Here is a 116064-nt window from a genome sequence, read left to right on the forward strand (position 1 = left end):
AGTCAAGCATGGGCTGGGAGCTTAGTTGTATAAAGCAGCAAGTTGCTATGGAGAGTTCAAACGTATGAGAGTGCAAGAATTTGGTTTGGGTGACCTTGTCCATGTAAGATGGTCAAGACCATTGTGACCATCAGCTCTGGTTACAAACCTTGCTATGCCATTAATAATGTGACCTCGAGATGCTTGGTTACTTGTACCGTACTTGGTTTCTTCATCTGTCAAATAAAAATAATGACATACGTCTACCTTGATATAATTTTAAATTATATCAATATATGTTAATTGCTTAGTGCAGTGCCTGACACACAGTAATTGTCCAATAGATGGTGGCTATTATTTTCTCTCTGGACATTTGATTTCCTAACTGCAAAACGAGCAAATGATCCTGACAGCCCACCCAAATGTGTTTTTTTTTTTTTTTTTTAAGATGGAGTTCTGCTCTTTTTGCCCAGGCTGGAGCGCAATGGATGGTGCAATCTCGGCTCACCACAACCTCCGCCTCCCGGGTTCAAGCGATTCTCCTGCCTCAGCCTCCCGAGTAGCTGGGATTACAGACATGCACCACCATGCCTGGCTAATTTTGTATTTTTAGTAGAGATGGGATTTCTCCATGTTGGTCAGGCTGGTCTCGATCTCCCAACCTCAGGTGATCCGCCTACCTCGGCCTCCCAAAGTGCTGGGATTACAGGCATGAGCCACCATGCCCGGCCTTTTAAAACTTTTTATTAGAGCAATCCTCCCTCTTCCCACTCCAAGCAAGGTTAGCCCCTGATCAATTTTCCCTATCTTAGGATGTCAAAACCTCTTCTTTTACTCACCCCAAGGACCAAGGACAGGATTAGGTTCCTTCCGGTGGTTTGTATTTTGTAACACAGGTTACATCACATTCTAATTTAAGCTTGAAGTTGTTAAGGTTGCCATCACAGCCAGAGAAGACAAAAGATTCACATCTTTTGGAGGTTCTGTTGTAGAAATATCTAAAGTGAACTTCATAGCAGCTTCCAACATTCATGTCCAATTTGCAGGGATCTGCATGAGAGGTTCCCATTGAGTTAGCGGGAATTGGTTAGGACCCAGCAGGAGAACTTGTCTTTATGGGCCCTTAAAAATTCCTACCTTTGGCCTGGAACTATTCTCATATTCAAGGACTCTGAAAGACATCTGGTTTTCTTTTGGAATTAGTTACTTGGAAAAGTTGCCCTTGCACAATGCAAATTGGTTACAATTTCAGGTTGTTGTCATGAGCAGTGTATTGGAAAAGGAGAAGTAGTGATCAGTGAAAAAGGAGGTTCCACCACTAGCTTGTGCAGGGCGATGAGGTTCCCTACATTTCATATCTTACAGTTTATTAAAGTATGGTATCCTCCTGCTTCCCCACATCAACTTCCTTTCCTTTTAATTGCCCACATTGGACATGCAATTCAGAGTGCCTCCTCCCCAGTTTTCATACATTCACTACACTACCTATACTTCAAAATTTAGGTAACCGTGCCTGCTGCTATCCTCAAAGCAGGATGCATACTAAAATGCTAAAATGCATAACCTTGGGGTGATGCTCTTTCATTCTCATACCCCGTCATCTTCTCCTTTCTTGCCTTCCCAGAGGCAAACCCTCTGTTTTTATTGTTAAGAGTTGGGTAGTAAGTGGTTGGAACAGCCACAATCATGGTTGCATTGACAATCCAGCAATTGTTACCCACCTTACTCAAGCAGCCAGCCTGGAATTTACTCTCTGGTAAAGTTATATGCATAATCTTATTTCATACTCACAAATACCCTCTGCAGCAGGCACTTTTCTGGTCTTCATTTTACACACGGGGAAACTGAGACTAAGAGAATAAGTGGTTGAGTAACTTGTCCAAGGGCACACATCTGCTAAGTGAACAGGACCAGAACTTGGAATGTCTGACTTATGGTATAAACTGTGCTACTTTCTTATCCCCTGGAAGCGCTGAGCCTGCACACACTACAGAAGAAAGTCTCATTGCCTCTCACATTTACATTGTGAGCTCCTCTGAACAGGAATCATCTGTCCGAGAGTTCTAGATATGTCCATAGCCCAGATACTGAAAATGTCTTAATATGCTCTGTCTCCCACCCCCTTTCTCTCTCATTCCAATACATACTCTTCAATGGTCTGGGATCTTTGAAATTTGTCACAAAACCTCTGATTCAAAATCCTTCCAGTCCTTTGGACCTCCTGTAAAAGACTGGAAAGGACTTTGTGTCATTTCTGTTTTTTCTCATCCAACATCCAAAGGACCCCTAGTGTAAGTAATGCCCTGAGCTAAGGGATTAAGGGTCTACGGGTATTGAGTCAAAGGGTTAAGTGTCTATGGGTATTGAGTCAAGGGACTAAGTGTCTATGGGTATTGCCATGAAAGGAAGACCTTCCTGGACTACCTAGATAACACAATTTTCTCCCAATACCTTCTCCCTCACTCATAATTGACCTTTGGATTTATTTTCTGCCTTAGCTTCATACCTTTGAGGTCTCCACATATCTTCTCAGCAATTTTATTAACACCACCCAATAATAGGGTATTCAATGAGCAGAAGATGAAGAACCTTAGAAGAAATCCCAGCTTGGCAGACTTCATGGTGCAGCAAGCAGCAGGCAGGATAGTTGTGGTATTACCTGATGTTATATTTTGGGCTTGATACTTGAGACGGCTGAGCCCACCTACCCCAAGGGCCAGGACTGGACATTACTAGGTGTTGAGTTGAACAGTGAGTGCTTGGGTACCCAGCCATGAAGCTGAAGGCCCCAAACTGATTAGACCTTTGATAGCGAGTCCCATGTTCATCTAGAAGCAATAGAAACTTAAGGATCATAGCTTCTGCATATATTTAATCATGAAGGGTAGAATCATCAGAGCAAGGAATTAAAAAAGGATTTCTTCCTTTCTCTTTTTGGCCTTCTTCCTTTCTCTTTTTGGCCTTTTATGCACAGAAGAAACTAATCATGGCACAAGAGAAACAGTGCAGTAAGCACTATAATAATAGTAACAGGGTTGGTTATAACCTAGAGTACTACTTAATTCCCGGTGCTATTTTTAAGTAATTTATATATACTTAATATACCCTATGAAGTAGGTACAATTGTTACCATCATTTATAGATGAAATGGAAACAGAGATTAGGTTACATGTACAAGGTCACTCATTTATTATGCGGTAGAGACAAGATTTGAATTTGGCTTCAGAGTTTTTGTTCTTAGTTACACTACACTATGCTATCTAGGAACATGAGGACATCTTGGATCTGTTTTCTCCTAAGAGTTTTGAAATTTTGGCTTACATTTACACCCTAAAACCACCTGATGTTGATTTTTTGGTAAAGGTATAACATAAGGATCCTTTTTCATTTTTCAGTGGTCCCAGACCCGTTTATTAACGAGTTCCTCTTCTATTCAACTGCAAAATAATTTTGCTTAATTACATGGGATTGCTTCTGAGCTCTTTATTTCACTCCACTGTATACCCCCACTCCAAAGCCACACTTAATCTCTTGAACTTTGTTTATCTTAGGATTTTGTATTTTCATATAAATTTTAGTTAGTTTGTCAAGTTATTCAAAAGACCTGTTTTGGGCCAGGTGCAGTGGCTCATGCATGTAATCCCAGCACTTTGGGAGGCTGAGGTGGGTGGATCACATGAGGCCAGGAGTTGGAGACCAGCCTGGTCAACATGGCAAAACCCTGTCTCTACTAAAAATACAAAAATTAGCTGGTTATGGTGGCGAGTTCCTGTAATCCCAGCTCCTTGGGAGGCTGAGGCATGAGAATCGCTTGAAACGGGAGGCAGAGGTTGTAGTGAGCTGAGACTGCTATTGCACTCCAGCCTGGATGACAGACCAAGACTCTGACTCAAAAAAAAAAAAAAAACCCAAAAACAAAAGACCTATTTCAGATATTCATTTGAATTGCATTGGATCTACAGATCAACTTGAAAAGAATCATATCATTATAATATTGTCTTTTATATATATATATATATATATATATATATATATATATATATATATTTCCATCTATTTAGATCTTCATTAATATTTTAAAGAAAGGTTTGGCCTGGTGCCGTGGCTCATGCCTGTAATCCCAGAACTTTGGGAGGCCGAGGCAGGTGGATCACGAGGTCAGGAGATCGAGACCCTCCTAGCTAACATGGTGAAACCCCGTCTCTACTGAAAATACAAAAAAAAATTAGTCAGGCATGGTGGCGCATACCTGTAATCCCAGCTACTCTGGAGGCTGAGGCAGGAGAATGGCGTGAACCCTGGAGGTGGAGCTTGTAGTGAGCCGAGATAGCGCCACTGTACTCCATCCAACCTGGGTGACAGAGCAAGACTCCGTCTCAAAAGAAAAAAAAAAGTTTATGATATTTCTAATGCATGTATTACAATCTTATTTACATTTTTAACATTATTGTAAATGCTGTCTTTAAAAAAAACTTCAACTTTTATTTTAAGTTCAGTGGTACATGTGCAGGATGTGCAGGTTTGTTACATACATAAACATGTGCCATGGTGATTTGCTGCACAGATCATCCCTACACCTAGGTATTAAGCCCAGCATTCACCAGGTATTCTTCCTGATGTTCTCCCTCTCCCTACCACCCCCATGATGTGCTCCAATGTGTGTTGTTCCCCTTGTGTGTCCATGTGTTCTCATCATTCAGCTACCACTTATAAGTGAGAAAATGCGGTGTTTGATTTTCTGCTCCTGTGTTAGCTTGCTGAGGATAACTGCTTCCAACTCCATCCATATCCCTACAAAGGACATGATCTCATTTCTTTTTATGGCTGCATAGAATTCCATGGTGTGTGTGTATATATGTATACACACACACACATATATATACACTATATATATACTATATATATGTGTGTGTGTATATATGTGTGTGTGTGTATATATATATATAACATTTTCTTTATCCAGTCTATCATTGATGGGCATTTGGATTGATTCCATGTCTTTGCTATTGTGAATAGTGTTGCAATGAACATATGCATGCATGTGTCTTTATAACAGAATGATTTATATTCCTTTGGGTATATACCCAGTAATGGGATTATTGGGTTAGATGGTATTTCTGCCTCTAGATCTTTGAGGAATCTCCACACTGTTTTCCACAATGGTTGAACTAATTTACACTCCCACCAACAGTGTAAAAGTGTTCCTTTTTCTCTGCAACCTCTCCAGCATCGGGGTTTTTTTTTTTTTTTAACTTTTTAATAATCACCATTCTGACTGGCATGAGATGGTATCTCATTGTGGTTTTGATTTTCATTTCTCTAATGATCAGTGATGTTGAGCCTTGTTTCATATGTTTCTTGGCCACATATATGTCTTCTTTTGAGAAGTGCCTGTTCGTGTCCTTTGCCCACTTTTTAATGGGATTGTTTGTTTTTTCTTATAAATTTGTTTAAGTTCCTTGTAGACTCAGGATACTAGACCTTTGTTAGATGGATAGATTGCAAAAATGTCCTCCATTTCTGTAGGTTGTCTGTTCACTCTGATGATAGTTTCTTTTGCTGTGCAGAAGCTCTGTAATTTAATTAGATCCCGTTTGTCAATTTTTGCTTTTGTTACAATTGCTTTGGTGTTTTCATCCTGAAATCTTCGCCCATGCTTATGTCCTGAATGGTATTGCCTAGATTTTCTTCTAGGGTTTTTATAGCTTTGGGTTTTACATTTAAGTCTTTAATCCATTTTGAGTTAATTCTTGTATGAGGTATAAGGAAGGGGTCCAGTTTCAATTTTCTGCATATGGCTAGCCAATTTTTTCAGCACCATTTGTTAATTAGGGAATCCTTTTCTCATTGCTCGTTTTTGTCAGGTTTGCTGAAGATCAGATGGTTGTAGACGTGCAGTCTCATTTCTGAGTTCTCTCTATTCTGTTCCATTTTTCTATGTGTCTGTTCTCATACCAGTACCGTGCTGTTTTGGTTATTGTAGCCTTGAAGTATAGCTTGAAGTTGGGTAGCATGATCCTCTAGCTTTGTTCTTTTTGCTTAGGATTGTCTTGGCTGTTCAGGCTCTTTTTTTTTTGGTTCCATATGAATTTTAAAATAGATTTTCTAATTCTATGAAGAATGTCAATGGTAGTTTAATGAGAATAGCATTGAATCTATAAATTACTTTGGGTAGTATGGCCATTTGCATGACATTGATTCTTCCTATCCATAAGCATGGAATGTTTTTCCATTTCTTTTTTTGTATCTTCTGTGATTTCCTTGAGCAGTGGTTTGTGGTTCTCCTTGAAGAAGCCCATTACTTGTTAGCTGTATTCCTAGGTATTTTATTCTTTTTGTGGCAATTGTGAATGGGAGTTCATTTATGATTTGGCTGTCTGCTTGCCTGTTTTTGGAATATATGGGAATGCTAGCAATTTTTGCATTCAGATTTTGTATCCTGAGAGTTTGCTGAAGTTGTTTATCAGGTTAAGATGCTTTTGGGCTAAGACAATGGGGTTTTCTATATCTAGGATTATGTCATCTGCAAACAAAGATAATTTGACTTCCTGTCTTCCTGTTTGAATGTGCTTTATTTCTTTCTCTTGCCTGATTGCCCTGGCCAGAACTTCCAATACTACATCGAATAAGGAGTGATGAGAGAGGGTATCCTTTTTGTTGTGCTGGTTTTCAAGGGGGAATACTTCCAGCTTTTGCCCATTCAGTATGATATTGGCTGTGGGTTTGTCATACATGGCCTTACTATTTTGAGGTATGTTCCTTCAATATCTAGTTCATTGAGCGTTTTTAACATGAAGGGATGTTGAATTTTATTGAAGGCCTTTTCTGTGTTTATTGAGATAATCATGTGGTTTTTGTCTTTAGCTCTATTTATGTGATGAATCACATTTATTGATTTGCGTATGTTGAACCAATGTTGCATCCTGGGGATGAAGCCAACTTGATCATGGTGGATAAGCTTTTTGATATGCTCCTGGATTTGGTTTGCCAGTATTTTATTGAGGACTTTTGCATCAATGTTCATCAGGGTTATTGGTCTGAAGTTTCCTTTTTTTGTTGTTGTATCTCTGCCAGGTTTTGGTATCAGGATGATGCTGGCTTCATAAAATGAGTTAGGGAGGAGTCCCTCCTTTTCAGTTTTTTGGAATAGTTTCAGTAGAAATGGTACCAGCTTTTCTTTTTTTCCTTTTCCTTTTCCTTTTTTTTTTTTTTTTATTGAGATGGAGTCTCATTCTGTCACCCAGGCTGGAATGCAGTGGTGTGATTTCGGCTCACTGCAACCCCTGCCTCCCAGATTCAAGTGATTCTCCTGCCTCAGCCCCCTGAGTATCTGGGATTACAGGCTTACATCACCATGCCTGGCTAGTTTTTGTATTTTTAGTAGAGACCTGCCTCAGCCTCCAAAACTGTTAGGATTACAGGTGTGAGCCACTGTGCCTGACTGGTATCAGCTTTTCTTTTTACCCCTGGTAGAATTCAGCTGTGAATCCATCTGGTCCTGGGCTTTTTGTTGTTGTTGTTGTTGTTGTTAGGCTATTTATTACTGTCTCAGTTTCAGAACTCATTATTGCTCTATTCAGAATTTCGATTTTTTTCCTGGTTCAGTCTGGGAGGGTGTATGTGTCCAGGAATTTATCAATTTCTTCTGGATTTTCTATTTTATGTGCATAGAGGTGTTTATAGTGTTCTCTAATGGTAGTTTGCGTTTCTGTGGGGTCAGTGGTAATGTCTTCCTTATCATTTCTAATTGTGTTTATTTGATTCTTCTCTCTTTTCTTCTTTATTAGTCTACCTTGCAGTGTATCAATTTTATTGATTTTTCCCCCCCTAAAATCAGCTCCTGGATTTGTTCATTTTTTGAAGAGGTTTTTTGTGTCTTTGTCTCCTTCAGTTCAGCTCTAATTTTGGTTATTTCTTGTTTTCTTCTAGTTTTGGGGTTTGTTTGCTCTTGGTTCTTTGCTTCTTTTAGTTGTAATGTTAAATCGTTAACTTGAGATCTTAGAGGTGGGCATTTAATGCTATAAATTTCCCTCTCAACACTGCTTTAGCTAGATCCTAGAGATTCTGGTATGTTTTCGCTTGGTTCTCATTAGTTTCAAAGAACTTCTTGATTTCTGCCTTAATCTTACCATTTACCTAGGAGCAGATTGTTCAATTTCCATGTAGTTGTGTTGTTTTGAGTGAATTTCTTAATCTTGAATCCTAATTTGATTGTGCTGTGGTCTGAGAGACTGTTATGATTTCAGTTCTTTTGAATTTGTTGAGGAGTGATTTACTTTTGATTATGTAATCAATTTTGGAGTAAGTGCCATGTGGTGATAAGAAGAATGCATATTCTGTTGCTTTTGGGTGGAAAATTCTGTAGATATGTATCAGGTCTGCTTGATTCAGAGCTGAGTTCAAGTCCTGAATATCTTTATTAATTTTCTGTCTTGATAAGCTGTCTAACATTGTCAGTGGGGTGTTAAAGTCCCCCACTATTATTGTGTGGGAGTCTAAGTCTTTTCATAGGTCTCTAAGAACTTGCTTTATGAATCTGGGTGGTCCTGTATTGGGTGCATATGTATTTAGTATAGTTAGCTCTTCTTGTTGAATTGAACCCTTTACCATTATATAGTGCCCTTCTTTGTCTTTTTAAAGTCTTTGTTGGTTTAAAGTCTCTTTTCTCAGAAACTAGGATTGCAACCCCTGCTTTTTCCTGTTTTCCATTTGCTTGGTAAATTTTCCTCCATCCCTTTATTTTGAACCCATGTGTGTCTTTGCATGTGAGACAGCATACTGATGGGTCTTGGCTCTTTATCCAGCTTGCCACTCTGTCTTTTAATTGGGGGCATTTAGCCATTCACATTTAAGGTTAGCATTATGTGTAAATTTGATCCTGTCATCATGATGCTAGCTGGTTATTTTGCAGACTTGTTTATATGGTTGCTTCATAGTGTCAGTGGTCTGTGTGCTTCTGTACACAGTGTGTTTTTGTAGTGGCTGGTAATGGCTTTTCCTTTCTATATTTAGTGCTTCCTTCCTTCCTTGCAAGGTGCTCTTGCAAGACAGGCCTGGTGGTGATGAATTCTCTCAGCATTTGCTTGTCTGAAAAGAATCTTATTTCTCCTTTGCTTATGAAGCTTAGTTTGGCAAGATATGAAATTCTGGGTTGGAAATTCTTTTCTTTAAGAATGTTGAGTATTGGCCCCCAATCTCTTCTGGCTTGCAGGGTTTCTGCTGAAAGGTTCACTGTTAGTCTGATGGACTTCCCTTTGAAGGTGACCTGGCCTTTCTCTCTGGCTGCCTTTAACATTTTTATTCATTTTGACCTTGGAGAATCTGATTATTATGTTTCTTGGGGTTGATCTTCTCATGGGGTATCTTAGTGGGGCTCTCTGCATTTCCTGAATTTGAATGTTGGCCTGCCTTGCTAGGTTGTGGAAGTTCTCCTGGATGATATCCTGAAGTATGTTTTCCAACTTGATTCCATTCTCTCCATCTCTTTCAGGTACCCCAATCAGTCATAGGTTCAGTTTTTTTTTTCCCCCAAGACGGAGTTTCATTCTTACACCCAGGCTGTGGTGAAGTGGTGTAATCTCGGCTCACTGCAATCTCTGCCCCCTGGGTTCAAGCGATTCTCCTGCCTCTGCCTCCTGAGTAGCTGGGACTACAGGCACCTGCCACCATGCCCAGCTAATTTTTGCATTTTTAGTAGAGATGGGGTTTCGCCATGTTGGCCAGGCTGGTCTCGAACTCCTGACCTCAGGTGATCTACCCGCCTTGGACTCCCGAAGTTCTAGGATTACAGGCGTGAGCCACCGTGCCTGGCCGGTTCAGTCTTTTTACATAATCCCATTTTTCTCAGAGTTTTTATTCTTTGCTTTTCATTCTTTTTTTCTCTATTCTTGTCTGCCTCTATTATTTCAGAAAGATAGTCTTCAGGCTCTGAGATCCTTTCCTCTGCTTGGTCTATTCTGCTATTGATACTTGTGATTGCACTGTGAAGTTCTCATGTTGCATTTTATAGCTCCATCAGGTCAGTTATGTTCCTCTCTAAACTGGCTGCTCTGGTTGTCAGCTCCTGTGTTGTTTTATCATGATTCCTAGCTTCTTTGCATTGGGTTACAACATGCTCCTTTAGCTCAGCAAAGTTCATTATTACCCACCTTCTGAAGCCTACTTCTGTCCTCTCAGCCTCAGCCCAGTTCTGTGCCCTTGCTAGAAAGGTATTGTGGTCATTTGGAGGAGAAGAGGCATTCTTGCTTTTTGAGTTTTCAGCATTTTTGCATTGATTTTTTTTCTCTTATTTGTGGGCTTATCTACCTTAGGTTTTCTGTGGTTGCTGACCTTTGAGTGGGGTTTTTTTTGGTGGGGTTTTTGTTGTTGTTGTTTTCTGTTTGTTTGTTTTTCTTTTAACAGGCCACTGACTGTTAGCACCTGTAGGGCTGCTGCGGCTTTCTGGGGGTCCACTCCAGACCTTAGTTGCCTTGGCTTTTCCTGTAACTCTGGGTATCACCAGTGAAGGCTGTAAAACAGCAAAGCCCACTTCTCCTCTGGAAGCTCCATCCCAGGGGGGTACTGATCTGTTGCTGGCCTGAATGCTCCTGTAGGAGGTGTCTGGAGACCCCTGTTGGGAGGTCTCACCCAGTCAGGAGAAATGGGATCAGGGACCTGCTTACAGAAGCAGTCTGGCTACTTTTTGGTAGAGCAGGTGTGCTGTGTTGGTGGGGACCCTTCCTTGTCTGGACCACCTAGACTCTCCAGAGCTGACAGTCTGGAACAGCTAAGTCAACTCAACTGCAGAGATGGTGGCCACCCCTCCCTCTAGGAGCTCCATCCCAGGGAGAGATCAAAATTCTGTCCGTATAAGCCTGGCTGGGGTGACTGAGGGCTCCCAGCAGGGAGGCCCCACCCAGCTGTGGCTGGAACTCCAAGCCAGCAGGTCCCAACTTGTAAGGTGCTGTGGAGGTGGGGCCTGCAGAATGATGCTGCTTGGCTCCCTGGATTCAGCCTCCTTCCTAGGGGAGTGCACAGATGGATCTGCCCCCTTGTTGGGGATCCTGGGGCCAGAGTATGTAAAACTCTTGGGTCTCTATGTGTGCCGGAGTGGCTGCTCTGCTGAGACTCCACACAGTTCTGTGTATTGAATCCAAGGAGCTCGTCATGTAAGGCTCATGAGGGGATCTCCTCATCTGCAGATTGCAAAGATCTGTGGGAGGAATGTGATTTCCCAGGCAGGGTTGCACACTCACTCACTGCCTCCCTTGTTTAGGGATGGGGGTTCCTTTGGCTCCATGTTGCTCCAGGTGGGCCATCACTCCACCTTGCTTTTCTTCCCTCTCCATGGGTTGAACTGATTGCTTAGTCAGTCCCAGTGTGAGAACCTGGATACTTCAGTTGAAGGTTGCTTCACTTGCTGCTCTCCTTCCTTGGCAGTGCTGTGACTGCAGCTGCCTGTAATTGGCCATCTTAAATGGTATATTTAAACATTACATTTCTTTCTGTTTTTTTCTGGTGTACAAAAATGCAATTCATTTTATATATTAATCTGTTTTTTTTTTTTTTGAGACGGAGTCTCGCTCTGTAGCCGAGGTAGGAGTGCAGTGGTGCGATCTCGGCTCACTGCAAGCTCCGCTTCCCGGGTTCACGCCATTCTCCTGCCTCAGCCTCCCGAGTAGTTGTGACTACAGGCACCCGCCACCATGCCCGGCTAATGTTTTGTATTTTTAGTAGAGACGGGGTTTCACCGTGTTAGCCAGGATGGTCTCGATCTCCTGACCTCGTGATCCGCCTGCCTTGGCCTCCCAGAGTGCTGGGATTACAGGCGTGAGTCACTGCACCCAGCCATATATTAATCTTATATCTAGTCACCTTCCTATGTTCTCTTGTTATTTCTAAATAATTTGTATGTGGTTCTCTTTGCCTTCTACAAAAATAGGCAGTTATCATCTGTGACTAATGATGGTTTTGTGCCTTCTATTCCAATTATGAATGCTTTAAATTTCTATTTTTTAACATTGCTCTAGCTAGAATCTTTAGTACATTGTGGCATAGAAGCTGTGTAGTGGTCATCCCTGTCTTTTTTTCTTGTAGATTTTAAGGGAATGCTTCTAATAGTTTCACACCTGTAAGAATGATGTATACTGTAGGTTTTACTTAAAAAAAAAATGCCTACACTTTATCTTGTTAAGGATACTCCCTTATATTCCCAGTGTGTTAAAAATGTAAAATGTCAGAATTTGAATTTTGTAAAACTATGTTTTGCATCTGTTGGGATTATCACATGGCTTTTAAATTATTATACAGTGAATTATATTCATAGTTTTTTCTCATTTTTACTCTTGCATTTCTGGGATAAAGTTGCTTATACTAAATAATCTTTTTATACACTACTGAATTTAGTTTGCTAATATGCTGTATAAGATTTTTCTATCTACGTTTGTGAATTAGATTGGCTGGTAATTTTCATTTCTCATGCTCTCCTTATTTGGTTTGAGCACTAAGACTATATTGGCCTCAAAGACTGAATTCAGGAATAGTCATTTCTAGTCGCTGGATGATTTCATATAAGATTGAAATGATCTATTTGATTGAACTTTTCTGAAAATTGTGTGGACTTGGTGTTTTCTGTTTTAGGAGATTGTTTCTACTTAGTAAACTTGTTTAATGGCTTCCTATTCCTTCTTCTTCTTTTTTTTTTTTTTTTGAAATGGAGTCTCGCTCTGTTGTCCAGGCTGGAGTGCAGTGGCATGATCTTGGCTCACTGCAACCTCTGCCCCCTGGGTTCAAGCAATTTTCCTGCCTCAGCCTCCTGAGTAGTTGGGATTATAGGTGTGCGCCACCATGCCTGGCTAATTTTTGTATTTTTAGTAGAGACAGGGTTTCACTATGTTGGCCAAGTTGGTCTTGAACTCCTGACCTCATGATCTGCCTGCCTCTGCCTCCCAAAGTGCTGGGATTACAGGCGTGAGCCACTGTGCCCAGCCCCTATTCTTTCTTTTTTCAAATTTTATTTTATTGTGGTAAAAGCACTTAACATGAAGTCTACTGTTTTAACATATTTTTAAGTGTATAGTATGTTTTTGTTGACTATAGGTACTGTGTTGTATACTAGATCCCTAGAACTTATTTCTTTTGCTTGACTGAAACTTTATGCCTGTTAACTGCTAATTACCCATTTCACCTCCACCCAGGCCCTGACAACCACTGTTTCACTGTTGATTCTATAAATTTTACTGCTTTAGATTCTTCTTATAAGTGGAGTCATAAAGTATTTATCTTCCTGTGACTGGCTTTTTTCACTTAGCATAATGTCCTCAAGGTTCATCTATGTTGTAACATGTTACAGAATTTCCTTTTTTAAAGGCTGAATAGTATTCCAATGTATGCATATACTACATTTCAAAAAATGCCTTCATCTGTCAATGTAATAAGATTGTTTTCACATCTTGGCTGTTGCGACTAGTGCTGCAGTGAACATAGAAGTGCTAAGTGCTAATATCTCTTTGAGATCCTAATTTCAATAATTTTGAATAAATATTCAAAAGTGGGATCAGTGGATCATATGGTAGTTCTATTTTTAATTTTAAAAGGAACATTCACTCTGTTTTCCATAGTGGCTGCACCATTTTTAATTCCCACTAACGGTGTGCAAGGGTTTCCTTTTCTCCACATCTTTGCCAACACTTATCTTTTGACTTTTTGATAATAGGCACCTGGCAAGTGTGATATGATAGCTCATATGGTTTTTATTTGCATTTTCCTAATGATTAATGATGTTGAACATCTTTTCATAGACTTGTTGGCCATTAGTATGTCTTTGAAAAAATGTCTATTCAGGGACTTTTACTATTTTTTAATTGTGTTTTTTTTTGTTATTGAGTTGTAGGAGTTCCTTATATATTTTGCATATTAACTGTTATCAAATGCATTTTTTACAAAGATTTTCTCCATTCCATAGGTTGCATTCTCATTTTGTTGATTGTTTCCTTTGCTGTGCAGAAAGTGTAGTCCCCCTTGTTTATTTGTGTTTTTGTTTCTTGGGCTTTTGGTTTCAAATTAAAAAATCATTGTCCAGACCAATGGAACTTTGTCCCTGTTTTCTTCTAAGAGTTTTACAGTTTCAAGTCTTATGTTTAAGTCTTTCATCTATTTTGAATTGATTTTTGTGTATGGTGTGAGTTTTCCCAATATCATTTACTGAAGAGATTATCCTTTCCCTGTTGTATATTCTTGGTGCCTTTGCTGGAAGTTAGTTGACCATATCTGCATGGGTTTAATTCTGGGCTCTGTATTCTGTTTCATTGCCATATGTGTCTGTTTTTTATGCTAGTACCATACTTTTTGGATTACTGTAGTTTTGCAATATAGTTTAAAATCAGGAAGTGTGATGCTTCCAGCTTTGTTCTTTTTGCTCAGAATTTCTTTAGCTATTCAGTGTCTTTTGTAGCTCACATGAATTTTAGGATTATTTTTTCTATTTCTGTGAAAAATATCATTGGAATTTTGATAGATATTGCATTGAATCTGTAGAGTAATTTGGGCATTATGAACATTTTAACAATATTAATTTTTCCAACACATGAACATGGGATATCTTTTCATTTTTTGTGTCTCATCTATAATTTCTTTTATCAATATTCTGTAGTTTTTAGTGTACAGATCCTTCATCTCTTTGGTTATATTTACTTCTATTTTATTCTTTTTCATGCTATTGTAAATGGGATTATTTTTCTTGATTTCTTTTATGGATAGTTTACAGTTAGTGTAGAGAAATTCAACTAATTTTTGTATATTGATTATTTTATCCTGCACCTTTATTGAATTTGTTTATTAGTTCCAACAGATATTTTTGTTATTGAGTCTTTAGAGTTTTATACACATAAGATGCCATCTGTAAACAGAGACAATTTTCCTATTGTCTCTGTTTCCTTCTCCTTTCATACTTGGATGCCCTTTATTTCTTTTTCTTGCCTAATTGTTCTGGATAGGATTTCAAGTATTTTGTTGAATAGAAGTGGTGAGAGTGGGCATCCTTGTCTTATTCCTGATCTTAGAGGCAAAGCTTTTAGCTTTTCATTATTGAGTATGATGTTAGCTATGGGCTTGTTATATACGTCCTTTATTATATGGAGGTACATGGCTTGTATACCTAATTTGTTGAGAGTTTTTACTATGAAAAAAATGTTGAATTTTTCTCAAGTACTTTTCTTTTCTTTCTTTCTTTCTTTTTTTCCTTTTTGAGACAGAGTTTTACTCTTTCATCCAGGCTGGAGTGAAGCAGCATGATCTCAGCTCACTGCATCCTCCTGAGAGTCAAACAATTCTCCTGCCTCAATATTTTAGCATTTTATCCTTTCTCCCCTCATTAAGAGGTACTTACTTATTGAGCTCCTACTATATTTCAGTAACTATTCTCAATGTTGGGTATATAGAGATGAATTAAACAAAGTTTTGTCCTCAAAACTTGTATACGAGTCTTGGCTCTGAGCCTGGAAAGCAGAACCCATGAACAAACAAGATTTCACCTTCAAAATTGTAAATTCCATTCCTAACACAGCCAAACCCACCTTTCCCAGCAAACCTAAAATTATGTTGCATTGTTGACTAAGCACTTAAAGGAGACAATGACAGAGTGACAGGGGTGCTCTCCAGAGGGCCACAGTCTTCATATTATTCATATTTATCTTCTTCCCAGGTGACAGCAAGAAAAGGTGACTCTTCTTTCATTGTGTCTCCCAAGCCTCCTTATTGACTTGGTATAGCCCCTACTGAACTACTGATCTTTCACCATCTCTGCTGGGATGGACTTAGAAGATAACTCCCAGCAAGAATTTGCAAGATATCCATAAGCATCGTTATTTTTTGACCAGTTTTATTCTGGCTTCATTGTGGCCACATTCTTGTCTCTTAGCTTTTCATCTTTATTCACTCCCCTGGGGAAGAGTTGGACCTACCTATTAGAGCATCTTTTCCAACATTCCCCATGCCTGTCACTTGTTCTTAATAAACTAAATAAACTCATGGTTGGCTGAAGCATCCCTTCAAGATTTCATCCTGGAGGGTCAGCCTGTCCTGTATGGTTATGTGTCAGGTACTTTCCAGTCCGGCCATGTTACCTTCAAAGCAAGTTCATACTGCTGAGTTACTGGTTACTTAAGCCTCCCAACCACCAGACTACAATCAAGAACTTAGTGTCACAAATTATGTAAGGTAAGTGGTGTTATCTCTATTTTAAGCATGAAAAATTCAAGTTTTGAAGAATTTAGATGACTGGCCATAGTAGCACAACTATGGTTAAGTGAAAAGTCATGGTGTATAGATTATATTCACTGATGAAGGGGTGATAATCCATTTTTCTTCTTCCTTAATGCCATTCCTTATATCTCACCCTTTGCAGTAAGTCCTCAAAATGTTAACAATAATCATAACCATTCATATTTCTGTCACAGTGCGTACAACATATTTTTATGCATATTATATCATTTGATCTTTTTGTATAGTCTTGTCAAAATGAAGAACAATTGCTTATGCTGTTTTCCTAATGAGGAACACAAGGCTCACTGGTACAGAGGTGAAGTAAAGGAGCCAAGCAGAGAAAGGCCCAGGCTTTGTGGAACTTGATGCTTGTATAATTATGGATATCTTGTTTTAGAAAAATAATGCAGAACTACTAACGCAAAATTAGGCATGTAAGTGAATATTTATTTGAAATGAAAAATAAATTGCAACAAGTTACAAACTTACAAAAGCTTACGAACACATTAAATATCATGAATCCCAGAAAAATAACATGCTTTATTATTATTATTTTAAATACCTTCATAATACCTTTTTAATATTTTGTGGCTAATTATTTTTGATTGTCTCTTATGACTATAATTTTTATATCATTTCTATAGAGAGAACAGAAGGATAATTCAGTCTTTGCTCTAGCATGGTTGATCAAAAATTTAAAGTTATGATTGGTAGTTTAGGAAAGATTATTTCCATTCCCATAACTTATCAGTAATGCCACATCTGTCATGTCCTCTGCAGTTTCTGGCTCAGGTGGTGCTACGTGCCTGGGGCAAGACCTTGGAGAGTTCTAGCCCTTTGATTTTGATTTCATGACACCTTATTGCAGCCTCTTAGTCACTGATCCATCTTTATCAGGTCCTCACCACCCCCACTGTGTCTGTCCTGGGTTCATGATATGGCCATGAAGACTTGAAGGCTGGCCCCAAGGAGGTTGCTGTGCAGTGTCTGGTTGATATTTCTCCCTGAGGTTAAATTTGGGATCAATTAGCCTGATGAGTGGAACCAAGGACACGTAATCAGTGAGGGTTGTCCAGATATTGATGTGATAGGTCCTTAAGACCACCACCAGGGCACAGACAGCATCCCTGGACTGGAACAGTGCTGTTTATCTCTATGCCAAAGTGGGGTTCCTGCTTCCTCTCCTCATTCCAGGAGGAAAGTGTGCTGAGCTTTGGAAGGGGCTCTTGCAAGTGTTGACCTAAAGTTTAAGCTTCAAGAGTTTTATGGTAGATTAGCCTTTATTGCCAAGCTAAAAAATGATTTGCAAGTTAGATATTGGGCCTCCAATTTCTTGCTTCTCAATACCTTCCTAAAGGTGGACCAAGAAAAAACTTTGTAGAGGCCTGTGGGGAAGGAAACATAATTAGTCCACTTGTTCTTCTGGATTCTTTAAACATTCATGGGTGATATCATGTTGGGTCTCTAGAGAATTACTGTCATTGAATTGTCTCTTGTCAGGCTATGCTTAGGAACTCCTTAAATAAATAGCCCCCAAAAACTTTTCCTGGAGTCTAACATGAGGCTGTCATAGAGGGTGCCCTCTGTCATGATGACCTTTAATTAGCCATCATTTTTTAGCCATCAGCTTTGTGTAGCTTAAAGCAATGCTTTCCATTAGAACTTTCTGTGTTCCATGTTTATAATGTGCAATATGGTAGCTACTAACCACATGTGGTTATTCAACACTTGAAATGGAAACTGATTGAATATTTTGTTTTATTGTAATTCATATGAATTAACATTTAAATAGCCTCTTGTGACCAGTGCCTACAGTATTGGATAGATCAAACTCAGATTATTGAAACAGTGATAGCCAACCTGTATGTAAGAGACCTTCCTCACTCAGGTCAATTTGAACCACATATGGTCAGTTTCTGGTAGTAAAAGAGTCTATAGATTTTCTGAACAGTATTTCCTGCCCTGGACCAGGGGTCACTAGGGAGTGAGTCAGATTAGAATGGTGTCATTGAAGAGAAGAGCAAGATATGGACAAGATAATTTTATCTTGGGAAAAGTTCATTTGGAAGGGCTGCAATTGGAAGAAAAGTAGAATTGTGGGACTAGGTGACCACACATTTCCAGGTTGGTAACATTCATAGGGGATTTGCAGAGGGAAGCAAAGTCTTCCATAGTCACTCACTGGAAATTTAGTAGAGGAATTCAGATCTCTGTTAAATTAGCCTATCTTTCATCATGAGATTTAATCACATTATTTCGATGCAGTACTTTTTACCTTGTTCTCTCTTAAGAAGATATTTTGAAGATCAGTGAATACTGTGTTAACTTAAAACAAGTGCAATGTTCACTGATCACTGACTCAGAGAAATTAAAAAGCAACCAACCAAACAACTGGAGTTTAAGGTAGAAAGTACACTGTGATCCCTTTATAAAACAGGAATTTTGGATAAAGGAAGAATTGACAAGATGTGGATAATAATACGTTCTTCTTATATTCTCTGCCAGCAGTCTTCTATGTGCTTTGCATGGGTCCTTTTATTTCATCTTGATGACACAGCTAAGGGTTAGATATTTTCCATCTGCATTTTACAGATGGACACATTGGGGTTCCGAGGACTTAGGAGATGCCCAGCATCACCAGGTCAGCAGGCCAGAGCTGGACTGTGTCCCAGAGTAGCTAGGACCCTTGACCATAGTACAGAGATATTACCCCATGTGAATGGATACCATCGGGCTTTCTTTTTTTGTTTTTTTTTAGCATATTGTAAGTTTTCATAAGTAAATATAGTTTTAAGAAAATAGTAGGCAGCTGATATTTGAGGGACTTTGGACTGTTCAGTGAAGATTTTCTTTGTAGGGAAAACTCATCAAATGTTAGAATTGATCTACTTTTTGTCAGCCTCTTCTCAACCCTATTTGAAAAGTCTGAATTGTATCCTTACTATGTGCAAGGCCTGGCGCTAGGTGCCAGGGTTCCATGGCAAAGAAGTCAGACACAGTTTCTGCTTTTATGGGACTCATACTCTAAACAAAGAAAATGCTAACTTGAACAATTATAAGAAAGTCTGATAAGGTTATGGTAGGACAAAGATAGGGCACTGCAAAAGACAAACAGAGGGACTAATTCTGTCTGGAGTGAACCGGTGAAGTTTCTATGGAGTGTTTAATTTAATAGGAACCTTGAAGCATGAGTAGGAGCTCATCAGCAGCATGGTGGGCTCACTAGAGCCTGGGCAAGTGCTCATGCGCCTAAACTGCTCCACTGGCCTCCACCTGCTACTATTTATCACGTTCCTTTGTACAGGGTTAATTAAAGGACTAAGATGAAAGACCACCATTCTAATTTGGAACATCTGGAGACATCAGAAGGCCCATTAGAAGACCCTAAACTTCTAATTTTTTCTTTCAAATACTCTGAAACAAAATCCACCAACTTATGAATACTATCATTTTTTTTTGGTGGTGGAATTCCACAGGACTCCATTTTGTTCACTATTCTTGAAGCATCAGTAAAATAATAAAGATGATTCCCACTCCCTCTTTTTTTTTTGAGATGGAGTCTCACTCTGTTGCCCAGGCTGGGGTGCAATGGCGTGCTCTTGGCTCACAGCAACCTCCGCCTCCTGCGTTCAAGCAATTCTCCTGCCTCAGCCTCCTGAGTAGCTGGGATTCCAGGTGCGCACCATCATGCCCAACTAATTTTTGTATTTTCAGTAGAGACGGGGTTTCACCATGTTGGTCAGGCTGGTCTCGACCTCCTGACTTCGTGATCCGCCCACCTCAGCCTCCCAAAGTGCTGGGATTACAGGTGTGAGCCACTGCATCCGGCCCACTCCCTCTTTTTTCAGAGAAAAAACTGGAACCCAGAATGAGTGACCTTGTAAGTGAGTTGCTGACAGTTTCTACCTTTGCAGAGACCAAGTTCTTCCATCTACATGACCTTGTGTTGTCCTCCCAATACCCCAAGGCATGGATGTTTTCTTCATCTTTCAATGAGGGAGGTGACTGTCTCAGAGAGGTACAGTGAGCAGACCAAAGTCTCAGAGCGTGAAGGGCTCAGCTTGAGTCCTTGCCCAGGGTGCTGTTAACCCGGAGGCTGGAAGAGCTTGTTCCCTGACAAAGCCTCAGATCTGAGTGCCCTGGGTTCCCCCTGGGCCATGACTTGGTTCCTCATGTTGCTCTGTGTTGCAGAATTCATGCTGGACTGCACCCTGCCCCCTTCAGGGAGTGCAAAGATAGCCCTTGGAGGGGAATGATGGAGGAGGAGGCAATCAGGTAATGAGAGGCCATTCTGATCTTGTGGGAATGTGGTGCCCCTGGTGGGGGTACAGGAAGAAAGTGAGCATCCCTGGGAATCTCACACAAGGAAGGCCAGACCAAATCCCTCTACTTACAAAATGCGCTAGGAAATATGCCTCAGTTGGTAGGCATGATGACTTCTGAGCCCTTGGGTTTGTATCTGTAGAAGAAAAAGATTTTCAAATATTAACTGGTGAAGTTTTATTTTTAGAGATATATTTTTTTCTTTCAATTACTTCCACCATTAACATTAAACCATGAATCTCAGTTCTCTCGCTATAGGGAATGCAGAACCTCAAAAAACTCAATGACACCAAAGAGTTATATATATACTTCTGCATTCCAACGTAGAACATTGAAAGATGTGGAATTTAATTGCAAGGGCTAGTCTCTTCAAAAAGAAGTGGTTGCCTAATCGCCAGCATTCACAGCAATTATGTTGGCAAGTAATGTTTTAAAGCTTACATGGATTGTCTATTTTAACCTCACTATTATTATTCCAGTCTTAAAGATGAGGAAGTTGATGCCCAGAGAGAGGTTCATTAGCTTGTCTAAGGTCACTTATCTAAGAAGTGGTAGAGCCAGGATTTGAGCGCAGGTGTTTGGCTTTGAGCCCATGCTTAATCACTCTGCACATTATCTCATATGCTGGGTATTCTGCTCATGGTAGGGAATACAGCAGGGAACAAGACTGCCAGGCTTCCCTCAAGAGGCTCATTGGTTGAGTCTTTCACTGCGGGTCTTTTGAAATTTCATTTGGGCCTTGCAAAGCAGGAAAAAACAAGAGTCCTTATTTTACTCATGAGAAAAAGAAAGTAAAAAAGAAGGAATTGTCTTACTCAAGGTCATAGAAAGACATAGTTGCAAGATGGGATTAGAAACCATATGTCTCATCAGCACCCTATGTTCTTTCTGTGCCCTGGGAGCACACTCCATTTAGCAGGCTTGCGGCTAGTGTTAATGTCTGTACAATTAACCAAAACTTCCTTTGGGCTGGATCTCCAGAGCCCAAGAACACTGGTGGCCAAAGGATGGTGTCTTGTGAAAGGAGGGCAAGCAAAAGTGTAGGACAAATTTTGCTTTGGGATTTTGGTTACACCTGCAGGTAGAGTGTCCCTGGGATAAGGGTGGATTCTGGGTCGGGGGAAGGTCTGTGGATAAAGGGATTTGTGGGTGAGTTCAGAGAGGCAGAGACAGAGATTCATGGATGTGGTGATGGGATGTGGTGATTGGGAGGGGAGGAGGGCTTTTCTAATCAGGACTTTTATGGAAATTGCCCTTGGCATGTTGGCAACATGGCCACCAAGAAAAAAGAAAGGAGAGATCCAGCACAGTTGCTGGTAAGAGACTCTTCTGCTGGGCTCCCACCAGCAGCTCTGGGATCAGGCCTGGATATGAGATATCTCTTACCTCTTGCGCTTTTGAAGTGCATCTGATGAACAGACTATCCCACAGAAGGATGAACAGCACTGAAATCCTTTCTGGCAATCTTCCTGCATTGTACACAGTTGAGTACAGTTTTCAGGCGCTGATATGCAGGGTGGAGGTTCCAAGATATACTCTGGAACACAGAACAAGTAAGAGAAGGGCCTCACCAACAGGCTGGAGTAATGTTCAGAACTCAGAAAGCCCAGGGAACTGCCAGGAAACCTGCCACCCTCATCTGCCTTGCATGGTTCCAGGGTTGTGGCATCAGGTTTGTCCTCAGCTGCTGCCTTCGTCTGAGTTCTGAGCAGGGAAGCAGGGCATGGATATTTTTTGATCAAGAATAGAGTTCGGTAGAACCCTGCACCCACTGGTCATTCACCATCCTTGTAGTTCAGATGCCAAGTCCCCATTGACTATGGTTGGATCGATATCAAGGGTATTAATGGTGTATGTGGTGAACAAGAAAGAGGTTTGTACGTTCGTTCTGTACTGACTCATTGTGTGTTCTTGAGCAAGTTGTAGAGCTTCTTGGTAACAACATAGTTTACCCTGGGGTTAACCTAATGTGGGTTATTTGTGTATAGGAATAATGAGTGAAAGGTAAGTTTTGGTAAAGGATGAAGACCAAGCAGTAAACTGAAGGTACTGGATCAGAGAGCTGGGACCCAATTCACAAATAAGTTCTGAGAATGACTTCTTTCATGGTAAGAAGGGTGGGGATTTCAGAATGGGGTTCAAATATTCAGCTTCTTTTTCTTCCGTGGTGTCTCTCAGTCAGGAGGCCAGAGCACCAGGATGCCCCACTTTCTACTGTTAGAGAAGAATAAGCATCTTTATGTTTACTTCCTATTTCCTCCCTTACCCCCAAGTATTTCAGTTCAAAGCTAAGACCTACCTGCCCTGGGAGATTCTTTCCTAAGGCCACAACCCACAGTCTCCTTTCTATTCCTGGACTCTAAGGATGGGCCCCATTAACCCCTTTCCCCAAGCCCTTCCAGGTCCTAATTTTTGTACCTTGTGACTCTCCCTTTCTTTGGGGGCAAAAGTCAAAAGTGGGGCATTCTATTGCCCATCTGTGGGTCTATTGCTCTGCAAATATTTGCAATTAGAAGGAAATCTATAGGATATTATGATGGTTTGAAAGGAATGAATGAAGAAAGAGGTCATGACTATAACTGTAGAAGCAAATGGCACCAGAATTGGGGTAAAATAAGCTGAGGTCCAAGCTGTTGACAATTTAACAGAGACCAATAACTAGTACTCACCCCTGGCCTCTCAGCTCTTCTGTAGCTCACTGGGGTACTGCAAGAAATTGGAACTAGTCCACACTTTGAAGAGCTTGGGGCTCAATAGACCAGTTTAGGGATAGACACCATGATCCAGAGATCTCAGAGAGGTCACCCTTTTCAAGTCTTGACCCCTCTTCTGGGTATCTGGTCCCAACTTCACTCACAGCACTTACCAGTCTTTTAGAAAGCCTCTTTGTGCCTTTCCTCAAATTCTGATTTTTCAATTAACTCTACCCTGGGCACTCCTATTTTCTCGTAGCTTGCTCAGTCCCTCTTAGTCCTACAAACCTACATGACTTTTCTGAAACTTCTAAAGCAGGATCTAGCCTCCCTAGACACATGAGCTACCACACATATCCCTCTTCTGAGCCACCAGTATTCTGAAGATGTTTTCCCCATAGAAAAGTGGATGTATGATGAATAACAGTTCTTTTCCCACTTGGTATTGGCTAAGGTCAACATTACTATAGCTAGAGCTCTTTTGAGTTGAGCTGGGCAGTGGTGGCTACTGAGATGGACTCTACACTGTCCCATTGATGCTAATTGCCGGTAATTCTGCAGTACCTCTGGAGTTTGAAAATGTGGAATAAAATGCAAAACTCCCTTTCCTTCCTTCCCAAAACATCCTTCAAGGCCAAGATTATGTAGATTCCAGCTTGAGTTCCACCAACTTTGTTGTCTCTCTGTTTTAATGCTTGAAAAGGGAATCCAAGCATCCATGAAGGAGCCATGGGCAGCAAGACTAAGCTGGAGGATGAAGCTGATCACGTTTACAGCATTTAATATTACTGAGCATTTACCATGGTTTAGTAAGAGTGAGCTATGTCTGCATGCATTATCTGTTCTCCTCCAACGATCCCCATATAATTGTGTTCATTATAAGGATAAAAACCTAAGACCCAGATACTTTGCCCAAGGTCACTCAGCAACAGAGCAGGGATTCAAACCTAGATCTTGCCAATAATAAAGCTTGGGCCCTTGAACATGACACTGTATTTTTCCAAGAGGTGTGACAGACTGTCAGCCCTCAGATCCTCTCCTGTCCACAAATGTTACTTCCCTCCTTGGGCCCAGACCCAGCACCTACTCAGAACACGCTCCTTGGGACTCCCAGGCACCAGCTGCAGTGCTAGGCAGAACACCACCAGGAACTGGAGAGGCAGCACAGGCTTCATGGTGCCAGTGGGACGGGTGAGTAAGTTCTGGCCAAGGATTGCTGGGTTTGACCAGGCACTGCTGTGACGAGAAGAGAAGGAAAGAGGGCAAAGTGGAGGCCCAGTGTGATTAGCCTTTCACCGTGTACTCCAATCAAAGCAGGCAGGGCGGAAATCCAAGCACCTCCCAATCACACCCACTCCAGGGTCATATAGTGTTTTCATATCCTCCTTTATCCCTCTAGTCTTGACCTTGCTATCTCTTTCATCTGTATCTAGATCTTATTCATATCCCTTAACATTTTAAATAATTTTTCCCTGTGGAAATTGTACATGTCTTTGTTATATTTATTCACAGAGGATTGAATTTTTTTTTTTTTTTTTTTTTTTGGTGGAGTCTCACTCTGTCACACAGGCTGGAGTACAGTGGTGCGATCTTGGCTCACTGCAGCCTCCTCCTCCTGGGTTCAAGCAATTCCTGAGTCGCTGGGATTACAGGTGTGTACCACCACGTCCGGCTAATTTTTGTATTTTCAGTAGAGACAGGGTTTCACTGGGGTTATCCAGGCTAGTCTTGGACTCCTGACCTCAGGTGATCCACCCTCGTCAGCCTCTCAAAGTGCTAGGATTACAGATGAGAGCCACCGTGCCCGGTCTGAGGCTTGAAGTTTTAAAAGGAAATTGTAAATGGTATCATAACTTTTCAATTAATCCCTTTTGTTTACTGCTCATGTAGAGAAGTTAACTTTCCAGTTGGCTCAAAAATCTCCACCATAACAATTATTTGACCTCACTGAAACCAACAAACATTGACTCTTCACTTCCCTATTTTATAGTCCTCCCCTCTAGGTGATTACTTTTCTTTCTATCAATGTAGGATTCAGAACCTGTCATTTAAATCTCCTTGTTTGAATCTGCCTACAAAAACTGCAGCCCTGAGTGAATCCAACCATCAATTTCATTGAAGCTTGAACCTAGGCAGGTATGTGTTGCTGGGGGAAAATAATTCAACTGTGCTACTAAACAGCACAATAGATGCACCATCACCAGAACAAAAAGGGTTTGGTAGTCTTACTAAGTTTCTTCAACTAAGTAAGCCAGGGTTCCCACTCTCTACAAATACTATTTCAAACTTGCTTTCCTCTCTTTAAACCTTGGATCTTTTCTTCTTTCAATGAATCTGTAGCTAGTTAGCTTGCTAAATTCTCCCGTTGTTTATTATGGTTTCTTTGTGTGTTCTCTTCAGTGTTTATCATATCCAAATAAGAACAGTTATAGTTTTCTTCTTCAAACTTTAAGCCATTTTTAATGCCTCACTGTGCTGGCTAGGCCCTTGAGTACATCATCATCTGTAAGTGGTGATAGTGTGTATTTTTGTCTGATACCCGATTTAAAATGAAAACTTCTTGTTTTCTCTTTTAGAACTGTCTCCACTTTAGTGTCTCATAAGCACCCTCTATCAGGTTTAGAAAGTTTTCTTTCATTCCTAATATAACAAGAAATTTTAAATTAGTTTATGTCAGATTATGTGTATTGCTTTTTTCTGTGTATATTGAGATGATAACATTTTTATCTCCTTTAATCTGTTAATGCGTTGAACATTCAGATTTTCAAACATTAAGCCATTTCTATGGTAATATAAGGTGATCATTAAATATTATCATTTTTATATTGTTTGGTTCAGTTTGCTATTTTGGAGGTATTTTACATCTATGTTCATAATGAACTGGGCCTGTAATTTTTCTCTCTCATATTGTCCTTGCCTGGTTTGGTAGCAAGTTTATGCTGACTTCATAGGATGTGCTGAGTAGCAGCCCTTCTTTATCAATTCTCTGGAAATTCTTGATTTAAGATAATTAGTTACTTGAACTCTCAACTCTGTTTTTCTTGCACAAATATACTCATTTGCACCTTGTTGTTTTCATTTAACAATATATCCTGAAAACTGCTCTCCAGTAGTTCATAACAATTTTTCCTCTATTACAGCTGCATTTGACATCCCTTGCACATGCACCTTAGTCATATAGCCAGTCTCCTATATTTAGGCATTTAGGTAGTTTCCAAGATTTTGCTATTATAAATAATGCTGCAATGGACAATGATGCATAATTTTCTGTATCGTTGGAGGTATAATATCAGTACATTTCTAAAAGTGTGATAGTTGGTTAAAAGGATAAATGCATGGCCGGGCGCAGTGGCTCATGCCTGTAATCCCAGCCCTTGGGAGGTTGAGGCGGGCAGATCATGAGGTCAGAAGTTCGAGACCAGCCTGGTCAACATGGTGAAACCCCATCTCTACTAAAAATACAAAAAATTAGACAAGCATGGTGGCAAGCGCCTGTAGTCCCAGCTACTCAGGAGGCTGAGGCAGAAGAATCACTTAAACCTGGGAGGCGGAGGTTGCAGTGAGCCAACATCAAGCCACTGCACTCCAGCCTGGGCAACAGAGCTGGACTTCGTCTCAAAAGAAAAAAAAAAGGATAAATGCACATATAGTTTGGCAAGATATTGCCCATTTCTACTTTGTAAAGATTATACCTTTTTGTAATGCCACCAACAATGTGAGTGTGCATGTTTCCTACAGTCTCACTAACAGAACGGGTTGTCATGCTTTTGAATTTTTGCCAAAACAATTGGGTGAGAAATGTTATTTCTGTAGTTTTTGAGGTTCATTTACTATGTAGCATGCACCAGTACTTCATTCCATTTTATGGGTGAATAATACTCCATTGTATATATATATCACAATTGTTTATCCATTCATCTGTTGATGGACATTTCAGCTGTTTCCTTGCTTTGGCAATTGCAAATAATGCAGCTATGAACATTTGTAGATGAATTTTTTTGAGTATATATTTTTAATTCATTTGGGTAAATATTTGGGAGTAGTAAATATCTGGGTCATATGTTTAACCTTGTATGTTTACTTTTTTGAGGAAACTCCAAACTCTTTCCACAGTGGCTGAACCATTTAATACTTCTATCAGCAATGCATGAGGGTTCCAATTTCTCCACATGCTTGCCAACACTTATTATTTTCCTTTTTAAAAATTATAGCCGGTCAAGAGAATGTGAAGTGGTATCTCGTGGTTTTTATTTGTATTTCCCTAATAACTAATGATGTTGAGCATATTTCCCTCTCCCTCTACCTCTCCCTCTTCTCCTTCTCCTTCTCCTCCTTCTTCTTCCCCTTCTTCTCCTTCTTCTTCTTCTTCCTCTTCCTCTTTCTCTTCTTCTTCTTTTTTTGATGGATTCTCGCTCTGTTGCCCAAGCTGGAGTGCAGTGGTATGATCTCAGCTCACTGCAACCTCCGCCTCCTGGGTTCGAGAGATTCTCCTGCCTCAGCGTCCTGAGTAGCTGGGTTTGCAGGCGCCCGCCACCACACCTGACAAATTTTTGTATTTTTAGTAAAAATGGGGTTTCACCATGTTGGCGAAGCTGGTCTTGAACTCCTGACCTCAGGTAATCCACCTGCCTTGGCCTCCTGAAGTCCTAGGCTTACAAGCATGAGCCACTGTGCCCAGCTGATATTGAGCATATTTTCATGTGCTTGTTGGTCATTTTTATATCTTCTTTGAAGAAATGTATATTCAAGTCCTTTGCCCATTTTGTAATTGGGTTTTTTTTCCCCCTTGAATTGTAAGAGTTCTTTAATATATTCTGGATGCTCTTATCAGATAGATGATTTTTTCAAATATTTTCTCCCATTCCATAGGCTGTCTTTTCACTTTTTTGATAGTCATTTGAAGCACAAAAGTTTTTAACTTTGATGAAGTCAGATTTTTTTTCTTTTGTTACTGTGCTTTTGGTGTCTTTTCTAAGAATCCATTGCCCAATCCAAAGTCATGAAGATTTACTTCTATATTTCTTCTAATAATTTTGTAGCTTTTATATTTAAATCATTGGCTTATTTTTGAATCAGGAAGTGTGAATTCTACCTTTTCAAGATTGCTTTGGCTATTCAAGCCTCTTGCAGTTTTGTAACTTAAGGATCAGCTTTTCTATTTCTCAAATAAAGAAAAATCTGGGCAGGCGTGGTGGCTCACGCCTATAATCCCAGCACTTTGGGAGGCCGAGGCAGGTGGTCACCTGAGGCCAGGAGTTTGAGACCAGCCTGGCCAACAGAGTGAAACCCCATCTCTACTAAAAATATAAAATTTAGCCAGGAGTGGTGGCGCATGCTGGTAGTCCCTCTACTCAGGAGGCTGAAGCAGGAGAATTGCTTGAACCTGGGAGGCGGAGGTTGCATTGAGCTGAGCTTCCGCCACTGCACTCCAGCCTGGGTGACAGAACGAGACTCCATCTCAAAAAAAAAAAAAAAAAAAAAATTCTGTTGGAACTTGATTGGAATTGCATTGTAATGCTGTCTTAATAATTTTAAGTCTTCCAATACAGAATTTGGGATGTTGGCCAGGTGTGGTGGCTCACGCCTGTAATCCCAGCACTTTGAGAGGCCAAGGCAGGTGGTTTGCTTGAGCTCAGGAGTTCGAGATCAGCCTGGGCAACGTGGCAAAATCCTGTCTCTACAGAAAATATAAAAATTAGCTGGGCGTAGTGGCATGCGCCTACAGTCCCAGCACCTGGGAGGTAGAGGTTGCAGTGAGCCAAGATCACGCCACTGCACTCCAGCCTGGGTGACAGAGCCAGACCTTGTCTCAAAAAAAATAAAAAAGATGGAATGTCTTTCTATTTCTTGAGGTCTTCTATAATTTCTTTCAGCAATGTTCTGTATTTTGTGGTATACAAGTCTTTTACCTCTATGGTTAAATTTACTTCTAGGTATTCTATCCTTTCATAGCCTGTTATAAATCAAATTGTTTCCTTAATTTCCTTTTTGGATTGCTCATTGCTGGTGTTTACAAAAACAGCTGAGATAGTTTTACTTTCTTCCCAATTTGGATGACTTTTATTTCTTTTTATTACTTAATTGCTTTGGTTAGAACTCCATTACAATGTTGACTAGTGGTGGTGAAAGATGCTTCATCGTCTTATTTCTGATCTTGGGAGAAAGATTTTGATCTTTCACAATTGAGTATAATGATCATTGTATATAGTTTTTTAATCATGTTAAGGAAGTCCTTTATTTCCTAGTTTTCTGAATTTTTTTTAATCATAGAAGGGTGGTGAATTTTGTGAAATGCTTTTTCTGTATCAATTAAGATTGGAAAACTTTGAGAAGGATTGGTGTTAATCAAAAAAAGTTTAGTATAGATTTTATCAGTGAAGTCATCTAGCCCTAGGCATTCCTTTGTTGAAGAGAGTTGTGTGTGTTTTTCAAAAATTACTGATTCTATCTCTTTATTTGTTATAGGTCTGTTAATATTTTCTATTCCTTCTCAAGTCAGTCTTGGTGATTTGTGAGTTTCTAGAAATTTGTCCATTTCCTCCAGGTTATCTAATTTGTTGGTATAAAATTGTTATAGTATTCTCTTACAATTTTTTTTAGTTCTGTAAAGTTGGTGGTGATGTCCCACTCTAATTTCTGATATTAGTTATTTGTGTCTTTTCTCTTTTCTTCTTAGTCAATCTAGCTAAAGATTTTCAATTTTATTGATATTTAAAAAAAACCAAGTTTTGGTCTTGTTGATTCTTTTTATTGGTTTTGTCTTTCCTATTTCATTTGTCTGTTTTCAAATGTTTATTATTTCCTTCCTTCTGCTAGCTTTGGGTGTAGTTTGTTCTTCTCTTTCTAGTTTCATATGATGTAAAGTCAGGTTGTTGATTTGAGATCTTTTTTTTTTTTTGAGACAGAATCTCACTCTGTCGCCTAGGCTGGAGTGCAGTGGCGTGATCTTGGCTCACTGCACCTCTGCCTCCTGGGTTCAAGTGATTCTCCTGCCTCAGACTCCTGAGTAGCTGGGACTACAAGGCTTGTACCACCACACCCAGCTAATTTTTTGTATTTTTAGTAGAGATGGGGTTTCACCATGTTAGCCAGGATGGTCTCGATCTCCTGACCTCATGACCTACCTGCCTCAGCCTCCCAAAGTGCTGGGATTACAGGCGTGAGCCACTACGCCTGGCCGAGATCTTTCTTTTTTAATGTAAGTATTCACAGTTATAGATTTTTCTACCCTGAGAACTACTTTTACTACATCTCATAAGTTTTTGTATATTGTGTTTTGTGTTTTTGCTTTCATTCGTTCGAAAGTTTTTTTCTAAGTAATTGGGACTACAGGTGCATACCACCATGCCCAGTTAGTTTTTTGTAGAGACAGGGTCTTGTTATGTTGCCCAGGCTGGTCTTGAATTCCTGGGCTCAAGTGATCCACCCACCTCAGCCTCTCAAAGTGCTGGGATTACAGGTGTGAGTCAACATGCCTGGCTCAAAGTGTTTTCTAATTTCCATTGTGGTTTATTCTTTGACTCATTGGTTGTTAAAGAGTGTATTAATTTCACATTTTTGAGAATTTTCCAGTTTTCCTTCTCTTATTGATTTCAGCTTTGTTCCATTGTGGCTGGAGAAGATAGTTTGTATAATTTCAATCTTTTTTTTTTTTTTTGAGACGGAGTCTTGCTCTGTCACCAGGCTGGAGTGCAGTGGCGCGATCTCAGCTCACTGCAACCTCTGCCTCCTGAGTTCAAGTGATTCTCCTGCCTCCAAATGATTCTCCTGCCTCAGCCTCCTCAGTAGCTGGGATTACAGGCATCTGCCACCACACCAGGCTAATTTTTGTATTTTTAGTAGAGACAGGATTTCACCATGTTGGCCAGGATGGTCTCCATCTCTTGACCTTGTGATCCGCCCGCCTCAGCCTCCCAAGGTGCTGGGATTACAGGTGTGAGCCACCGTGCCTGGCCTGTATAATTTCAATCTTTTAAAATTTATTTAGGCTTGTTTTGTGGCCTAACATGTAGTTTATCCTGGAGAATGTTCCATATGTGCTTGAGAAGAATATGCATTCCCTTCTTGTCTTAGGTCTGTCTTAGGTTTATAGTGTTGTTTAGTACCCTATTTCCTTATTGATTTTTCTGTCTGCGTATTCTATTCATTACTGAAAGAGGGCCTGGAATGCTTTCCAACACCAACAACCAATTCTCCTATCTCTGGACACCAACTGGGTATTCCAAAATTTAATTTAATTCTGACACTAACTACTTGAAGTTAGTGCAGACCCCATAGCTTATAGGCTTGATTTCACAAGACTACTCCCAACTTCAGGTGCCAGTTGCAAGTCTTGGGCCTCCTCCACTTTTGATCTACTGGCTATAAATCAGGGGCTCCCACAATCCCATCTGAAAGTTTGATAATTTGCTGGAACAGCTCACAGAACTCAGGAAACACTTTACTTAAAGTTTATCAGTTTATTATAAAGGATACACATGAATAACCAGATGAAGTAAGTAGGGTGAGCTTCAGAAGGGTTCCAAGCACAGGAGTTTCTGTCTTTGTGAGTTGGGTGTGCCACCCTTCTGGCACATGGATATGTTCACCAATTCAGAAGCTCATCAAATCTTATTGTTTAAGAGTTTTTATAGAGCTTCAACTCCTTCCTTCTTTAACTTCCTGGAGGAGAGTGGGTGGGTCTAAAAGTTCCAACCCTCTAATCACTTGATTTTTCTGGTGACCAGCTCCAACCTGAGGCTACCTAGGGGCCCCACTCCAAGTAACCTCATTAGCAGAAACTCAGGTGGAATCAAAAGGGGCTCCTTATGAATAACAAAAGACACACCTATCACTCAGGAAATTCCAAGAGTTTTAGGAACCTTGTGCCAGGAACTGGGGACAAAGATCAAATATATTTCTTATTATGCCATGATGGGATATTGAACTCTCCAACTATTACTGTAGTGCTATGTCTCCCTTCAATCCTGTCAGTGTTTGCTTCATATATTTTGAAGCTCTATCGCTTGGTGTGTATATGTTTATAATTTTTATATCTTTTTGATGAATTGGCCCTTTTATCAATATATAATCATGATTTTGGTTCTTTTAACAATATTTGACACAATGTGTATTTTGTTTGACTCTAATATAATAATCACAGCTCTTTTTGCTACTATTTGCCATATGCAGAAAATTGAAACTGGGTCTCTTCCTTATGCCTTATACAAAAATTAACTCAAGATGCATTAAAGGCTTAAATATAAAACACCAAACTATAAAAACTCTAGAAGAAAATCTGGGCAATACCATTCAGGACATAGGCATGGGCAAAGATTTCATGACAAAATCACCAAAAGCAATTGCGACAAAAGCAGAAATTGACAAATGGGATCTAATTAAACTAAAGAGCTTCTGTACAGCAAAATAAACTATCATCAGAGTGAACAGACAACCTACAAAATGGGAGAAAATGTTTGCAATCTATCCACCTGACAAAGGTCTAGTATCCTGAGTCTACAAGGAACTTAAATTTATAAGAAAAAACAAACAATCCCATTAAAAAGTGGGCAAAGGACACGAGCAGACACTTCTCAAAAGAAGACATATATGCAGCCAATAAACATGAAAAAAAGCTCAACATCAGAGTAATGCAAATCAAAACCATGATGAGATACCATCTCATGCCAGTCACAATGGAGGTTATTAAAAAGTCAAGAAACTACAGATGCTGGTGAGGTTGTAGAGAAATAGGAATGCTTTCACGCTGTTGGTAGGAATGTAAATTAGTTCAACCATTGTGGAAGACAATATGATGATTCCTCAGAGATTTAGAACCAGAAATACTATTTGACCCAGCAACCCCATTACTGGGTATATACCTAAAGGAATAGAATCATTCTGTTATAAAGACACGTGCATGCGTATGTTCATTGCAGCACTATTCACAATAGCAAAGACATGAAATTAACCCAAATGCCCATCAATGATAGACTGGATAAAGAAAATGTGATAAATATACACCATGGAATACTATGTGGCCATAAAAAGGAATGAGATCATGTTCTTTGCAGAGACATGGATGGAACTGGAAGCCATTTATCCTCAGCAAACTAATGAAGGAACAGAAAACCAAACACTCCATGTTCTCACTTATAAGTGGGAGCTGAACAATGAGGACACATGGACACAGGGAGGGAAACAACACACCCTGGGGCCTGTCAAGGGAGGGAGAGCATCAGGATAAATAGCTAATGCATGCTGGGCTTGATACCTGGGTGATGGGTTGATAGGTGCAGCAAACCCCCATGGCACATGCAACAAACCTGCACATCCTGCACATTTACCCCAGAACTTAAAATAATATTAAAAATATAGCTCAATCATATAGGGTTTTGTGTAATGAATTGTTAAGAATAATTTATAATTAGGCCGAGTGTGGTGGCTCACGCCTGTAATCCCAACACTTTGGGAGGTTGAGATGGGTGGATCAATTGAGATCAGGAGTTTGAGATGAACCTGACCAACATGGCAGAAACCCATCTCTACTAAAAATACAAAAATTATCCGGGTGTGATGGCACGTGCCTGTAATCCCAGCTACTCAGGAGGCTGAGGTGCGAATTGCTTGAACTCGGAAGGTGGAGGTTTCAGTGAGCCAAGATCACGCCACTGCACTCCAGCCTGGTGTGGAGTGAGGCTCTGTCTAAAAGAAAAAAAAGGAATTTATAATGAACACATCCATTATGTGCAAATAGTCACCTCTTAAAGGGGCTCATGATATGATTTCTGCCTTCACAACTATGGAAATTGGAGTGTCTATCTGTAGCTACCCTCACCCCCCCCAAAAAAAAAAACTTATGTCGTTTCTTTTTGAGAAATAATGACATTGTAAATATTTGCATGACTAAATAAAGGTGGCAGAAGGTAGGTAACAAAGGATAGGTGATTCAAAAATGAGAAAATAAAAGATGGTTTACAGAAGAACTAAAAGAGAATGTAATAAAATATAGGTTAATTCTAAGCGCCTTTTAAAAAATGATATTTTTTCTTTTCTTTTTTTCTGTAAAGCATTTTGTAACTAGAAAGCAGAAATAAATAGTACCTTTCAGAAAAGAAAAACTCTGTTAGCAAGAACGTAGGACTGGTTATGTGAGAAGAGGCGTCATTCCTGCAAAAGCCCTATCCTGTATGGAGAAGGACAGGGTTAGGAGAAGGCAAAAGCAGGAAGCAAGGACTCTTGCTCTGCCCTGACTTGGCCAGTGGAGGCAGCGAGGAGCTGAAGATCATTCCTTCTTTCTTTCCTTCCCTCTCCACAGGCAGCTCTGCAGGGAAGTCTGTGACTGCCTGGCCAGACTTAGGGCTCACGTTCTGGTCAGAGTCATGGCATCCCAGTCTCTGCTGCCTGTCCTGGTTCTCTGTGTGCTGCTGCTTCAGGCCCAGGGAGGATACTATGACAAGATGAGGATGCAGAGTAGGTGATGGGCTGCTGGATGGGTGAGGGGGAGTTGGGCAGGGGGAATGGAGGAGATGTGCCCAGTCTGAGTAGGACCTAGGAGCTGGAACCTTTCTGCATATCCAGCTCTGGCCACAATGCTGTGCAGACTCTGGACTGTCCCAAACCATGACCCTCCAACCCCTTTACCTGGCCTTGGGATCAGTAGCGGGAATGAAGGGGGAACCTACATCTTTTGTTGTTTGCTCCCAATACTTACAGACAAATGGTACATCCCATAGTGAAAGGTGTACCAGGACTGAGAATCCAATGGGAAATCAAGACAATTATTCTTTGATTTATGCACATCTGTGAGCAGTAAACATCTAGAAGTGGTTATGAGGGTAGGTGTAGGTGTAGAAATGGGTATAAGTGTAGGGTAAAAAGGACATAGAGCAATGAAAAGTTGGGATATACAGGGCAAAGTTAAGTGTATCATCAAAGGAGCCAGGAGAGTGCTGGTGGGAAGGGATATTAGGGACAGTGACAGTGAGGAGAGGAAAGGGAGGGATGAAAGGCAAGTTCATCTTCTTGTCTGGGCTCTGCAAATTCTGGAGAATAGGGGAGGGCTTGGAAATGTCTCAGGCTTCTTTGAGCTCTCAGGGTCAAACTGTAGATTCTATGGGGGCAACTTCACTAAGGTGACTCCTATGGGAGTGACTTCACCATGATTAATGGGGAGACAGAGTTCTGAATGCAAGTGTATGGTGAGGGTCCAGGAAACCCAGGCATTGAGGTCTACTGGGGTGAGATGCAGAGCAGGGAGACAGAATTTAAGATACTGCCAATCACTAGGATTGGTGATGGGCCAGAAGGAAGTTCCCTGAAGAATCCAGGAGAGTTGTAGTGGTCAGGGGGGCCTTGGTTCTGGGGCCATGGAGGAACTTCAAGCTTGAGAAGGGTGCTCTGTAGGTGCATGGTTTCATTGACCCTGCTTCTGCACCATTTCAGGAATCAAGGTCTGTGAGAAGCGACCCAGCATAGATCTATGCATCCACCACTGTTCATATTTCCAAAAGTGTGAAGCAAATAACATATGCTGTTCAGCCTTCTGTGGGAACGTTTGCATGAGCATCCTGTGAGTGGGAGAGTGGGCTGGGATGTGCATCCTGCTCCCTGAACCCTTCCATCCGAGACTGTGCCCACATCCGAAGCGCAACGACATCAAACCATTAGCACAAGAACGTCAACAGGAATGCCACCCTCCCTGCTGTCTGAACTCCCTGTCCCTGTCAAATAAACCAGAACAAATGCCCAGGGATCCTGCCTCTTTTGCTGCCACTACAGGTGATCATTGAGAGCCCACTGTAGCCCCCACAGGTGCCCCGCTTGTCTTGTGTCCTGGTCTTCAATTTCTCTCCCTGGTTATGCTTCTCTACCCTCCCTCTTCCTCTTTGGCCCATGTATCCCTGCCAGCCCTCAGGAGGCCCAGACCCTTGCTGTTTTGCTCACTGAGCCAGTACTCCCAGGGGGAGGAACTGCTCATGTGCTAAGAACATTTCTCACCCTGGAGTCAGAAGGACCCATTAAGCATGAGATGGGTGGTAGTTAGAACCCGAGGTGAAGAGTGGGAGGCCTCCAAGCACTGCTTTGGTCTCCTTAGCCTTGGTGCACCCCCACCTCATGCTCCCCAATCTCTTTCTGAGCTTCAGATTGCTCTCTCTTTACAATGAGGATAATGAGTCCCAGGAAGGCCAGCGACGTGCCTAAGGCCATAAGAGAGTGAGAGGATATGATGTGGCCGGAAGAGAATGTTTCCTCTGGGCTCACTTTTTGCTCAGTTCTCTCCATTACCTGAGACCAGAGGCATCCTAGTGAGAGTGAGTGCCTGCACCAACCCCAAACTTCCTCCTATCCTGCACCCACCAACATGGCTACTCCTCTAATGGGACCCAATTTGGGTCTCAGGATTGAACACTCCAGCACTTTCCATTAACTGGATAGTCCCTATCTTTCCCAAGCCCTCTTCCTTAGGGGCTCATTCTCTTTTCTTTTGATCAAAAGGAACACCAAAGGGTGGGAAACAGGTGGTTCATGCTGCTGTTGCTAAGGAGTAATTGACACAGAGTGGCAGTGGATCTTGCCTGTCATCCTACTGTGAGTTAGTGGAAATTAACCACTGTGGTACAGACTCTCCCTTACTCTGCAATCGCTTCTCCTCTGAAGTGATCCTGGGGCTAGATCCAGGGTTGGGTCACATGTGGCTAATCAGAACACGGAGTCAAATGTGAAGAAGTTTCAGGAGGACAGGCCATGCCCAGAGGCAGGTGTGCAGTGTTATGCTCCAATCTAGTGCTTCTTGCTGGGCTGTTCGATGAAAGAGACATCAGAGAAGAAAACTTCCCGCATCAGACCAGAGGCTGTGAGCCACCTCTGAGGCATCACCAGGCTCTGGGTATCTCAGGTTTGTCTTCACCTTTCTCAAGAGCTTTTCTTGGACAAGGGAGTCTTAGAAAAGAGATCATCATCAACCACCAACATAGACATCATCAGAGGTAGGTGGGCTATAAGGGCATGGTCTCTAAGAGATCTTATTTGGTGCTTCCTCAGATAGCCTCCCTTAGCAAGCGTCATCTCAGGCCATCTCCAAACACTGCTAGGAGACACTATTAAGAGAGGCAAATTTACCTGTCAGGGACCGTATAGAGAATAACCTCCCCCATTCAAGTTCAGTGCACTGTACCATGTGGACATGCCATGGGTGTCAGGTTGACCTATTCCATGTCACTGGTGTGAGCATCATAGACTATGAATTTTACTGGAAGCAGTTGCTCTGCTTTCTTCTAATCACTGGTGCCCTGACTTGTGTTTTGGAGAGCTCTCTGGACAACTCACAGTGCCCCAGGGAACTCAAAGCTGAAAGGAGTGCCCATTTGGTTATGACTGTGTGCTCTCTCTTCTATGAAAACATCTATGTGCTCTCATATTGTGTAAAATAAGGTAGTGAGGACTCTTAGAAGAACATGAATGTCTTGGAGGCAGAGGAAGAAGCAAAGGCAAATTTTTCCAAAATCTGGATCTCCAAAATGTCAAATTCTAGCCTGAAAAGAATCAGAGATGAGGCCTGTTGTGTTTGAGAGCAAACACATAGTCTTATGGTTGCCACTGCTCTTGCATTGTTTGTTCTCTTTATATCTCCTAGGCTGTGTTGCTTTTCGAAGTGAATGTAAATGGGAAGACTCTAGAAGGATACTGCCATCTCATGTATGCAACATGACACTGATCTGTCCCTACCTTGTTTCTGTACTTTGGCTGCATTTGATGCTCACAGGTGGTTCTATACCAATGTCGTCACCAGCAATGTTTGTCCCTCCCCTACTTCTGTTAACAGTCTGCATTATTCCAAACTCAGAATGCCTAATTCATGAACTACAGGATTATTTGAAATGTAAAGTTGCATTTGGTGATTGTGATTTCTTCCACCATGAAATGCATGTTGGCCCAAAAATTGTTAGAATGTTCATGCTGTGAAAGATTCAAGGGAAGTCTCCTATCCAGAAGTTATTGTTACCAAGCCTAAAGGCTTACCCTTAGATGATATCAGCAACATGTTGAAATAGGAGACTCATGACTCTCCCTTCACCCACAAAGAAACAAACTGAACAAACTATTCAGTGATTGATTCTCTCTGAAAAAAGACAGAAACCAATCGAGAGAGTTCTACACATTGGGCAACTGAGAAAAAACATCTGCATCAAATGAGTGGGAAAAGCTGAGGTGCACTCAGGCATGAACTTCACCTTGGACACTGCCATACAACCAGGAAAGGAATCCCTACTACACAACTTCTCCCTGTAGAGAGGAGGGTTTGGGTCTCACATATAGTACTTTATCTCCGAAATTCCCCATGGTTCGGCTCAATTAATCAACTCTGGAAGTGGAGGGGATTAGGAATATGTAAGTCTTTGTGACCTACAGGAAAAAAGCAGTGGTTTTATGCTACAGAACAAGAACTTCCAGGGGCCTCACTCTCTGGAGGCAGTGCAGAGAAGGGCTTAAAAAATGCAGCTTCTTGTTTTTCTCTGGGAGGGGTTTATGACACTCTTCTAGGGGCTACTTGGTGCCTGGGCTTCTAATTAACTTGCATTAATTAACTTGCATTGGGGAGTTAAAGAGGCAAATAGCCTGCTGGTAGCCTCAGAAAGCAGATTGGCACTTCCCAAGCCTTTTTCCCTGGCTCACCCCAGTGATAACTCCAGGTCTATTACTCCTTCTTGAAGAGAGTTTGTCCACATGTAGAATGCCTCAACTTTTGCAGCTTCTACTGGAAGGATTGCACTCTAAAACTCCCAGCTCTAGGAGCAGAGAGGACTAGGCATATGAGAATCTCTCTAGACCACAGACAAAAATGGTAGATTTATACAGGTGCACATGTACTTCTGGGGGCCTCAAAATCTTCGAGCAGTACAGAAAAGTACATTAAAAATGCTGTTCCCTGTTTCTCCCTGTGAGGGGTTTATGCCATGCATTGAGTGGCCCAACTTTTATAGCAGCTACCACCTGAACTGAAACCTCCTAGCTCTACAAGTTGAAGGGATTATGCATATGCAAGTCTTCCCAGATCGCATACAATTTTTTTTTTTTGACAGAGTCTCGCTCTGCCACCCAGGCTGGAGCACAGTGGCATAATCTTGACTCACTGCAACCTTCACCTCCTGGGTTCAAGCGGTTCTCCTGTCTCAGCCTCCTGGGTAGCTGGGACTACAGGCATGCACCACCATGTCCGGCTAATATTTTGTATTTTTAGTAGAGACAACGTTTCACCATGTTGGCCAGGATGGTCTTGAACTCCTGACCTCAAGTGATCCACCCACTTCAGCCTCCCAAAGTGCTGGGATTGCAGGTGTGAACCATTGCACCCAGGCAAAAAGGTGGTTTTAAATGGGCATAATAACACTTCCAGGGGCTACATCTCCTGGGAGCAGTGCAGAAAAGGGACTAGAATGCTCAGCTCCTATTTTCTCTCTGCAAGGGGTTTCCTGCTTACTCTTTTGGTGGCTACTTGATGACCTTGCTTTTAATGAATTTGCATTGAGGACCTAAGGGGAGAAAGAGTAGCTCCCTGTCATCCTGAGCTTGAGCTAAGCACTTTCTGACCCTTTCCTTTGGTTCATCCCAGTGATAAATCCAGTTGACCCATTCTTCCTGGAAGAAGCTTGTCCATGTACTGACTACAAAAGCTTCTATAGTTTCCATCCAAGGGACTGTCTCCTTATCAATCTACCTTTGGGGACTAATGGGGCTTTGCATTCCCAATGAGACTTTGCATTCCTAAGTGGCCTGGGACTACAGAAAACAAAGACATGGGCATACAATGGGCCCACTTTCAGTGTGTATTAGTCCATTCTATCATTGCTGTAAAGAAATACTCAAGACTGCATAATTTATAAAGAAAAGAGGTTTAATTGGCTCATGGTTCTATGGGCTATACAAGAAGCATAGCAGCATCTGCTTCTGAGGAGGGCTCAGGGAACTTTTACTCATGGCAGAAGACAAAGCCAGAGCAGGCATCTTCACATGACTGGAGTAGGAGCGGAGTGGGGGAGGTACTATATACTTTTAAACAACCACATCTCATGATAACTCACTCACTATCATGAGAATAGCACCAAAGAGATGGTGTTAAACCATTCATGAAGGATCTACCCCCACGATCCAATCACCTCTCACCAGGCCCACCTCCAACATTGCGGATTACAACTTGACATGAGATTTGGATGGGGACACAGATTCTAACCATATCAAGCAGCTATCTCTCCAGGATCAGAGGGTGCAGTTTGAACACAAATACAGGCATTTGTCACAGATTATCTCTCCAGCTTAGTGCAGAGAGAGGAAGAGATAAATATCGGCACTCACCTTCGCCATAGGATGGAAGAAACTGGAATACTCACTACCCTCCCCCTGCCATACATGCAAAAAGACAGAGAAAGTTTTAAAAACAGTGAGGAAATAGTGAATTGTTACACACAAGAGAACTCTCCCTTAGATTATCAGCAGATTTTTCAGCAGAAACTTTGTAGGCCAGAAGGAGGTGGGATGTTATATTAAAAATCCTGAATAAACCAACCCTGTCAACCAAGAATACTATACCCAGAAATCTTTTCTTTCAAAAATGAAGGGGTGATAAAGACTTTCTCAGACAAACAGGAACTGAGACAGTTTATCACTACTAGACTTGCCTTGCAAGAAGTGTTAAAGGGAGTTCTTCAAACTGAAGAAGAGGACACTAATTAGTGACTGGAAAACATATGAAAGTATAACATTCACTGATAAAAGTAAATAATTGTGAAATCCAAAATACTCTGATACTGTAATGGCAGTGGGTAAATAAATTATATCTTTAATAACATTAAAAGACAAAGCTATTTAAAACAATGAAACCTGAAATAATTTGTTAAGGGATACAAATTATAAAAAGATACAAATTGTGACATCAAAAACTTAAGACAAATTTTCTCTTGTCTGAGGCCAGCTTGCCTTCTCTTCATTCTGGGTTCCACTATTACCCTAAGAGTGTCCTTAGTGCCTGCCTCACAGCCCAGAACAAGGATATGAGCTGCAGAGAGTGACAATACAAGAAAGGCTACTCTGTGGATGTGTCTCTGGTGCAAGAGCTGGTTTGCCCGGTCCTGGAGAATTTTCCCAGGATGGGGAAAACCATGTGCTTCTTAATCCTTCCCTGATATCTCAGGACTAAACTAGGAAGTAATGTCAACAAGATGGCAGAATAGATCTCCTGGGATCACTCCCTGACACTAAAATAAAATGAAAAACTATTCAAAGACAAGAATGCCACCCTGAATACACCAGAACTTGAGAAGTGGAGAAACCTCTTGGACTCATAGAATTGAGAGAAACAGTGACAGGTAAGAGAAACGGTCATTTCGACCTGTGCCACCCCCTCTCCCAGGCCATCATAATACCACTCACAGAGAACTTCCCTAGACCCAAATTTGCTGAGATGAGAAGAAGGAATTGGAGGTGGATATTTGATCTTCCCACTTGTCTAGGAATCTTAATGTTAAGTCCACTCCAGTTTCATCCCACTAGAGAACCAAGATGGCTGAACAACCTGGGGTGAATTGGGGACAAAGAGTAGGGCACTGATTGCAGCAACTGGCATGTGGATCTTGGTGGTTGTTCAGTGCTTTGATCAGTGGGGATGCCACATTGAAGAGACTGGGTGGGGCCAGAGTTTTGTAGGGGACAAAATTTATGGGAAGGCCCAAATCCACAAGCCCAGGGGCACATGTGAAGCCTTTCCCTGGCCCACAAACAACCAAAAGGTCAAGATTTTCAGTACCCACCTAAGTTTTTCCCATACTGAGAAACAACAGCAGGGCAGCAATATAGTTCCAGGGCATTCAAGCTCTGGTGCTCACTATAAGTTTTCCTCATGCTGGGAAACAATGACAGGGCAATGAGTTAGGTCCAGTGTAATGTTTTAGTTCTGATGCTCACTATTAAGCCCTCTCTACAGTGTGAAGCAACAACAGGCCAATGTTTAAGTTCTAATACTAAGAAGTAAAGGTCTAACACCATCAAAGAGCACCTGCAAAAACTGGAAGAGTTGGCAGTCTCCTCAAATATGCAGGCATCCATGTAAAGATACAAGGATTGTGAAAACTCAGGAATATTCGATACCATCAAAAGAAACCAACAAAGCTCCAGGAATGGTCCCAGAAGAATTGAAGATTTATAGAAACAGTGAAAACAAACAAACAAACAAACAAATAGAAATGCTAGTAATAAAGAATAAAATAATTGAACTGAAAAACTTATTAGAAAACTTCAACAGCAGACTTGAGCAAACAGAGAAATTAGCAAGCTTGAAGACAGAACATTTGAAATCACCAATCAGAGGAACAAAAAGAAAAAGCAAAAAAAAAAAAGAATGAAGAAGGTCTACAAGAATTATGGGACATCATCAGGCAAATTAACCTCTGCATAATTGGAATTCCTGGAGAAGACAAGAGAGAAAGAGGCCACAAAGCATATTTAAAGAAATAATGGCTGAAAATTTCCCAAATCTGGGGAAAGATGACAGCATCCAGGTGCAGGAAGCTCAGAAGTCACCAGTGAAATTCAACCCAAACAGGAAATCCACAAGACATATAATAATAAAATTATCAAAAATCAAAGACAGAAAGAATACTCAAAGTAGGAAGAAAAAACAAACATATTACATTAGATGAAGGCTCAATATGGCTTTCACAGAAACCCTGAAGACCAGATGACAGTGGGATGTTATATTCGAAGTGCTGAAGGAAAAACCTGCTAACTCTCAAAAATCTACCCTTCAAACATGAAGGACAGATTAGAGACTTTCCTAAACAAACAAAAGCAGAGAGAATTAACCAACACTAGATTTGTCTCACAAGAAATGCCAAAAGGACTGTTTCATGTGAGGGCCATATGTGCAAAGTAGCCCCCAAATGCTGAAGGAGCCAAGAAACCAAAAAACAACCAGAGAAATCCAGTTTGTCAGTAAAGTGTGTTTTTACTAGAGGAACTTACAGACAGGTATCCTATGTTGAACTGGAAGAATCAATATTGGTAAAAGGTCCATCCTATCCAAAGTGATCTACAGATTCAGTGCAATCCATATTAATATTCTAATGTCATTCTTCACAGAAATAGAAAGAAATAATCTGAAACTTCATATGGAACCACAGGAGACCCAGAATAGCCAAGGCCAACTTTACCAAAAAGAACAAAGATAGAGGCATCACACTGCTGGATTTCAAAATATATTACAAAGGTATAGTAATAAAAACAGCATGCTATTGGCATAAAAACAGACACATCAACTGATGGAATAGGTTAGAGATTTCAGAAATAAGCCCATACATTTATGGTCAATTGATTTTCAACAAGGACCCAAAGAACACACAATGGTGAAAGGACAGTACCTTCAATAATTGGTGTGGGCAAAACTATATCTACATGCAGAAGAATGAAAATGGACCCTTATCTTATCTCTTATACTAGAATAAACTCAAAATCAATTATAGACTTAAATGTAAGACATGCAACTGTAAAAACTACTAGAAGAAAACATAGTGGGAAAGCTTCATGACATTGGTCTTGGCAGTGATTTCTTGGATATGATCCCCCAAAGCACAAGCAACAAAAGCAAAAATAGAGAAATAATATTGTATTAAACTAAAAGGCTTCTGCACAGCAAAGGAAACAACACGGTGAAGACACACCCCACATATTGGGAGAAACTATTTGAATGATAAATCAGATAAGGAGCTAATATCCAAAATATGTAAGAAACTCAAACTACTCAAAAGCAAGAAAACAAATAACCCTTTTAAAAAAAATGGGCAGAGGACCTGAATACACATTTCTCAAAAGAAGACATACAAATGGCCAACAGATATATGCAAAAATGTTCAACATTTCTTTTTATTTATTTTTACTTGTTGTTGACAAAGCTCAGATCAACATTTTTAATCATCAGATAAATACAAATAAAAACCACAATGAAATATTACTTCACGCCTGGTAGATTGGCTATTATCAACAGTATGAAAGATAAATGTTGGCAAGTATGTGGAGAAAAGGGAATCCTTGCACACTGTTAGTGGGAATGTAGATTGGTACAGCCATTTTGGAAAACAGCATGGAGGGTCCTCAGAAAATGAAAAATAGAATTATCATATGTTCCAGCAATCCCACTTCCGAGTGTACATCCAAAGACATTGAAGTCAGCATGTCAAAAGATATCTGCACTCCAGTGTTCACTGTAGCATTATTCACAATAGCCAAGATATGGAATCAACCTAGGTATTCATCATCAGATAGATGGATTAAAATGTGGTATATATAGACAATGGACTACTATTCAGCCTTAAAAAAGGAAATTCTGTTATTTGTGACAACATGGATGAACCTGGAGAACATTATGATAAGTGAAATAAGCCTGGCACAGAAAGGCAAATTATGCATACCCTCACTTACATGTGGACTCTAAAATTAAAGTCCAGCTCACAGAAGTAGAGAGTGGAATGGTAGTTACCAGAAGCTGGAGGAGGGGGTGAACCGGGAAAGGGATTCTGTTGATGAAAGGATATGAAATTTTGATTAGACAGGAGAAATAAGCTGTAGGGGTCTATTGCACAGTATGGTGATTATGATAAATAGTAACACATTATATATTTTAAAATTACTAAAAGAGTAGATTTTAAATATTTTTACCACATTATAAAAGATAACTATGTCAGGTGATAGATTTGTTAATTAGCTTGATTTAATAATCCACAATGTAAACATGTCAAAACATCACATTGTACCTCATAAATATATATCATTATTATTTGTCAATTAAAAATAAAATTTAAAGAAGGAATTGGATTGAACGCACTGGCAAAAAATGTTGGTACAACATAAACTTACTCAAAAGTTTAGTAAATTTTAAAATTTACTAAAAATTAAATTAAAGTTTTAATTGCATGGTTCCTTTGCTCTCCACTTTGTGTACTATTACTATTAATTACTGATAATAAATCTACTTGAGATGTTGTTAAAAAACCACATCATTTAGCTCACTTAATTCTAATAGTAGGCAATGAGATATACTCTATTATTACAGGCATACCTCATTTTATTGTGCCTCTTAGATATTGCAGGTGCAAATTGAAGATTTGTGGCAATCCTGCCTTGAACAGGTTTATCAGTGTTATTTTTTTTGTTATTGTTATTTTTTTTGAGATGGAATCTCGCTCTGTCGCCCAGGCTGGAGTGCAGTGGCACAATCTCCGCTCACTGCAAGCTCCACCTCCTGGGTTCACGCCATTCTCCTACCTCAGTCTCTTGAGTAGCTGGGACTACAGGTGCCCGCCACCACGCCGGGCTAAATTTTTGTGTTTTTAGTAGAGATGGGGTTTCACCGTATTAGCCAGGATGGTCTCGACCTGCTGACCTTGTGATTCATCCACCTTGGCCTCCCAACATGCTGGGACTACAGGCGTGAGCCACCGCTCCCAGCCTTCAGTGTCATTTTTTGAAAAGTTTGTGATCATTTAGTGGCTCTGTGTCACATTTTGGTAATTTTCATAATATTTCCAACGTTTTCGTGATGATTATATCTGTTATTATGACGTGTGATCAGTGGTCCTTGATTGTAATTGTTTTGGGGCACAGTGCCCGTATAAGATGATGAGCTTAATTAATAAATGTGTGTGTTCTGACTGCTTCACTGACCAGCTTTTTCCCTATCTCTCTCCCTCTTCTTGGGCCTTCATATTCTCTGAGACACAACAATATTGAAATTAGACCAGTTAATAACCCTGCAATGGTCTTCAAGTGTTCAAATGAAAGGAAGAGTCACACATCTCTCACTTTAAATCAAAAGCTAGGAATGATAAAGCTTAGTGAGGAAGGCATGTTGAAAGCTGAGACAGGCTGAAAACTAGGTCACTTGCATCAGTTAGCCAAGTTGGGAGTGCAAAGAAAAAGTTCTTGAATGAAATCAAAAGGGCTACTCCAGTGCACACATGAATGATAAGAAGGAAAAACAGCCTTTTGCTGATATGAAGAAAGTTTTAGTGGTCTGAATAGAATGGCAAACCATCCACAACATTCTCTTAAGATAAAGCCTAATCCAGAGAAAGACTATAACTCTTTTCAATTCTATTGAGGCTGAGAGGTGAGGAAGCTGCAGAAGAGAAGTTAGCAGTGGTTGGTTCATGAGATTAAGAAAGAGGCAATTCCCATAAAATAAAAGAGCAAGGTGAAGCAGCAAGCAATGATGTAGAAACTGCAGCAAGTTACCCAGAAGATCTAGTTAAAATAAGTGATGAAGGTGTCTATGCTAAACAATAGATGTTCAATGTGGAGGAAGCAGCCTTCTGTTGGAAGAAGATGCCATCTAGGACTCTCTTAGCTAGAGAGCACAGGACAACTCTTGTGTTAGGGGCTGGTGCAGCTGGTGACCTTAAGTTGAAGCCAATGCTCATCTACCATTCTGAAAATCCCCAGTCCCTTCAGAATTATACGAAATCTATTCTGCCTGCACTCTAGAAATGAAACAACCAAGCCTAGATGATAGCACATCTATTTACATGATGATTTATATTAAGTCTGTGTTCGAGACCTACTGCTCAGAAAAGAAGTTTTCTTTCAAAATATTACTGCACGTTGACAATGTGCCTGGTCACTCATGAGCTCTGATGGAGATGTACAAGAAGATTAATGTTGTTTTCATGCTTGCTAACACAACATTCATTCTTCAGCTCCTAGAGCAAGGGGCAATTTTAACTTTCAAGTCTGACTGCTTAAAAAATCCATTTTATAAGGCCATAGATGCCATAGATAGTGATTTCACTCATGGATCTTGGGAAAGTAAGTTGAAAACCTTCTGGAAATAATTCACCATTCTAGATGAACATTCATGATTGACAGGAGAAGGCTAAAATATCAATACTAAAAGAAGTTTGGGAGAAATTGATTCCAACTCTCATGAATCACTTTGAAGGGTGTAAGACTTCAGTGGAATAAGTAACCTCGGCTGTGGTGGACATAACAAGAGAACTAGAGTTAAAGTTGAGCCCGAAGATGTGATTGAATTCCTGGAATCTCATGATAAAACCTGAATGGATGAGAAAATAATGTGGTTTATTGAGATGGAAACTTCTCCTAGTAAGCATGCTGAGGAAGGAAATGAATGGTTGAAATGACAACAAATGATTTAGAATATCACATAAACTTAGTTGATAAAGCAATGGGAGGATTCGAGAGGATTGACTCTAATTTTGAAAGAGGTTCTACTGTGGGCAAAATGCTATCAAACAACATTGCATGCTACAGCACAATTGTTCGTGAAGGGCAGTCAATCAATGTGGCAAACTTCATTGCCTTATTTTAAGACATTTCTGCAGCTACCCTAACTTTCAGTAGCCACCACCCTGATGAGTCAGCAGCCATCAACACCAAGGCAAGGCCTTCCACTAACAAAAAGATTTTGACTTGCTGAAGGTTCAGATAATCGTTAACATTTTTAGCAATACAGTATTCTTTTTTTTTTGCCTTTCCCACTCTTAGGCTCAAGGGGTACATGTGCAGGTTTGTTAGATGGATAAATTGTGTGTGGGAGTTTGGTGTACAGATAATTTTGTCATCCAGGTAATAAGCATAATCCACGATAGGTAGTTTTTCAATCCGACCCTCCTACCAACTTCCACCCTAAAATAGGTCCCAGTGTCTAGTGTTCCCTTCTTTGTGCCTGTGTGTACTCAATGGTTAGCTCACACTTATGTGAGAATGTGTGGTATTTGGTTTTCTGTTCCTGCTTAATTCGCTTAGGATAATGGCCTCCAGCTCCATCCATGTGTCTGCAAAGGCCATGATCTTGTTTTTAAAAATAGTTGTGTAGTATTCCATGGTGTATACATACCACATGTTCTTTATCCAGTTCACCATTGATGGGCACCTAGGTTGGTTCCATGTCTTTGCTATTGTGAACAGTGCTGTGATGAACATATGCAGGCATATGTCTTTATGGTAGAACAATTTCTATTCCCTTGGGTATATACTCAGTAATGGAATTGCTGGGTCAAATGGTAGTTCTATTTCAAGTTCTCTGAGAGATCTCCAGACTGCTTTTCACAGTGGCTGAAATAATTTACACCACCAGCTGTGTATAAGCATTCCCTTTTCTCCACACCAGCCATTCCTACTGGTGTGAGATAGTATCTCATTGTGGTTTTGAATTGCATTTCCCTAATGATTAGTGATGCTGAGCATTTTTATCATATGCTTTTTGGCCACATGTATGTTTTCTTTTGAGAAGGGTCCATTCATGTCCTTTGCCCATTTTAAATTTTTTTGTTTGTTTTTTGCTTGTTTGTTTTTTGCTTGTTGATATAAGTTCCTTATAGATTCTGGATATTAGACCTTTGTTGGATGCATAGTTTGCAAATATTTTTTCCCATTCTGTAGGTTGTCTTTTACTCTCCTGATAGCTTCTTTTCCAGTGCAGAAGCTCTTCGGTTTAGTTAGGTCCCACTTGTCAATTTTTGTTTTGGTTGCAACTGCTTGTAGAGTTTTTATCATGAAGTCCGGGCCAATGTCCACAATGGCATTTTCTAGATTTTCTTCTAGGGTCTTTATAGCTTTAGATTTTACATTTATGTCTTTAATCCATCTTGTGTTGATTTTTGTATATGGTGAAAAGTGAGGGTCCAGTTTCATTCTTCTGCATATGGTTAGCCAGTTATGCCAGTAGCATTTGTTGAATAGGAAGTCCTTTTCTCATTGCTTGTTTTTGTCAGCTTTGTTGAACATCAGATGGTTGTAGGTGTGTGGCTTTATTTCTGGGTTCTCTATTCTGTTTCATTTGTTAATGATTCTGATTTTGTACCACTACTATGCTGTTTTGGTTACTGTAGGCTTGTAGTATAGTTTGAAGTCCAGAAGTATCATGCCTCCACCTTTGGTCTTTTTGCTTAGAATTGTTTTGGCTATTCAGGCCCTTTTTGCTTCCAAATGAATTTTCGAATGGCTTTTTCTGATTCTGTGAAAAATGTTGGTAGTTTGTATACAGGAATAACATTGAATCCGTAAATTGCTTTGGGCAGTATGACTATTTTAACAATACTGACCCTTCCTATCCATGAGCATAGAATGTTTTTCTGTTTGTTTGTGTTGTCTCTGATATAGTGTTTTATAATTCTTATTGTAAAGATCTTTCACCTCCCTGGTGAGCTGTATTCCTAGGTATTTTATTCTTATTGTGGCTATTGTGAATGGGATTGTATTCTTGATTTGACTCTCAGCTTAGACGTATTTCTCTGCATTTCATGTGAGTGAAACGCTGCTAGAAATGCTGCTGATTTTTGTACATTGATTTTGTATCTTGAACCATTGCTGAAGTGGTTTATCAGATCTAGAAGTTTTTGGGCAGAAACTACAGGGTTTTCTAGGCTTGTATTGTCTGTGAAGAGACATAGTTTGACTTCCTCTCTTCCTATTTAGATGACTTTTATTTCTTTCTCATGCATGATTGCTCTGGCTAGGCTTCAATACTATATTGAGTAGGAGTGGTAAGAGTGGGCATCCTTGTCTTGTTCCGCTTCTCAAGAGGAATGCTTCCAGCTTTTGTCAATTCAGTATGATGTTGGCTGTGGGATTGTCAGAGATGACTGTTATTATTTTGTGGTATGTACCTTTGATGTCTGGTTTGTTGAGGGTTTTTAACATGAAAGAACGTTAAATTTTATCAAAAGCCTCTTCTGCATCTATTAAGATGATCATTTTTTTAAAAGTTCGGTTTATGTGATGAATCACATGTATTGATTTGCATATGTTGAATCAACCTTGCTTCCCAGGGATAAAGCCTACTTGATTGTGGTGAATTAGTTTTTTTTTGGGGGGGGTGGGTATTGCAGGGAGCTCCCAACAGGAAACAATGTGGTGGATTAGCTTTTTGATGTACTACTGAATTTGGTTTGCTAGTATTTTGTTTAGGATTTTTACATCTATGTTCATCAGTGATAATGGTCTGAAGTTTTCTTTTTCTGTTGTGTCTCTGCCAGGTTTTGATGTTAGAATGATGCTAACCTCATAGAATGAATTAGGGAGGAGTCCCTCCTCCTCAATTTTTTGGAATAATTTCAGTAGGATTGGCACCAGCTCTTCTTTATATATCTGGTAGAATTTGGCTATGAATCCATCTGGTCCAAGGCTTTTTCTGGTTGGTAAGTTTTTTTTTTTTTAAATTACTGATTAAATTTTGGTACTTGTTATTGGTCTGTTAAATTTCATCCTGGTTTAATCTTGGGAGTTTGTATGATTCCACTAGTTTATCAATTTTGTATAGGTTTTCTAGTTTGTGTGCATAGTGGTGTTTGTAATAGTCTCCGATGTTTGTTTGTATTTTTATGGGGTCAGTGGTAATATCTCCTTTGTTATTTTTGATTGTGTTTATCTGGATTTTTCCCTTCATTATTAGTCTAACTAGTGGTCTACCAGTCTTATTTATCCTTCAAAGAACCAACCTTTGGTTTCATTGATCTTTCGTATGGTTTCTCTTATCTCCATTTTGTTCATTTCAGCTCTAATTTTGGTTATTTCTTTTCTTCTACTAGCTTTGGGGTTGGTTTGCTCTTGTTTTTCAAGTTCCTCTAGGTGTAATGTTAGGTTAGTTGGAGATATTCCTAACTTTTTGATGTGGGCATTTAGTGCTATAAACTTTCCTGTCAACACTGCTCTAATTGTGTCCCAGAGATTTTGGTATGTTGTATCTTTGTTCTTATTAGTTTTAAAAAACTTCCTGATTTCTTTCTTAATTTTGTTGTTTACAAAAAAGTCATTCAGGAACAGGAGCATGTACTAACAAACACATGTAAGTGTGTGGTTTTGAGAGATGTTGTTATTGATTTCTATCAATAAAGTACTTTTGGATTAAGATATGTACACTGTTTTTATACATAATGCTGTCACACACTTAGTAGATTACAGTATAGTATAAACATATCGTTTTATATATATGCACTGAGAAACCAAAATATTTGTTCGACTCACTTTATTAGGGTGGCCTGGAACTGAATCTGAAATATCTTTGAGGTATGCCTGTACTCTCATTTTTCCATGTGACTAAATGGAGTTTTTCCATAAGTGAAATGAGTTACCCAAGGTCATGGAGTTAGCAAATGATAAAGATGGTTTTCTAATTTTAATTTTAATTTTTTAGTATCTGCCTCTGTAAAGATGTGTTTTAAGTTTCCATCGGATGAGTGTAAAGCCTGCGATTGTGGCACTAGACAACTGTGAATAGTCAATAACCTGCTGGCTCCTCCGACTTACCATCTATCTGAATCCTCTGAATGTCTATTGTCAGGGTCAAGATGAAGGAAATGGTCTGACGTTTTCAGAGCATTTCTTTTCTTTTCTTTTCTTTTTTTTTAAACGGAGTCTCGCTCTGTCACCCAGACTGGAGTGCAGTGGCGCGATCTCAGATCACTGCAAGCTCCGCCTCCTGAGTTCATGCCATTCTCCTGCTCAGCCTCCTGAGTAGCTGGGACTACAGGTGCCCGCCACCATGCCCAGCTAATTTTTTGTATTTTTAGTAGAGACGGGGTAGTCATCGTGTTAGCCAGGATGGTCTCGATCTCCTGACCTCATGATCTGCCCGCCTCGGCCTCCCAAAGTGCTGGGATTACAAGCGTGAGCCACCGCACCCAGCCCAGACCATTTCTTTGTTGGTGCAAGTATAGCCTAAATGTTATGAAGAGAGAATTGGTAATATTTATGCACAGATTGAATTATGTGTATTTCTAACTTACGTGTATTTCTACTTTTATTGGCTTTCCTAAGGAATAAATAAATAAATACTCAAGGATTTAGTTATAATTATGTAACTAATAGTGAATTTCTACAATAGGGAAAAACTGGAACCACCAAACTTGTCAACAACTGGTGATTAGTTGGCAGAGTAATCTACCAATTTATGAAATTTTTGAAAATATTTAGGAATACAGGAAAGCATTTATTGTAAAGGTTAAACATAAAAATATTCACAGGATTATCCACTATGTAAAAACATATATGTATATAAGAAAAAGTCTACTAGAATATATACACAAATGTTAGCACAGGTTGACAAGATTAACAGTTATTTTTAAATTTAATTGTCATTTTCATATTTTTACAAGATTTATGCACTAAGCATGAGTTGCTCTTGTATTAGTACAAGAGCAAAAATTGACATCCTGAAAAGAAACCTTTTTTTTTTTCCTATGGAGAGAAGTCAATGATATAAAATGATGGGGGGGTCCCAGGAAGAGGCCAAAGCCAAAAATATATTTTAAAGTGGGAAGAGGCAAGGAAATAGAACTAGAGAAGAAAATGTTAGTATGATCCACAGGCTTTGCTTCTCTCCCACTTTCCCACTTTCTCATCCCAACCAAACAACTCTGGGAATATTCCTAGACCCAGTCACGACTTACTCAGAGCCTCTCACAGTGAGCTCAGCTCCTGAAATTTCCCTTCCCATTATGCCCCTGTGCTAGCACTGTAAGGGTGCCTAGAGAGAGGGCTCTTGGTGATGGGAATAAGCCCAAGATGTATCGTGGCTCTGAGACCCAGGAAAAGTTGTGGGCTTCACCATCTTGCACACCTGGCTCTGGATTCACTTCCTGTCAAATCTTGTATCTATCACTTATTGGCTGTGTGGCCTTGGGCAAGTTGCTTAGCGCCTCGGTGCTTCAGTTTCTGCATCTGCAAAATATAAATGTTTAGCACTAAACTCACTGGGTCATTAAGAGTATTGGTTAATACATGTTAAATATTTGACTCATAGTGAATTTGGTGTTCAGCTGGGTGATTCTGAATACTTCAATAAGTGTTTTATTGGTTTATTTAACAAACCGTACATAGCACTGCTTATATGCCAGACATTGGGTCTCAGTGCTTAACACAAAATAACTTATGGAATCCTCCCAAAAATCCTATGAAGAAAGTACTGCTATTCTCACTTTAAAAAAGAGGAAATTGAGGCACAGAGATGATTAGTGACTTTCCTAGAGTAAGTGGGAGGTAGGATTTGAGTTTAGTTTAAGTCTACATATTTAAAATCTACATGTTATGTGACATTTTCCAAGCCCTCTTGGAAGAGATCTCTCTTTTCCTCACAAAAGTCACAAGAGATTGCTGATAAGGTGGTGTTAGGCTGATGCTAGCAATGGAGAAGTTAATATAAAGATGGATGAGACTTTATGAAGGTCCTCACACAATGTTAGAAAAAAATAGATCACCCAGACTTGTGTCTGAGTGTCCACAATCAACCAGACTTGTGTGTGTGTTGGGGAGGAGAGGATTCTGCAGGTCCACAGTGTTCTGTCTCTATCTATATTGCCTGCAGCAAAAAGAAGAAAGTATTCCTTGAATAGGAATTCAGGGACAATGTTCTATATGTACCGAACTTATGGTTTGGGACAGAACTTACAGATCTGCCACGACCAGAAGCATGACTAAGATCTGCATAATTGATTTGTTCTGCTCACCACCTACTCACTGTGTAGGGGCTCTGCAGTTCCTAGAGGCAAGGAAGAAGAGCCACCAGTCAAGTAGGTATCAGCACCTCCAACTCCAACATCTTCAAAGGTAGGTGGGGGTCAAGGTCCTGGGGCTGAAAGTGTGAGCCTGTAAAAGCTTTCACCTTTGTCTTGCTTGGATGGGTTCCCTGCCCTAATCATGCCCCTGCATCATGCCAACACTATCCCTCTATGGAATAAATTATTGTTTATGTTGTTCAAATGGAGAAACTGAGGCAGAGAACGATAACATGGATATACATCGTGTGCCTCCATATGTGATATCCTGAGAAGGACACAGCATCACCTACATGCTATTCCCACCGAGAATACATAACTTATATCTAATCTTAAGGAAATCTCAGATAAACTCCAATTGAAGACTATTTAGTTCGAAGAAAAGGTTGGCTGTATTCTTCCAAAATTTGAACTTCATAAAAGACAAAGGACATTATTGGGTGAAATGATAAAATTTAATACTCATGATAGAATAGATAAAAGTATGTTTGATCAAGGTTAAATTTAACAAAGTTGATAACTGTAGTATGACCATGTAAGATAATGCTCAGGTTGTTAAGAAATACTCATGGAGGAGGCGGTTCCAAGATGGCCGAATAAGAACAGCTCTGGTCTGCAGCTCCCAGCGTGATTGATGCAGAAGATGGGTGATTTCTGCATTTCCAACTGAGGTACCTGGTTCATCTTACTGGGACTGGTTGGACAGTGGGTGCAGCCTATGGAGGGTGAGCCAAAGCAGAGTGTCGCCTCTGAGGGGTGTCGCCTCTGAGGGGTGTCGCCTCACCCAGGAAGTGCAAGGGGTCGGGGGATTTCCCTTTACTAGCCAAGGGAAGCTGTGACAGACTGTACCTGGAAAATCAGGACACTCCCACCCAAATACTGTGCTTTCCCCAAGGTCTTAACAACCGGCAGACAAAGAGATTCTTTTCCGGGCCTGGCTCAGTGGGTCCCACTCCCACAGAGCCTTGCTCACTGCAAGTACTGCAGTCTGAGATCGAACTGTGAGGTGGCAGCCTGGCTGGGGGAGGGGCATCCACCATTGCTGAGGCTTGAGTAGGTAAACAAAGCCTCCGGGAAGCTCGAACTAGGTGGAGCCCACCATAGCTCAGCGAGGCCCAGGCCTCTATAGTCTCCAACTCTGTGGGCAGGGCATATCTGAACAAAAGGCAACAGACAACTTCTGCAGACCTAAATGTCCTTGTCTGATAGCTCTGAAGAGAGCAGTGGTTTTCCCAGCATGGTGTTTGAGCTCTGAGAATGGACACACTGCCTCCTCAAGTGGGTCCCTGACCCCTGTGTAGCCTAACTGGGAGTCACCTCCCAGTAGGGGCCGACAGACACCTCATATGGCCGAGTGCCCCTCTGGGACGAAGCTGCCAGAGGAAGGATCAGGCAGCAATATTTGCTATTCTGCAGCCTCTGCTGGTGATACCCAGGCAAACAACATCTGGAGTGTACCTCCAGCAAACTCCAACAGACCTGCAGCTGAGGGACCTGACTGTTAGAAGGAAAATTAACAAACAGAAAGGAATAGCATCAACATCAACAAAATTTTAGACCAATATCCCTGATGAACATCAATGTGAAAATCCTCAATAAAATACTGGCAAACCGAATCCAGCAGCACATCAAAAAGCTTATCCACCATGATCAAATCGGCTTCATCCCTGAGATGCAAGGCTGGTTCAACATTTGCAAATCAACAAATGTAATCCATCACATAAACAGAACCAACAACAAAAGCCACATGATTATTTCAATAGATTTAGAAAAGGCCTTAGACAAAATTCAACAGCCCTTCATGCTAAAAACTCTCAATAAACTAGGTATTGATGGAACGTATCTCAAAATAATAAGAGCTATTTATGACAGACCCACAGCCAATATCATACTGAATGGGCAAAAACTGGAAGCATTCCCTTTGAAAACCAGCACAAGACAGGGATGCCCTCTCTCACCACTCCTATTCAACATAGTATTGGAGGTTCTGGCCAGGGCAATCAGGTAAGAGAAAGAAATAAAGGGTATTCAATTAGGAAAAGAGGAAGTCAAGTTGTCCCTGTTTGCAGATGACATGATTGTATATTTAGAAAACCCTATCATCTCAGCCCTAAATCTCCTTAGGCTGATAAGCAACTTCAGCAAAGTCTCAGGATACAAAATTGATGTGCAAAAATCACAAGCATTCCTATACACCAATAACAGACAAACGGAGAGCCAAATCATGAGTGAACTCCCATTCACAATTTCTACAAAGAGAATAAAATACCTAGGAATCCACCTTACAAGGGATGTGAAGGACTTCTTCAAGAAGAACTACAAACCACTGCTCAATGAAATAAAAGAGGATGCAAACAAATGGAAGAACATTCCATGCTTATGGATAGGAAGAACTAACATCATGAAAATGGCCATACTTCCCAAGGTAATTTATAGATTCAATGTAATCCCCATCAAGTTACCAATGACTTTCTTCACAGAATTGGAAAAAACTACTTTAAAGTTCATATGGAACCAAAAAAGAGCCCTCACTGCCAAGACAATCCTAAGCAAAAAGAACAAAGCTGGAGGCATCACACTACCTGACTTCAAACTATTCTACAAGGCTACAGTAACCAAAACAGCATGGTACTGGTACCAAAACAGATATATAGACCAATGGAACAGAATAGAGGGCTCAGAAATAACACCACACATCTACAACCACCTGATCTTTGACAAATCTGACAAAAACAAGAAATGGGGAAAGGATTCCTTATTTAATAGATGGTGCTGGGAAAACTGGTTAGCCATATACAGAAAGCTGAAACTGGGTCCCTTCCTTACACCTTATACAAAAATTAATTCAAGATGGATTAAAGACTTAAATGTTAGACCTAAAACCATAAAACCCTAGAAGAAAACCCAGGCAATACCATTCAAGACACAGGCATGGGCAAGGACTTCATAACTAAAACACCAAAAGCAATGGCAATGAAAGCCAAAATTGACAAATGGGATCTAATTAATCTAAAGAGCTTCTGCACAGCAAAGGAAACTACCATCAGGGTGAACAGGCAACCTACAGAATTGGAGAAAATTTTTGCAATCTACCCATCTGACAAAGAGCTAATATCCAGAATCTACAAAGAACTCAAATTTATAAGAAAAAACTAAACAACCCCATCAAAAAGTGGGCAAAGAATATGAACAGACACTTCTCAAAAAAAGACATTTATGCAGCCAACAGACACATGAAAAAATGCTCATCATCATTAGTCATCAGGGAAATGCAAACCAAAACTGCAATGAGATACCATCTCACACCACTTAGACTGGAGATCATTAAAATATTAGGAAACAACAGATGCTGGAGAGGATGAGGAGAAATAGGAATGCTTTTACACTGTTGGTGGGAGTGTAAATTTGTTCAACCATTGTGGGAGACAGTGTGGCAATTCCTCAAGGATCTAGAACTAGCAATGCCATTTGACCCAGCAATCCCATTACTAGGTATATACCCAAAGTATTATAAATCATGCTACTATAAAGACACATGCACATGTATGTTTATTGTGGCATTATTCATAATAGCAAAGACTTGGAACCAACCCAAATGTCCCTCAATGATAGACTTGATTAAGAAAATGTGGCACATATACACCATGGAGTACTATGCAGCCATAAAAAAGGATGAGTTCATGTCCTTTGTAGGGGCATGGATGAAGCTGGAAACCATAATTCTCAGCAAACTATCACAAGGACAGAAAACCAAACACCACATGTTATCACTCATAGGTGGGAATTGAACAATGAGAACACTAGGAGACAGGGCGGGGAGCATCACACACTGGAGCCTGTCAGGGGGTGGGGAGCTGGGGGAGGGATAGCATTAGGAGAAATACCTAATGTAAATGACGAGTTGATGGGTGCAGCAAACCAACATATTTCATGTATACCTATGTATCAAACCAGCACATTGTGCACATATACCCTAGAACTTAAAGTATTAAAAAAAATACTCACGGAAGTATTTAAAAATGAGGGCCATGACAAATGAAACTTGCTCTCAAATTGCTCAAAAAATAAGAGAGGGAGAGAGAGGGAGAGAGAGAGAGAGAGAGGGAGAGAGGGAAAGGAAATAGGTGAATCTGGGTAAACGGTATGCAGATGATCTTTGTACTATTCTTACCCCTGTAAGTTTGAAATTATTTCCAAATAATAGCTTAAAGTGAGTTAAAGGCAACCCATTTTATGGCCCATGTGCCTCAATTTTTTTATTTTTCTGTTTTATAATTTTTCATATGTGCCAAGAGGAGAATAAATTTAGTCCTTCTCAAAGGCTTTGTACCTTTTAAAATGTCCGTAGGTACTATTCCTAATTTTGAGCCTTTGAAGGATTTCAACTGATTGATGCATATTTTCTTCTGCTTGGTTGAAAACATTGAAGCAAAAATGGGACTTTCAGGGAAAATTGGTTACTTGCAGGGAAGGGACAATATCTCTCCCATGATGGTGCAATTCATAGTATCCTATCCAGACTTCTCCTTTGTATCTGTTTCTCTCCTCTTTCTTTTTGTTTGGATTCAGGAGAGTGAAGGAGCAGGCTGGGAGTGAGAAAGGAGTGAAGAAAAAATTGATGAATTTTTTTTTTTGAACAGAACTTAACTCCCTCTTTCCAAGCCCTAACTCCCACCACCAATGAGCTGCCTGAAATAATAGCCAGCACTTATTTTGCATTTTTTGTGTTCTGACTCCTAGAACCTTAAAAAATTTATTTTGTTCTCCTTTACACCAATCTCTATATAGCATATTGTATCTTTCTTTTATATACCTTATTTATTGCCTCTCCCTTGACTATAAAGCAAACTTTATGAGGGCAGGGATTTTTGTCAGCTTTGTCCTCTACTGTATCCTCATTGCTTATAATAGTGCCAGGCTTACAGTAGTCATTTAATATTTGTGGGATGAATGAATTTATGACAGATGAATGAAGGCTAGGACCTCAGTCAATCAGTAGAATTAATTCCAAGTAGGTTAAATAGTTGAAAGTTTTAAGAAGACCACTACAAAGTCAATGAAATTAAATAACTTCCACCCCTCTGGAGGAGAAAAGAGAGTTTAATAATAATAATAATAATAATAATAATAGCAGCCAACATTTATTTGCATGATCTGTGTGCCAGGCCCTATGCTCAGGGCTTCATGCATTCACAATGTGAATGTGATACTAATATAACTCTCATATTATATATTGGAAACTGAGGCCCTAAACTAAATGTGTTGGGATTGGGATTCATTTGGGCCCAGGTCTCTCTGATTCTAGTGTTCAGGTTTTGTTCTCTGTCCCATGCTATGCCAACAATTTTGTGTGGTGACAAATGAGGGATAATTTATCTCTTATAGTAAGACAACATGTGTATTCTACTGGTAAAATAAACCAATCCTGGTGGAGAAAAAGATAGAAACAACTATCCAGGTTATAAAATAGACAGTATACTTTACCTAGAATCTACAAATTTTAGATCTATAAATTTGTGATCTGAAGTTAATAATGAATTTAATAAAATTCCAATGGAAAGAATATCATCAATGACACTTTTTTCTAAAGAGAATAAATTACAAATATTCAGCTGTCTTATGATGAATAGGAGCCCAGAGCCTGGTACACTTGCTGGGTGGCTATTCCCAGCGGACAGATAACAATCACTACACCTCAGCTCTCAGGAAGCCATATCCATAAGAAAAGGGGAAGAGTACTACATCAAAGGAACACCTGGTGAGACAAAAGAATCTGAACAACAGCCTTCAGCCCTAGACCTTCCTTCTGACAGAGCCTACCCAAATGAGAAGGAACCAGAAAACCAACTCTGGTAATATGATGAAACAAGGCTCTTTAACACCCCCCCAAAATCACACTAGATCACCAGCAATGGATCCAAACCAAGAAGAAATCCCTGATTTACCTGAAAAAGAATTCAGGAGGTTAGTTATCAAGCTAATCAGGAAGGCACCAGAGAAAGGTAAAACCCAACGCAAGGAAAAAAAATAAAAGAAAAAAAAAAAAAAGAAACAAGAAGTGAAAGGAGAAATATTCAAGGAAATAGAAAGCATAAAGAAAAAACAACACAAGCTTCAGAAAACTTTGGACACACTTACAGAAATGCAAAATACTCTAGAAAGTCTCAGCAATAGAATTGAACAAGTAGAAGAAAAATTTAGAGCTTGAAGACAAGGTTTAATTAACCCAATCCAACAAAGACAAAGAAAAAAGAATAAGAAAATATGAACAAAGGCTCCAAGAAATCTGGGATTGTGTTAAACAACCAAACCTAAAATAATCAGTGTTCCTGAGGAAGAAGAGAAATCTAAGTTTGGAAAACATATGTGGGGGAATAATTGAGGAAAACTTCCCCAGCCTTGCTAGAGACCTAGACATCCAAATACAAGAAGCACAAAGAACACCTGGGAAATTAATCACAAAAAGATCATTGCTTAGGCACATTGTCATCAGGTTATCTAAAGTTAAGATGAAGGAAAGAATCTTAAGAGCTGTGAACAAAAGCACCAGGGAGCATATATAGGAAAACCTATCAGATTAATAGGAGATTTCTCAGTAGAAACCCTACAAGCGAGAAGGGATTGGGGCCATATCTTCAGCCTTCTCAAATAAAACAATTATCAGTCAAGAGTTTTGTATCCAGTGAAACTAAGCATCATATATGAAGGAAAGATAGTCTTTTTCAGACAAATGAATGCTGAGAGAATTCACCCCTATCAAACCACCACTACAAGAACTGCTAAAAGGAGCTCTAAATCTTGAAACAAATTCTGGAAACACATGTAAATGGCCTAAGTGCTCTACTGAAAAGATACAGACTGCAGAATGGAAAAATAATTCACAAACCAACTATCTGCTGACTTCAAGAGACTCACCTAACACATAAGGATTCACAACAAATTAAAGGGGTGGAAAGGGCATTTCATGCAAATGAACACCAAAAGTGAGCAGGGGTAGCTATTCTTATATCAGGCAAAATAAACTTTAAAGCAATGACAGTTAAAAAAGACAAAGAGGGACATTATGTAATGGTAAAAGACCTTGTTCAACAGGAAAATATCACAATCCTAAACAAATATGCACCTGACACTGAAGCTCCCAAATTTATAAAACAATTACTAATAGACATAAGAAATGAGATAGACAGCAACACAAAATAGTGGGGGACTTCAATATTCCACTGAAAGCACTAGACAGATCATCAAGACAGAAAGTCGGCAAATAAACAATGGATTAAAACTATATCTTGGAACAAATGGACTTAACAGATAGATACAGAACATTCTATCCAACAACCGGATAATACGCATTCTATTCAACAACGCATGGAACTTTCTGCAAGACAGATCATATGATAGGCACAAAACGAGCCTCAATAAATTTAAGAAAATTGGTCCAGGCGTGGTGGCTCATGCCTGTAATCCCAGCACTTTGGGAGGCTGAGGGGGGTGGATCACCTGAGGTCAGGAGTTCAAGACCAGCCTGGCCAACATGGTGGGACTCCATCTCTACTAAAAATATAAAAATTAGCCAGGAAAGGCCTGTAGTCCCAGCTACTCAGGAGGCTGAGGCATGATAATTGCTTGAACCCGGGAGGCAGAGGTTGTAGTAAGTCGAGATTGTACCACTGCACTCCAGCCTGGGTGACACAGCAAGACTCTGTTTCCAAAAATTAAAAATTAAAAAAATAAATTTAAGAAAATTGAAATGATATCAAGCACTCTCTTATACCACAGTGGAATAAAACTGGAAATCAATTCCAAAAGGAGCTACAAAACCATGCAAATATATGGAAATTAAATAACCTGCTCCTGAATGATCATTGGGTCAAAAATGAAATCAAGATGGAAATTAAAAAATTATCTGAACTGAACAACAATAGTGACACAACCTATCAAAACCTCTGGGATAAAGCAAAGGCAGTGCTAAGAGGAAAGCTCATACCCCTAAATGCCTACATCAAAAAGACTGAAAAAGCCCAAATTGACATGCTAATGTCACACTTCAAGGGACTAGAGAAACAAGAACAAACCAAATCCAAACCCAGTAGAAGAAACCCCAGAAATAACATCACACATCTACAACCATCTGATCTTTGACAAACCTGAAAAAAGCAAGCAATGGGGAAAGGATTCCCTGTTTAATAAATGGTGTTGGGAAAACTGGCTAGCCATATGCAGAAAGTTGAAACTGGATCCTGTCCTTAACCTTATACAGAAATCAACTCAAGATGGATTAAAGACTTAAACACAAGACCTAAAACCATAAAAACCCTAGAAGAAAACCAAGGCAATACCATTCAGGAAATAGGAATGAGCAAAGGTTTCATGACTAAAACACCAAAAGCAATGGCAACAAAAGCCAAAATTGACAAATGGAATCTCATTAAACTAAAGAGCTTCTGCACAGCAAAAGAAACTGTCATCAGAGTGAACAGGCGACCTACAGAATTGGAGAAAATGTTTGCAATCTATCCATCTGGCAAAGGGCTAATATCCAGAATCTACAAAGAACTTAAACACATTTACAAGAAAACACCACACAACCCCATCAAAAAGTGGGCAAAGGATATGAACAAACACTTCTTAGAAGAAGAATTTATGCAGCCAACAAACATATGAAAAAAAGCTCATCATCACTGGTCATTACAGAAATGCAAATCAAAACCACAATGAGATACCATCTCACACCAGTTAGAATGGCGATCATTAAAAAGTCAGGAAACAACAGGTGCTAGAGAGGATGTGGAGAAATAGGAACACTTTTACACTGTTGGTGGGACTGTAAACTAGTTCAACTATTGTGGAAGACAGTGTGGTGATTCCTCAAGGATCTAGAACTAGAAATACCATTTGACCTAGCGATCCCATTACTGGGTGTATACCCAAAGGATTATAACTCATGCTGCTATAAAGACGCATGCACACGTATGTTTATTGCAACCCTGTTAACCATAGCAAAGACTTGGAACTGACCCAAATGTCCATCAATGATAGACTGGATTAAGAAAATGTGGCACATATACACCATGGAATACTATACAGCCATAAAAAAGGATGAGTTCATGTCCTTTGTAGGAACATGGATGAAGCTGGAAACCATCATTCTCAGCAAACTAACACAAGAACAGAAAACCAAACACCGCATGTTCTCATAAGTGGAAGTTGAACAATGAGAACATATGGACACAGGGGGCGGGCCTCACACACCAGGGCCTGTTGAGGGGGTGGGGGGCTGGAGGAGGGATAGCATTAGGAGAAATACGGGTATCGCAAACCAACATGGCCCGTGTATACCTATGTAACAAACCTGCATGTTTTGCACATGTACTCCAGAACTTAAAGTGTAATAAAAAAAGAAAATAACTAAAATTAGAGCAGAATTAAATGAAATTGAAACAAAAAAAAATACAAAAGATAAATGAAACAAAAAGCTGGTTTTTTGAAAAGATAAATAAAATTGATATACCATTAGCAAGATTAACCAAGAAAATAAGAGAGAAAATCCAAATAAGCTCATTAAGAAATGAAACGGGAGATATTACAACGGACACCACAGAAATACAAGCAATCATGTAAGGCTACTATGAACACTTTTACACACATACACTAGAAAACCTAGAAGAGGTGGATAAATTCCTGGAAAAATACAACTCTCCTAACTTAAATCAGGAAGAATTAGATACCCTGGACAGACCAAACAACAAGCAGAGAGATTGAAGATATTAGTCAAAGGGCACAAAGTTTCAGTTATACAAGATGGATACATCTCAGAGACCTGTTGTATAGCATAGTGTCCATAGTTAGCAATACTGTATTGCAAAGTTAAAAATTTGTTAAGATGACAGATCTTATTTTTACCGCGCACACACACACACACCAAATAATAAGTAAAGAGGCCAGTGGAAACTTTTGGAGGCGATGGATATGTTTATGGCCTAGATTGTGGTGATGATTACATGGGTGTATACTTGTCTTCAAACTCATTATAGTTGTATACACTAAAGATGTCTTTTTTTTTTTTTTGAGACAGAGTCTTGCTCTGTCGCCCAGGCTGGAGTGCAGTGGCTGGATCTCAGCTCACTGCAAACTCCGCCTCCCGGGTTTACGCCATTCTCCTGCCTCAGCCTCCCGAGTAGCTGGGACTACAGGTGCCCGCCACTTTGCCCGGCTAGTTTTTTTTTTTGTATTTTTCAGTAGAGACGGGGTTTCACCGTGTTAGCCAGGATGGTCTCGATTTCCTGACCTCGTGATTCGCCCGCCCCGGCCTCCCAAAGTGCTGGGATTACAGGCTTGAGCCACCGCGCCCGGCCAAGATGTCTTATAAATAGCTTTTTGTATGTCAGTTATGTCTTAATGAAGTAGTTTTTAAAAAGTCATTATATAACAGCAAGCTTATATAATTTTTGTTTTATAAAAAATCTGTATATCTATGCAATTATGAAAGATAGAATATTGTACGTCGATATAGTGGAATAACTAGAAATATTTTCACTTTCTTCTATGTGCTTTTATATGTTTTAAGAATTTTGTAAGCTAACACTTTAAATGTGCTCAGAACACTTAACATTAGCTTACTGTTGAGTAAAACTATCTAATACAAAGCTTATTTTATAATAAAGTGTTGAATAGCTCATGTAATGTATTTAATACTGTGCTGAAAATAAAAAAACATTAAAGAGAAAAATTAAGCATGGATGGAAAGGGGAAAAATTCTCATTCATGTGCAGGAGAATAGTATATTTGTTCATGGCTGCTTTAGTTTTATGGTTTCAACAGTGAAACTACTGCAGACAACCTGAATGTTCATTTTCATGAAGATGAATACATATTGTGTGACATATTCACAGAATGGAATATTATGTAACAGCAAAAACAAAAACAAAAACAAAAACAAAAAAAACAAGCAAAAAACCTCCAGAATGGTTGATGGGTACTTAAAGTACGATATCTACTGGATGTGTATTGCTTTTGCACCATCATAAAGTTGAAAAGTTGTATGTCAAACCATCACAAGTTAAGGATCCTCTCTCTATGTATGGTGTATAATAGTATCTGTCACACAGTAGGTGTTCAATAAATGTTGAACACATTTTCAAAAAGAATTTGTTCAAACCAAATACTGCATATTCTCTCTTATAAGTGGGAGCTAAATGATGAGAACTCATGAACACAAAGAAGAAACAATAGACACTGGGGTCTACTTGAGGGTGAAGGGTGGGAGGAGGGAGAGGAGCAGAAAAGATGGCTGTTGGGTACTGGGCTTAATACCTGGGTGATGAAATAATCTGTACAACAAACTCTCACAACATGAGTTTTCCTGTGTAACAAACCTTCACATGTAGCCCAAACCTGAAATAAAAGATCAAAATTTTTTTTTGTAAGCTGAATTTGAATTATGTTTTAATCAAAATAAGGCAACACATTACATTTTTTTCCAGTAAAAGGAAAACATGAGGTGTGAGATGGAGAGATTCGTTTTGGCAAAGCTAACACTCAGCTTAGGTGTGCCAGTTGTTGGGTAGGCAGAGGGCAAGGGGGAATAGTGAGAAGATAGAGAATGAAGAAATTCGACAAGCACTTTCTCTTGCTTCACACCTCTCTTTCCCTATTTATATGTCTTGATCTCTAGCAGCAGCTGGGAAGAAAAACAATCCTTCCAACAACATATATTCAGACACATATGGTCAGCCTCATGAAGCTGTGGATACTCATGCTTATGACATTCGTCTGTACGGTGCTACTGTCTGTGCTGGGAGAAATGAGGAAGAAAAAATATTCCAGTAGGTGGTGAGGCTGGATTAAGGGCCACAGGAGTGGGATGAGCTTGTTTCTGAACAAGGGAGGGGGTTTCATGTCTGCTGTATCTGACTCAGGACCCACCTTCATAGGATCACCCATCAGAGAATCAGACAACTTTGTATGCACAGAGATTCAAGAAATCCCTAAGCTGAGGTCCTTTAATGCTTCCTCTTTTAACCTTGAAAATAGCAATATCTGTCTATCTCTCTCTCTCTCCATCTCTCTCTCTCTATCTATGTATCTATCTATCTATATTTAAATATATATGAATATTTATATATATTCATATATACGAATATATATCATATATAAGATATATATTTAAATATATATATATTTACACACACATATGTGTGTGTATATACACCATAAGCTATAAACATAAAAACATTTTCCAATGTTAGACTGTCTTTGAGGGTGAGATGTCAGTATAGAGCTAATTCTGCGGCTCTATACTGGTATCTCTGTGAGCTAGCTGCGTATACTTTGTCACATGAGTACCAAATGGGCATTTCTTAATACATATCCTTAGTTTCAGTGGCAAGGCTTTCAGAATGTGAAAAGTTAGGAAAGAGGCTTGAGATCGGTTCTCAGTGGGGCAACCTCTCATATGATGAGAAAATGGAATGAATGGAGGGGCTAAGAAAACTGAGTGAGAGGCCGGGCGCGGTGGCTCAAGCCTGTAATCCCAGCACTTTGGGAGGCCGAGACAGGCGGATCACGAGTTCAGGAGATCGAGACCATCCTGGCTAACACGGTGAAACCCCGTCTCTACTAAAATACAAAAAAAAAAAATTAGCCGGGCGAGGTGGCGGGCGCCTGTACTCCCAGCTACTCGGGAGGCTGAGGCAGGAGAATGGCGTGAACCCGGGAGGCGGGGCTTGCAGTGAGCTGAGATCCGGCCACTGCACTCCAGCCTGGGCAACAGAGCTAGACTCTGTCTCAAAAAAAAAAAAAAAAAAAAAAAAAAAAAAAGAAAACTGAGTGAGAGAGATAAGAATTTGAAGAGAGGCTGAGTTATTAAACACAGAGTCAGCAAGTAGGGAAAGAAAAAGGGAGAGAATCTGTTTCTTACTTGACCTGGCCTAGCTTCCCACACTGTGAAATTAGGCATTGCAATGAGGCTACGAGATATGCCAGGCCCTGAGATCTCCTGTTATGTAAATGTAGATTTCATAGGAGGGCACATGAATGCTGGGGATTGACTGAATTGTATCGTTGGGATGCTCAGAGAGGACCCAGAGGCCTGCAACACTGGTAAAGCCTGCAGAGGTGGAGAAGGAAAAGAGGTCAGTGAAGACGCAATGGGGTCAGTGAAGGTATAATGGCAGGAATTTGAGGAGGCTCATGAAGGCAATTCCCTTAAAAGGCAAATAGATATCTTGGTTGGGATTTGGGGCCCAGATTCCAGGAGGAACTGTTAAACATATGAAGGGCTTTTCTTTCCATGCTTGGCTGAAACGTACTATCAACCTTTGACCATCTCATCTAAATTTCAGGGAAGGAATTGTTACTTGAAGAGTGCTGGGGAAAGCCAAAGGTCAAAGAATGTACCAAGAAGTGTTCTAAAGCCTTTAGATGTAAAGACAAAAATTACACATGCTGCTGGACCTATTGTGGAAACATCTGCTGGATAAATGTCGTGAGTTGGGAGATGTTTGCTTGGGTGTATATCTTCACTGATTCTCATTCCCTTCCCAGAGGCTATTATTCCTAAACAGAAGACTGAGGTACCCCAAATTCTAGGTACAAAAATAACGGAAGACAATGTCCCTTTAACTTGGAAAGCAATTCACTGGCAAGTAAATCAAGACACCAGGTTAGACCCCATTGCTTCTTTCATTATATAATCAATACCTGTCTGTGTTGTCTTCTTTGTATTACACCATAGTTTCCTATTTTTTCCTAAATTTGTCCAGATTTCTAACCACTGCTTCCATAGTCAGACTTCTCCATGGGCCATTTGGCTCAGCCAGGCCCAAAGTCTCCACCTTTTTTTGTTCAATAGACCAATACCTCACCTACTCAGAAGTGGGCAACTCCTGTTGTTACGTTGAAGTATTCTTGTCCCATTGTCTGGTGAACATTGATACTATTAAGCGGGGGGAATGAATGCTTGTTTCTCAGAGTTCTCTAGCTTCTAAAAATCTAATCTTTTTCTTTTACAGAAAACCGATGAATATTACTAAAACCCTAGCTTCCCACCAGGCTGCCACCTGTGTGGGCGGGAAATGTTTAAGAGGTCTCATAGTAGTACCATGTGGCTACTTTTAGGAACACCAGTCTATTTTTACTGACAGCTGGACAGAATAAACTCAAAACCCTTGACGAATAAACTCATTTACCAGTAGTGGCCTTGCCTTTTTTCAGATCATCCCACCACCCGTGAGTACCCTTATTACAAATCCCCAGTATTGTTCCTCTCCTACATTGTAGACGAGCTTCCAACTTTTGCCGTCCCATCTGATAAACTTAGAACTGATAGGCTAATTTCATGGGCTTCACAGAACAGAATTTTATTTCTGTCCCATTTTTAATGTGGGGAATTTTCAGTAGCACTTTCACTCAGTAGGTTAGAGAGCAGGTCTTTGGTAAATGGTTTCTCACAGAGATATGGATAAACAATTCTTTCCATATATATGGAAAACTACTTTCCATATATACAAGTTTAAACAAATAAGTAAATAACTGGAAGATAATTTGAGTAAGGTTTCTAATTGTCAGACAAAAGAAATTACAAATAGGCTGAACTCAGGAGCCCCAGGCTCCAGGTCTGCCTAGCAGACTTGATCTCTGGGTCTGCTCTAGTGCCAGGTCAACTCTAGCGGCCCCAGTGGCAGACAGGCCCCAGCAGTCCTAGCTTCAGGCTAACCCCAACAGAATCATGTTCCAAGCCCATCCCAGGGCCAGGCAGACCCCAAGGCCCTAGTCTCTGGACCTTCTCCAGCACTGGGCTGGCCCTCATAGCTTCAGGCTTCAAGTCTACCTCAGCACCAGGTTGATTCCCACAGCCCTACTCCTCAGACCAGCACGTGCAGACTCAGCCTCCAGGCCAGGCCCTACAAATACAAGATCCAGGACCACTCAGTACTAAGTCAACCCCCGTGGCCTCAGGCTTCCCACCCATTCCAGTGCCAGATCAGCATCCCTGGCCTTAAACACCAGGAATATACTCACAGACACAAGCTCAGGCCTGCACAGTGCCAGGCCAGTCTTCATAGCACCACCCCCCACACTTGACTGGAGGTTCGAGAGTCTCAGCAGACTTCAGAACTGGACCAGCCTTCCTGGCTCTAGGCTCCAGGACAGCTCCAGTGACTCTAGGCACCAGGTCAGTGCCCATGATCTGAGGCTCCAGACCAGCCCTTGTGGACCAAACTTCACACTAGCCCTAGTACTAGGCTGGCTGTAGGCTCCAGGCCAGTCCATGTGCACCCAAGCTCCAGTGAACCCAGAGTCCAGACCTGATACAGCAGATCCAGGGTCCAGGCCCACCCCAGTAGAATTCAGTTCTAGGCCAGATCCCATAGACTAGGCTCCAAGAATACCCCTGCAGACATAAGCTCCAGGACAGCCCTGATGTACTCAGGCTCCGGACCCATCTCAATAGTCCCAGGACAGCCCTGATGTACTCAGGCTCCGGACCCTTCTCAATAGTCCCAGGTGCCATCCCCCTCCCAGAACTTGGCCAGACTCTGTGGATTCAGGCTTATGGCCCACCCCAGAGCCAGGTTAGCTCCTGTGTACCCAGGCATGAGGCTGGCCTTCAATGATACAAGGTCCAGGCCTGCCTTCATGAACCCCGGCTCCAAACACCATTCCTGCAGACCCAATCAACAAATTCACCCCAGTGGATCCAGGCTTCAGGCCCAACCCTGTGGACTCAAGCACCAGGCCCACCCATCTCCTGACCCAGGAACCAGGCCAGCCTGCCTGAGGACTCCAGCAGCAAGTATGACCTTGGATCATGCCAGATGGCCTCTCCTGAACCTCTAGATGACTGATGAAGTGCTTCCCCAGAAAAAAACTAGTCTTCAAAGACTGAAATGTCCTTATTTCTTCAGATGCACACACATTAATGTAAGGCAATAAGAAAAAAACCAAAAAACCAAAAAAACAAAAAACACAAGGAGAACACCAAAAGAATACAGTGATCCCTTAGTAGCTGATACCAAAGGAATGGAGATACATGAACTACCTGACAGACAATTCAAAATAATTGTTTTAAGGAAACTCAGTGAACTTCAAGAAAATACAGAGAAACAATTCAATCAAATCAAGCAAACAATAAAATGACCAAAATGATAAATTTAATGAGATTGAAATTATAAAACATATCAAACAGAAATCAAATATCAATCAAACTGGAGCTAAAAAATACAATGAAATGAAAAATGGAATAGATGAGAAATTGAGCAGGAGAAAACACTTGTGAACTTGAAGATAGGTTATTTGAAAATATACAGTCAGAGAAGAAAAAGAGAATGAAAGGAATAAAGAAAACTTACAAGATTGCTGGGTGTAGTGGCCCATACCTGTAATCCCAGTACTTTGTGAGGCTGAGGTGGGAGTATCACTTGAGCCCAGGAGTTTGAGACTAGCCTGGGCAACAAATTAAGACCCCTACCCTCTACAAAAAAAATTAGCTGGGCATGGTGGCATGCATCTGTAGTCCCAGCTTCAGCTACTTGGGGGGCTGAGGTGGGAGTGTCACTTGAGCTTGGGAGGTCAAGGGTGCAGTGAGCCATGATTGTGCCACTGCACTCCACCCTGGGTGACAGAACTGAGGCCCTGTCTCAAAAACAAGCAAGTCCCAAGCAAACAAACAAACAAGCAAACAAACAAACAAACAAACAAACACAAAACTCAACAACAACAAAAAAGAAAGCTTACAGGGTTTGTGGAACAGCATCAAAAGATCAAATATTCAAGTTATGGGAGTTCATGAAGGAGAAGAGAAAGACAAAGGGGTAGAAAGTTAGTTAAAGAAATATTAGCAGAAAAATTTCCAAATTGGGAGACAAATATAAATATCCAGGTACAGGAAGGTCAAAATTGTCCGATGAAATTCAATCTAAACAAGACTACACCAGGACACATGATAACCAAACTGTCAAAAATTAAGGGCAAAGAGAGGATCCTGAAAGCAGCAAGAGAAAATAAACAAATCTCATATAATAAAGTTCCAATAAGGTTAGTAGCAGATTTCTTGGCAGATACTTTACACGCCAGGAGCGAGAGAGATGATATATTATATTTAAAATGCTGGAGGAAAAAAACTATCAAGACCAAATACTATACCCTGCAAAGCTGTCCTTCAGAAATGAAGGAGAGATAAAGACTTTCCCAGACAAACAAAAGCTGAGGGAGTTCACCATCACCAGACTGATTTTACAAGAAATACTAAAGGGAATATTCAAGCTTAATGTAAAATATACTAATTAGCAACACAAAACATATAAAACTCAATGGTCAAAGTAAGCACACAGTCAAATTCAGAATACTCTAATACTGAATGGTGGTGTGCAAATCACATATATCTTTAGTATGAAGGTTGAAAGACAAAGTTATTAAAATTAATAGCCATAATAATTTTTCAAGGACACACAATATAAAAAGATGTAAATTGTGATACCAAAAATTTAAAATGCAGGGCATGGTGGCAGCAGAGAAAAAGTGTATAGTTTTTTTTTTTGAGACAGAGTCTTGCTCTGCTGCCCAGGCTGGAGCGCAGTGGAATGATCTCGGCTCACTGCCACCTCTGCCTTCTGGTTTCCAGTGATTCTTGTGTACCTCAACCTCCTGAGTAGCTGGGATTACAGGCGTGTGCAACTATGCCCAACTAACTTTTTGTATTTTTAGTAGAGGTTTTGCTATGTTGGCCAGGCTGGCCTCAAGTGATCCACCTGCCTTGGCCTCCAAAGTGCTGGGATTACAGGCATAAGCCACTGCACCCACCCAGCGCCCCCCACTGCCTCCAAAAAAAAAGCTTATAGTTTTTTATGTTATCAAAGTTAAATTGTTATCAGTTTAAAATAGTCTATTATAACTCTAAGATTTTTTTGAAAGCCTCATGGTAAACACAAAGTGAAAACCAATAGCAGACATACATAAGATTGAAAGAACAGATTCAAATCACACCACTACAGAAAACCATCAAACCACAATGGAAGACAGTAAGAGAGGAAGAACAAAGGATCTGCAAAATAACCTGAAAACAGCTAACAAAATGGCAGTAGGAAGCCCTTCCTTCTCAACAATTGCTTTGAATGTAATAGATTAAATTCTCCAATCAAAAGGCATGGAGTGACTGAATAGATAAAAAACAAGGCCCAATTATATGAAAGAGACTCACTTCACCTTTAAGGACACACATAGACTGAAGGTAAAGAGGTGGAAAAAGGTATTCCTTTTCCTTTTTCCAAAAGAGAAACCAAAAGAGCTCAAGGGTAGCTATGTTTATATTGACAAAATAAACTTTAAGTCAAAAACTGTAATACAGGACAAAGAAAATGATTGTACAATGATAAAGAGGTCAATTCATCAAGAAAATTTACCAATGATAAATATCTATTCATCCAAGATTGAAGCATCTAAATATAAAGGAAACATTAAAAGATCTGAAGGGAGAGTTACACTATAATGTACAATAAAAAGGGACTTTAATATCCCAGTTTCAGCAATGAGCAGATCATGTAGACAGAAAATCAACAAGAAAACAACATAGTTGAACTAGATTTTAAACCAAATGGGCTAACAAACATATACAGAACATTCCATCCAACAGCAGCTGAATATATTTTCTTCTCAAGTGCACATGGAACAATTTCCAGGATAGATAATATATTTGGCCATAAAATAAGTTTCAACAAATTTACAAAGACTGAAGTCATATCAACTATATTTTCTGACCACAATGGTATAAAACTAGAAATCAATAAGAGGAGGAATTTCTGAAAATTCACAAACACATGGAAATCGAACAACATGCTCCTGAATAACCAGTGGGTCAATGAAGAAATTAAAAGAGAAATTACAAAATATCTTGAGCCAAACAAAACTGGAAACACAGCATACTAAAACTTAGGGGATGCAGCAAAAGCAATTCTAAGAGGAAAGTTTAGATAAGCAATAAATGTCCACATTAAGAAAGAAGAAAGATCTCAAGTAAACAATCTAATGTTATACATCAAGGAAGTAGAAAAATAAGAACAAACAAGTCCAACTTTAGCAGAAGGAAAAAAATAATAAAGATCAGAGCAAAAATAGATGTAATAGATAAATAAAATAGAAAAATAATAGAAAAGATCAGTGAAACTAAGAGTCAGGTGTTTGAAAAGCTAAATAAAATTGGCAAAACTTTAGGTAGACTATGAAAAATAAAGGGAAAAGACTAAAATAAATGAAATCAGAAAGAAAAAAGGTATAACAACTGATACCAGATAAACAACAATGTACTGTAAGAGACTACTATAAACAATTATATACCAAAAAATTATATAAGCAAGAAGAAATGGGTAAATTCCTAGACACATAAACCTATCAAAACTGAATCATGAAGAAACTGGAAATCTGAAAAGACCAATAAAGAGTAAGGAGACTGAATCAATAATAAAACCTCCTATAAAAAAAAAAAGAGCCCAGGATTTGAAGACTTTACTGCTGAATTCTACCAAACATTTATAAAGAATTAATATTGATCCTTCTAAAATCTTACAAAAAATGGAAGAAGAGGAAATACATCCAAACTCATTTTACAAGGTTAGCACTACCTTGATACTAAATCCAGACAAGGACACTACAAGAAAAGAAATTTATAGGCCAATATCCATAGCAAACATATATAATATGGCTTGAATATTTGTTCCAACCAATTCTCATGTTGAAATGTTATCCCCAGTGTTGGAGGTGGGGCCTGATGGGAAGTGTTTGGGTCATGGGGGCAGATCCCTCATGGCTTGGTGCTGTCCTCATGATGGTGAGTTCTCATGAGGTCTGGTTGTTTAAAAGTGTGTGGTACCTCCCTGCCCAATCTCTCTCTCTTGCCCCAGCTCTGGCCATGTGAAGTGCCTGCTCCTGCTTTGCCTTCTGCTATGAATAAAAGCTCCCTGAGGCCTCCCCAGAATCCAAACACATTCTGGCACTATGCTTGCACAGCCTGCAGAACCGTGAGCCAAGTAAGCCTCTTTTCTTTATAAATTACCCAATCTTGAGTATTCCTTTTTGCAATGCAAGAACAGCCTAATAGAACAAATATAAGAATCTTTAACAAAGTCCTAGCCAACCTAATTCAATAACACATTAAACATATTATGTACCAAAATCAAGTGGGATTTATGTCTAGGATCCAATGATGATACAACATATACAAATCTATAAATGTGATACATCACATTAATATAATGAAGGACAAAAACCATATGATCATCTCCTCAGATGCAGAAGAAACATTTGACAAAATTCAACATGCTGTCATGATAAGAACTTTCAATAAATTAGGTAGAGAAGGAACGTACCTCAATTCAATGAAGGCGATATATGAAAAGTCTACAACTTATATCAGGTTCAATGGTGGAAAGTTGAAAACTTTTCCTCTAATGTCAGGAATAAGGCAAGGATACCCACTCTTTCTTGTCACTTCTATTCAACATAGTACTGAAAGTGCTAACTGGAGCAATTAGGCAGAGAAAGAAATAAAAGGCATCCAGACTGAAAAGAAAGAGGTTAATTTGTCCTTGTTTTCAGACGACATGCTCCGATATACAGAAAACCCTAAAACAACTGTTTAGAAATAATGGACAAATTTGATAAAGTTGCAGGGCATAAAATCAACATATGAAAAATCAGTAGCATTTCTATACAGTAAAAATGAACTATCAAAAGGGAAGTCTAGGAAAAATCCATTTACAATAGCTACCAAAAAAAAAGATACTTAGAAATAAATTTAAACAAGGAGATTAAAAACTTGTACACTGGACACCGAAACATTGATGAAAGAAATTGAAGAAGACACAAATAAGTGGAGATATTCTGTTTTCACAGACTGGAAGAATTAATAATGTTGTTAAAATGTGCATACTACTCAAAGTGATCTACAGATGCAATGCGATCATGTCAAAATTCCAATGACATTTTTCACAGAAATAGGAAAATAAACCTTAAAATTTATATGAAATCACAAAGACCCCAAATTGCTAGAACTATCTTGGGCAAAAGCAAGAAAGCTGAACATATCACACTACCTGGTTTTAAAGTATATTACAAAGTAATAATAATTAAAACAGTATAATGCTGGCATTTAAAGCAGAAACATAGATCAAAGGAATATGACAGAGAACCTAGAAACAAACACAATCATTTATGGTCAATTGATTTTGACAAAGATACCAAGAAAACTCAATTGGCAAAGGACAGCCTCTTCAATAAAAGGGGTTGGCAAAACTGGATGCTCACATGCAGAGGAATGAAATTGGACCCTTATTTCACATCATATACAAAAATCAACTCTAAATGGATTAAATAATTAAATGTAAAACCTAAAACTGTAAAAGTGCTAGAATAAAACATAGAAGAAAAGCTCCATTACATTGGTCTTGGCAATGAGAACCAAAAATAGACAAGTGGGATAATATCAAACCACAAAGAAAAGAACTAACAGAGTTAAGAGACAACCTATGGAATGGGGAGAAAAGACTTAGAAACCATGCATCTGATAAGGGCTAATATCCAAAATATGTAAGGACCTCAAACAACTCAACAGAAAGCAAATAACCTTATTAAAAAATTGGCAAAGGACCAAAAGAAGACATATGGATAGCCAATAGGTAGATGAAAAAAAATGCTCAACATCACTAATCATCAGAGACATGCAGATTAAAACCATGATGAGTTATCACCTCACACCTACCTGTTAGAATGGTTGTTATCAATTAAACAAAATATCCTAGGGGCTGGCAAGGATATGAAGAAAAGGGAATTCTTGCACACTGTTGGTGTGAATGCAAATTAGTAACCCATATGGAAAATAGTATGGAAGTTCCTAAAAAAACCCTAAAAATAGAATTACCATATTATCCAGCAATTAGACTATTGGGTATACATCTAAAGAACATAAAATCAGTATGCCAAAGAGATATCTGCACTCCATGTTCATTGCAGTGTTATTCATAACAGCCAAGACATGGAAGCAACCTAAGTGTCCATCAACAGATGAAGAGATAAATAAAATGTGGTGTATATATAAACAATAAAATATTATTCAGCTTTTAAAAAGAAGGAAATCCTGTCATTTCCAACAACATGACGAACCCAGAGAGCTTTATGTTAAGTAAAATAAGTAGGCACAGAAAGATAAATATCACAATCTCACTTTAAAATGAAATCTAAAGAAATTCAATTCACAGAAACAGGGTAAAATGGGGTCTACTGGGGTCTGAGGGGTAGACGTTGGGGAGTTGTTGGAGATACAATATTTCAGTTAGATAGGAGAAGTAAGCTCAAGAGATTTGCTGTACAACATGGGGACTACAGTTAATGTATTGTATTCCTGAAGATTACTAAGAGAGTGGATTTTGAGTGTTCTCACCATAAAAAATGAGTGAGGTAATGCATATATTAATTAGTTAGATTTAGCCATTCCACAACGTATCCAGGTTTCAAAACATCATATTGTACATGATAAACATATACGGTTTTTTTTTTTTTTTTTTTTTGAGACGGAGTCTCACTCTGTCGCCCAGGCTGGAGTGCAGTGGCCGGATCTCGGCTCACTGCAAGCTCCATGTCCCAAATTTATGCCATTCTCCTGCCTCAGCCTCCCGAGTAGCTGGGACTACAGGCGCCCGCCACCTTGCCCGGCTAGTTTTTTGTGTTTTTTAGTAGAGACGGGGTTTCACCGTGTTAGCCAGGATGGTCTCGATCTCCTGACCTTGTGATCCGCCCGTCTCGGCCTCCCAAAGTGCTGGGATTGCAGGCTTGAGCCACCGCGCCCGGCCACATATATGATTTTTTGTCAATTAAAACATAAATAAATTAATTTAAAAAACTATAGTCCAAGAAGTCTTTAAATAATAGAATACTTGAATCAACATGGCAAGGGGTCACCATGTACCAGCCACAATGATCCAGAATAGCCTCAGAAATCTGAAGTTTAGTGACTTTTCACTCAGATACTTACTTTTCTACCTTTTACCATCTGTCACTAAAAATTTTCAGGAAGTGAACTCTTCCCAAGTTAAGACACTGGACACGTGGGTATAATCCTAAAGAATGTATGTTTAATGGCAGAGTTATAAGAGACTTCCCCTGGATAGAAGACTGTCCTTGAATGCTTCATGTCATAGTTATTTTAACTATATTTTTGGCTAATGGACTTTTCTTGGTGATAGATATTGCACTCAGCACCTAAACCCAACCCTTGCATTTCAGATAACTTTCTGTACTGCATGATATAGGCATCCTGGGTTTGTTAGGATGAACTAGAGATTGGGGTGGGGCACATATTGCTGATGACAGCATCAGTATGGACTCACTGTGAGCATCAGCTGTGGCCAAAGTATGGAAATGAGGCAGGAGCTGCCCAACATCATGATATTTGAGGTGGGGAGTATCCTTTTAGGATGATCCCATCTGCATTGACATCTTGAAGGAGTATGTCTGGAGCATAGGAAGAGAACAAATAATGTAAAAGCAGTGGAAACCATAATGCCATGCATTTGGTCACCAACAGGCCAGACCTCATCTGTGATTCTCTGATGACTAGGACTTAACATTTTGGAGACCCAGATCTTGGCAGAATATCCATTTGATTCCTCCTATATCTCCATGAAGTTCAAGGTCTTCCAGGAGTCCTCACCACCCTACTGTAAATAATATGGAGGTATGCAGATGCTTCCATATAAGACAGAGCACACCGTCATAACCAAATGGGCACCTTTTCCAGCTGCAATATTCTAGGTGTAGCCTCTGAGTTCCCTGGGGCAGGGTAGGCTGTCCAGTGAGCTCTCTGGAACATAGGTCAGGACACCAGTGATTGGAGCAACTGCTTCTAGTAAAATTCGTGGTTCATGGCACTTGCACCAGTGACAGGGAATAGAGCAGTTAGACACCTATAGTGTGTTTACATGGCAAAGTGCACTGGATTTGGACATGGAAGGTTACTCTCCATGTGGCCCCTGGCAGGTAACTTTGCCTCTCATTGTTTCTCTGTTTGTTTACTTGTTTATTTTGAGATGGAGTCTCACACTGTCACTCAGGCTAGAGTGCAATGGTGCAATCTTGGCTTACTGCAACCTCTGAATTCCAGGTTCAAGCGATTCTCCTGCCTCAGCCTCCTGAGTAGCTGGGACTACAGGTGTGTGCCACTACGCCTGGCTAATTTTTATATTTTCAGTAGAGATGAGGTTTCACCACATTGGCTAGGTCTCGAACTCCTGATCTCAGGTGATCCACCTGCCTCGGCCTCCCAAAATGCTGGAATTACAGGCATGAGCCACCGTGCCTGGCTAATTTTGCCTCTCTTAATGCAGACATACCTTGGAGATCAAGTTCGGATCCAACTGCCACAATAAAGAGAATCACACATATTTTTGGTTTCCTGCTGCATATAAAAGTTATGTTTACACTATACCATAATCTATTAAGTGTGCAATAGCATTATATGTTAAAAACAATGTATATAATTAAAAGTATTTTACTGCTAAAAATGCTAGTGATCATCTGACCTTCAGTGAGTCATAATTGTTTTGCTGGTGGAGAGTCTTGCCTCAATGTTGACGGCTACTGACTAACCAGGGTGGTGGTTACTAAAGTGACTATGGACATTTCTTAAAATAAGGCGACAATAAAGTTTGCTGCATCAGTTGACTATTTCTTTCATGAAAGACTTCTGTGTAGCATGTGATGTTGTTTGAATTTCTTTCCATGGAAGAATTTCTTTCAAAATTGGAGTCAATCTTCTCAAATCCCGCTACTGCTTTATCATAAGTTTATGTAATATTTTAAATCCATTGTTGTCATTTCAACAGTATAATGATACAACTTTCATGGATGAGGAGTTGCTATTTTTTTTTAAGAGACAGGGTGTTGCCCTACCACCCAGGCTAGAGTGCAGTGGTAAGGATCATAGCTCACTGTAGCCTCAAACTCCTGGGTTCAAGTGATCCTCCTGCCCCAGCCTCCCAAGTAGCAAAAATGTTTTCAGCATCCTTACCAGGAGAAGTTTCTAATTCAAGAAGCCACTTTCATTGCTCATCCATTAGAAGCAACTCCTTGTCTGGGTGCCATGGCTCATGCCTATAATCTCAGCACATCGGGAGGCCCAGGTAGGAGGATCACTTGAGGCCAGGAACTTGAGACCAGCCTGGGGAACTTAGGGAGACCTTGTCTTTACAAAAAAAAAAAAGAAAAAAAAGAAAAAAAAGAAAAAAAAGCCAAGGGCAGTAGTGCATGCCTGTAGTTCTAGCTGCCAGGGAAGCTGAGGTGGGAGCGTAGCTCGAGCTGAAGAGTTCAAGACTGCAGTGAGCTCTGATCATGCCACTGTACTCCAGCCTGAGCAACTGAGTGAGATCCTATCTCTTAAAAAAAAAAAGTAACCCTTCATCCATTCAAGTTTTATCATGAGATTACAGCCATTCAATCACATTTTCAGGCTCAACTTCTAACTCTAGTTCTCTTGCTATTTCTATCACATCTGCAGTGACCTCCTCCATGAAGTCTTGAAACTCTCAAAATCAGCCATGAGAGTTGGAATCAGTTTCTTCCAAACTCCTGTTAGTGTTGATATTTTCACCTCTTGCTGTCGATCATGAATGTTCTTAATGGCATCTATCATGGTGAATCATTTTCAGAAAGTTTTCAATTTATTTTGCCCAGATCCATCAGAAGAATCACTATCTATGTCATCTATAGCCTTATAAAATGTGTTTCTTAAACAATAAGGCTTGAAAGTCAAAATCGCTTCTTGATCTATGGGCTGCAGAATGTATATTGTGTTAGCAGGCATGAAAACAATATTAGTCTCCTTGTACATCTCCATTGGAGCTCTTGGGTGACCAGGCATGTTGTCAATGAGCAGTAGTATTTTGAAACAAATCTTTTTTTTGTAATTGAGCAGTAGGTGTCTAGGTGTCAAAAGTAGACTCAAAATATTCAGTGAACCATGTTGTAAATAGATGTGCTATCATCAAGATGGTGTCTCCTTTATAGAGCACAGACAGAGTAGATTTAGCAGAATTCTGAAGGGACCTGGGATTTTCAGATTGGCAAATGATCATCATTACCTTTAACTCAAAGTCACCAGCTGCATCAGCCCCTAACAAGAGAGTCAGCCTATCCTTTCAAGCTTCGAAGCCAGGCATTGACTTTTGCTCTCTAGTTATGCAAGTCTTAGATGACATCTTCCTACAGAAGGCTGCTTTTTCCACACTGAACATCTGTTATTTAGTGTAGACATCTTCATCACTTTGCAAGATCTTCTGGGTAACTTGCTGCAACTTCTACATTAGCACTTGCTGCTTCACTTTGCACTTTTATATTATGTAGATGGCTTCTTTAAACCTCATGAAATAATCTCTGCTAACTTCCAACTTTTCTTCTGCAGCTTTCTCACCTCTTTCGCCTTCTGATATTGGAGAGAGAGAGCTAGGGCCTTTCTTTGGTTAGGTTTCTGGCTTAGGGGAATGTGGTGGCTAGTTTGATCTTCTGCCCAGACCACTAAAATTTTCTCCATATCAGCAATAAGGTTGTTTTGCTTTCTTATCATCCATGTGTTCACTGGAAATTATTGTTTTTAATTTCCTTCAACAACTTTTCCTTTGCATTCATATCTTGGCTAACTGGCACAAGAGGCCTAGCTTCTGGCATATCTTGGCTGCTGACATGCCTTCCTCACTAACTGTAATCATTTCCAGCTTTTCATTTAAAGTGAGAGACATAGAACCCTTCCTATCACTTGAACACTTAGAGACCATTGTGGAGTTATTAATTGGCCTAACTTTAATATTATTTTGTCTCAGGAAATAGAGAGGCCTAAGGAGAGGGAGAGAGATGGAGAAATGCCCAGTTGTTGGAGCAGTCAGAATACAAACATTTATCCATTAAATTCATTGTTTTTTAGGGGCGCAGTTCATAGTGCCCCAAAACAATTACAATAGTAATAACCAAGATTATGGATGACAGATCATCACAACAGATATGATAATAAAACAAGTTTGAAATTTTTTTTTTTTGAGATGGAGTTTCGCTCTTGTTGCCCAGGCTGCAGTGCAATGGCGAGATCTCAGCTCACTACAACCTTCACCTCCCAGGTTCAAGCAATTATCTTGCCTCAGCCTCCCAAGTAACTGGGATTACAGGCATGCGCCACCACACTCAGCTAATTTTGTATTTTTATTAAAGACGGAATTTCACCATGTTGATCAGGCTGGTCTCGAACTCCTGATCTCAGGTGATTCACCTGCCTTGGCCTCCCAAAGTGCTGGGATTGCTGGCGTGAGTCACTGCACCCAGCAAGTTTGAAATATTTTGAGAATTACCAAAATGTGACACAGAGACATGAAGTAAGCACATGCTGTTGGCAAAACGGTGCCAGACGACTTGTTCGATGCAGAATTGCCACAAACCTTCAATTTGTATGAAACACTACAGCTGTGAAGTGCAATAGAGCAAGGCTCAATAAAAGCAGACATGCCTGTAGTGTCTAGGAGGCGTGTTTGGAGATGGCTTGAGAGGATGCTTGGTAAGGGAGGCTATCCAAGGAAATACCAAATAAGGTCTCTTGGAGATCATGCTCTTACAGCCCACCGACTACATTTGATGTCTGTTGGTGGTTGATGATGATCTCTTTCCTAAGACATCCTTGTCCAAGGGAAGCTCTTGAGAAAGGTGAAAACAAACCTGAGATACCCAGAGCCTGGTGATGCCTCAGAGGTGGCTCACAGCCTCTGGTCTGATGCGGGAAGTTTTCTTCTCTGATGTCTATTTCATTGAATGGCCCAGCAAGAAGCACTAGACTGGAGCATAACACTGCACACCTGCCTCTGGGCATGGCTTGTCCTCCTGAAACCTCTTCACGTTTGGTTTCATGTCCCAGTTAGCTACATGTGACCCAACCCTGGATCTAACCCCAGGATCATTTCAGAGGAGTTGCAATTACACAGAGTAGGAGATTCTGTACCACACTGATTAATTTCCACTAACTCACAGCAGGATGACAGGGAAGACCCATAGCCACTCTGTGCCAATTACTCCTTAGCAACAGCAGCATGAACCACCTGTTCCACATCCCTTAGTGTTCCTCTTGATCTAAAGAAAAGAGAATGAACTGTCCCCTAAGGAAGAGGGCTTGGGAAAGATAGGGACTCTTCAGTTAATGGAAGGTACTGGAGTGTCAGATCCTGAGGCCTAAAATGGGTCCCATCAGAGGAGTAGCCATATTGGTGGGTGCTGGATAGGAGGAGCTTTGGGGTTGGTGCAGGCACTCACTCTCACTAGGATGCCTCTGGTCTCAGGTAATGGAGAGAAGTGAGGAAAAAGTCAGCCTAGAAGAAACACCCTCTTCTGGCCACATCATATCCTCTCACTCTCTTGTGGCCTTGGGCTTGCTGGGCTTCTGGGACTCATTATCCTAATGATAAATAGACAGTAATGTGAACCTTACAGAGAGATTGGGGAGTATGGGATGGGGGTGCACCAAGGCTAAGGAGACCAAAGCAGTGCTTGGGGGTCTCCCACTCTTTACCTCGGGTTCTAACTGCCACCCATCTCATGCTTAAGGGTCCTTCTGACTCCAGAGTGAGAAATGTTCTTAGCATCAGGAGATGCTGCACATGAGCAGTTCGTCCCCCTGGGAGTACTGGTTCAGTGAGCAAAAACAGCAAGGGGCTGGGCCTCCTGAGGGCTGGCAGGGATATATGGGCCAAAGAGGGAGAGGGAGGGTAGAGAAGCATAGCCAGGGAGAGAAATTGAACACCAGGACACAAGACGAGTGGGGCGTCTGTGGGGGCTACAGTGGGCTCTCAATGATCACCTGTAGTGGCAGCGAAAGAGGCAGGATCCCTGAACATTTGTTCTGGTTTATTTGACAGGGACAAGGAGTTCAGACAGTAGGGAGGGCGGCATTCCTGTTGATGTTCTTATGCTGGTGACTTGAAGTCCTTGTGCTTCAGATGTGGGCACAGTCTTGGATAGAGGAGTTGGGAAGCAGGATGCACATCCCAGCCCAGTCTCCCACTCACAGGGTGCTCATGCAAACATTCCCACAGTAGGTAGAACAGCATATGTTATTTGCTTGACAGTCTCGGTGAGATTCACAGAAGCGTTTGCATAGATATAGTTTAGGCCGTTCCTGGCAGACTTTAATTTCTGGGGATAGCTGTGTTTCTGAAAAGGAGGATAGAGGGGTAAATAAATGCAGCTTCCTAGAGAACATTTTTCTCAAGCTAAAGCTTCCTCCAAGACCCTTGAACCCAGGTCTCACTCATGACACTCCTGGATTCCTTCTTCATAGAACTACCTTCCTGCCCATCACCAAATCCTAGTGATTGGTCATATTTTAAATCCTGTCTCTCCACTGTACATCTTACCCCAATAGACCACAATGCCTGGACTTCCTGGACCTTCTCCATACACCAGCAATCAGAACTCCATCTCCCTTACTAGCCATGGCCTTGGTGAAGTCACCACCATAGAATCTATAGTCTGATCCTGAGAGCTCAAAGAAGCATGAGACGTCTTTCAAACCCTCTCCTAGTCTCTGAGTAGTAGAACTCAGAGATGAGGATCAACTTGCCTCTTTTCTCTCCTTCTCTTCTGCTCACTGTCACTGTCTCTAGTCTTCCTGCCCCTTCTTTAGTTTCCTTTCCACCACCACTCTCCTTGTCCGTTTGATGATAACCTTAACTTGGGTCTGTGTACCCCAACTTTTGCTTGTCTTATGTCCTATTTCCCTACACTTATATCCATTCTACACCTACACCTACTGTCATAACCACTTCTGAATCTTTACTCCTCACAAATATGCATAAATCAACTAATTGTCTTCTTTCCCACTGGATTCTCAGCCCTGGTGTACCTTTCACTATGGTATGTGCCATTTATCTCTAAGTATTGAGAAGGAACAGCAAAATATGTAGGTTTCTTCTTCATTCCCATTACTATACCCAGGGCCAGCTAAGGGGCTGGAGGGCCATGATTTGGGACAGTCCAGAGTTTACACAACATTGTGGTCACAGCTGGATATGCAGAGAGTTTTCAACTCCTAGGTCCTACTCAGACTGGACACAGGCCCTCCATTCCCCCTACCCAATTCCCCCTCACCCATCCAGTGGCCCATCACCTACTCTGCATCCTCTTCTTGTCACGGTATCCTCCCTGGGCCTGAAGCAGCAACACACAGAGAACCAGGACAGGCAGCAGAGTCTGGGATGGCATGACTCTGACCAGAGCGTGGGCCTTAAGTCTGACCAGGTTGTCACAGACTTCCCTGCAGAGCTGCCTGTGGAGAGTGAAGGAAAGAAAGAAGGAATGATCTTTAGCTCCTCACTGCCTCCACTGGCCAAGTTGGGGCAGAGCAAGAGAGTCTTGGCTTCCTCCTTTTGTTTGCCCCTAGCCCTGTCCTTCTTCACCTGGGATAGGGCTTCTGCAGGAATGACGCCTCCTCCTCTCACATTACCAGTCTTGTGTTCTTGCTGATAGAATGAAAGATATCATTTATTTCTGCTTCCTAACTACAAAATGTTTTATGGAAAAAAGAAAAGAAAAAATATATTTTTAGAAAGAGTTGCTTAGAATTAACTGATGTTTCACTGCATTATCTTTTAGTTGCCCTCCATATTTAATATAAACAATCCTTTTAATATAAACATCTTTTGTTACCTATTTTTGCCAGCCTTATTTAATCATGTAAGTATTTCTCAAAATGTGGATTTTCATAATTGCACAGCTCTCACTTAAATGCTAATAATCAAGTATTTGTATTGTACTAATTACTAATAATCTAAAGAATGTCATATTGAACATCTTTATTTATAAATCTTTTATTTCTTTAGACTAAGAGAGCTAGAATTCCTGAGTGAAAGAGTATCTGTTTCATATATAAACGTATATAAACACATACACACATATACATATACAAATTTAAATACACATATACACACAGAAAGAAGGACTATTGTAGGGCATGGGACAGAAGGGCTAATGGGGAGACATAGTAAATATCTTAGAGCTCAGACAGGGGGAGAGACCTATCAGTCAAAGGCTTGGCAGGCTGTCCAAGAGGAGGTGGTCACTGACCTTGAATATCATAAAGAAAATGAACTCTCAGAAGTGAAGATGTTTCTTCTTCCCTAATAGGAGAGAGAGGGGACAACCTGGGGTCACTGGACTCCCAGTAGGCATGGAAGCTGGGAAGAAGATCACCCTCTTCCTCTGATGATGATAATCTTCTAAAGATTTGAACCTCATTCTGACATTCTGAACTCCTAATGCAGTCTCCTTCAGTCCACAGTTGTAATTTACATTCAAAGGAAGCTCTGTAGCCTTTCCCCATACCTCACCTTATGCACTTCTTCCTCTGTATCCTTTGCGATATCCTTTATAATTCAAAAATTCTGATATTTGTACCTATAGTTTAGAGAGTAGTGTTTGAGTGTTTGACCCTTCCCAAAGGCTCCCTCTTTCCTAGTTTTTCTTTTTGTCCACTCATAAATGAACAATTTAGAGACTGGATGCCATCATAATTATCCTAGCAAAGAGGGATTATGTAGAGGAGAATCATCATCTCAGACAGAAGCTGCATTTTCCTTACCCAACCACCTTGCAGCCAGTGCCACATTGTAAATATTTCGGCTAACAGACTTGTCACTACTAGATCAAGACCCTAAGAAGATGGGCAAGTCTCTTTCACACTCTTTTTCTTTTCCACCAGCTCAGTTTAGATGAAAACAAGGTTCTAGATTCTAGTGAAGCCAAAAGATGAAAGGAGCCTGGGTCCTTGACTCCTTTTATCACATGAAAAAAGGGATACCCATTGTTTTAGAATACTCATCTTGAATTATTATTTGAGCAAGAAATAAAAAAGTATATTGTATTTCAGCCATTATGTGATGGAGGCTTTCTGTTAAAGCAGTCTAGTCAACATTGTGGCAGGCTCAAGTACTGACAAATTTATAAGGGGAAGGATTTATGGGTATATAGAAGGACTTTATACTTTCAAATTATTGATAGAGTAGTATTTAGTAAAGAGATGGGTAATTTGAACTTTATGATTAATAAGCTTGACTTAATTAAAATATACAGAAGTCTGCATAGAAAAAGTAAAGGAATACATTTTTCTCAAGCACAAATAAAACATGTACAAAAGTGACTATATATTAAGCTATAAAAAAGTCTGAACAAAATTTTAAATAATTATATCACAAAGGACAATTTCAGACTATAATGGAAATATTTAGGAATTAGTCTAAAAAAAGACAATTACTCGAAACTGAACAGAAATTTCAAAATAAAATTTATAAGTCAGAGCTTCCAGATGGCTACCACTGAACACTTAGAGGTTGTTGGAGAGCAGCATGCTCATGGAGGGCATGGAAGCTCTCTAGCCTTTCCCCCATATCTCACCTTATGCACCTCTTCCTCTGTATCCTTTGTGATATTCTTTATAATTCAAAAACCTAGAGGAAATGGATAAATTCTTGGACACATACAACCTACCAACACTGAACCAAAAAGAAATAGAAGAACCCGAACAGACGAATAACAAGTAAGGAGACTGAATCTGTGATAAAAAGTCTCCCCCAAAACAAAAGTCCAGAACCATATGGCTTTACCACCAAATTCTATGACCCTTTAAATATAAATTAATACCAATTCTTCTCAAACGATTCCAAAAAATTGATGCAGAGGGAATTCTTCTTAGCTCACTTTTATGAGGCCTGCATAACCTAAATACCAAAACCAGACAACAACAAGACAACATAAAGAAACCCACAGGCCAATATTCCTGATGAAAATAGGTGCAAAAATCCTCAACAAAATACTAACAAACCCAATTCAACAACACACAAAAAAGATAATGTAGCATGATCAAGTGGGATTTATCATAGGAATGCAAGAATGGCTCAATGTAGACAAATCAATAAATGTGATACTTCACATCAACAGAATCAGGGACAAAACCATATGGTAATCTCAGTAGATACAGAAAAAGCATTTGATAAAATTCAACACCACTTTATGATAAAAACTTTCAATAAACTATGTATGAAAGGAAAGCACCTCCACATAATAAATGTCATATATGACAAACCCATAGCTAACAATGCACTTAATGGGGAAAAGCTGAAAACTTTTCCTCTAAGAACTGAAAGAAGATATGGGGGAAAGGCTAGGGAGCTTCCATCCGCCTCCATGAGAATGCTGCTCACTTTACCCACTCTTATTCAACATAGTACTGGAAGTCCTAGTTAGATCAATCAGGAAAGAGAAAACAATGAAGGACATTACATTTGGAAAAGAGGAAGTCATATTTACCCTATTTGCAGACGAGCTCTTATGTAGAGAAAAACTTAAAGACTCTACCAAGAAACTTGAAGAACTCATAAACAAATTCAGTAAAGTTGCAGAATACAAAATAAACATACAAGTCAGTGGTGTTTCTGGGCACAATAAGCCAGCTAAAAAAAGAGACAAAGAGGGCAATCCCATTTATAACAGCTACAAACAAATACTTAGGAATAAATTTAACCAAGGAGATAAAAGACTTCTACATTGAAAACTGATACATTGAAAACAAAACACTGATAAAAGAAATTGAAGAGGATAAAACAAATGGAAAAACTTCCCATGCTCATGGATGGAAAGAATTAATATTGTTAAAATTACCACACTACCCCAAACCATCTACAGAGTCAATGCAATCCCTATTAAAATACCAGTGACATTCTTCACAGTAATATAAAATAAATCCTAAAATATGTATGGAACCACAAACATCCCAGAATAGCCAAAGCAATCTTTAACAAAAAGAACAAAGCTGGAGGGAACAGGCTTCAAGACTTCTAAATATACTACCAAGCTGTAGTAACGAAAATAACATGGCACTGGCATAAAAACAGACACGTAGACTAATGGAATAGAATAGATAACTTAGGGCCAGGTGCAGTGGCTCAAGCCTGTAATCCCAGCACTTTGGGAGACCGAGGCAGGTGGATCACGTGAGGTCAGGTGTTCGAGATCAGCCTGGCCAACATAGCAAAACCCTGTCTCTACTAAAAGTACAAAAATTAGATGAACATGGCGGTGCACGCCTGTAGTCCCAGTTACTCGACTCCAGAGGCTGAGGCAGGAGAATCACTTGAACCTGGGAGGCAGAGGTTCCAGTGAGCTGAGATTGTGCCACTGTACTCCAGCCTGGGCAACAAGAGCAAGACTCTGTATCAAAAAAAAAAAAAAAAAAAAAAAAAAAAAAAAAAAAAAAGAGAATAAAGAACCTAGAAATAACTCCATGCGTCTATAGCCAACTGATTTTTGACAAAGATGCCAAGAACACTCACTGGGGAAAGGATGGTCTCTTCAGTAAATGGTGCTAGGAAAACTGGATATCCATATGCAGACTAATGAAATTAGACCTTCACCTCTCACTCTATACAAAAATCAGCTAAAAATGGATCAAAGGTCTAAAGGTAAAACCTGAAACTGTAAAACTACTAGAAGAAAACATAGGGGAAACACTGTAAGACATTTCATGATCTTACAAAAAGATTTTTAATGTAAGATCTCAAAACCATGGGCAACAAAAGCAAAAATAGGTAAATTGGATTATATCAAACTAAAAAGCTGCTGCACAGCAAAGGAAACAATCAACAGATTGAAAAGACAATCTACAGAATGAGAGAAAATATTTTCAAAGTATTTGATATGGTTTGGCTGTGTCTCCACCCAAATCTCATCTTGAACTCTAATCCCCATGTGTGGAGGGAGAGGGATCTGGTAGGAGGTAATTGGATCATAAGGGCAGTTTCCCCCATGCTGTTCTTGTGATAGTGAGGGAGTTGTCATGAGATCTGATTGTTTAAAAGGTGCAGTTTCCCCCGCATGAGCTCTCTCTCCTGCCACCATGTAAGATGTGCCTTGCTTCCCCTTCACCTTCTGACATGATTTTAAGTTTCCTGAGGCCTCCCCAGCCATGTGGAACTGTGAGTAAATTAAACCTCTTTTGTTTATAAATTACCCAGTCTCAGGTAATATCTTTATAGCAATGTGAGAATAAACTAATACACTATTCATTTGACAGGGGATTAATATCCAGAATATACAAGAAACTCAAACATCTCAACAGCAAAAACACAAACAATCCAATTTAAAAAATGGGCAAATGATCTGAACAGACAATTCACAAAAGAAGACATATAAATGACCAACAAATATATGAAAAAAATGACTTTTCATTGTTCTCTCAACATCACTAATCATCAGGCAAATGCAAGTGAAAACTATAATGAGGTATCGTCTCACACCAGTCAGGATTGCTCCAATAATAAGAAAATGACAAAAAATAACAAGTGCTGTTGACCATGTGGAGAAAGGGGAACTGTTATACACTGTTGGTGGAAATATAAATTAGTACAGTCACTATGGAGAATGGTATCTCAATTTCTCAAAAGCCTACACATAGAACTCCATTACCTTATGACCCAGCAATCCCACTACTAGGCATTTATCCAAAGGAAAGGAAATCAGCATATCAACATATGTACCCCCATGTTTATTGCAGCACTATTCACAATAGCCAAGATACAGACTCAACTTAGGTGTCTAATAACAGAGGAATGGAGAAAGAAAATATGATATATATACACAATACAATCCTATTCAACCATAAAAAGGAATAAAATCCTGTTGTTCATGGCACCATGGCTGAAACTGGAGGACTTTATGTTCTGTGAAATAGCCAGGAACAGAAAATTAAACACCACATATTCTCACTCATATCTGGAAAAAGGTCGATCTCATGGAAGTAAAAAGTAGAACAGCAGGTACCAGAAGCTGGGAAGCATAGTGGGAGGGGAAGATTGGGAGAGTTTTTTTTTTTTTTTTTTTTTGAGATAGAGTCTCGCTCTGTTGCTCAGGCTGGAGTGCAGTGGGGCGATCTCGGCTCCCTGCAACTTCTACCTCCCAGGTTCAAGCGATTCTCCTGCCTCAGCCTCCCGAGTAGCTGGGACTACAGGCATGCGCCACCATGCCTGGCTAATTTTTGTATTTTTTGTAGAGATGGGTGTGTCACCATGCTGGTCAGGTTGGTCTCGAACACCTGACCTTGTGATCCGCCTGCCTCAGCCTTCCAACGTGCTGGGATTACAGGTGTGAGCCACCGCGCCCAGTGGGAGAGATTTGTTAAAGGATACAATGTCATAGCTGGACAGGAGGAATAAGTTCTAGTGTTCTATAGCACTGTAGGATGAGCATATGTAAGAATAATATATTATATAATTTCAAATAGCTAGAAGGAAGATATTGAACGTTCCTAACACAAAGAAATGATAAATGTTTGAGATGACGGGTATGCTAATTACCTTGATCTGATCACTATACATTATACATATTGAAACATCACTATGTATCACATAAATATGTAAAATTACTACTTGTCAATTTGAAAATTTTTTTTTTTTTTTTTGAGAGAGAGTTTCACTCTTCTTGCCCAGGCTGGAGTGAAGTGGCACAATCTCGGCTCACTGCAGCCTCTGCCCCCCGAGTTAAAGTGATTCTCCTGCCTCAACCTTCTGAGCAGCTGGGATTATAGGTGCCTGCCACCACACCTGGCTAACTTTTGTATTTTTAGTAGACATGGGTTTTCACCATGTTGGCCAGGCTGGTCCCAAACTCCTGATCTCAGGTGGTCCACCTTCCTCGGCCTCCCAGAGTGTTAGGATTACAGGCATGAGCCACCACGCCTGGCCTAAAAACATTCAAAACCTATGCCACAGATCTGATTTTTCTGCTTAAACAGAAAAGAATAAGAGGAGTTGCTTGATGTGCCATCTGAAATAAAGGTGCAAGAAAATCCAGATTAATTTTGGGATCTTTGTAACAATCCCCAAATCCTTGAAGCTTCTATCTGTTTGGCATTTTCCTGGCCTAATTTTGTCTTTCTTGGCGAATAATTGTATGATCATTAAAATGAAATGTGTCAGCTCGGGCTCCTCTGAATTTCTCTCTGAGTGTTTTACCCAGATCTTCACAGTTAGATTGTCAGCTGGTCCCATCCATTAGTTTCCTCCTCACTCCTGAGCTCTTTCTCAAACATGCACACTCAGCTTAACTTAACCTAAACTGTTTTAGGTTTGACAAGCCGAATCTGTGTAGGTTTGTATCACCTCCCCCATCAAGTTGAGCTGGTTAATGGAATGAGAGTAACAAACCTATGCTTCCTTTTGGCCTTCAGATCAAACCTAGCAGTGAACATCACATTTACATGAAATGTTTCTGCCCTCACACTGAATGACTCATAGCAAAAATACAGAATTAATTAAAATGATGCATAAAATAGACATAATTAATATATTTAAATAGATTAGAGTAGATATTGGCATCATTTATTTCTGGATTTTGATGGCTATGTTGTGTTTATGTAGAAGAACTTGTCTTTCTTTATAGAAAATGTATATGACAGCATTGGGGGTGATTGGGCACCAGTAAGCAACTTACTCTCAAATGTTTCAGGGAAAAGAAAAGTTATTTTTACTGTACTTTCAGCTTTTCTCCTACTTTAAGATTGTTTCAAAATAAAAAAGAAGATTAAGGTATGTGGAAGTGAGAGGTGTAAGTGTAAACATCCAAATAGTAGTTCTAAAAGAAAAAGATTTAGCAGGTTAAAAAATATTTAATGAAACAATGCATTAAAGTTGCCCCAAATTAGAGAACTATTAAAGAGCTCAGACTGGAAATGATCATAAAAGAATAGAGTAAGAAAACTAGCATATCTAACCACATTATAAAATGTAGGAACATCAAATACAAAGAAATTTTAAAATATCCTATGGAGAAAGAATAGATCATCCAAAGAAGAAAAATAATCATACTGAGATTATACTTTCAAATAGTGACAATAGGACAATAAATCAATAGAGTAGCATTTTCAAGATGTTTAAGGTAAAAACTTTTCGAGTGAAAATTTATATCCTGAACTTTTAAAATATGAGGGCACAATAAAATTGTTCTAAGACATACAAAGCATCAGAATGCTTACCACACAAAGACCCTTTTTGAAAGCCTGCTTGAAGGATGTGCTCCACTAGGAAAATAAATCTAGAATGATTGTACAAAAGTATATGGGCAAAATGAGTGAATACGCTGGGGTTCCCAAGGCTATCCCTAGGTTCAGTGCTTTGCTAGGAGGACTCACAGGACTCAGCATATAGTTTTTCTTGCAGCTATGATTTATTACAGTGAAAGGCTACAAAGCAAAGTCAACAAAGGGAAAAGGTGCAAGGGGCAAAGTCCAGAGGAAATCAGGTGCATGCTTCCAAGTGTCTTCTCCCATTGACCGGTGGAATCACATAGGGCATGCTGAATTCCCCCATCCATCAGTTGTGACAACGTGTGTGAAGTGTTGTCTACCAGGGGAGCTCATGAGAGACAAACACAATGTCCAGGGTTTCTATTGGGGGCTGGTCATATAGCAGCTTCTGCCTAGCATATACCAAAATTCCAGACTCCCAAAGTAAAAGCAGATATCTACCATAAACCGTGTTTTTTGTACAAATGGTTGAGGCACAGAGAGCCATACTTGTTTGTTCTGAGAACAATGGGAACTTTCTCAAAATTCAGGCTTATGGATGCCAACCAAGAGCCAACCTTGTAAGCAGGATTTGTAAAGATAGCAACTGCAGGCCTGCCATGTCAGCAGTTTTGCACAGTGAGACGTCAATTCATAAAGTTTGGTGTTGTCTAAAAATTTAGGGATTAAGAACAAAGTGGAAGGAAGAGATAGAAAGAATAAGAGAATAAAACACCAATATCCATTATAATCATGAACTAAAAACTGTCTAGAAAATATCAACAAGGTCAGAAGGTAAACTAAAGGGAACAGTTAGCATACTGAAAGAGCTGTCTTATTTTAGGAAAACTTACAAATTTTGGAAATCTTTAAGACTATATGGAAAAGTAATGTGGGCTTAAATAAAAAATCCTCTGAGGAATCAGAATACAATAATGGCTTTTAAAATAGTAGAAGATATTTCATCCATCCAATAGATGTCTGAAGAGAGAAATAAAAACAAATATTTAAAAAGCATGATGAATAAAAAATATGAAATAAGATGCCAGAGATAGGCCCTAACATAAGATTATTTTCTATAAGAATATTTATTAAAGGTAAATGGGTTAGAGACATTTATTAAAAGACAGAGACTCTCAGATTAAAATTTTTAAATGATTTAACAATGTGTGGTTTCCCAAAAGTAAAGAAGTAATTTAAAATAAAGGAATAAAAAAGGATGCTCCATCAAATATGAATGAAAAAGAAAGATGATATAACAATTTAAATATCATACAATATAATTAACGTTCAACATAGAGGACACTACACAATTTAGACAAGAATATTTTATATTGGTAAAGAAAAAACAGATCAAGAAACCTTAACATATGTGTACACACACACATGCACACAAAACGGCCTCAATAAATAAAAATAAATTATCTATACAAAGTTGTAGACTGAGCAGGTTGTTTTGTTTGAGACAGAGTATCACTCTGTCACCCAGGCTGGAGTGCAGTGGTGCTATCTTGGCTCACTGCAACCTCTGTCTCCTGGGTTCAAGTGATTCTCATGCCTCAGCCTCCCGAATAGCTGGGATTACAGGTGTACACCACCGCACCCAGCTAATTTTTGTAATTTTAGTGGAGACGGGGTTTCTCCATGTTGGCCAGCCTGGTCTCAAACTCCTTGCCTCAAGCAATCCACCCACCTCGGCCTCCAAAAGTACTGGTGTAAGCCACCGCACCTGGCCCAATTGAGCAGGTTTGAGTGCTTAGTTACAATGACCTAGATTTCAAAGAAAGTCTCAAAAATTCCAAATGATTAATGCCATACAATATTTTCTTTTGAAAATGTGGGAAAATAGAAAATCAATACCAAAAGCAAATCCTATATGTCTGAAAAATAAATAATGCTACTTAATAATCCATGGCTCTCATACTTAAAAATACAAAGTCTTTAAACTGGATGATCATAACTATACTTACATGCCTGCCTTCTTTCCTCTTTTGTGCTGTTTTTCTTTTCTTTTCTTTTCTTTTTTTTTTTGAGACAGAAGCTCTGTGGCCCAGGCTGGAGTGCAATGGTGCGATCTTGACTCACCGCAACCTCTACCTCCTGGGTTCGAGTAATTCTCCTTCCTCAGCCTCCTGAGTAGCTGGGATTATAGGCGCCTACCACCACACCAGGCTAATTTTCTGTATTTTTAGTAGAGACGAGGTTTCACCATGTTGGTCAGGCTGTTTTCGAACTCCTGACCTCAGGTAATCCAACCGCCTCAGCCTCCCAAAGTGCTGGGATTACAAGCATGAGCCACCACACCCAGCTGTGCTATTTTTCATGTATATTACATGTTTATGTTTTAAGCCTAACAATACAATTGAATGATTATTATCATTGTTTTAAACAATTATCACTCCAATCTGTTAAAAAATATTAATATCAGATTTTATATTTACCTACATAATTACTTTTATCTGTTCTCTTTGTTTCTTAATATAGATCTCATTACTACCTGATGTCTTTTCTTTTTTTTTTTTTTTTTTTTTTTGAGACGGAGTCTCGCTCTGTCACCCAGGCTGGAGTGCAGTGGCCGGATCTCAGCTCACTGCAAGCTCCGCCTCCTGGGTTCACGCCATTCTCCTGCCTCAGCCTCCCGAGTAGCTGGGACTACAGGCGCCTGCCACCTCGCCCGGCTAAGTTTTTGTATTTTTAGTAGAGACGGGGTTTCACTGTGTTAGCCAGGATGGTCTCGATCTCCTGACCTTGTGATCCGCCCGTCTCGGCCTCCCAAAGTGCTGGGATTACAGGCTTGAGCCACCGCGCCCGGCCTGTCTTTTCTTTTTAGCTTTAGGATTTTCTCTAGTATTTCTTGAAAGGCAGACCTGCTAGCAACAAATTCTCTCAGTCTTTGTTTTTCTGGGAATGTCTTTATTTTACTTTCATCAGGAAAGGATAGTTTTGCTGGATATAGAATTATTGGATACAGTATTTCAGATATTGCACTGGGAAATTCTCAACTAAAATAGAAGGGTGTACAGATTGTCCTAAATTCTGCATAGCTTGATCCAGAATCATGAGTGGCAGGAGTCCTTGGCACTCCTCAGCTACTCATTAGTGACCGTGCTCCTCAGACAGACCATCAAGGATCTACAGCATCTGGGCCACACAGAGCAAAAGACTATGATTGTCATGCATGGAGCATCATTTTCCTGCCATATAAATAAATGTCTTAGAAATCCATAATTCAATCACTCTAGGTTTGGCACCATTTTCAGTCCCTGTCAAAATTTCCTTCAGTTTGTTCCCATACCTTTTTACCTTGGTTCCAAAGCTCTTTGCCTCCTGCCCACTTGACTGTTCTGTTTTCTAATGAGCTAGTGATCTCCAAATCATATGTATTTTGTGCCCAATATAATGCCCTTCCCTGACATTTGGTGAGCAAATCCCTCTGCACCTCAAGCAACAAGCTCATGGCAAGAACTTGGTGCTGGATTTGGTCACGTCACTTCCTTCATTTGCTAGGTGGTCATCTACTTTTTCTAAAATTCTTCTTATTCAGTCTCTTTTTAGCTACATAAAAGTCAGAGGGCATTTGCTGGGAGATCATGGTATGATTTTATTGGTAAGAGAAAATCAATACTGAGAAAGATGGAAGGACAGACAAGATGTCAAAGGTCAATGTAGACTGTTTCCAACTTCCTACGTATAAATGGACTGAGAAGTATTTGCGAAAGACCTTGGGAACATGTACTTTGGGTCTTCTGGGGGTGGCCTGAGCCGCAATCCAGGTACACAATGTTCTTCCCAGCTTATCAGAAGATCCCACCTGCACCTAAGAAAATTGAGTACGTCTGGATGGGTGAATATCAAAGGAAAGAATCTGTGATACAGCCAACATGTAGTTTCTGGGTAGAAATTAAAAATCGGTCACAACCAAAATCACCATTAAGTTCCTGGCCTTTGAACATTGTTTTTCTGCTCTTCTGCCCCCAGTTTGAGCCCCACTTCAAACAACTTCATAATAAGAGGCCAGACAAAAGAGCTGTCAGTCAGTTACTACAGACACTCAACTCAGACACCTTCAGAGGTAGGTGAGGATAAAGGTCTTGATACATGAGCTTCTATTTGTGGCTTGCTTGGAATAATTCCTAGCCCAGATGGTGTTACTATTCCTGTGAAGTAGGGATTATTGTCGCTTTTGTTCAAATAAGAAAATTGAGAGGGGGTGACATGAGCTGTCTGAGGTTCCATAGGTAAAAGGGACAGAAACAAAACAAGATTTCAGCATTCCTGACACTAAATCTAGCACACTCCTCTTTAACATTATCTGGAAAGCCCAGGATTCCACATTCTGTGTCTTTCTGATCCTGGGGGTCTTTGAATTGTCCTGCAGTTTGTCTTAGGATGACCAAAGAATTCACAGCACTCTGTATATGAGAAGTTGAGAAGTACCCAGCCTGGGCATAATGATGTTTCTCTTGTCTGGGATCATTTAGTACACTTGGGGGTGTGCAAAAAGGGGACTAGGCATCCTTAGATTCCTGAATACCTTTAAGGGGGAAGGGGCAAGTAAGAAATTAAGAAAACTAGAGTAAGAATGAGGCCGTGTGAATGAACAGATTTCAAAGCTCCGGAAAACTTGGGTCTGGGGTGGTATTTTGGAATACAAAGAAACAGCCTCATGGAACCCAATGCTTTGGATTTATGGTGTTCCTGTCACTGTATATCAGTATTCCTCCTTCTTTATGCAAAGGGCTGGTACCAGGAATCCAGAGGCCTACTGAAATCCATGCCCACTTTCACCCAGTTACCTCATCCCTCACATCCCCGGCTGTAAGCAGATAACAGAGTATCTCCATGGTTCACCAGTCTTGCCATGTGCTGGTATATTCACATAATCAGAAGAACACTCTGAGGTTCTCAAGGACTCAGGCTCAAGGAATGGGTATCTTACCATTGCTAGCTAGCAAGAGCAGGAGACTAGGGAGAGAAAGGAAAGGAGAAGTAGAAGCCCTGAAATTGCAGAAGATCAGATATTTGGGGTGGGCAGGGGGAGGGGTGGTTCTACTCTTAGATGCTTATTCCTGCCCTTCAAGCTTCTCCATTAAGAACCTGTGTCTCTACCAGCTTACCTAAGCATGACTCAATGAAGTTGCCAAGTTAAGTTGTTGCTCTTGCCTCTGCTCAAATCTCTTAAAAATGATTGCCTAAAAGTCAATACATCTAATGACATGTGCCTAAAACTTGTATTTTTCAGCTTCCAAATTTCACAGAAGCTAAGAGGAGAATACATTTTCAAAGCCTCCTTTGAAAAATTCGGCATGTTTAAAATTTTTCTAGTATTACCCCTGCTTTTGAGCAGAGTCATTTTGGTGGATTCATCTAGAGCAGCATTGTTCAGTAGAACTTTCTGTGATGATGGAAGTGCTCCGTCCCTGAGAAATAAGGAATATTAAATAGGACACACAAGAAATCAAAGGTTCATGTAAACTGTTCCCATTGTCCCATGTATGAATGGATTGAGATGCATCAGAGAAAGACTTTGGGGACAATAGCCACTAACTAAATGTGGCCACTGAATACTTGAAATGACTGGAAACTGAATTTTGATTTAATTTAATGAGTTTAAATAGTCATATGTGGCCAGTGGCTACCACACTGAACAGCACAGAGAAATCTCTTTTGCTTCACTGAAAACTTCTGAACAAATATAAAGACTTTCAGGCAGAGGGAAAATCACTGCCTTGTTACATGCAATTCATGTCAGAATTTTATCCTTTTCTTTGACTCTTGTTTCCCTTCCTATTTGGTTCTACAAAGGTAGAGCAACAGATAGAGAATGAGGGGGGTAGATGGGAGAAGGCTGGGAAGTTTCAGTTGTAATTAGGCTCCTCTTCCACTCTTCTATTATTTATAGTTCAAATTTTTCTCTTTTCTAATTATAGTGGCTTAAACACTTGAAAATAATGTTAAAAAGTAGGCCTAAAAAAATTAGCCGGGCGTGGTGGCGGCGCCTGTAGTCCCAGCTACTCGGGAGGCTGAGGCAGGAGAATGGCGGGAACCCGGGAGGCGGAGCTTGCAGTGAGCCGAGATCGCGCCACTGCACTCCAGCCTGGGCGACAGAGCGAGACTCCGCCTCAAAAAAAAAAAAAAAAAAAAAAAAAAAAAAAAAAAAAAAAGTAGGCCTAATAGTGCATATCTTTTTTTCCTATTTCTAATTTTAATGGGAGTACTTTCAGTTTTATAATGTGGAATGCTGGCTTTTGGATTGCTATAGTTACATTGTTACAGTGTTAAAATGTCTATCTATTCCATTTTATTAAGATTTTTCTGCTGTTCCCATACTCCAGTTCCCCTTACCCCTCAGCTGTCACTCAGCTGCAGGCTATTTTATTTTCTTCCGTTTCCTTATTTTTCTCCTTACCACTTATTACCATCTATGAATTTCCTTATCTTGTTTAACTAGAATGCCAGCTGTATGAATGGGGGGATTTTTGTCTGTTTTGTTCACCACTATATTCTAATACCTAGAACTTGGAATATAGTTAGGCACTTAATAAGTACTTACTGAGTGAATGAACTTCCCCGTTCTCCCTCCACACACAGAGGCATAGATTCTAAGCAGATTAAAAGGTTAAGTGTAAAAAAAAGTAAAAAGAAAACAATTGTAATTGAAAATAGTTTTCGAATATCTAGAGGAGGATATTCTGAGCTTAATGCTAACAGTTAACATTTATGAAGTGTATACTATATTCCAGGTCCTATGCTTAGTGTTTCATACATATTCTTTAATCTTCCCAGTGACCCTATGAGATGAGTATTGATATTTTTTCTGTACTATGGATGGGGAAAACCAGGCTCTGGGGATTATGTGACTGGCCCAGGCTCCACGGCTAGAAGTTGGTGGGGTTGGGATTCTAGTTCAAGCCTATCTGACTCCGGAGCCCATGTTCTTTCCTCTGTAAAATATCTATCAGCAAATAGTGTGGTGATGAAAATGACTTTTGTATAGCCTAGAGTAGAACAAGGGGTGGAGGGACATGCATTTGATATCCAGTAGGTGGAAATGTAACCTAACCCTTAGTGAGAAAAATGTGGCGGCAAGTATCCAAAGTCTGGGAAATACAATGTCTTTTGCCTAGAAATCTTTCTTCATTAACTCATGCTATAAAAATAACAATATATGTACCAAAGCTTTAACTATAAGGAGGTTCATCAGAACATTTTTATAAGAAGAAACTGACACTATTCAGGTCTTGATGCTATGAGGAAACGATAATAATTATGGCTGAATTCTTGTCACGACTTATATGTTGTGAGCATATTTTTGCCTCCCTGTATATTTTATTCAGAATTGTTAGTTTATTTCCTTGCTTCTTCAGGAAAATTTAGGTAGGTCTCCGCAAATTTTATGTGATTCTCCAGTCATGAAACATCTTCTCAATATAATAAGTTAAATGTCCAGGTCCATGAAATTAGTCACAACTCCATAAATTGTTCAGAACTATGGATTCCTCCCTCCTTCAGAAGCTCCAGTTATGGAACAGGATGTGGTGAATCTCTTTCCCCCGCCGCCCGCCCCCTGCTCTGGTTCTTTGTAATTCTATTCCTTTCCTCCACCCACTCCGGACTAAAGCAAGTTTCTGTCTCCTAGGGATAGAGGGAGGACGAACCAATAAGAGGAGTAGGAAAGTTCTTGTATAATAGATATTATCATGAGCTGGTTCTGTGCTTCTGGTCTTGACTCTTTCACGGGAGATTTCAAGGGTTCATTGGAGACATCAAATGTCGTCTGGCTATTTACAGTTCAGATACTTCGTAAATTAGAGCCCTCTTCTCTGCTACTACAGGCCACTTTGGCCAGATTTAAAGTCACCCTTTAAAGTCTTCAGTCATGATTCAAACACAAGTCTACTGTGTTCCCATAGACTTCTGGGATCACATAGCAAGCTCAATGAGTAGTATCATAAAACCTTTTTTTTCAACTTGGAATTAGAAGGCAGCATTCCGGGTTTCATAAGCAAAGCTTTTTACCAATAAAATCTTTGAAATCTCTACAATTCCTCCAACTTTGGACCATCTTAGTGCATTAAAGTTTTGAGTCCCCTAACAGTTCTCAGCCATCATCTTTTCTCAAGTCCTGTTATCTGTCTGTAATTCCTTCTTAAATTGCTTTAGTGCCTTTTGTCTTAGGATCTTCACTAAAACTTCTTTATATCATCATGTTTCATATGCTTTAAAATAAAATATCAGGACACTGATGTGTCCAATTTCATAAAAATAATGACAACAATATAAAAGTATAGACATATATTGATTATCTCTAGATGGTGGAATTACTAATGCTTATTTATTTCCTCTTTGTATTTTTTGTTTTACAAATTGTATAATCTGAAGATTTATTGTTTTTAATCAGAAAGGAGCAATTCATTTTAAAAAGAAGTAATTTTGCAAAGGAAGGGGTATGTAATATGAGATGAGAAGAAACCTGGGGAAGTCACTGGCTAGCCTGGGAATTAGTTGGTATGCTACTGGGTACTAGAAAGGGAAAGAATAACATGATAGTCATAGGCACTTTCCCCCTGTTGCTTATCCTATTCTCCTCAATCCATTTTCTACCTCTAGCAGCACTGGGAAAAGACTTGTCTTCTGCCAGAACGTAACCCAAACACACACAGAGACCACCATGAAGCCCTGGATTCTTCCACTCATCATGTTCATCTCTGGAGTTGTGATGCTTCTGCCTGTGTTGGGAAGCCTCTGGACCAGAGATCCCCGTGGGTGGTGTGAAAAGGGAGGGGGTGCTCTGCCCAGTTCTGGGATGTCTATCGTAGCTAATTCAGGGTCTGCATTTCAAGAATCAGCCTTTAAAGGATCTCTCCTTAAGTAGAGATATTCAAGCAAGATTAGGTTAGATATTCCCAATGCCTTTAAGTTTTCTCTCTCAGCTCTGAAAGCAGCACTAGGTATGTGAAAAGGGAACATATCTTTTGTCTATATTACATCAGTTAGCAGGAAATAATATTTTCCAATGTCAGACCAGTAGAGGAAAAACCAACACAGCTTCCCTCCAAGCCCATATTTTCAGAACCTTTGTGCCTCAGTTGGGTGAGCCTCTGATGAATGACAAAAGGGTAATATTTAACACGTTAATTTAGTTGGAGGGGAAGAGTCTTTTAGAACATGAAAAATGGAAAAGACAAATAAAGGATCCTTAGTGGGTCAAAGTTTGGGTTCATACGATAAGAAAATGTGGACAACAAAGGCACTGAGCAGGAGGGTTGTGGGCCAGGAAAAAAAATGAAATTTATGGAGAGACTGATGGCTTAGGTGGCATCATCAGGGAAACAATAGAAGGGGAGAAAAATGGCCGGGCGCAGTGGCTCAGACCTGTAATCCCAGCACTTTGGGAGGCCAAGGTGGGCAGATCACAAGGTCAGGGGTTCGAGACTGCCCAGCCAACATGGTGAAACCCTGTCTCTATTAAGATAGAAAAAATTAGCCAGGCATGATGGCATGCTCCTGTAATCCCAGCTACTTGGGAGGCTGAGGCAGGAGAATCGCTTGATCCTGGGAAGTGGAGGTTGCAGTGAGCCGAGATTGTGCCATTGCACCCCAGCCTGGGCAACAGGGCAAGACTCTGTCTCAAAAAAATAAAAAAAAAGAAAAAAAAGAAGGGGAGAAAAACAAGTTTCTATTCTCCCTTGGTTCAGTTTCCCATTCTGCAAATTGGCTATGGAAATTGGGGTTAGAGCATATTGCAGGCCCTGAAATCTAAGGTTACATGAGAATAAATTTGGTGGTTGGTGTCATGTATGGTCAGGGTGTCCCAGGCCCTATCTTTAGTGTCTGAAATACTGTAGGGACATGTAGATGGAGGAACACAGGCCATGCAAGGATGGTGTTGTGACAAGACACTGGTTATATACTTTGAGGAAGGGATTTTCTTGGTAGGCAGAGAAATACTTTGTGACTTGGAGCTCAAGTTTCAGAAGGGATTGCTAAGCTTAAAAAGGGTTTCTTGTCTGAGTTGTGAATAGATGGACCCTGCTAACTTCTTCCATCTCAGTTCTAGACCTGATACAACAAACTGAGCAGTGCTGGGTACAGCCTCCATATAAGTACTGTGAGAAAAGGTGTACTAAAATAAGGACCTGTATACGTCCAAATCATACATGCTGCTGGACCTACTGTGGAAACATCTGCTTAGACAATGAGTGAGTTTCTTGGGGTGGGAAGGCTAGGGCCTTGGCATGCTTCATCACTGCTCCTTACCCACTATTCCAAAGACTGCAGCCACCCAAATCCTGATTAAAGAAACAGGCAGCAAAAGACAATGTCCTCCTTTCTCCAAACCTAGGCTGCTCCTTACTGCAAAATAAACCAAGACACCGACATGAGGTCCTCTACTTTTTTCTTCACTCTTATTCAGTTCCCTTTGCTTCCCTCAAAGCATCACCCATCAGTTCATACATCCCTCCTTTATCCAAAGTTCCAATTATTAACTACTTAGTTGGGCCTCTCCACGGGCTCTCTACTCTCAGCCAGGCCCAAGAAGACCTAGTATTTATCTGTCTGTTCAGTTGGCAAACTTCTTGGGGGAAATTGCTTAAAAGTGGGTAACTTCTGATTTAACAGAAAAATTGCTGTCCTTTTTATCTGGGGCCCAGGGTGCTATTAATTTTAGAAATGGATTTCTCCCAGGATTCCTGACTTTTGATTAACTTTTCTCTTCTAGAGAGCCCCTTAAATCAATGCTAGACCCCTAGATTCTATTGGTTGATCACTACTGTGGGCTGAAGGATGAACATCTGGTCTAAGAAGAGTGCTGCCTAATTCCTTCTTGGGACACCCACTGGTTCTAGCTAGTAACCTTTCTGCTATTTCCTTGACCTCTTTACCCTGAAGCTTTTGTCAAATAAATTGCTACAGCAACCTCAGGGCTCTGCGTATTTTTTAAAAAATTCCTCCCTATGACTTAATTTCTCTCATTGTAATCCTCAGCAGTCCCAACAGTTGTTCCCATTCAATCATGAGCAGAGGTGCCCAGTTCTGCCTTCCCAGTTAGACCCATGAATGAACCAGTTTGGTTAATTGCTGGAGCAAATATTCAAGCAGATTTATACAAATCTCATGGGGTTAATACAGTTAACCCATGAGAGGTTATTCTCATTCACAATGCATTTCACTGAGGGTGGTCAGTGGGCAGTTATCCCTGCCATAATTCAAGGAATGTAGCTCCTTAAATCTGTAGCTCTGTCATCTCCCAGGGGCTTCTCTACTGGTTCCTCTATATCCAACTAGCAGTAGGGAGAGAAAGGCATCATGGGGGCTCATACAGAAGCTTTTAAAGGGCTAGGCCTAGAAGCAAAGTTTATTGTTTTAATCTATATTCCATTGACCATAATATAGTCACATGGTCCCACATATTTGCAAAGGAGATTGGGAAACGTAATCTAGCTGTTTTCTCAAGAAGAACAGAAAATGGGATTTGGCAAGTACTTGGCAATCTGTGACCTGTCTACTCATGCAAAGCCAGACTCCTCAACACAGACCCAAGACCTTGGCCTCCATATCACCCTGTCCAATGAAACAAGTATCACTCCAGTAAGAAGATAATGTATGCTGTCATTAGAGAAAGCATTTATGCCTTCCAGGTTGGTACCATGAGCTTCCAGAATGGACTCTGCCTTCTGTCATACCTAATCCCCTCTTATTCCTGCCAGGTCAGTTCTGTTTGCCTGGAAATTTTACCTGAGTAATATTACTCATATCCTGTGATTTCAGGTAATGCAAGGATGACTTTCTTGCCCATATTGTTTCCCCAGATTATGTGAAATTTTTCACCATTTTTCATTAGTCTCTTGATCATTTTTAAAATGTAACTTCCCCTGAATGAGGAGATCACAGTGCTCTCACTATACTTCCAGTCATGTGTTTCTCCCTGGGGCAGAGGACCAAATATGCTTACCTAGACAGATGGGTCAGAATGTCACATCTGTCAACTTTGTAGCCCAAGGAAAGGCTATACAGCTTTAGAGAATATGATGCAGCAATGACTAAGGCCAGGCAAGGGACTAGGGCCTAACAGATTGTTAGTTAGGACCTTAGAGCTCTGTGGAATGAAAAGGGACAACAGTTCAGGATCTAAGGGCTCAGGTGAACATCTTTCACAAGTGGAGCTTTGTCCTGATATTGAGAAAGAGATTGGACTTAGAGCTCTTTAGAGTAAAGAAGTTTATTCCTTCCTGACAAAAAGTAGAGACAAACAAAAGGTTAGGGAATCCCCAAATGAAGGACTAGGAAAAGAACCAGTTATCCTCTTGGATAACCTACTTAGACCTTATGTCTCTTTCATACATTCATCTGCCAAGCCTGGGTCATGAAGGGAGGAAGGGAGAGAAGTTGCTTGACCAACATTAGCAAAAGAGTAATTGTCACAGATAAGTGGAAGGAGATCAAAGGGATCAGTAAAATGCAGCCATATGAAGAGCACAACTACATAGACATATACACAATGGCTGTGGATTATATACACTGAGAGCCAACTAAGCTTTCAGCCATGCCACTGAAGAAGATATGAAGCCCAAATTGCTTTTCCTTGTCAGGGTGGCTAATGTTAATAAATGTCAGATAGAATTTTTGGGGAAAGAATATCAGAATCCTTGTTATTAAAACTGAAGTGGTTATAAATCCTGAAACTGTCACCTGTGACTATAACCCATCACTTCTGTCTAGTGGCATAAAGTATATATGCCAATGAGTCATTATAGAAGACACCTCTTAGTAACCTACCCAAATTCCCTTTACTGGTGTGTGCACTCATCTCAGAGCTCCTGCAAGTGTTGTGGTTAATAATGTACATCAGGAACCTTCTCCAGAGAATAGTCTTTGGTTGATGGGAGTTACCTCAGCCAGAAATGCCTGCCTCTGGGGGCAGTGTATGCCTAATACAGAGAAACAGAAACTGGCACCCTGTCCAATATTCTGACTTTTATCAGGGCTGCCTAAGGGACTGGTTTTTGTCTCACCTGGCTGAAAGCACTGATGGAAGAATCAGCAAATTCAAAGAACACATCATGACTTGTTCTTTAGCTAGTCAAAGGTGAATACAGAAAAAAAGAATGAAAAAGAGTGAAGAAAGACTAAGGGCTTTATGGGGCACAATCAAATAGACCAATATATGTATTATGGGAATACCAGAATAAGGAGAGAGAGATAAAAGAGTATAAAGCTTACTTTAAAAAATAATGTCTGAGGCCAGGCACAGTGGCAATGTCTGAGGCTGGGCATGGTGTCTCACGCCTGTAATCCAAGCACTTTGGGAGGCCAAGGTGGGTGGATCACAAGGTCAAGAGATCGAGACCATCCTCACCAACATAGTGACACCCTATCTCTACTAAAAATACAAAAATTAGCTGGGTGTGGTGGTGCGTGCCTGCAGTCCCAGCTACCTGGGAGGCTGAGGCAGGAGAATCACTTGAACCCAGGAGGCGGAGGTTGCAGTGAGCCAAGATCACGGCACTGCACTCCAGCCTGGTGACAGAGTGAGACTCTGCCTCAAAATAACAACAACAACAACGACAACAACAACAACAACAATAATAATGTCTGAAAACTTCCCAGATGTTCATAAGTCAACATCTGAATTTATGAAGCTCAAAAGTTCCCAAATATGATCAATCCAAAGAAGGCTACAATGAAATACATTTAATCAAATTGTTAAAAGCCTGGGTTAAGGAAGGAATTCTGAAAGCAGCAAGAGAAAAGCAACTCATCACGTATAAGGGAACCCCCATACAATTAACAGCGGATTTCTCAGCAGATAACTTGCAAGCCAGGAGGGAGTGAGATGACATAATCAAAGTAGTGTGAGAAAAAACTTGCCAACTAAGATTACTATACCTAGCAAAATTATCTTTTAAAAATAAACTACTGATAAAACATTTCCTAGACAAAAACTGAGGGAGTTTGTCACCACTAGCCTGCCTTATAAGAAATCTTTAGGGGGTTCTTCAAATTGAAATGAAAGGTTGGGCACAGTGGCTCACATCTATAATCCCAGCACTTTGGGATGCTGAGGTGGGAGGATTATTTTAGGTCAGGAGTTTGAGACCAGCCTGGCTAACATGGTGAAACCTCATCTGTACTAAAAAAAAAAAATACAAAAATTAGCTGGGTATGATGGTGTGTGCCTGTAAGTCAGAGGGTCTCTTCTATTTTCACATAGTGCCCTGAAGAGTCTTTTAAAATCTAGGAGCCCTCCATCTGCAGTTCTGTGGATTTTATCAAGAGCATTCCCCAGAGGGGCAAAAATCTGTTTTGACTTCTGTGGGAACACAGGAGGTTTTTTGTAATGGACAGATGAAGGTGAGGTGGGGTGTATCCCATGGGTATAGTAGGGGCAAGTAATAGATTTATTAGTTACAACTAACAACTAATAGTTGTTCCAAGTAACAGCCACTATTAATAGTTGTTCAAAGAAACATTAATCTAGGCTGGTGTGTTTCAACCCAGATAAGCAGCAGCATGGGACCTGTCTCCTGGAACTATTTTGTTCCTTGTCAGTCTGCTCCAGACACTCTTCCTTTGTGCTAAGTGCAGAGGCCAAGAATCCAGGGCATCACTCCATGCCCTATTCCTACCCTCACTCGGATCAACCTCTGCCTAACTTATTGCTTTTGCTACCTGGGACACTGCATCATCGGAATGTCACTAATGTCCCATCTGCATGGTTTGTGCCCAAACCAAGATGAGAACAGATCAGCAGTATCTCAGATATGAGACATCCAGTGATGCTGTTGCATCAACAGAATAGTTAGGGAGCTGATCTCTGTGCCTAGGCCCTGCTGCTGGGCTTTATGCCAAGCAAAGGCAAGGTTGCTTGTGTCAACAGGAACAAAATGAGAAGGATTTTCAGAAGTCCCCCTAACTAAGGACAATTTTCCATTATCTGAATGCCCCACAATTAAAGTTTTATTCATTAGGGTTAATTTTCTTTTTTTTTTTTTTTTTGAGACAGAGTCTCACTCTGTCTTCCAGTTTGGAGTGCAGTGGTGTGATCTTCTCAGCTTACTGCAATCTCCACCTCCCAGGTTCAAGCATTCTCATGCCTCAGCCTCTCAAGTAGCTGGGATTACAGGTGCATGCCACTGCACCTGGCTAATTTTGGTATATTTAGTAGAGATGGGGTTTTGCCATGTTAGCCAGGTTAGTCTTCAACTGCTGACCTCAAGTGATCTGCCTGCCTCGGCCTCCCAAAGTGCTGGGTGGGGCCTCCCAGTGGGAATCTCAGTATCCCCAGCCAGGGGTTTATGGATAGGACACTGGATAACCTTGAGAGGAGCTCCTAGGAGGAGGGACAGCGGTGGTATTGTGAATCAATGATCTTAGTCTTCTCTGCCTACTGGCTCTGGAGAGTCAGGGCAGCCCAGATGAGGGCGATTCCCCCCAGTGTGGCACACCCACCCCTTCAAGGGAGAAATATTGCTTATTTAAGTGGGTTTCTGACCCTACTCCTCCTAAGTGAGACCTCTTAACAGAAGTCTCCACACATCTCATACAGGAGTGTTTCAGCTGGCATCAGGCCAGTGCCCCTCTAAGACAGAGCTCTCAGAGGAAGGAGCAGCTTGGCATCTTTGCTGGTCTGCAGCCTCCACTGGTGATAACTCCAGGGATGGGAGGGACCCAGGCAAATAGCGACTGGAGTGGATAACAAGCAAACTGCAGCAGTCCTACAGAAGAGGAGCCTGACTGCTAAAAGAAAAGCAAACAGAATACAACAGCATCAAGAAAAAGGCACCACAAAAAACTCCATTCAAATGTCAGCAGCCTCAAAGATCAAAGGTAGATAAACCCATGAAGATGAGAAAGAATCAATGCAAAAATACTGAAACCTCAAAAAGCCAAAGTGCCTCTTCTCCTTAAGAGAGTTGCAACACGTCTCTAGCAAGGGCACAGAACTGGGCTGAGACTGAGATGGATGAATTGACAGAAGTAGGCTTAGGAAGATGGGTAATAACAAACTTCACTGAGCGAAAGGATTGTGTTCTAACTCACAGCAAAGAAGCTAAGAACCATAATAAAACATCACAGGTGCTGTTAATCAGAATAAGAACTTTAGAGAGGAACATAAGTGATCTGATGGAGCTGAAAAACACAACATGAGAATTTCATAATGCAAACACAAGTATCAATAGCTGAGTAGACCAAGTGGAAGAAAGGATATCAGAGCTTGAAGACTATCTTGCTGAAATAAGGCAGGCAGACAAGATTAGAGAAAAAAGAATGAAAAGGAATGAACAAAACCTCCAAGAATTATGGGACTATGTTAAAAAACTGAACCTACGAATGATAGGGGTACCTGAAAGAGACTGGGAGAATGAAACTAAGTAGGAAAATACACTTCAGGATATCATCCAGGAAAACTTCCCCAACCTAGCAAGACAGGCCAACATTCAAATTCAGGAAATCCAGAGAACCCCAGTAAAATACTCCACGAGAAGATCAGCCCTGACACATAATCATCAGATTCTCCAACGTCAAAATGAAAACAAAAATGGTAAGGGCAACCAGAGAGAAGGACCAGGTTACCTATAAAGGGAAGCCCATCAGACTAACAGCAGACATCTCAGCAGAAACCCTACAAGCCAGAAGAGATCGGGGGCCAATTTTAAACACCCTTAAAGCAAAGAATTTCCAACCTAGAATTTAATATCCGGCCAAGCTGAGCTTCCTAAGTGAAGGAGAAATAAAATCTTTTTCAGACAAGCAAATGCTGAGGGAATTTGTCACCACCAGGTCTGCCTTGCAAGAACTTCTGAAGGAAGCACTAAATATGGAAGGAAAAACCAATATCAGCCACTACAAAAAACACACTGAAATACACAGTGGAGTGACACTATGAAGCAAATGCCTAAACAAGTTTGCAAAATAACCAACAGGCATCATGATGTCAGGATCAAATTCACACATAACAATATTAACTTTAAATGTAAATGGGCTAAATGCCCCCAGTTAAAAGACACAGAGTGGCAAGCTGGATAAAGAGTCAAAATCCACCTGTGTGCTGTATTCAAGAGATGCATTATAATAAAAAAGAAAATAATCAAAATTCTAAAAATAAAAGTACAATGACAAAAATAAAATAATCAGTGTATGGTATTTAGAGAAGACTGGACCCAGCTGAAGAGAGGTTGATCAAACCGAAAGATAAGTTAGCAGAGCATATCCAGACTAAAACAGGGAGAGGAAAATAATACTAAAAAAATATAGAAAAGAGTGAATGTGACAGATAGCATATAGTGAGAGAACTAACATATGTGTAATTGGAGATCCAGAAGGAGAAGAAAGACAGAATAGAGCAAAGAAATGGAAAATGGCTGAGAATTTGGTAAACTGATATAAGACATCAAGCTACACATTAAAGTAGCCCTCTGAGACCAGTGAACACCTAGGCACATCACAGTAAAACCATATTTAGGTATATCTGTTTTAATTTTACTTGAAGCCAAAGCAAAGAGAAAAATCTTAAAATCTAGTGGAAAAAAAGACATGCCTTTAAAGAATAACAGTAAGACTGATAGCTGTCTTCCCAATGGAAACAATGAAAGGGAGAAGACAATGGAATGATATCTTTAACATGCTGACAGAAAATAATGCTAACCTAGAATTCTATACCTAAGAAAAAAATCTTCCAAAAATAAGACCAGAACTAAGGTATTTTCAGACAAAGACAGAAAATTCATCACAAGCACTTTCACATGGAAAGAAATATCAGGCCAGGCACAGTGGCTCAAATCTGCAGTCCCAGCACTTTGGAAGGCCGAGGTGGGTGTATCACTTGAGGTCAGGAGTTCAAGACAAGCCTGGCTAACATGGTGAAACCTCATCTCTACTAAAAATACAAAAATTATCTGGGTGCGGTGGCACATGCTTGTAGTCCCAGCTACATGGGAGGATGAGGCAGGAGAATTGCTTGAACCCAGGAGGTGGAGGCTGCAGTGAGCCAAGATCACGCCACTGCACTCCAGCCTGGGTGACAGAGTGAGACTCTGTCTCAAAAAAAAAAAAAAAAAAAAAGAAATGAGATGAAATATCAGAGATTTATGTAGGCAAATGAAAGATTATCCTAGACATAAACAAGACAATGAAAGAAGGAATGAAGAAAAACAGAAAGGGAAAATATGTACATAAATCTTATTAGTGGTTCCCAAGTCAGGGCAATTGTGCCCACTAGGGGACATCTGGCAATGTTTGAAGACATTTTTAATTGTCACATCTTGGGGGTTGGTGCTACTGACATCTAGTGGATAGAGACCAAGGATGCTGCTAAACATCCGTAATACATGGAACTGCCTTTTACAACCAATAAATATATGGCCCAAAACATTAACAGGGCCAAAATTGAGATATCTTTACTTAAGTTACTATTGACTATACAGCCCAATAATAGTAATTTCCATGGAATTTAGATTTATGTAGAATTATAGTACATTAAGAAAAACACAAAAGATGTGAGTACTTGGAGGTAAAGTGTTTGAAAATTTTTGCATTGCCTGGGATGCAAATTTTATTTTATACCCTAATAAGTCCAAGATGAATTTTGTAATGTAAAAGAATAAATAACTAACAAGTCAATGAGGGGGGCAGTGTTAATGATATTATAGGAAAAAAACTTGATTAATCCAAAGTGAAAGAAGGATAAAAAGAAAAATAGAACAGCTGTCGGACAACAGAATTTGCATAGTAATTGGTTGATACAAACCCAAAAGTATCATTTATTGCATTAAACACAAACAGATCTAATATTCCAAATAAGAGACAAAGACTGTCAGAGTGAATGAACAAAAACTAATGCAGTTTAAGACATCTGTCTTAAATATAAGGTTTGAAAGATCTAACTTAAAGTTTGAAAGTTGAAGGATGTAAGCAAGTATACCATGCAAATGCTAACCAAATACTGTGAGTATGAATATGTTAATATCAGACAAAGTAGCCTTTAAAGCAAGAAGCATTATTAGAGATAAAACCGGACATTTCATGATGATGAAATTGTCAATCCACTACAAACATATAGTAGTTTACAATGTGATTTATCTAGCAATATGGCATCAAATACATTAAGCAAAAATTGGCAGAACAAAAAATAAAAATAAAAATCACAGTGGAAGTTAGAAGGAAGAAAATAAAAAGGAAAAAGTGAATGAAGTAAAAACACACATTTAAAGTATATATTTAAATTTGTAAGTCACACTATAGATTTAAATGTCAAAAATATAACGTAAGATGCTAGAAGATAACACAGAAGTATATCTTCGTAACTTTGGGGCAGGAAATACTTCTTAAATGGGAAACAAAAATACTAACCATAGGGGAAAAGATGGATAAACTGAACTACATTAAAATAAGAATTTCTGTTTATTGGAAGATAAATAAAAGAGAGTGAAAAAGCAAACTACAGAGTGAGAGAAGATATTTGCAATATGCATATCTATTAAGGGACTCATATCCAGTGTATGTAAAGAATGCATAATAAATAAGAAAAAGGCATAAAATTGAAAAATGAGCAAAAAGATTCAACCAGGCAATTTATAAAAAACAATATCCAAATGTTCAATAAAAGGTAATAAAAAGGTGCCCAACTTGATTAGTTATCAGGAAAATGCAAATTCAAATCACAAGACACACACATAACAGAAGGGCTAAAATTGCAGAAAAATCAGCATCACTGGTAGTCTCATATTCTGCTGATGAGAATGTATACTGATATAACCAATTTGGAAAATTGTTTGGCAGATCTTCTAAAGTTGAACATATGCATATCCTATGACCCAACAATTCCACTTCTAGGTATATATCCAACAGGAATATCTATATGTATGCCCACTGCCATATATAAAAGTGGTCATAGAAACTTTCATAAGACTCTAACTTGGAGACAATCCAAGTATCTATCAAAAGTGGAATGGATTAAATATTATATTCATTTGATGGAGTATTATATAACAATGAAATTGAATGAACAATATCCACAATATAGATGGACTTTTGAAACATGATGTTGAGCAAAAGAAACCAGACACAAAATAATACACACTGTATTATTCCATTTACATAAAGTTTAAAATAGGCAAGTCTAATTGATGGTGATAAAATTTAAAATAGTGATGACCTTTTCTTGGATGAGAGAAGAGGAATATTATGTGATGATCTCTTTCTTGATCTGGGTGGTGTCTAGATGGGTACGTTTATGTAGTAAAAATCCACTAATGATTTATGTACTTATGTGCAGTATACATAAAGAAAACAGTACTTGCTCCCAAAATCATTTTATAGAAAATAAATTATTTCTGCAATATTTGATTAAATGAAAAAAGTTAAAAAATGCATGCATAATCTGAGGCAAATTTGATGAAAAACACATATATAGATATAGATTATATATGAGTAGAGGTAAAGATTAGATATAAATTCAGATGATATGTGTATTGATACAGTAAAAAAACTGGACACATGTACTAAATTATCAACAGTTATTATCTCTAGGTAAGGAAGAACTACTATCTCATTACTTCTCTTTGTTCTTTTCTGTTTTTCAAATGTATTTTTTTCAAATTTCTAAAATTAAAAAAAAGTTGTGGAGAATTTATTTCTGCAATGAGAGGAGTATGAGCTATAAGAAAAGGGAAGTACTTTGTGAGAAGCCAGTGCCCACCCCGGGAGTGATGGCCAGAGGAGGGGAGGAGGCAGAACCAGATAAGGTAGTGAGAGTCAAGTCACACATTCTCGAAACTCCTCATCTGGAACCCTTTTCTACTCCCAGCAGAGCCTGGTAAAATCCTGAGTCTCCTGCCAGCTTTACTCAGATGTCCAATTGCTGATACTCCTCTGCATCATGGTTCTGCCAGTGTCAGGAGAATGGAAAGAAAGAGTTTTTTCCTGTAATGGAATTTTCAGATTACTGTATGTGTTCTGGCTGGGCTTCAAAATGAAGAGTGGGTGGAAAACAAAAAGACTTTTCCCAGTCCTATTGCAGAGAGGTGCCAGGGGCTGGCAACATACAAAAACATGGCTTTTTAGAAAATCAGAATCCCTGAAGAAAACTAAATGTTTAGTTTTCAAGCTTGAAGATCTCCTGATGCTGCAAGTAATGCGATGTTTTTATGTGTGTTTGGGGGACTGTGGTGCCCTCACTGAGTTTTTGTATAGGAGGACACTTACCAAGGAAGAGCACCACCAGGTTCAGAGCCTGCATGGAGGGTTCCTAGCTCATAAACTGAGGAGGATATAAACTGAGGAGTTTATGTCCTCAGTTAAGAGTTCCAAAGATGAACACCAAATTGGGAAAGGACTACTAATTATTTCTTGAAACATGCCATTTTATTAGGATTGAATATTTCAAAACGTTGGGCGTAAAAAGGAGAAATAAAATGCATGCTCGATGGAGAGAAGGTTGGAGCCACTGGGATAACAAAAGTGAAATCTTCAGAAGAATTGAGGGTAAGGTGGTGAGTAGATATCGAGTGATAAATATGGGTAGGGAAGAGCTGAGTCTTTTGGGGCCATTTCAGCCAGAAGTGGAGAGGTGAAGGTGGAAGGCAATTTTTTTCCTACTTTGAGATTCAATTCCTCCCACCCTGTAAAATGGGGGACTAGAAAGTGCCTCAGAACTAGTTGCTCTAAGAATTGAACTCAGGTTCTGTGAGTTTAAATTCCATGGGGGTGACCTCATAGCAGCTGGGTTGTTGAAGGGAGGATGACTGGGGACTGAAGCTTTACTCCAGAAGCCAACAACAACAACAACAACAACAACAACAACAACAACAACACACACACACATTAAAAAAAAAAAAAAAAAAAAAAAAGCAAAGAAAACCACCCAGATCCTTGAGCTGGGGAGAGGAAGAAGGGAAATAGGGAAATCAATGGAGTGGGTCCTGTAGCATCGGAGGGGCTGATAATAGTGAGAAACACCCTCCTGGGTGTTACTGCTTATGTACTCCTTCTCAGTTTTATTAAAGCCAAAACTGAAATGCTGCACAAAGATTCTCACTGATAGGCAGAACCTTCTGCAAGTTACACTCAGAATCTCAAATTCGTCATTAATGCAGCAAAACCTTCTGCGGAAATGTCTGCTTGCTTCTTGAAGACTGGTAAGATCTAAGAAGCACCTTTCCCTCTTCATCCAGTTCTCAAAAATTATGGACTCTTAGGTTGTGGGGAGACAGACAGCAGAACGCTATGCCTCCTCAGTCCCAGCACCCAATCCAATCTGGGGCCTCTGCTTCTTCATCCTGTCCCCAGACTCCCCACATTCCTCTTGTAGGTCTGCTTGATTTAGCCAAACCCTAGGAGGTCTGGCATTTATGTCTCTGCTCATTGAACTTAAAACATCCTGGGAGAATCCTTGTGTGGGCATCTCTTAAGCCCCAGAAAAACATCCCTGCCCACAGGGTTTGGGAGGATTAATTATGCTTAAATGGATATGTTTTCACCAGATTGTGTAGCTACTGAATTCCTACCCCTTTTGACTTCTAGAGAGCAGAAAGTTGGACTAGAAAATCAGCAATATGATTTCCTGTGTTGAGCCCCAAAACCACCAGTTAGAGTTGGAGGATACCTTGGAGATCTTGGAAGAACCCTGCATGATCTCCTATACCACCATCGTCTTGCCCAGTTGTGGGTGGGGGAGTGGGCTCAGAGCAATGTCTCTTCTGCCTGCCAACTCACTTTCCTGAGCTATTACATGAACAGCCTCAAGTTCTTCCCAAATAAGCTGTGACATTAATCCACGATCTCTGTTTCTCCTTCTGTAGTCCCACAACAAATTTGCTACCCCAAATATTTGCTCTCACTGCACTTTTTCCCTAAGTCCCCAGGTCCCACCTCTTAGTTTGGATCTCCCTGCCTTCTTACTCTTTAGAAGCTTGGCCTCCTTAGCTAAGACTTCTGGACTCTACTTACCATTTTTCATTTCATTGACTAACATCCCTGGGGAAAACAGCTTATAGGTGGGATGTTCTTATGGTTACACAAAACACTATCCCTCTGAGTTCCTCAAACCTGGGTGCAGTCTTTCTCACATTATTTCAGGCCTATGATTCTGGTAGGTCCCCACAAGCTATCTCCCTTTCTAACAAATCCATGGAGATACAATCTTACATTAAAATGACAGCACGAATGGTCTGGAGTTGAAAGGAGATGCTGTTGGCCTCTCCACCCAAATTCTCTTCCTAGACAATGCATCATTTGTTACTATTGTTTATTTAACCATTTGGGATCTACAGGGATCTTTTCAAAGGCAAATATTGCTAGAAAGAATAAGCAACTTTCAGAGGGTTAAGAGAGCCTGTCATGTGTTCAGATTGCGGCAAGGGCCACTTTGCATGAGTGGAGGTATCACTAATTATATCTCTTGACTTAGAGCCCAAGGAAAGGGTATGTCATGTGATCCAAACAAAGCCAGCATTCCTTCTTCCAGGAAGCCAGAGAGGGACATGACAAGAAAGGAGCACTGGGACATATAATCAATTCCTTAAAGTATGGAGAGAGGGGTTGCTGTGGGTTGTGGTATCAGGGCAGGCTTCCTGGAAGAAGGAGTGCTTCCTTTTACCTTGAGGGATGGAGAGAAATTGCTATGCCTCAGAGTGAAAGGTATGTTTTCCTCCCTGACAGGATTAAATATAGAATGGGGGGAGAAGCAAGGGAATTTGGTTGAAATGAAAGGCTAGTATCCCCCAACTTGACAAAAACAGATGAAGCTACAGACAAGTTTGGATCACGACTCTTAGAAACTATTCCCAATAAAACACCCCCCCCAAAATATTGTCCAAAATACTGAAAATGCATGACTCTTTAAATCAATGAGTCATTGGCAAGAAAGAGGAATTCTTAAAAGCCAAAAATGACATGAAGGCCTCACTCCAGAAAGATAAGGAAATGCTTTAGTTAGAGGCTTCCCTGGGGGTATCTGCCAATGCCTGGTAATCTGTGGTTTGAATTTTAGTGGGCCCCTGGCAAGGGCAAGAAAAAAGAGCAAAGCCCTAAGCAATGTGAAAAGTCAGATCAGAAATCTCACTCATAAGGACCCCCAAATGCTGACACATTAATAAATGAATGAAACAGAAACACACACATGCACGACTGTGGTAAAGGAACTTGCCTGTCTTGGCTTTGGCTCTCAACAAAGTGGGAA

The 116064-nt window shown here is 40.0% G+C and overlaps 6 protein-coding genes across 6 annotated transcripts; 3 read left to right on the forward strand and 3 right to left on the reverse strand.

Annotated features, from left to right (window-relative positions):
• Positions 1 to 686: 686 nt before the first annotated feature.
• LOC112429265 (serine peptidase inhibitor, Kunitz type 4) lies at positions 687 to 2600 on the reverse strand. Its single transcript, XM_024797492.2, has 2 exons — positions 2486 to 2600; positions 687 to 1029 (listed from the first exon to the last, which is right to left on the reverse strand). The coding sequence occupies exons 1-2, from the start codon at positions 2598 to 2600 to the stop codon at positions 839 to 841; spliced, it is 306 nt and encodes a 101-aa protein (XP_024653260.2). The 3' UTR covers positions 687 to 838.
• Positions 2601 to 16058: 13458 nt separating this feature from the next.
• Positions 16059 to 36053, forward strand: LOC105496452 (WAP four-disulfide core domain 10B). Its single transcript, XM_071079213.1, has 5 exons — positions 16059 to 16173; positions 24786 to 24886; positions 25266 to 25370; positions 34531 to 34685; positions 35658 to 36053. The coding sequence occupies exons 4-5, from the start codon at positions 34595 to 34597 to the stop codon at positions 35786 to 35788; spliced, it is 222 nt and encodes a 73-aa protein (XP_070935314.1). The 5' UTR covers positions 16059 to 16173; positions 24786 to 24886; positions 25266 to 25370; positions 34531 to 34594; the 3' UTR covers positions 35789 to 36053.
• LOC105496451 (WAP four-disulfide core domain 13) lies at positions 20267 to 24772 on the reverse strand. Its single transcript, XM_011766874.2, has 4 exons — positions 24322 to 24772; positions 21928 to 22078; positions 20613 to 20677; positions 20267 to 20534 (listed from the first exon to the last, which is right to left on the reverse strand). The coding sequence occupies exons 1-3, from the start codon at positions 24407 to 24409 to the stop codon at positions 20635 to 20637; spliced, it is 282 nt and encodes a 93-aa protein (XP_011765176.2). The 5' UTR covers positions 24410 to 24772; the 3' UTR covers positions 20267 to 20534; positions 20613 to 20634.
• A 14224-nt stretch (positions 36054 to 50277) lies between the features above and the next one.
• Positions 50278 to 67958, forward strand: LOC105496449 (WAP four-disulfide core domain 11). The gene is made up of 5 exons (XM_011766868.2): positions 50278 to 50413; positions 53738 to 53819; positions 65439 to 65589; positions 67108 to 67250; positions 67777 to 67958. Exons 3-5 carry the CDS (start codon positions 65490 to 65492, stop codon positions 67795 to 67797), a joined length of 264 nt encoding a protein of 87 aa, XP_011765170.1. The 5' UTR covers positions 50278 to 50413; positions 53738 to 53819; positions 65439 to 65489; the 3' UTR covers positions 67798 to 67958.
• Positions 67959 to 82572: 14614 nt separating this feature from the next.
• LOC105496445 (WAP four-disulfide core domain 9) lies at positions 82573 to 102806 on the forward strand. The gene is made up of 5 exons (XM_011766865.2): positions 82573 to 82654; positions 95862 to 95955; positions 100497 to 100645; positions 101938 to 102085; positions 102607 to 102806. Exons 3-5 carry the CDS (start codon positions 100555 to 100557, stop codon positions 102635 to 102637), a joined length of 270 nt encoding a protein of 89 aa, XP_011765167.2. The 5' UTR covers positions 82573 to 82654; positions 95862 to 95955; positions 100497 to 100554; the 3' UTR covers positions 102638 to 102806.
• Positions 82661 to 84112, reverse strand: LOC105496444 (WAP four-disulfide core domain 10A). The gene is made up of 2 exons (XM_011766862.2): positions 83947 to 84112; positions 82661 to 82987 (listed from the first exon to the last, which is right to left on the reverse strand). Exons 1-2 carry the CDS (start codon positions 84035 to 84037, stop codon positions 82839 to 82841), a joined length of 240 nt encoding a protein of 79 aa, XP_011765164.2. The 5' UTR covers positions 84038 to 84112; the 3' UTR covers positions 82661 to 82838.
• Positions 102807 to 116064: the final 13258 nt, after the last annotated feature.

This window comes from Macaca nemestrina, chromosome 15 (assembly GCF_043159975.1).
Source record: "Macaca nemestrina isolate mMacNem1 chromosome 15, mMacNem.hap1, whole genome shotgun sequence".
Classification (NCBI taxonomy): Eukaryota; Metazoa; Chordata; class Mammalia; order Primates; family Cercopithecidae; genus Macaca; species Macaca nemestrina.

Bases quoted from the DNA above. Each gene is read 5' to 3' on its own strand.
- LOC112429265 (XM_024797492.2), bottom strand. From the start codon at position 2,600: ATGAAGTCTGCCAAGCTGGGATTTCTTCTAAGGTTCTTCATCTTCTGC. The intron at 1,030-2,485 runs GTATGAAGCTAA...CCTCTCATGCAG, and splicing joins GATATGTGGAGACCTCAAAG to ATCCCTGCAAATTGGACATG.
- LOC105496451 (XM_011766874.2), bottom strand. From the start codon at position 24,409: ATGAAGCCTGTGCTGCCTCTCCAGTTCCTGGTGGTGTTCTGCCTAGCA. The intron at 22,079-24,321 runs GTAGGTGCTGGG...TCTGTGTTCCAG, and splicing joins TCCCAAGGAGCGTGTTCTGA to AGTATATCTTGGAACCTCCA. The intron at 20,678-21,927 runs GTAAGAGATATC...TTTCTTCTACAG, and splicing joins GCACTTCAAAAGCGCAAGAG to ATACAAACCCAAGGGCTCAG.
- LOC105496452 (XM_071079213.1), top strand. From the start codon at position 34,595: ATGGCATCCCAGTCTCTGCTGCCTGTCCTGGTTCTCTGTGTGCTGCTG. The intron at 34,686-35,657 runs GTAGGTGATGGG...GCACCATTTCAG, and splicing joins TGACAAGATGAGGATGCAGA to GAATCAAGGTCTGTGAGAAG.
- LOC105496449 (XM_011766868.2), top strand. From the start codon at position 65,490: ATGGTCAGCCTCATGAAGCTGTGGATACTCATGCTTATGACATTCGTC. The intron at 65,590-67,107 runs GTAGGTGGTGAG...TCTAAATTTCAG, and splicing joins GAGGAAGAAAAAATATTCCA to GGAAGGAATTGTTACTTGAA. The intron at 67,251-67,776 runs GTGAGTTGGGAG...TTTCTTTTACAG, and splicing joins ACATCTGCTGGATAAATGTC to AAAACCGATGAATATTACTA.
- LOC105496444 (XM_011766862.2), bottom strand. From the start codon at position 84,037: ATGCCATCCCAGACTCTGCTGCCTGTCCTGGTTCTCTGTGTGTTGCTG. The intron at 82,988-83,946 runs GTAGGTGATGGG...CCTCCTTTTCAG, and splicing joins TGACAAGAAGAGGATGCAGA to AAACACAGCTATCCCCAGAA.
- LOC105496445 (XM_011766865.2), top strand. From the start codon at position 100,555: ATGAAGCCCTGGATTCTTCCACTCATCATGTTCATCTCTGGAGTTGTG. The intron at 100,646-101,937 runs GTGGGTGGTGTG...CTTCCATCTCAG, and splicing joins CCTCTGGACCAGAGATCCCC to TTCTAGACCTGATACAACAA. The intron at 102,086-102,606 runs GTGAGTTTCTTG...TTTCTCTTCTAG, and splicing joins AACATCTGCTTAGACAATGA to AGAGCCCCTTAAATCAATGC.